The sequence below is a fragment of the Hyla sarda genome, chromosome 4, assembly GCF_029499605.1.
Source record: "Hyla sarda isolate aHylSar1 chromosome 4, aHylSar1.hap1, whole genome shotgun sequence".
NCBI lineage: Eukaryota > Metazoa > Chordata > Amphibia > Anura > Hylidae > Hyla > Hyla sarda.
In genome coordinates, this window is record NC_079192.1 from 64,755,575 (window position 1) to 64,869,428 (window position 113,854).

Below are 113,854 nucleotides of genomic sequence, written 5' to 3' on the forward strand. Positions count from 1 at the left end.
ATATTTTTAAATGTTGGCAATCATGCAACTGCCCCGTTTTTCCGGGACAGCTTCAGGATTTAGTATTCTGTCCCAGACACTGTTAATGTCACAGGTGGGGTGGTGGATAATGACGTGACATGGGGTTCTGGCCCTATTAATTGAATGCTGGGACCGGCAAGTGTGAGACAGCCTCTGCCGTTGAACAGCAGAGAGAGTTGGGCTATATCCATACCAAGGAGGACTGCATGGCTATACACTCCTCAAAAAATAAAGGGAAAACTTAAACAACACAATGTAACTCCAAGTCAATGACACTTCTGTGAAATCACACTGTCCACTCAGGAAACAACACTGAGTTATAGGCAATTAGCAAGACACCCCTAAAAAAAGGAGTGGTTTGGCAGGTGGTGACCACAGACCACTTCTCAGTTCCTATGCTTCCTGGCTGATGTTTTGGTCACTTTTGAATGCTGGCGGTTGACCCTGGGTTCCTCCTAATGCAAGACAATGTTAGACCTCATGTGGCTAGAGTGTGTCAGCAGTTCCTACAAGAGGAAGGCATTGATGCTATGGACTGGCCCGCCCGTTCCCCAGACCTGAATCCGATTGAGCACATCTGGGACACGCCACGTTACACCACTGACTTTCCAGGATTTGGCGGATGCTTTAGTCCAGGTCTGGGAGGACATCCCTCAGAAGACCTTCTGCTACGTCATCAGGAGCATGCCCAGGCATTGTAGGGAGGTCATATGGGCACGGGGAGGCCACATACACTACTGAGCCTCATTTTGACTTGTTTTAAGGACATTACATAAAGTTGGATCAGCCTGTAGTGTGGTTTTCCACTTTGATTTTGAGTGTGACTCCATATCCAGACCTCCATGGGTTGATAAATTTGATTTCCATTGATAATTTTTGTGTAATTTTGTTGTGAGCACATTCAACTATGTAAAGACCAAAGTATTTTATACGATTAGTTCATTCAGATCAAGGATGTGTTATCCTAGTGTTCCCTTTATTGTTATGACCACCCCCGCCCGTAGATAGATGCTCCCCCCCCCCCATAGGTAGAAGACCCCCCTGTTGGGAGCTGCCATGCATGGACAAGCAGTCCTCCTGTAGATAGATGCCCCTCCTACTGCTGGTAGCATTCCCCATGTAGATAGATGCCCCCCCGTAGGTAGCAGACCCTTTGTTTAAAGATGACCCCCCCCCCCCCCCCCGGTAGGTAGCAGACTCCCCCACTCTGTAGGAAGCAGACCCCCTCCTGTAGGTAGCAGACCCCCCCCCCTGTAGGTAGCAGACCCCCTGTAGGTAGCAGACCCCCACCTTGTAGGTAGCAGACTCCCCATACAGGCAGCAGTCTCCCCATACAGGCAGCAGTCTCCCTCCCCCCCTTGTAGGTAGCAGACCACCCTGTAGGTAGCAAACCCCGAACCCCCCCCCCCCCCCCCCCCCCCGTTGGTAACAGACACCCATGTAAGTAGCAGACACCCCTGTAGGTAGCAGCCCCCCTGTTGGTAGCAGACACCCATGTAGGTAGCAGACCCCCCCTCCTCCCCAGTAGGTAGCAGACAGGTTTAGGGAGCTTTTCTTACACCTTTCCTGTGAGAGACTTTTTTTGACACTTTAAGGGTCTTAACCGGGTGACTTGTATGAGCAATACTTATTGAATTAGGGAGACAACCAATTTGATATTGTCTAACCAGATGTATACTAGAGATTATTCCTACATGTTCCCCACTTGGAAAAAGTTCTCCATTGCTACTCTAAATCTGCCTATTACATGCGCAGGTATCAATGCTCTTTGATCCGCTTTGCTTTGTCTGGTTTCGTCTGTTTTTCTGGATAGTTGCTTATCTATCAAGGTCACACAAACATACAATAAATGTTAATCTAGGAACACTGCATGAAAAACCACACAGCAAATGTCTCTGCAAAAATTATCAGTATATTACTGAATGTACTATCCTATTATCATCATGACAGAACAATAAACCCTGTACAACAATAAACCCTGTACAATTCACCAGTATTTCCAGGAATACCTTGGACACACTGTACCTACATATGCAAACCTGGTATGACAGAGAAACAATGTGGTCAGCAGCATAACAATTAGAGTGCAACATGCAAAGGCAATAAAAGCCAAACAGTTTGAGGGGGAATTTACTTAAATGTGCGCTGTCAGATTTAAAAACTTTTTATATGTTGTACATCTTGGCAAAATATTAAAGAAGTATCATGGAAAAAAAAGGTATCCCCCATCCAAAGCATAGGGGATACGTTTTAGATCGCGGGGAGTCTGAGCACTGACTCCCGCCCCCCCCCCCCCCCGATCGCCTGTTTGGAGCCCCGGCTGTCCTTCACAGTGGCGCGTCATGACCCCACTTCAGGCGGGGGCCGCCACGCCCCCTATATATAGCTCCATGGGAGAGCCAAATATTGCCAAATGGCTCTCCCATAGAGCCGAATGGAGGGGGCATGGCGGCCCCCACTTCGGGCGGGGGTCATGATGCGTGGCTGTGAAGAAGAGCCGGGGCTCCAAACAGGAGATTTCAGGGGGCCCCAGTGCTCGGACCCCCCACAATCTAAAACTTATCTCCTATCCTTCAGATAGGGGATAAGTTTTCTTCCATGATACTTCTCCTTTAACCTTTCTAATATACTGTAAGTACCCAAAGGGTTAATCTGCACTGAGGTCTTTTGTTACTCTGGTTACTGTGGAAACACCCTGTTCTCTGGCTGGTCAGCAGACCCTGATGAGAGCACCTGGTCTGGCTCTTATTTAAGCTGGCAGTCTGCTCCCATACTTCGCCTGCGAAAAGAGCTCATACTCCCAGCTTGTGTTTGTACTGTATCTTGTATTTCTGGCATATTTGACCCATTGGCTCCGCTCTCTGACTCCACTCCTGTCTCTGTGATTTGGCTTTTCTGTAATATCTTGGTACTGATTTGGCTTGTGGACTGTGACATGTTGTGTGTGTATGTTTAGTTTATCTTTCTGTTAGTGTGTGTGATTCCATACTGTGTCATGACCTCTGTCGTTATTGTTAGTTTACTTTGTTGATGTTTTACTTTGTGCACTTTTAGGGTACGTTCCCACGTGGCGTATTTTGCTGCGTATTTGCTGCGTATTTGGTGCTGTGTATTTTCCTACCCATTGACTTCAACAGAGAAAATAAAATACGCAGCAGCAAATACGCCGTGTGGGAATGTACCCTTACAGGCAGGGACTGTCACCATGGTTGTGGACCCCTTTCCTAGGGTGGGTACGCAATTAGGCAGGGCAAGTGGGAGCAGGTGAGCTCTGGGCTTCACTGTTCCCTGTCCATACATGACATACACTTCATAAGAAAATGTTATTTCCTTTTTATAGAAATCATGGCGTTGTCCAAGCTAAAGAACAGGCATGGACAAAGTCCATTGAGGGTGGGCTAGCTATCCTCTGTGCTCTCTCCTGTCTGATAGGGCTCCTCCTGTGCTCTCTCCTGTCTGATTGATAGGGCTCCTCCTGTGCTCTCTCCTGTCTGATAGGAGAGAGCACAGAGGAGTCCTATCAGACAGGAGAGAGCACAGAGTGCTAGCCCACCCTCACTTACTGGAATTTGTCCATGCCTCTGCTTCAGCTAGGACACAACCATGATTTTATAAGCCATGATTTCTATAAAAAGGAAATTAAAATTTTCTTATAAAGTACATTAGAAATAGCGTGCTCTCTCCTGTCTGATAGGACTCCTCTGTGCTCTCTCCTGTCTGATAGGACTCCTCTGTGCTCTCTCCTGTCTGATAGGACTCCTCTGTGCTCTCTCCTGTCTGATAGGACTCCTCTGTGCTCTCTCCTGTCTGATAGGACTCCTCTGTGCTCTCTCCTGTCTGATAGGACTCCTCTGTGCTCTCTCCTGTCTGATAGGACTCCTCTGTGCTCTCTCCTGTCTGATAGGACTCCTCTGTGCTCTCTCCTGTCTGATAGGACTCCCCTGTGCTCTCTCCTGTCTGATAGGACTCCCCTGTGCTCTCTCCTGTCTGATTGGACTCCTCTGTGCTTTCTCCTGTCTGATTGGACTCCTCTGTGCTTTCTCCTGTCTCATAAACTCTCCTAAACTCGCATGAGATTTACTCTTTAAATAATCCCCCGCTAGCGCACACCTCTGCATAAATTCTGGCACCTCTTCTGCTGTCCGGGAGCCTTCACTAAAATCTAAGCCAGCTTGAAGCTTGTGTAGATTTTAACTACAATTCACACCTTTTTGTAGGCATAAATTGTAGCTAATTTGACATGCATGAGACGCTACATTCACTTTGCGAAAAGCTCATTTGGCGAGCTAGGTGAAATGTGTCAAAAAGTCCCACTTATTTTTTTGTTGCAAAGAACACATGAACTACACTTCTGAACATGACTTATATGCTGAACTGGCTCCAAAAATCTCTTCTCAGCTTAGGGTGGGTTCACACCATGATTTTCTATACAGTTTTTAGATACGGTTTAAAAAAAAAAAAAAAAAAAAAAACATATGCAACTGTACAGAAAACCGTGCCCATAGACTTACCATTCAAAACCGTATGCACCATATTGCATACGGTTGTCTCCATTTTTCACACCACACGGTTTTTTCCATTTTTTTTTTTTTTTTTTTTTTCTGGACAGAAAACCGTGGCCTACCACGGTTTTTGGTCCAGGTGAAAAACCGTATTGACCCGTATACGTTGTTTTTTTTTTTAACATGGGAGTCAATGGGAACCGTACAGAACTGTATGTGTGTACAGTTCCATCCAGTTTTTTACCATACGGTTTTTGACTTTGCACAGTTTTTTTTCTTGGAATTTCAATCAAACAAGTGAAACTTTATTCATAATGGAGTGAAAAGTTCAAAACGTATGCGTTTTTTTTTTTTTTTTTTTAAACGGATGCAACCGGACATCACTTTTCAAACCCTATACGGTTTTCAACCGTATACAGATAAAACTTTGTACACACGTTTTGATACAGTTTAGTCAGGTTTTGAGGAATCTTTTTTTTAATCAAAAACCTGAAAAAAAAACTATTGCAAAAACATGGTGTGAACCCAGCCTTAGTCTTGTATAACATCTCTAGCTCAACATATAGGAGCCATGGAGAAACCCCAGGAGAAAAACCTAAACTGACTAGAATGCTAGAGACTGAGAGAGCCCTCAATATACACTGTAGAGCAAGCATGTCGAACTCAAAGGCTAACATGGGCCAAAAAAACAAGGTTTTAATTTACGTGGGCCGCATCCAAAAATGGACGTAGTAATGCCGGCCCTTAGGTTGGCAGTATAGTTCCCCCACATTAGGTTGGCAGTATAGTTCCCCCACATTAGGTTGGCAGTATAGTTCCCCCACATTAGGTTGGCAGTATAGTTCCCCCACATTAGGTTGGCAGTATAGTTCCCCCACATTAGGTTGGCAGTATAGTTCCCCCACATTAGGTTGGCAGTATAGTTCCCCCACATTAGGTGTGCAGTATAGTTCCCCCACATTAGGTGTGCAGTATAGTGTTCCCCACATTAGGTTGGCAGTGTAGTTCCCCCCACATTAGGTTGGCAGTATAGTTCCCCCCACATTAGGTGCAGTATAGTTCCCCCACATTAGGTGCAGTATAGTTCCCCCACATTAGGTTGGCAGTATAGTCCCCCACATTAGGTTGGCAGTATAGTTCCCCCACATTAGGTTGGCAGTATAGTTCCCCCACATTAGGTTGGCAGTATAGTTCCCCCACATTAGGTTGGCAGTATAGTTCCCCCACATTAGGTTGGCAGTATAGTTCCCCCACATTAGGTTGGCAGTATAGTTCCCCCACATTAGGTTGGCAATATAGTTCCCCCACATTAGGTTGGCAGTATAGTTCCCCCACATTAGGTTGGCAGTATAGTTCCCCCACATTAGGTTGGCAGTATAGTGTTCCCCACATTAGGTTGACAGTATAGTTCCCCCACATTAGGTTGGCAGTATAGTTCCCCCACATTTGGTTGGCACATTAGTTCCCCCACATTAGGTTGGCAGTATAGTTCCCCCACATTAGGTTGGCAGTATAGTTCCCCCACATTAGGTTGGCAGTATAGTTCCCCCACATTAGGTTGGCAGTATAGTTCCCCCACATTAGGTTGGTAGTATAGTTCCCCCACATTAGGTTGGCAGTATAGTTCCCCCACATTAGGTTGGCAGTATAGTTCCCCCACATTAGGTTGGCAGTATAGTTCCCCCACATTACGTTGGCCGTATAGTTCCCCCACATTAGGTTGGCCGTATAGTTCCCCCACATTAGGTTGGCAGTATAGTTCCCCCACATTAGGTTGGCAGTATAGTTCCCCCACTTTACGTTGGCAGTATAGTTCCCCCACATTACGTTGGCAGCATAGTTCCCCCACATTAGGTGCGGTATAGTTCCCCCACATTAGGTGCAGTATAGTTCCCCCACATTAGGTGCAGTATAGTTCCCCCACAGACATACAGCCTCCAGCCATATACAGTGTATGGCTGGAGGCTGTATGCCTGTGTACGGCCCCACTTCAGTGCTCTGACCACCGCTCCTCTGGTCCTGCCATAGCAGTAGGTCCTGAGACCGGAGGAGCGGTGGTCTGAGCACCGAAGCTGACGTGCCACTGGTCACTTACCATGCTGGCCAGCGCGCGTCTTCCACCTCCATGTTCCGTTCCTCCGCGCCTCCGTTGCTATGTCAGTGACGGTGGCCCCTGCATTTTTAAACTTAACGCTGGGCCACTGAGAGTTTACGGGGGTATCCCTGTGTCCCGAAAACATCTTTCGGGACACAGGGATGTCCTTAATAGTGATGGGGTAATCCGCCACTGCAGGGCAAGCACCGGCTCTGCTCAGGCCGCAAAAATATAAATTTTTTCATGTTTGACACCCATGCTGTAGAGAGAATAGGAGATCATAAAGGCTGGAGTGATAACAGAGATAGAGAGAGCAAACAACCAAACAGACTAAGGACTGCTGAAATAGAGCTTTCTATGTCACTGTTATTTGGCCAGAGATGAGCGAGCCGAACCCGGTCTTGCTTAGGACTTTGGGTAAAAATGATGCTCACCGAACATCAGAACTTTGACAGGCTCAGCTTGTGCAATCCTGACCATGGCACTTTAATAGGAGAAGGGATTAGGAACACATGCCATTTTGGCACCATGTCAGCTTAATTTAGGATGACGTCAGGGTACCCCAGCACACTTTTGCAGCTAATAGAAAGCTCACATGACCAACAGTTAGCCATTCATTGCTTGCCAGCCAATCAGGACACAGCATAGGGGTGTAAGGCATCATGGTGGATATGCTGGGGAATCAAGGAGCCCATGATCAAACATCAGTTCATACTGAGAGGAGTGTTTGGGATGCGATGATAAACTATGAAAATTAGTTTCTGAAACATTTGGCAAAAAAATTATCATTCTGCAATCTTGGATTTTGCCCAATGCAATACGTGCTTCACCCATCTACATTTGGTTGACAAGATGTGCAGGACATGGTAAAAATGGTAGCCATGCTTGAAACTTCACACTTAGTATGCCTCAGAACATTAAATAGATTCTGTTATTTTTAAGATTAATGGCTTATGCCTAACTATACAAGGTAAATGAAATACAGAACTCATTTACTATTAGATTTCGTGTGAATTGTGGGGGGGAAAAGTTAGGGGAAATGCACTTCACTATATTTATTAATGTCATGCGCCAAAGTGTGCCCATTTTTATGACCTTCTATTATTTTTGTGTGTTTTTTCCCGAAAATGTTGGTGTGGTTTTTGTTTTTTTCAGAATCATTTATGAAACGATCCTGTTTTTGGCATTTTTTTAGGCTTAAATTTTTCACTTTCAATAGGGAGGTTAAAACCTTTGGCACATATTGGTGTACTGTGGTGCATTTCTGATGCGCCAAAGTTTAAAGACATGTGAAACTGCCTTCATGCGGAAGTAAATTTATATGAGGCTGTGTTCACATGGCAGATTATGTGCAGAATGTCTGCCCGGAAAATCTCATCGGACATTCCACAGGTCACATTTGGCTACAGGGCACAGTTTTCTTCACATCACCAATGCTAGGGCTGTTAGGAAATGTGCCATCTCCATAGACAGCAATGGATTTCCGAGTGGATTCTCACGAAATAATTGTCATGTCAGCTCATTTGAGCAGAAAATTCCGCCGTGTGCATGGTGCAGTAGAATTCCATTGACAACAATGGGACTCTGCTGCAAGGGAATTTTTTCCGCCCGGAAATTCCGCCATGTGAACATAGCCTGAAAAGGGATGAAAAATGAGGCCCAGTGTGTCCGTTTAGGAAACCATCTCCCACCAATGACCATCGGTGTATAAATTTATGATGCAGTGGTACATCACCCATAGCTGAATCGCACACCCAGTCCTCAACTACCTACCTACACGTTCTCATGACTGCCCATTTACGTGTAACATGTCCCACAAATAATGACCTGCTGAAAATTTACCATTATTACATCTCAAACCACCAGAATTAACCCACCCAATCTACTGTAGTTAGATAGACCATACTTGGCTTGTGGAAAGAACGAATGGTAATCATACAAGTATGATGTATGTTTTTTTTTTTTACTATTTTCTTCTCAATAACTGAAGTTTATTACCTCTAATGTCTATTTTAGTCTATAAAATAAGCATTAGAAGTTCACAGCGTGCAGCTGTATCCTTTTTATTCTGTTATCCGGAGATGTTCTTCTTCCAGCTGTTATTATTGACTGTATCACTGAAGTCTTCGGTTGTCATGACTGTATTCACTGTAGAAACCAATAAAACTGATTGCACAAAGGACATAGGGGGAGATTTATCGAAACCTGTGCAGAGGAAGAGTGGTGCAGTTGCCCATAGCAACCAATCAGATTGCTTCTTTCATTTTCCACAGGCCTCTAAAGAGGCCTGTGGAAAATGAAAGAAGCAATCTGATTGGTTGCTATGGGCAACTGCACCACTCTTCCTCTGCACAGGTTTTGATAAATCTCCCCCATAGTGTGTGGAATACATAAGCGATCCACATGTTTAGCTTTGCTTAACTAGATCTTAAATATTAACAAACATTGTTACTATGGTAACCATGCTTAAAATTTTAACTGTTCATAATTGTACAAACTTAGCTAAAACCACATTCAAAGATCCCAAATTATAAAATAATATATTGAAAACTAAATACCAAACAGATTTAGGATATTATTAATGGGTACCTCTCATCAAAAAAACTTTTGATATATTATAGATTAATGTATGCAGAATAACTTTACAATTGCATGTTATTAAAAAAATATGCTTCTTTCTATTTAATTTTCCACTTTGAAGAAATGACCACTAGGGGTCTCCCTACCAGTCCTGGCAGCAAGCATTTCAGACTCATGCTGGAGTCCTAAACACTACGAGCTGCCAGTCTGCTTTGTTCACAAAGGAGAACACTCAGAGCTGCCAGGGTGCTTTGTTCACAGCCTGTTTGGCTGTGAACAAAGCAGGCTGGCAGCTCTGAGTGTTTAGGACTCCAGCATGAGTCAGAAATGCTTGCTGACAGGACTGATCGGGAAAAATACAATAGAAAGAAGCATATTTTTCATTAACATGCTATTGGAAAGTTATTCAACATTCATTAATCTAAAATATATCAAAAGTTTATTTGATGAGAGGTACCCTTTAATAACAGTCTGGGCTGCACAGAACATACTGTAAATCAGTGGTGTCCGCATCCAGTCATTATATAATAATTGTAATATTGTGGCCACATGAAGGCACCATTAAAAAAAAAGCATGAGAGTTTACTCCATACTATTTTATTATTGAGTTTAATGTATATCGGTATACAGTACGTACCTCAGCTCTCCTAATGTTAACTCCAAGTACTCAAGTTTTATTTTAAAGGGGTACTCCGGAGGGAAAAAAAAATTAAGTCAACTGGTTCCAGAAAGTGATACAAATATGTAAATTACTTCTATTTAAAAAAATCATAATCCTTCCAGTATTTATCAGCTGCTGTATGCCCCACAAGAAGTTCTTTCTGGAGTTCTTTTCTGTCTGACCACAATGCTCTCTGCTGACACCTCTGTCCATATTCCTGACATGGACAGAGGACAGAGGCGTTAGCAGAGAGCACTGTTGTCAGACTGAAAAGAATTCCAGAAAGAAATACAACTTCCTGTGGAGCATACAGCAGCTGATAAGTGCTGAAAGGATTAAGCTTTTAAATTGAAGTCATTTACAAATCTGTTTAACTTTCTGGCACGAGTTGATTTAAAAAAAAAAAAAAAAAAAAAATTCCACTGGAGTACCCCTTTAATCCTTCCAGTTCTTATCAGCTGCTGTATGTTCCAGTGGAAGTTGTGTAGTTCTTACCAGTCTGACCACAGTGCTCCCTGCTGACACCTCTGTCCAGAGCAGAAGAGATTTGCTATTGGGATTTGCTTCTACTCTGGGGGCATGGGGGTGGGGGGGTTATTACTATAGCTGGCAGATAGCTGCGGCTGCTTCAGTGGTAGACCCGGGGTGTGTTGAGGAGAAACCCCATCCTTCCCCTAGCAGGCCCAGGCCACCCCTCTGCTCTTAAAGTGAAATGCAGAGGCCAGCCCAGCTGCTGTGCCTAACATTCTGTGTGGGACCATATCGCTGAGCTCTGTGCTCAGTGAATATGATCCCTGCCTGGCAGTGACTTCCGTCAAAACGGCGGGATTCACAACTTTTTCACAAAAAAATGATAAATTGCAATGATAAATTCCTGACCCTGACCACTGCATCCACACAGACCGATTTGAATGTGAACAGTGAATTAATGCAAATCGTCTATGCGGCAAAAAGGCGCAGAAAAGTCGCCCACAACGCGCATTTGACTTTTTGCACCACATCACCCCCCAAAAAAAACATCCAAATCCTTTGAAAAATACCCCTCCATGTCTATGCAATTTCTTTATTACAAAATAGGAGCTCTGACCGCTATAAAGTTATATTAAAAAAAATTAATCCGCACAAATTGTTAAAGGAGATTGCCAGCAAAAGAAAACGTATCCTTTATCCACAGGATAGGGCATAAATAGTTGATCGCGGGGGGTCTGACTGCTGGACCCGGCTATTTCTGTGAGGAGAGCGTGTCGTATACTGGTAGACGGCATACCCTCCATTCATTTCTATGAAAGCGCTGATGATGCCCGAGCGCTGTACTCGTGTCTTTTTGTTTGCTCCCATAGAAATGATTGGAGGGCGTGCGGTCCACCAGTGAAGGCGGCACGCGTGCCTCACTGAGTGCCGGGGCCCGTTCCGGTGATCGCAGGGGTTCCAGCGGTCAAAGCTCCCATGCCCCCCCCCCCCCCCCCCGCGATCAGCTTCTTATCCACTATTCTGTGGATAGAATATACGTTTATTTTTGCCAGATTTCCCGTTTAAAGGGGTTATCTAGGAAAACACTTTTTTTTATATATCAACTGGCTCCAGAAAGTTAAACAGATTTGTAAATTACTTCTATAAAAAATCTTAATCCTTTCAGTACTTATGAGCTTCTGAAGTTGAGTTGTTCTTTTCTGTCTAAGTGCTCTCTGATAACACGTGTCTCGGGAACCGCCCAGTTTAGAAGAAAATCCCCATAGCAAACCTCTTCTAAATTGGGTGGTTCCCGAGACACGTGTCATCAGAGAGAACTTAGACAGAAAAAAACAACCTTAACTTCAGAAGCTCATAAGTACTGAAAGGATTAAGATTTTTTAATAGAAGTAATTTACAAATCTGTTTAACTTTCTGGAGCCAGTTGATATATATATATATATATATATATATATATATATATATATATATATAAATAAAAGTTTTTTCCTGGAATACCCCTTTAATTCTGCATGGGCAAGCCGGAGCATCATTGAACCTGTTACTATGTGGTCAAGCACCATAGAAAGAAGCCCCACTCTTCCTTACTATGATTACGCAGTTTCTTTTGTTGCATTGTTTGTTTGAGGGGGTTGTCACTTAGAATTGCCTTTATTTAAAAATGTTATTTTTATTGATTTCTTATTTATCGATATTTATGATGTAACCATGAATAAACAATGCAGCCTTTTTATGCCAAATATTCTTGTCTGTGGTTGTTTGTTATAGTACTAGTAGGGGTATGTCCGCGGTGTGTCTATGGCCCATTGATACGAACGCTGCTTGTCACCCAATGCAGGGTGTGCGCAGGACGTCCAATCATAAGACAATGCTGATGTTGCTGCTCTCTGTAGTGTGAACTCAGCATCCTGACTGCTTCAAGGGCTGAAGTCCCTATTTACCCAAAGTATATGGGATCCTGCTTTAAACAATGCATAACCATTATATTCAAACATAAAATGTGACACAACCTGTATTTTTTGTCTTTGCTCGGATGTGAAGCCGGTGTGACATATTCCTGCACGTACTCTAATGTTCTCACTTTATTTGTGGTGAAAAAAATACTAGAACTGAAAAAAGCCAAAACACTTCTATTAAGTCATTCCCTCAGGCAGGTACTTAAAGGGGAACTCCGCCCCTAGACATCTATCATTGGATAGGGGATAAGATGTCAGATCTTGGCTGCGGCACCCCAGACATCCGGTGCACGGAGCGAACTTCTGTCGATGCGGGGCGGAGGCTCATGACATCACGTTCATTCCCACGCTCGTGACATCACGGCCATGTGCCCTCAATGCAAGTCAATGGGAGGGGGTGTGACGGCCGTCACGCCCCCTCCCATAGACTTGCATTGAGGGGGCGTGGCTGTGAGGTCACGAGCGGGGCGTGACCGTGATGTCATGAGCCTCCGACGATCTAAATGAACGCCAGGTGCAGCAGGGAGATCGCTGGGGTCCCCAGCGGCGGGACCCCGTGATCAGACATCTTATCCCCTATTCAAAGGATAGGGGATAAGATGTCTAGGGGCGGAGTACCCCTTTAATTAAAGGAGAGAGTAAAAGTAGTCAAAAAGAGTCCCCGACCTTCCATTCTGTGGCCAAAAATAATAGTAAACATACAATATAGGTATCAGATTCAGATTTATTTACATTTAAACTACTGACAATGGGACAGTAAAACAGGATAGAATGCAAATTCTTTCAGATCCTAAGGGTATGTTCACACAGAACTAAAATGCTGTTGTGGCGATTTAGCTGGTGTGGTGTCGGGGTGTGAGGAGCAGGGTAGATGCAGGGCAGATGTTATGGCCCAATGGGTAGATGGTATTAACCCCTTCTTGTCGTTACGCCAGGGTGTGGTTTAGCCTTAACCACCCGAAGGTAATACCGCTGATCCTGGTTTAGGCCGGGGCAATGAAGACACCAGCATCAGATTAAGGATAGTGGCAGCTTTACTGAGGCAAGACAAAGATATAGTCTTTGCAGTACATCCAAATATCCCAGGGAGGTGAAAAGTGAGGGACAGGGGGACCTCACAGGCTTGCTGGGACTTGCAGTAGTTAGACTGGAGGGGCAAGCTGTGCATAACTAGCTTGCCCCCTGACTGGTGAGCAGTTAAGGGGTTAAGAAATATACAGGCAAGGTTTTTAGCCCCCTCCCCCGTCTGTAAAAACTTGTTGGTAACTATAGTGGTATGTCCCATGGGTGGGGGGGAAGGAGTGCACCAATCAGGGGTGTAATAGTTTCCCGGGCTTTCAGGGGCCCTCCCCTGGGTATTTATAGCTGTGGTGCCTCCCTTCCCCCCTCAATCTGCCCACTACCCGGAGTTTTGCCCTCCCTCCCTCCCTTTTTGTATCTCTGTTTATTGTAAGTCACAGCTTGGCGGTAAGAAGACGGTGAAAGCGGGGTCAACCCGGGGTAGACCTCCACACAGGACGGTGTGGCAGCACCTCTCGGGTTGGCAAGAAGCCAATCGGTGTCTTTGTTACAGTTAAATTGTTATTTATATAAGTAATTTTATAAATAAAGCTGTGGCCGATCCCCACCCATAAAAAGTTGAATTGTTGTTGTGCCAGTTATTATTTAATTAATTATTGTAATAAGGGGGAGGGATAGTTATAGCCTGCTAGGAGCTAATTGGGTCTCAACAGTCTGACTTTAGTGCAGGCCACGGTGACTTCAGATGGACTTGACTTGACAGAGATGGTGACTGACAATAAGATGACTTGACTTACTGATGACCGACTTGTAGCTGCAGGACTTTAGGCTTGAGGCCTCCAATGCTCTGGACGCAGACACTGGAACAACTTGACTGGACTTGACCTCAGCAGAAGTAGCAATGTGCTAAGAGAGGGATTGCAGCCCCTCCCCTGGTTATATAGGGGGGCTGTGCAAGGAGCCCATAGATCACTTGGGGGTCACCTGGTCACTGGAGCCCTTTGGGTAATAATCATAGCATATTACCATAAGCATAGTGCCAGCAGCCGGCCGGCCGATGATGCTGATAGAAATATTTTCATACATAGCGCTGCAGTGGCATTTGTATATAGATGCGCTGAGGGGGGCAGATAACGCTATATGTCTGCCTCCAGTGCATCTATATACGTATACCCCTGCAGCCAGCTGCTGGCACTATGCGCTGCTGATAGAAATACTTTTCATTCCTAGCGCTGCAGGGGTATATGTATATAGATGCGCCAGGGGAGCGGTATATATATATATATATATATATATATAAATGCGCTGGCGGGGGTATACATATAAATGCGCTAGCGGGGGTCATATCTTTATTAATGCGCTGGCGGGGATATATATATATATATATATATATATATATATATATATATAAATATGTAAAAAAAAAGTTAATAAAAGTTAATTAACCCCTTCCCTATTAAAAGTTTAAATCACCCCCCTTTTCCCATTTTTTTAATGAAATAATGTAATAAAAAAAATTATAAAAAATAAAAATAATCATACGTAGTATCGCCGCATTCGAAAATCGCACGGTTGATGGCGTACACGTAAAAAAAAAAAAAAAAAAAAACAAAGTCCAAAATTGTGCATACAGAGGAAATTCTTTTCTTTTTTTATTTCTTTTCTGTCTGTCCACGGGGCTCTCTGCTGACACCTCTGTCCGTATCAGGAACTGTCCAGAGCAGAAGAAAATCCCCCCCCCCCCCCTTCATATCAAACATATGCTGCTCTGGACAGTTCCTAAAATGGACAGAGGTGTCAGCAGAGAGCACTGTGGACAGATAGAATAGAAATCTAAAAAGAAAAGAATTTCCTCTGTAGTATTCAGCAGCTAAGTACTGGAAGGATTAATATTTTTTTTTAAGAAGTAATTTAGAAATCTGTTTAACTTTTTGGCACCAGCTGATTTAAAAAATATATATTTTCCACCAGAGTGCCCCTTTAAGGTAAAAATGGTCTGAGTCTTTAAGGGGTTTAAGGACACTTTTTATTTTCTTTTGGTATATATGCAAAAGCATCCCTGGACTCTTACACCTGTTTTAATAATTGTGAAATACATTTTCGATGTATTATATGTTGCAGTTGGCCTCTTACATATATAATCATTTATTTAAAAGGCCTTTATTGTTTATCATGGTAACTTTAATTGCTCTAAGCTTCCTACATTGTGATCTGCACAGAAACCAAGGAGGGTACTGGATTGTCTATTGTCAGCAATCCGCTATGGCTTTGACTGAGATACCTGTTACAGTGTTGTGCGGTGTATTGTAGCACTGGCAAAACTTCACTCCGCAGGACAAGTGTTTTGCCCTCCATCAAGAGCTGTCTGGAACTCCACAATTCGATTTTAGAGTTTGCCAGTAGGTCTTGCCAAGACTTGAGGTACGCTCCTTCCTTCCTGAACCAGACTCCGAGGATTTGGATGAAGTCTGGTTTAACAGTGAAGGGGAAAGGGGTGGAAGAAGCCATGTGCCATTCCCCGAAGAGCATAGCCTCCGACTTGCCGCTGTTGACCTTTGCTCCCGGAGCTCTGCTGAAGTCCTCTCAGGTCTGAACAAGTGCAGTCACTAAATGCCGATCAGTGCAGAAAAAAGTAATCCATGTAGACCGAGCACTTGACCTCGTAGCGATCTGGTCCTGGTTCAGTGATTCCTCTGATCTCTCCATTCTGCCGGATAGAATCTCTGAACAGCTCTATAACACAAACAAATAGAAAAGGTGAAAGAAGGTAGCCTTGTCTGACCCCAGATAGAATGGGGAAGAGCTCAGTCTTCCAGCCTTTCACCAGCACCTTGCTGCAAATGTCAAGATAACATACAAGCAAAACATCTTTCCCAGACCCAGCTTGCGCAAAGCCCTGTACGTGAATTCATGAGAGTCACGGTCAAACGCCTTCTCCTGATCCAGACTGACCAGGGCGGCGCAGGCATGGCAGTCTTGTATGTAATGGATTGTGTGTCTCACAAGGGCAAGGCTATCGGTGATCCTGTGAACAAGGATGCTGCAGGTCTTGTCCGGGTGGACAATCTGCCCGATGACAGACTCCAGTCTGTTGGCCAGCACCTTGGCTAGGATCTTGTAGTCCACGTTCAAGAGAGAGATGGGACGCCAATTAATCAAGTCGCATCTCTCCCCGTTACACTTATACAAGATTATGATTATCCCTTTCTTCAACGACAGAGGCATGGCCCCCTCCTGCCACCATTTGCAGGGCCATCACCCGGACTGTGTTTTGCTTCATCTGGGGCAAAATGGACAGAGTTAAGTGGACTTTGATGTACAAGGAGCCCAGCAAGGGTGGGAAGGGCGTACCCGATATCCCAATTCTGCTATGTGCTACCTTTGCATGTGTCCGAGTACAGCGGACTCTGGTTGAAAAGACTGGCTCAGCGCACAGGTCTATGTCTCGCTTGTTTTCTTTTGCCCCTCTGATGGGGGCTCAGCTGGGACAAGTGGGACAGCTCCATCCCTTACAACTTGAACACCCCCTGGTTCTATGGGGATGTCCAGTCCAGTTTGTAAGGGAGAACCAGCGGGGTTGAAGCCCTGTGGAAGCCAAAGACCATCTACAAGCTTATCAGAGCTAAAGACTTGTTGGAGCTCGTTCCAGGGCTCCCCAAGGGCTCAGCAGAGACTGTTTGGACCAATGTGGCTTCTGCATGGCTAACCAATGGCCATAAGGGAAGACTGTCTCTAAGGTTGTTCATGCATGCCCGTGACCTCTGCAGAACCCGGTACTACCCCCTGTGCCCCTCTGTGGAAGAAACATCTTTGCACGTTTTTGGCAGTGCCCCTTTGCACAGTGTCTATTGGATCCCCTGGAATCTGAACTTAGAGACTCTGTTCTTAGGAACTGCCTATCTTACCATTCGGTGCTTTACAAGCTGTTCCCTGGGGTTCACAACGTGTAGGCCATTGAGGAGGCCTCACAACTAATCATTGGCCAGACAACACGCTCGAGGTGTCGACACCTAACAACGAATTAACCCATAGGGGTTAAAAAAGAAAAACCTCTTATAAGCGTGTTGACAAATAATGGATAATACTTAACTTTTAATGTGTGCTTATAAAATGTACATGAGAACATAACGTTTAAAAGCACACCTCATACAGTGTATGTGAAACCGCCGGTTAAGGGAGGACCTGCTTCCGAAGGGAAAGACGCCAGTGAACGTGGATGCGATGTTGCATTGGCTAGAGCATTACCCCAACAGGTCTGTGGCAGAACAGTTACATTTAGTTTTTTCCTGTGGTTTTTTCATACCGTATGTTCCTTCTGATTTCCCCCAGCAGGCTCCGAATCTGCAGTTCTTCAACCAGCTGCGCTGCGGGAAAAAGTTAGTAAGGAAGTTCATTTAGGTTGTTTTCAGGGACCGTTTGTTTCCCCCCCATTTTCTAATTTGAGGGTCTTCCCTTTGGGGGCGGTTCCCAAAAAAGAGAGTGGAAAGTTTCGCCTCATACATCACTTATCTTACCCAAAAGGAGATTCTGTCAATGATGGTATCCCTAATAATGCAGCCTCTGTTACTTATGTTTCTTTTGACAGGGCGGTGGCGCTGGTTAGGCGGGCTGGTAGGGGTGCTCTCATGGCAAAATCGGACATAGAATCTGCTTTTTGCCTCCTCCCGGTACATCCGGAATGTTATCACCTTCTGGGTTGCTGTGTGGATGGCATGTATTACTATGACACTGTTACGCCGAGCGCTCCGGGTCCCTGCTCCTCCCCGAAGCGCTCGCGGCGTTCTCCTTTCTGCAGCGCCCCGGTCAGACCCGCTGACCGGGAGCGCTGCACTGACATTCGCGATGGGGATGCGATTCGCATAGCGGGACGCGCCCGGTCGCGAATCGCATCCCAAGCCACTTACCCGTCCCGGTCCCCGGCTGTCATGTTCTGGCGCGCCGGCTCTTTGCGATTTAAAGGGCCAGTGCGCCACTGATTGGCACATGGTTTTAATTAGTGTGTTCACCTGTGCACTTCCCTATATTACCTCACTTCCCCTTCACTTCCTTGCCGGATCTTGTTGCCATTGTGCCAGTGAAAGCGTTCCTTGTGTATCCCAAGCCAGTGTTCCAGACCTCTTGCCGTTGCCCATGACTATGATCCTTGCTGCCTGCCCTGACCTTCTGCTACGTCCGACCTTGCTCTTGCCTAATCCCTCGTACCGCGCCTATCTCAGCAGTCAGAGAGGTTGAGCCGTTGCCGGTGGATACGACCTGGTTGCTACCGCCGCAGCAAGACCATCCCGCTTTGCGGCGGGCTCTGGTGAAAACCAGTAGCAACCTAGAACCGGTCCAGCGACACGGTCCACGCCAAGTCCTCCTCGGTCTGCCATGGCTCCAGCATCATTCTCCCACCCTTGACTGGACCACCGGGGATATCAAGAATTGGGGTCCTGCTTGCCGCAAGAAATGCCTCACGTCTGCTCCCAGTCCCGTCTGTCGGGCCTCAGTGTCTCCTCCTGTGCCTGGTCTCCCCAAGGCCTATCAGGACTGTGCAGTGCCTCCTCATAGCCCCTGTCCTGGTGACACTCTGCCCCGTGACAAGCTTCACCCTCTGCCCCCCCTCCCCATTCCCACTTCTTCCGGATTACCGGCCGCTGATGTAGCTACCCAGGACTGTTTTTTGTTCCGGAAGGAAACTCAAAAGACGCCCCCTATGTTCTCTTCTCAGTTAAAGGGACAAGGAGACAAAGAGAGGGGGAGACCTAAGGGGGGGGGGTACTGTTACTCCGAGTCCCTGGTCCTCCTCGGCGCGCTCGCGGCGTTCTCCTTTCTGCAGCGCCCCGGTCAGACCCGCTGACCGGGAGCGCTGCACTGACATTCGCGATGGGGATGCGATTCGCATACCGGGACGCGCCCGCTCACGAATCGCATCCCAAGCCACTTTCCTGTCCCGGTCCCGGGCTGTCATGTTCTGGCGCGCGCTGGCCAGTGCACCAGTGATTGGTGCCTTGCCCAATCAGTCCAATTAGCTTCCACCTGCTCCCTGTGTATATAACCTCACTTCCCCTTTCCTTCCTTGCCGGATCTTGTTGCCTTGTGCCAGAGAAAGCGTTTAGTGTTGTCCAAAGCCTGTGTTCCAGACCTTCTGCTATTGTTATTGACTACGAACCTTGCCGCCTGCCCCCGTCCTTCTGCTACGTCTGACCTTGCCTCTGCCTAGTCCTTCTGTCCCATGCCTTCTCAGCAGTCAGCGAGGTTGAGCCGTTGCCGGTGGATACGACCTGGTTGCTACCGCCGCAGCAAGACCATCCCGCTTTGCGGCGGGCTCTGGTGAAAACCAGTAGCAACCTAGAACCGGTCCACCGACACGGTCCACGCCAATCCCTCGCTGACACAGAGGATGCACATCCAGCTAGCCGAATTATAACAGACACCTGTTTACCCATGGGATGTTCCATTTCGTGCCACTACTTCGAGATGTTCAGTTTGTTCTTGGATGGGTGGTGCGATCTGAAACTGGGTGCTCGTCCATTATTCATTATCTGGACGATTTTTTCTTTGTGGCCCCAGGAGATTCTCCCAGCTGTCAGTTCTTATTGGACTCATTTTGTTTCCTCATGAGTCGGCTGGGGGTACCCCTCTCTGCGGAGAAGACAGAGGGACCGGGTACCACCCTGTCGTTCTTGGGGATTAAAATCGACTCTGTTAGTATGGAGTTCAGGCTTCCTGGTCATAAATTGGCCAAATTACTGGGTATCATTGAAGGTTTTTGTGGAGTTTCTAAAGTGACCCTAAAACAGATGCAGTCCCTCTTGGGTCTCCTGGTTTTCGCTTGTCGCATTATGCCGATGGGCCGTGTTTTTTCCAGACATCTTTCTTTGGCGACTAGGGGAGTCAGGAGACCTGAGCACAGGATTCACATTACTTCAGTTTTACGGGCGGATCTATTGGTGTGGCGTGAATTTTTACGTCGCTACAATGGCCGCACTTGTTTTCTGGCACCAGAGGTGTGTAACAATGAATTGTCTCTTTTCAAGGATGCTGCTTCTTCTGCAGGTTACGGGGCATTGTTCGGGTCGGAATGGAGTGCCGGGCCTTGGCCAGAGGTGTGGAGAGAGGAGGGGGTTATGTCGTAATATGACATTACTGCAGCTGTTCCCCATTGTTGTGGCTGTGGAACTTTGGGGTGAACAGTTAAAAGATCGTAAAGTATGTTTTTGGTCAGATAACATCAGTGTGGTGCATTGTATAAACGGCCTGTCCTCCTCCTCTCTCCCGGTTCTCGCCTTGCTTCGGCTCTTGGTTCTGCGCTGCTTGCAACACAATATCTGGTTCCGCTCCCGTCATGTTCCGGGAGTTGATAACGTTTTCGCTGATTTGTTGTCTCGCTTCCGTTTCCAGGAGTTTTGGGATCTGCGCAAGGGGGCTTGCCCTGTCCGCAGGAGATGTGGAATCTGGTGTCGCTGGACTGATGCCTTTAGTGGCCTCTTCTGTAGCGCCGGCCACCTGGTCAGGTCACGGTAAGGCATGGAGGGACTGGTTGTTCACTGCGGGATCACTTGATGTATGTGCAGGGGATGATGTCCGCTTTGATATTACCATTGACTATTTGCATGGCGCTGCGTAAATTGGGAGTCTCTGCTAATGTGACTAGGCGGCGTCTCTGCGGGGTCGCTTTTCACTTGAAGCTGCGGGGTTGGGCTGATACTACCAAAAGTTTTTGTGTGCAGCAGGCGCTAAAAGGCTGGCAGCGTGTGCAGGTGAGCCGGGATTGTAGGGGGCCTATTTCATTTTCGCTGCTGGTGCAGCTACTGGGCGCCATTGCGGCGGTTTGCTCGACGGATTATGAGATGTGCCTTTTTCGTGCAGCTTTTTCGCTTGCATTTTTTGGTGCTTTGCTACCGCCAATGGGGGTATTCTTTTTGAGGATGTATTGGTTTCCAATGGGGTTGTGCAGCTGTGTGTCCGACGTTCGAAGACTGATTAGTTAGGCAAGGGGTCCTGGCTTCGAATATGTGCTGTTGGTGGCGAACAGTGCCTGGTGTTTTTCGTTTCCTCTTTTTTGGCAATTAGAGTGGCGTGCAAACGATTTTTGTGCCATTCTTCGGGCTCCCCTTTGACTAGATACCAGTTTGTGTCGGTTTTTAAGTGGTGTCATGTTCGTCCGAGTACGGCTCCCATTCTTTTCGAATCGGGGCAGCCACTGAAGCTGCCAGGGCGGGTTTTCCGGTTGCGGATATACAGCGCATTGGTCGATGGAAGTCAGACTGTTATCCTGGTTATGTTCGCCCTGAACTGTTGTAATGTTTTCCCTCCTTCAGGCCCTCGACCCCCGGTGGTTCACATCGTGGGTCATTCTTATGTATATCGTGCAGCCCAGAGAGCGACATGTCGTCCAGGAGGCAGGTCATTGGGCTTTCAAGGTGTCGCCGTCCATTGGAGAGGTATCGGTGGTTTGTCCTGGTCGAGAGTACTTACGGAGTGTGTGCAAATTGCTGGTCATTCTATTCTGCCGATGGTTCTCGTCCTCCATGCCGCAGGAAATAATTTGGGTTCCATGCCGGTCCCCGAATTGATTACGTTAATGAGAAATGACCTGGAGCGCATTATTCTATTGTTCTCCCAGGTTATAGTTGTATGGTCTAAAATTGTGCCCAGAGTAACGTGGCAAGGGGCTCGTGATGCTGCGGCCATGGAAAGGGTGCGCCGTTCTGTTAATTCCCGCATGGCCCGATATGTCAGGGCCCGGTTGGGGGTGGTGGTTCGGCATAGACAACTGGAGGGCGACAACCGGCACCTTATGTCCATGGACGGGGTACACCTGAATGATATTGGGTTAGACATTTTCCTCTCTGGGTTGCAGGATGGGATAGAGCAGGACCTTTTTGTGTTGGGTGGGGGTCGGAGCTCAGTATGAGGAGACGTGAGCTCCTCCTGTGGTGGTACAGGAGTTAGCTAATTAAGAATGGAGGGATGGCTGAGTTGCCCGTCGGCTAATGCCGGCGGCTGGCAGTGTGTTTCCTCTCTGGTTACCAACCTGCAGGAGGTTGGAGGTTAATTTCATGTTGTAACGGAGTTAATAAAGCTGTGGCCGACCCCCACGTCCACTTAATAAGGTTATCAGTTGTCTGTCATTATTTGGTAATCAAGGGGAGAAAGGGTAATGGTTGGTAGGAGAATAGTTGCCTTTCGCGCAGTCCAGTGTATATTTTAAAAAGCCGCACATTTTTGCGCAAACAACCCAAAATATATGCTACTCATGCAGCTTAGTATATCTTCCCCATTGTCTTGGAGATTTCCATTGACATAGACTCAGAAGGTCAGAGAAGGAAGCAAGTACTCTATATAACTATATCATAAGCTCCTGCTCAACACCAGGCCCATAGTTCAGCAGATGGTTTCCTATAATGGTTTTCCTGTTTTAGCAGCTGATGGTGTATCACTAGGATAAGCCGTGGCCTACATGGCTGATCTTGAAAACAAATCTTGAGGACAAGGCCCCTATGGATTTTCAATCCACTGTCACCCTTGTCCACTTGGTGACTAGAATGGCAATGCAACAACATTCCAGTTATTTGCAGTACCTGCACAAGATCAGAGTGACGCTGTGTAAGTAAAAGTTTAGAGGGAGCCACGGTGCTTCACAGAGGGCTTCACACCTTCATTCTAGCAATTTTGCCAATACCCCATTTACAATAAGCTAGTGACAACATCTTATCTATATGCAGTTTAAGTGGCGGAAACCTTTTATTGCATTTCATTAAAAATATACATTATATTACAAGCAGTAATTCAAGCATGAAAGGGTCAAAGTGCGGAGCAATGTTTCCTGGGAGGCTGACAGATTATTGATGAGAAAAGTACAGATAGTAACAACTGGGAAAAGTAGTGAGAGCAGACAGTAGCACAATGTACAATCCTGGAGGACACTGGGCCTCGTCACAAGGTTTCCATTTATATCTAGTCACTATCAGATTTCATTCGACCTAGGGCTGGATTCTTTTTATGCAAACTTTATAGGCAAGTTCTTCACAGCAACACAAAATACTAATCAAAAAAGGTCAAATGATATGTGAATTACTAATTTTTAATGTCACCGTATAGGGATTCTTGTTTTCATTAAATAGTTACTACTGATTTTTCGCCGTATAAGACGCTCCGGCATATAAGACGCACCCAATTTTAAAGGATGAAAATCTAGAAAAAAAAGATTCTGAACCAAATACAATGTAAAGTATAGGACAGTGATCTTCAACCTGCGGACCTCCAGATGTTGCAAAACTACAACTCCCAGCATGCCCGGACAGCCGTTGGCTGTCTGGGCATGCCGGGAGTTGTATTTTGCAACATCTGGAGGTCTGCAGGTTGAAGACCACTGGTATAGGAGGTAATACTCACGTGTCCCCGCCGCTCTGGACCCGTCACCGCTGCCCTGGATGTCGCCCTCCATTGCTGTCGCCGCGTCCCCGGGGTGTCCCTGTCGCTTTGGAACGTCTCTACTGCCCGGGATCCTCGCTCTCCGTCCCGCCATCACGTCGCTACGCACGCCGCTCCTATTGGATGATGGGACAGCGTGCGCGACGACGTGATGACGACGAAGGAGAGCGCCGGCCATGCAGGGGATCCCGGCACGGAGCAGTCATTCACTGAGCGGACACCGAGGACGCAGGTAAGGTCCCTCCCGGTGTCCTGTAAGCTGTTCGGGATGCCGCGATTTCACCGCAGTGGTCCCGAACAGCCCGACTGAGCAGCCGGGTTAGTTTCACTTTCGCTTCAGACGCGCCGGTCAGCTTTGATCGCCGCGTCTGAAGGATTAATACAGGGCATCCTGGAGCGCCCAGCAGCCGCTAGTACTAGACGGCTCCCCGCCACTGGGGGTGATAGCGCTTCACAGAGAACCATACCGGGAGCAAGGCGACATAATCGTACATGTGCACTATACAGGCATATGTTTCTTGATGACTACAAGCCTGCTGTCCTGAAACAAATAACATTGAAGCCTTGCATGGGGTGCACTATGTATCGGGTGTTTACCCCACTCAGTAACTATGGTTCTCATTTTATATCTCTCTGTTTATAAATAATTCCTACTCCGGGTGTGCTTAGTATTATAGCATATACACCAGAAATTTTTGCTAAAAAGGTCCCCTGATGATACCACATCACTGTGGTTGAAACGCGTTGGGTATACATTGAAGCATTAACTAGGATTTATTTCTCTGGTAAATCCACATGGCTATGTGGTAACTTTCCACAAAATCCACATTGCTCTGTGGTCACTTCCTTACACCTTAAATATTATTTGGTGCCGGATTTATTTTTGAGCGCTTTATGTTACTCTGGTGGCTTTTAAAAGAAATAATATTAAAAGCTAAGTTTTATGGAGTTCCCTCCTATCAGCACAATTTTTGCTGTTGATTATTATTAGTTTAATACAGGGCATCACCGCAATCGGTGATGTCCTGTAGTAGCCGCTGGTCCCTGCTGTTGATGGCCGCAGGGACCGCCGCGATATGACAGGGTTTTAATGTGTATTTGCCGTATAAGATGCACCAACTCCCCCCCCCCCCACACACACACACACTTTTGGGGAAGAAAAATTGCGTCTTATACGGCAAAAATAATACGGTAGTCTTTAATTTTTTACCATTAATAAGTATGAAGATATTAAACTTGCATAAAGTGTTGCCTGAGAAAACTGTCATGGTGAATTCACTATGGTTGTTTAGAGATCCAGAGATTAGTTCTGTTGGCCATATTCGAATTTGGGAAATATTTTCCCCTAAAATAAGGAAAATTTTATTTTGCCTAATGTGTTTGCCTTTGTCTGGATGAACATTGCTAGAGTACAGGCTGAACTGGATAGACCTATGTCTTTTTTTAAACTATGCTGCTGGTCACACACTGGCAACTACAGCACAGCCCCATTTACTAGAATAGAACTTTACTGCAGTTTCCTGCAAAGTAGCTGGATGGTAGTACAGTACTTGTATGAAAACAAAAAATACCCACGTGGAGAAAACGGTTTCCAACTGTAAACAACACAAATCAGTAAAGGTATCCAAAAGATAGGGGATAAGATGTCAGATCGCGGGGGTCCCGCTGCTGGGGACCCCCGGGATCTCGGCTGCAGCACCCACCTGTATGGCTTCCGGCAATGCTGGAGGCTTTGGATCCCGACCACAATGGCGGAAGAGCGTGACTTCACGACTCCGCCCCGTGTGATGTCACGCCCCGCCCCCTCAATGCAAGTCTATGGGAGGTCCTTCACGCCCCCTCCCATAGACTTGCATTGAGGGGGCGGGGCGGGGTGTGACATCACACTGGGCGGAGTCGTGACGTCACGCTTTTCCGCCATTGTGGTTGGGATCCGAAGCCTCCAGCGTTGCCGGAAGCCATACAGGTGGGTGCTGCAGGCCAGATCCCAGGGGTCCCCAGCAGCGGGACCCCCGGGATCTGACATCTTATCCCCTATCCTTTGGATAGGGGATAAGATGTCTAGGGGTGCGGAGTACCCCTTTAATACCCTATCTAGAGATGAGCGAACTTACAGTAAATTCGATTTGTCACGAACTTCTCGGCTCAGCAGTTGATGACTTTTCCTGCATAAATTAGTTCAGCTTTCAGGTGCTCCGATGGGCTGGAAAAGGTGGATACTCTTTCCTAGGACTGTATCCACCTTTTCCAGCCCACCGGAGCACCTGAAGGCAGAACTAATTTACGCAGGAAAAGCCATCAACTGCCGAGCCGAGAAGTTCGTGACGAATCGAATTTACCGTAAGTTCGCTCATCTCTATCCCTATCCCAACACTAAAACATAAGTTTTATTTGTATTTTAGAAACAGTACCAGTATATCTAAAAATTAAAAACACCAGTGTGGCCAGTCACTGATAGCTATATTATTTTACTATATTTGCTATCACTTGGGCTAATGGCCAATCATTTTTGGCTGTAGTTCAAACAACAGATGATAAAAGGCTTATTAAAAGCTCAGACGCATAGCCTCCCTGACATGTTTTGCTCCTCAGAAGCTTTATCATAGGTCTGGGCTAGTACTACTATGCATAGACAAATTGTGAAGGTGCTTCAGGACTCCCTTCTGTGCCTCCACACTTTAACACTTTATAGGGCCTCCATTTGTGCCCCCACACTTTATTTAGGCCGACTATACTGTAGCTAGGCCCCCTCCCATTATAAGTGGCCCCCTTTGCACCATGGGAGAAAAAACTGCTTACCTCACCCTGTTTTCACACCGAACAGCAGCGTCTTCTGCTCCAGGCAGCCTAGTGCATGTGGAATAATGCAGTGTTATCATCGCACCACCTGAAGACACAGATACAGTTGTGTGAACATACCCTAAAGCGGGCTTTACTTCACTGCTGGGCTTGATCACACTCCCTGCGACAATGATCATTGCCCCTGCTTCTGCCCCCGAGTTTCTGCTCATAAACCCAGGGATTATCATAAGAGCACATTGTACATTGAAAAGTTGCTAAATACAGTGGTCCCTAAAGTTACAATATTAATTGGTTCCAGCACAACCATTGTATGTTGAAACCATTGTATGTTGAGACCAGAACTCTATGGAAACCTAGTAATTGGTTCTGAAGCCACCAAAATGTCATCCAAAAAATAGGAAAAAGTAAGGATTAAAGAAAAATAAGTAGATAACTAATATAGATAAAGCAAATCCTTACATATAAAAAAAGAAAGATCTGCTGGGAGCTGTAAATCATTGTCTATGTCAGTGTTTCCCAAGCAGGGGGCCTCCAGCTGTTGCAAAACTACAACTCCCAGCATGCCCGGACAGCCTTTGGCTGTCCGGGCATGCTGGGAGTTGTAGTTTTGCAACAGCTGGGGGCACCCTGCTTGGGAAACGCTGGTCTATGTAGAGGACAGGAGCTTCTTCAGGGTCCTGTACAGTACACGCAATGTTCTAAAAAAGTAAAATGGAGCCGCCCTCACCTGGTGTACAAAGGAGCAGGTAACCCTGGTACAGGTAAAGTGTACAGAACATGTAATACCTCCCTGTACTGTAGGGGACGCTACCAGACATCAATCAGTGCATTTGCTTCAGTAATACAGGGGTTTTACCAGTAAATTTCCCTTTCTGATTGTTCGGTTCTTCCGGCCATTGACACATTGCACAGATCTGGATTGTCCATAGCATTGTATGCTGAGTCTGGTTTTAACTTACAATGGTCCAGAAAAGACCATTGTATGTTGAAACTATTGTATGTTGAGGCCATTGTAGGTTGAGGGGTCACTGTATTATAGTATGGAAGTGTACGTTTTTTTCTTTATCTAAGGCCTTATTTAAATTAGCATTGTGGCTCCTGTTTATAACGCTCTGCCAGATCCATCACAGACCAACATCAGCACCGACCAATGGAACCCAATGATTCAGCTTCTGCCAAGGTGTCTGTCATTTTGCCAATAAAATTAGAAAGGCGTGCAGCAATATTTTTCCTTTCAAATATGAAAGAATCCACAATGAAGCCTGGAACACAAATGTGAATTGAGCCATACTCTTTAAAATGTGTAATTTGTTTCTGTTCTACGGGACTGAGCATGACCTTTGCTAAAAGTATCCATACCTCCTACAGCAGATATGAGGCACAAAATACGCTCCAGGCACAATTTTGGACCCAGCATAATTTGTAAAATTTTTCACATTTTTTCTTGCCCTTAGCAGGCTTGTTATACGTACAGTAGAGCCAGTTATTTCCCCGCAGCATAAACAAGCATGTAACATGACAACTACAGGTATACTTCCTGAAATAATCTTTTGGTACATCACCTGCTATACAATGACTGCAATGTATTGGGAGATATTGAGCACTTCTGACTATAATCCTTTATAATCATATACAGTGACCCTCCGACCTACGATGGCCCCGACATATGATGAAATCGACATACGATGGCCTCTCAGAGGCCATCATATGTCTATGTCAGCATCGACATACAATGCTTTTTTATGTCGGGGCCATCACATTAAGTGCTATCCGGCAGCGCCAAATGCTTAAGCTGCTGCCGGATAGCAGCTTAATGTTCCCCGTGTGGTGCGGTAAGTATTACTTACCCCTCCACGGTGCTCCGGGGTGCCCTCCGGGTCCAGTGCTGGTCTTCCGGTGTCTTCTCGGCCCTCTCCGATGACGTCAATACTCTGCTGCGCACGTCATCCAATAGGAATGGCGTACGCAGCGGCGTAATGACGTCGCTACGCAGGCCCAGTAAGGCCTTGCGGAAGACAGAAGAGGACCGGAGAAGACAGCAGAGGACCGGAGAAGACAGCGGAGGACCGGAGAAGACAGCGGAGGACCGGAGAAGACAGCGGAGGACCGGAGAAGACAGCGGAGAGCCCAGTGGAGGCCCGGGGACACCATCTCGAGCGGCGGGGACAGGTGAGTACAGCTTCCTATACTTTACATTGCACGAATCCCTCAACATACGATGGATTCGACAAAAGATGGCTCGTTTGGAACGAATTACCATCGTATTTTGAGGGACCACTGTATTGGAATTGAATTGACAACCCCTTTCCATGCACCCCATTGGGGAATATAAACGTGGGATATGTTTTGTGCCATCTGTGTACTGTATATAGTTGGGACTTGTGCTGTCTGATGCAATAAAAGCTTACAGATATATTTTAACCATCTCTTTAATTTATAACGGGGGTTATTTACTAAGGCTAGGTTTACACTGCATTTGTATCCATCGTCATCATGCTGATAAGAATTCCATAACTGCTGCAAGTTTTTTTAATGAAAGTATTTCACACACTTAATTTAATATCCCATTGAATACCCCTCCAAACATTTTGAATAACTCCCGATTACTGCCCACAGCTTGTCTGCATCTCATGTAGAGGACACCTTAGGGAACATGTGATGTAACAACTCGGGGGTGTGGTACCAATGGAAAAGGATCTTATAATAATTCTCCTTATAAGAGATACAGTCATTGCCGTAAATGTTGGCACCCCTGAAATTTTTCAAGAAAATTTAGTATTTCTCACAGAAAAGGATTGCAGTAACACATGTTTTGCTATACATGTGTTTATTCCCTTTGTGTGTATTGGAACTAAACCAAAAAAAAGGAGGAAAAAAAAGCAAATTGGACATAATGTCACCAAACTCCAAAAATGGGCTCGACAAAATTATTGGCACCCTTTCAAAATTGTGGAAAAATAAGATTGTTTCAAGCATGTGATGCTCCTTTAAACTTACCTGGGGCAAGTAACAGGTGTGGGCAATATACAAATCACTCCTGAAAGCAGATAAAAAGGAGAGAAGTTCACTTAATCTTTGCATTGTGCGTCTGTGTGTGCCACACTAAGCATGGACAACAGAAAGAGGAGAAGATAACTGTCTGAGGACTTGAGAACCAAAATTGTGGAAAAATAGCAACAATCTCAAGGTTACAAGTCCATCTCCAGAGATCTAGATTTGCCTTTGTCCATAGTGCGCAACATTATCAAGAAGTTTGCAACCATGGCCCTGTAGCTAATTTTCCTGGACGTGGATGGAAGAGAAGAATTGATTAAATGTGTTATTGCAGGATAGTCCGGATGGTGGATAAGCAGCCCCAAACAAGTTCCAAAGATATTCAAGCTGTCCTGTTGGCTCAGGGAGCATCAGTGTCAGCGCGAACTATCCGTCGACATTTAAATGGGAGGAGACCCAGGAGGACCCAACTGCTGATACAGAGACATTAAAAGCAAGACTACATTTTGCCAAAATTAACTTGAGTAAGCCAAAATCCTTCTGGGAAAACGTCTTCTGGACAGATGAGACCAAGATAGAGCTTTTTGGTAAAGCACATCATTCTACTGTTTACCGAAAACGGAATGAGGCCTACAAAGAAAAGAACACAGTACTTACAGTGAAATATGGTGGAGGTTCAATGATGTTTTGGGGTTGTTTTGCTGCCTCTGGCACTGGGTGCCTTGAATGTGTACAAGGCATCATGAAATGTGAGAATTACCGAAGGATTTTGGGTCGCACTGTACAGCCCAGTGTCAGAAAGCTGGGTTTGTGTCCGTGATCTTGGGTTTTCCAGCAGGACAATGACCCCAAACAAAGGTCAAAAACCACCCAGAAATCAATGGCAACAAAGCGCTGGAGAGTTCTTAAGTGGCAGCAATGAGTCAAGATCTAAATCTCACTGAACACCTGAGGATAGATCTTAAAATTGCTGTTGGGAAAAGGCGCCTTCCAATAAGAGAGACCTGGTGCAGTTTACAATGGAAGAGTGGTCCAACATTCCGACTGAGAGGTGTAAGAAGCTTATTGATGATTATAGGAAGCGACTAATTTCAGTTACTTTTTCCAAAGGGTGTGCAACCAAATATTAAGTTAAGGGTGCCAATAATTTTGTCCAGCCCATTGGTGTGACATTATGTCCAATTTGCTTTTTTTCCTCCATTTTTTGGTTTAGTTCCAATACACACAAAGGGAAAAAACATATGTATAGCAAAGCATGTGTCATGCTGGGAGTTGTAGTTTTGCAACAGCTGGAGGCAAACTTTTCCCAAACTTTTCTGTGAGAAATATTTCATTTTCTTGAAAAATTTCAGGGGTGCCAACATTTACGGCCATGACTGTACAAGAAGACACCTTGGCTCCTCGGGACCAGATAACTTGCTAAAGCGAAATGGTGATTGGGCGTCCTAACAACCTCGCCATGTAGGGATGACCAATCTGAGAGAGGTCCTGAGGGGTCAACAGCATAATATAGATGGCATAAATAAAGCCACTAGCAAATTAGGTTTTTCTACATAAAATCTCAAAGGGTGTAGGCAGCAGGAAAGGAGCCCCAGAATCTCCGGCGCTGCCTGTAAGGCATCGGTAATAGGTGATCGCAGTGGTGGGAAGGCAATATCCATCTTGTAGGGTCGACAAGGAAAGAATGGTGCACTTCACTGGGTCCACTACATCAACAAACTGAAAGACCCCTGTCTGATGCCAAAGGCTGTCTGGGTATGCTGGTAGTTGTAGTTTTGCAACAGCTGGAGGCACCCTGATTGGGAAACACTGCCCTAAGCGTTTGTATTGCAGCTCAGCCTCATTGCGGTGAACGGGGCTGAGCTGCAATACCACACACAACCTGTGGATAGGTGTGGTGCTATTTTTGGAAGAAAACAGCCATTTTTTCCTAATCCCAGACAACACCTTTTAACCCCTTCTATACTCAAGAAATAGCGTTACATGACTAAACAAAGTCACCAAGGACAGCGCCCCTTAGCGTATTAACCGCATAAGGCTGTGGGTTTGCAGAATATTATTATTTTTATATTTGCTGAACTTGGCTGTGCTAAGTTAGTACTTTTTTATGTTACTTATAGAAAAGTAAATGTTTTCAGCTGCTAAGTTAGTACTTTTTTATGTTACTTATAGAAAAGTAAATGTTTTCAGCAGCTAAAAAAACAAGGACCAGAAAAGCCAAGGAACAAAACTTTACAGCCCAGTCTATCTCTGGTGGACAGCTGCTACCAACCCCCCCCCCCCCCCCCAATATGCTAAAAATAACTTCACACGCCAAGTTGTTTTGTTTTGGTTGTAATTGTTAATAAAGTTTTCTTAACTACTAAAAAAAAAAAACACACGTAATAAGGCGTGCGAAAGTGCGTAATGCTGCATGGGCGTGACCATTACGTAGTACTCGGCTGGGCGCGGCCTTGTGCCCTGTGGCCGCGCCCTCCAACTCTCCCAGCCATTCGTCGGGCGGGAGCCGGACGGAGCGGACGGCAGGGGCTGTGTTGTGCAAGCCGAGGTGAGCTGGGCCCGCCGTGGAGGGACGAGGCAATACGGACATTATTAAAAGCAGGGGCGCGGGATATAATATGACGTCAGTGGCGGGTGTTCGGGCGTCAGCTTCATATAACTCCTCGCCGGTGTTATGCAGGCGTGGAGCCAATCAGGAGAGCTGTTACAGCCACGGTGTTAGGACAGCGTCAGCCGTTGGTTAATAGAGAGGCCTGTAGGAGGGGCTTATACTGCAGAAAGAGTTGGGGTTGTGTGTCCAATGCTGCAGCGAGGTCAAGTTAGGTGGGCCCGTGCAAGCATGCTTCATAGGTCGTTACTTCCATAGTCACTTTACCCCCTTATATAAGCGGCAGAGGTGACCGGGCGCCATGGACACTGCTGCCTGCAAGGTCTGGGTGTGCTGGGGAGGCAATCGGGAACTTCCAGCCCCACATAGTAGTTTCGTAAAAAGTGTCCTACCCCTCCCTGGTGGCTCCCATGCCTGTTCTATAGGAATGTGCTAGAGTTTGAGCTGTCTTGTGATAGGAGGTGACATGTCACAGTTACAAGAAGTTTCATTGGGAATCTTGTGACCTTATAGTATAGGACAGCGTCCCCTAACTGATTGCTGTTGCAAAACTACAACTCCCAGCATGCAGTCAGGGTGTCCTTGTAGTTTCAGTTCTTCAGCAGCTATAGAGCCACTGAAGATGACCCCCAACTGTTCTTCAGCAAAACTACAACTCCCACCATGCCTGCTGTCAGGACATACTGGAATTTGTGGATTTTTGACATCTAGAGAGCCACAGGTTGTCCTACTGCTATAGGACAATGTTCCCTAACTTTTGGTTCTGGTGCTTTTGCAAAATTACAACTCCCAGCACACCCTGCTACTAGCCTTCAGCTGCCATGTCATGCTGGGAGTTGTAGTTTTGTAGAAAGCTTCTGATTGGAAACCTCTGCTATAGGACAATGTCCCCCAACTCTTCTCCCTCTGGGAGTGGTGACCCCGAGGTGCCAAAACTCACTGGGAATATTGGCTGACTGAGTGGAAGCACGGGCACCATGATCTCTTCACCTTGTGGCACTCACCTCACTCACTCGGCCTTCTGGCTTGGATCAGAGACATTTTTATAGATCCGGCAGGATGTCCGGGCAGTGTACCTGCACTCATTCACTTATTTATTATTGTCACTGTGTCACTTTTTGCATGTTGTGTGTCCACAGGATTGTCAGGATGCTGTAGCCCTTCTGGGTGACCCTCCTGGCGGTCTAGGGGAGGTGTGTGTGGCCATCGGGTTCTCACCTCCCTGCTAACACCCTGGGTACTCCTGCATGGGCAGGGTACCGACTGCTATCGGGTCTGCGGGCAGATACCTCGGCTAATGCCAAAGGGGATGCCAGGAGCATTTGTGGTCCCTTAGTAGCTTCGGCAAAAAGGGACATGGAACCTTGCAGGTACCTTTTGGTCCGGAGGTGAAGGGTAAGGTTTGTTGGGGGGGGGGGGCTCTCTCCTATCGGAGAAGGGCTTGCAATAGGCCGCTTCCTTTGTGCACTTTCTTTTTGTGTGTGTAACACGTTTGCACTTTTTATTGCACTTTGTGTGATTCGAGAGCACGTTACTCTGCTCTTAATAACCTCTGTTGCATAACTACAACTACCAGCAAGTCCTGGCAGCTGTTGGCATGCTGGGAGATGTAGTTTTGCAACAGCTAGAAAGCCACTGATTGGTAACATCTGCTGTAGGTCAATGTCCCCCAACTCTTCTCCATCTGTTGCAAAACTACAACACCCAGCATGTCAATGGCTGTCAGGTCTTGTTGGAAGTTGTGGTTTTGCAACAGCTGGAGGTCCATAGTTGGCAGACCACTTTCCTATACCGATGGAAGTAATAAAGACCCCGGCACTCTGTAAATGCTTGAAGAAATGATTTAGTTTATTTAAGTCATAAACTGCAGACATAACGCAGCACGCGTTCCGGCTTTTCAGAAGCCTATATCAACTGAATTTGATAAAGGCTTCTGAAAAGCCGGAACGCGTGCTGCTTTATATGTCTTTGCAGTTTATGACTTAAATAAACGAAATAATTTCTTCAAGCATTTACATTGTGTCGGGATCTTTATTACTTCCATTGGATTATTTATCCTGGGCACCTACTACACAGTGCCGACCTGCCTATACTCTGCACTTTCCTATACCAACAGCCTTTGGTTGTCAGGGCATGCTGGGAGTTGTAGTTTTGGAACAGCGGAAGGTGCACAGTTTGGAAACCACTGACCTATAGAAACAGTCATTGGCTGTCATGGCATGCTGGGAGTTGTAGTTTTGGAACAGCAGGAGCGCTGTCAGTTGGAAGACACTGTTATAGGGCCTATTATTCTCACCTAACTAACCTATAAAGATCCTATGTGAAGGTCTTATAAGCTTCAGGGGTCATTCATGTCACACTGTGCGCTCGTCCATGCTTTATGGTACAATAAGTTACTTGTATACATTAAGATAATATTACCGGACATGGCACCGTGGGATGATGCTGGAGATGACTTCTTATAAAGGGAAACACTGATGCACGGACAGGTTTTCCATCATGGTGGATCTCCATGCTGGGGGATATAACAGGACAGCATGATGAAAATATCAGAACGAGTGATCCTTGCAATCTGCATATAGACCAAGGACCACTTGGACCCCAAATGAACAGGCAGCGTATTGGTACATGTCCTGCTGATGGATAGGTGTCCAAACAAAAGACTGTACAATGGCCTATATAGACTATAATCCTCTACAGGTGACGGAATCTACAGATCTGGTCTTGTATAAGTTGTTTCTATATCCTAGAGCAGTGTTTCCCAACCAGGGTGCCTCCAGCTGTTGCAAAACTACATCTCCCAGCATGACCGGACAGCCGAAGGCTGTCCGGTCATGCTGGGAGTTGTAGTTTTGCAACAGCTGGAGTCACCCTGGTTGGGAAACGCTATCCTAGAGACACTAGAGGAGTTGTCTCCAAACTGGCTCTCCAGCTGTTGCAAAACTACATCTCCCATCATGCCTCACAGGTTGTAGAGCACTGACCTTCACAGTACTTGATATACTTTTACACATGCACATAGTAGGCCTCCTGGACATTGTGTCCTTCTACGTGAAGTCTGACGTACAGACAGAAGAACTTTCACCCGTGATGTGATAAGTGACATCCTGCGGTATTTATGTAATTGTAAGTCCTGGCAGGAGGTGGCATGAATAGCCGGGCACCATGCCTGACTTATAACTACAAGGTTGTATGGAACCGTATAGCCTGACCTAATCTCATACTCCTATATTCCTTATAAAAATGGGAATAATTCCCCTTGATGGGATCTATTTCCCCTTCAAATAAAATAATCTCCAGTAAACATAAGTCACTGAGTTGTCCTCTTATCTCAAATTGTCTACAGCTGACTAGGTTCATTAAGACTGTGTTTCCCAACCAGGGTGCTTCCAGCTGTTGCAAAACTACAACTCCCAGCATGCCCGGACAGCCAAAGTTTGTCCGGGAATGCTGGGAGTTGTAGTTTTGCAACAGCTGGAGGCACCCTGATTGGGAAATACTGCCCTAAGCAGTTGTCACCCAGCTTTCCCAGACTGCATAGCTTGCACATATCCTCTATCCCAGTGTTCACCCAACCTGTTGCGTTTCAGCTCTTGCAATACCATAACCCTTCAAGGCTGTCCGGGCATGCTGGAAGTTGTAGTTTTGCAACAGCTGGAGGCACTTTGGTTGGGAAACACTGCCCTAAGAAGTTGAAACCCAGCTTTCCCTGACTGCAAAACGTCCATATATCCTCTGTTGCAAAATAACAACTCCCAGAATGCTAGGGTAGCCAAAGTCTGTTTGGGCATGCTGAGAGTTTTAGTATTGCAACAGCTGGAGGCACCCTGGTTAGGAAACGCTGCCCTAAGAAGTTGAAACCCAGCTTTCCCAGACTGCAAAACTTCCATACATCCTCTAGCCCAATCTTTTCCAATCTGTTGCATTGCAGCTTTTTCAAAACCACAACCCTCAAAGGCTGTCCGGGCATGCTGGGAGTTGTTGTTCTGAAACAAGCTGTAGAGGCCACAGGTTGGGGGAAACACTGATTCTCTGCTATGTGCTTCATCAATAAGGCTCTGTTCACACTGGCAATACAGCTTCCTCTGGATCCTGATACAAAACTGTGGACCGTAACCTGACGCCCAACATATGTTTGGGCGCAGCCCCAGCCTGGTAGAGGTATCGGCAGTCCCAGATAATAGTTTGGGAAGGTGAGTAATCTGTTGTGTCATTGACCTGCCCCAGAATGTAGCAGGGTGACACATTAATGCCATCGTATCATATCCAGAAATCGTAATAAGCCGTGTCAGTCTCACTTTCATTTTTGGATTTCTTTTCTGTCTGACCACAGTGCTCTCTGCTGACACCTCTGTCCATGTCAGGAACTGCCCAGAGCAGGAGAGGTTTGCTATGTACTGGAAGGATTAAGATTTTTTAATAGAAGTAATTTACAAATCTGTTTAACTTTCTGGCACCAGTTGATTAAAAAAATAAAAGGGTTTCCCCCGGAGTACTCCTTTTATAATGTGGTAACCCTCTTCAATGGCGCTGTGTTAGAAAACACAATCCTCTCACAACACCTCCTTGTGTTCACACACATACTTGTAGATTAAAGTGTATATAGCCATAAAAAGTATCATGTCTAATGACAGATCTGGTGTGAACAACAAAGAGTCACTAGAACCAAACATTCCTGGAGTTCCCAGTCCAAACCAGTCCCGTCCTGGTACACCCAGACCTTTACTCAGAGAACAATGCCACCTTCCTCAATGTCAGGAATGTTAAAGGGGTACTCCGGTGGAAAACGGTTTTCTTTTTATGTTTTCCACCGGAGTACCCCTTTAACATTCCTGACATTGAGGAAGGTGGCATTGTTCTCTGAGTAAAGGTCTGGGTGTACCAGGACGGGACTGGTTTGGACTGGGAACTCCAGGAATGTTTGGTTCTAGTGACTCTTCATTGTTCACACCAGATCTGTCATTAGACATGATACTTTTTATAGATGTAATGAATAGGGAGTGTAGCTAATGCCGGGACGGTCATATATACGCTTTAATCTACAAGTATGCGTATGCACAAGGAGGTGTTGTGCGAGGATTGTGTTTTCTAACACAGCGCCATTGAAGAGGGTTACCACATTATTAAAGGGGTACTCCGGGGGAAAACTTTTTATTTATTTTTTATCAACTGGTGCTAGAAATGTTCACAGATTTGTAAATTACTTCTATTAAAAAATCTTTACCCTTCCAGTACTTTTTAGCAGCTGTATGCTACAGAGGAAATTCTTCTTTTTGAATTTCTTTTTTTGTCTTGTCCACAGTGCTCTCTGCTGACACCTGATGCCCGTATCAGGAACTGTCCAGAACAGCATATGTTTGCTATGGGGATTTTCTCCTGCTCTGGACAATTCCTGATATGGGCATCAGGTGTCAGCAGAGAGCACTATGGACAAGACAAAAAAGAAATTCAAAAAGAAAAGAATTTCCTCTGGAGCATACAGTTGCTAAAATGTAATTTTGCAACACCTGGAGGCACCCTGGTTGGGAAACACTAGCCTATAGTATAAGTCATGGACAGCAGACTCTTAGGCTACATGCACACCACGTTTTCCCTACGTTTTGAACCGTATACGGCTGGGGAGAGGGGGCGGGGCAACCGTATGCGGTCCCCTATCTAATGTATTTCAATGAGCGACCGGAGTGAAATGCTGCCTCCGGTCGGCTCCGTTTTGGCCCGTATACGGTTTCCCGACCGGACCTACAAATGCTGTCGACAGCGTTTGTAGGTCCGGTCGGGAAACCGTATACGGGGCAAAACGGAGCCGACTGGAGGCAGCGTTTCACTCCGGTCGCTCATTGAAATACATTAGATAGGGGACCGCATACGGCAGCATGCGGTTGCCCCGCCCCCGACTCTCCGCCCCCTCTCCCCAGCCGTATACGGTTCAAAACGTAGGGAAAACGTGGTGTGCATGTAGCCTTATTTAGAGAGAGTTTGGGTAAAGTCACATATGCCATGTTTTGCTGTTTATTTTCTGCAGTTAGTTTTGCTACTCTTTGACTTCACTGGGTATGAAAATGCACAGCAGCAAAATACTACACAAGTGACCCTACCCGAAAGTGTAAATTCAAGGTTTCAAGCCTGTGCAGTCTTCAGCTTCAGTGTAAGGAGACGCAGGCCGCCCTAGGCAGTACAGTATACAAGGCAACCGTGTCACGCCCAGAAAGTTCTGTGCACAAGTCCCATTCATCAGAAAAGGGCATGTGCACGGAACTCACTGGATGTGGTACGATAGCCTTGGCATCTGCACTGCCCAGCGTGTGGCCTACATCTCCCGTGCTGGAGATAATCATGCCTGCTTGAAACGTTGTATCTATGGGATTCTGCTGCAAGTGGATTTAGCTCAGAATGAATTCCAAACGGAAAATCTTCAGTGATGTGTGCAGGTAGTTTCTTGGTTTTATGTCTTATCTTTGCACTTCAGTGTCCACATCCTGCCCCAGAGTAGGGCAAATCTTAAAAGCCGGGTCGCTATAGTATTCCTAAAAATGTAACTTACTTAGTTGTGGTCATTGAGATGTGTGGCTTTGTGTGTGTTTCTGTCCGCTCTTTATGTTCCTGGCAATTGATGTGAATGGTGATTTGGAGTCGCACAATGGGCCTCTTACAGACACATCCTAACAACAAGTGTCTGTGTCGCTCAATGCAACAAACTAGATGCAAGTTTTCTTCCCTTTGTAAGGAGATGAAAATAAGTGACATGTCCTTGGGACGGTCTTGTCATGGGCACCTGGAGCAGAGCAGCTGCAGGCTATTTTACCCACGTATTCCCCGCCATGGGAGGTCATGTTTCTTGTCCTTCTGCCTTTTGGTGTATTTCTGAAGCCTGTAGTTTCCTGGCCCGGCAGTAAGAACTACAGTGGTCCCTCAAGTTACAATATGAATCGGTTCCAGGACGGCCATTGTATGTTGAGACCATAACTCCATGGAAACCTGGTAATTGGTTCTGAAGCCACGAAAATGTCATCCAAAAATAGGAAAAAGTGAGGATTCAAGAAAAATAAATGGATAACTAATACAGATAAAGCAAATCCTTACATATAAAAGTAAGAAAGATCTGCTGGGAGCTGAAAATCACATCTATGTAGAGGACAGGAGCTTCTTCAGTACAGTACACAGTGTCCTAAAAAGTCAAATGGAGGCGCCCTCACCTGGTGTCCAAAGGAGCAGCTAACCCTGGCACAGGTAAAGAGTAGTACAGAACATGTAATACCTCCCTGCACTGTAGGGGGGCGCCACCAGAATGGAATTCAGTGCATACGCTTCAGGAATACAGGGGTTTTACCAGTAAAATGTCCATTCTGATTGGTCGGTTCAACCAGTCATTGACTCGTGGCACAGATCTGGACTGTCTGTAGAATTGTATGTTTAGTCTGGTTTAAAGTTACAATGGTCCAGAAAAGACTATTGTATGTTGAAACTATTGTATGTTGAGGCCATTGTAAGTTGAGGGATCACTGTGTAGATACAGTAGTAGAAACCCAAACATTAGGACACCACTTTGTGTGGTGAAGAGCACAGGGTTGGGGACATTAGTCTGCCATTAGATTAGCGATAAAATTAGTGTGGTAGCTAAGGGGTTAACTAACATGTTATCTTGATACTTTAGGTGCGAGTTCAACAATACCCAATTTGGATCTATGATGGGAAGAGCTCCCAATGTACACACCAAGGGGGAGATTTATCCAAACCTGTGCAGAGGAAAAGTTGCCCAGTTGCCCATAGCAACCAATCAGATCGCTTCTTTCAGTTTTAACAAGGTCTCTGCAAAATGAAAGTAGAGATCTGATTGGTTGCTATGGGCAACTCAGCAACTTTTTCTCTGGATGGGTTTTGATAAATCTCCTCCCAAGTGTATCAATCAACAGGGGTTCATTCATCCATCGGAGGCCCAATGAGTGTCCTTTTGGCTCCTATCAGACAGGCACACATCTGTGTATCTATATTGTATTACGGACTAGCATTGCAGGCTACGCTATAGAAAGGTTTACTGTAAAACGTGTAGGAGTGTACGAAGCCTATTACACCAGGTACAAGTCCTCCGCAGGGAATCCAGTAGAGCCCTGATTTATACCCTTCAGCCTTGTGTTTCCTTCTCTCAAGGTCAGGCCTAGGTCTCCGGCACAAGCAAACAGGTTGTAGACGGTTTTAGCTTCCAGATACACATCCTGCCCATTCAGACTGGTTGCCCTCTATTATATTCTTATAGAAGGCCAAATATGATGTATGTGGACTGTGCCCATGGGGCTTCACACATGAATGGTTGCTGTGACTGCAGTAATATACATCTAGGAGAGTTTTATAAAGAACAATTCCATCTAAGGTTAAAATCTACCTTTTAATACTAGAAAGGTGCCCGTTCTGCATTGGTGATGTCAGTATGGATGGTTCATCACTGCTTTGTCGAGTAGTTGGCTGCTTGGGCCCTCGAATAAGAAAAAAATATATTTATATCTTGTTCTCTGTAATGTCTAGTCCAATTAGTCCAATGTTCTCCAAACTGTGGACCTCCAGCTGTTGCAAAACTACAACTCCCAGCATGCCCAGACAGCCGAAGGCTGTCTGGGCATGCTGGGAGTTGTAGTTTTTGAAACAGCTGTAGGTCCACAGTTTAGAGACCACTGGTCTCGTCAGAAGATGTGTGCTGACTGAGCTGTATTGGTTGTCAGCCAGCTTTGACCTTGAAACAGCCTTAAAGGGGTACTCTGCCCCCAGACATCTTATCCCCTATCCAAAGGAAAAGATGTCTGATCGCGGGGGTCCCGCCACTGGGAACCCCAACGATCTCTCCTGTTAGCACCCTGTGTCACTTGCTGCACGGAGCGAACTTCGCTCCATGCCTGATGACGGGCGATACAGGGGCCGGAGTATGGTGACATCACAACCCCACCTCCTTATTACATTATGCCCCGCCCCCTTAATACAAGTTTATGGGAGAGGGTGTGACTGCAGATGACACGGGGTGCTGCAGGTGAGATGGCGGGGGTCCCCAGCGGCGGGAGTCGGGACCCCCGCTATCAGAGATCTTATCCCCTATGTTTTGTATTAGGGATAAGATGTCTAGGGGCGGAGTACCCCTTTTTAAAGGGATTTTGGAGGATAAGTAGCTGAATGGTGGGACCACCACGATCATTAGAACAATCTTGTCTTCTGGGTGGCCTGCTCTGCTGCTGCTTTCACTCTCTATGGGACAAGCACTATTTTCACAATTCCCATAGAGATTGAATGGGGTTGGCAAACCAGCATGTGCGCTTCCGCTTCTTTGACTTTGGGTACATTTGCCCTCCATACTCTGGATTAGTGGAGGTCCCAGTGGGCTCTCCACCACCAATCAGCTAGTTATGCCCATCCTGTGGATAGACACAAGGACTTGTATTTACTTTATTCTTTTACTTTGGGTGGAATTTTTTTTTTTTTTTGTTAGATTGTAAGTTTTCATGTAGCTCAGACTCAAGGCACATGTATGGTTAATGATGATGTTGTTCATTATGGTAAAGTCATGTGCCTGAGGAGTAGAACATGACACGTGAGGGATGACTCGAGAATACTTAGAAGTGTCTATTAGGAAGATGCAAGAAACACGGAAGTAATAGAGACTGTGCTGACTGAGCTCTGTGGGGTCGCTGATCCAGAGCTGAAGGAACCCATCACTCAGCAGTATATACTCCTGGAGTGACCACACGACAACATACCAGGTTATTGTCCACACCACAGGCATGAGGGAAGGGAGAGATGGGGCTAGACAATTCATTAGGGAATGGTAAAGTATAGCTTTCCTGTCCAGGACTGATCTCATGTAGATATGGCTGATGTGTCTTGACTTTAGGACAGACGGATTGGCCAGGAATGTTGAAATTGAACATGTCTGATCCTCTTTCTACACGATAAAATCCACTTACAGAGAGGAATCTAGCTGCGGCTTATTCCCATCTCCTTATTGAGGACAACCGGGCATGCATATAAAGCTGTATTCCATGTTTAATGGATCACAACCCGACCGCCCCCTTCCTAATAAGGTGTCAGAATCAGCATACGTATGAGAGAAGAAATCACCCTGACACACTGTTCAGATGAATGATACTTCCTGTATTTGAAACAATTACAAAGGTTTATATAGTCTGTAATATGTCATGAACAGCTGTCCTTGTGATAGGTTTCTTCCATCTGTAGGCGTTCCTCGTCCATCACGTGGGTCTCATCATTTTGGGTGGAGTCTCTCTGGAAACGCCATCTTCTACACATTCTTTCAAACACGATTGGATAAACCCAATGGGAGAGAGCGAGTTAGTAAGTGGGTGGGGGGGGGGAGTGAGTAGCCATTTCTGCAAGCATATCCTGAAATAGACGTTTTACCTCATCCACCACACGTCTATGGCCATACTAAAGCCAGCTATTTACCTGATGTATATAATGGTGCCCATACACATGCAATGTAATGTTGGTTTGGCCATGTTATCTCCATCAATCTCTCCATACTCTACTCCACCATAGAAGTATTATACTCATTGGACAAGTTTCACCATTGCATTATTACCCAGTAGGGATTGTCCGATTATCGGTTTGGCCGATATTATCGGCCGATATGCACGATTTTGGACATTATCGGTATCGGTAATTACCTTGCCGATAATGCCCCGGCCAGAGACGACTGCCACCACTGTTGCCCCATTGCCTCCCTCATCCCTGGTTTTATAATTACCGGGGTCCACACTACTTCTGGCTCCTGCGGTGTCCTGTGCGCTGCACAGCGCAATGTTGAGTGACGTCCTCAACGCGACATCACCGTCAGTGCGCACAGTGACAGCTCAGGATGCCGCCGGGGCCAGAAGTAGCGCGGGCCCCGGGAACAGGTAATAAAACGGGGGATGGGGGAAGGCAATGGGGCAGCGGTGGTGGTGGTTGGACTAGGGAGGACCCCAGGACAGGCAGGGGGAGAGAAGCGGGCGGCGGTGGCGGTCTCTGGCCCCGCAAAAGTTGCTGCAGTTCATTGATTTAAAGCGCCCGCTTTAAATAATTGATCTGGGGGGGGGGGGGGGGGGGGAGGGGCCTTGCCAGGCAAATGGCCGAAAACTTATACCGGAATATCGGTATAAGTTATCGGCTATCTGCCTGAAAGGTCGCAGATTATTGGTATCGGCCCTAAAAAATCGATATCTGTCGATCCCTATTACCACTATCTGTGAAGATTCCTATTGTTATGACTCTCAATCCTGCAGGTCTTATTGTTAGGTATGGGGCATTGATAAGGGGGTCCCATCGTGATGGAAATGAAATAACAGCTATAACTTACATTGATGGATGTGTGGCCCACAGCGGTGTGAGGGCTGAGGTCAGTGGTGCGGGGCAGATAGATATGGGCACTCAGGCAGGAAATGACTGCGGATTCTGCCGTACACTCACATTTATCACCTCAATGACATTCTTATGTTTCCACCCTGTAGGATAGAAGAGGTCTGAAAATAGACTAAGTGCATTGAGGATCGGCCTGATCATGGATATGTCCATGCGCATTTAGCATGGTTTTAAAGTGAAGCTGCATGATGGTGGTTGTAGTTTTGTAGCCACTAAAGAACCACATGTTTGAGAAAACAGCAATAGGTAGACAGTCTTCATTTGGTCAACAGGTCTGAGCACTTAAAATGAGGAGCTGCTGAGGTGCTCTTAAAAAGACTTATGCAGTGTTTTGCAAAAAATGATATCCTGCTGGGGTCAGGAGAAAATAGAAAGAAAAATAAAACCTATACTTACCTAGCCCGGTCCCCTGCATCTCCTGTTTGCGATCCACAATGAGCACTCAGAGCAGGACCTGCCCGCACAGCCAATCACTGGGGAGAAGGAAAACCACTGTGGCTAGTGATTGGCTGAGCTGGCAGGTCCTGCTTTGAGTCTGAATCGTTTTGGAAGCCGGAAGATGAGATCGGAGGACTGGAAAGAGACAAATGGGAGCTACAGGGGACAGGGAGGTTAATATAGGTTTTGGTAATTTTGTTTCCCTCAGCCCAAGCAGGATAGGAATTTTTTTCAAAATGCTGGATGATCCCCTATTAATCTCAAGCTCAGTTTTGAAAGACTGTGTTTTAGCTTCCATATTACATAATCTACAACAACACAATGCCCCCAGTTCTCCTAAACTTAGCTGGGATCAGTCAGGTTCAGTAAAACAATGGAGGGTTTGGGGTATGTGGAACTGATCTAAACCTTATCTTTCAATCTCCACCCAAGATTTACAGGTATCTAGGAGTAGAAAAACATGGCTGCTTTCTTCCAAAAACAGTGCCACACCTGTCCACAGGTTGTATGTGATATTGCATCAAATCCTCATTCATTGTAATGGAGATGAAATACAATACTACACACATCCTGTGGACAGGTGGGGCGCTGTTTTTAGAAGCCAACCACCTCCATAGACTATAATGTTAATGCATTTTCAGCTTGAAGGGGCTTTACTTGCAGTTCCCAATAATGGGAACACAGCAGATGCTGTCTATGGTGGGCACTTCTGTATCAGGAAGACGTATGGATCTGCTGCAGTCTGTGTGAACTGGATCCCAGAACGTATATTAGAGAATTGTCTTTTTATGGCATTGCCCTATATGTTACCCTTGTGAATGTACTCTTGTAAAAGGGCTGACTTCTAGTTATATGGAGCGGCACAGTTTATTAGTCCTTATCTAGGGAACCAGTGATCTCTGTGGACTTCTTGTTTGTTCAGCTCCGGTGCATGTTTCACGGTGCAGCGTCAGCCGTGTCCTATGACTGCAGCTCGGGTATATTCTTACAGCTCCGATGCGGCCGGTAGATAGACGAGTCCTTTGCATTCTTGGCTGACTTTACATTGAGTGGGGATCGTGTTCCTCTCGTTAAGACCAATTCTATACATCCCAAAAAAAGTGTCATAAAACAATTTTTCTATTGAAACCTATCATACTAAAAACATGCATAATGTGTCATTATGATTTTATGACATATTTTTTGTGTGTGATTGTTTGTTGGTTACATAGGAGTAACACTTTTTCTGCCTAAAATCCACAGCATAGGGAATAAGTGATTGCAGGGGATCCCACCTCTGGGACCTCTGCAATTTCCAGAATGGGTCCCTGAATCTTCCCACCTGTGTGGAGTGGTGGGGTTGGCATGCCCTCCGTGAGATGTCTGTAGAAACACCGGAGATATCACAGTACAGTGCTTTGGAGATCACAGGGTTACAGAGGTCAGACCCCCACACAATCACCTGCTTATTCCTTATCCTGTGGATAAGGGATACATTTTAAGGGCTGTTAAAAACCAACAACAATTAGAAATGACACTTAGTAGTTAATACTGATACTCTAAAAGGCAAGACACCCAAGTGCGAAGCTGAGCTTTAGGTTATGTTCACACTACCATCCAGAGGTCAAGTCCTGGAAAAAAAAAGTGTGGGAACTCGCCCAAGATTTCCATTCATGAGCTGTCCTGCAGGGCCCTGCTAGTGGGAACGGTGCTCCTGCTGTGAAATAAGTGCAGGAACTCAGTTACCAATGCGTTCCTGCAGGACTTGAGCCCTGCTACCCTCACAGGTTCTGTCGATAGTTCTGTCAGATTTATCGGGAAGAAAAGTACAGGATATAATGCTATTTTTCCCAACAAAACCATGGACACATGCCAGAATCCAGTGGACCCTCATTGTAAGTCAGTAAGGTCCACCAGGCTACATTTGTCTTTTTTTTTTTTTTGGGGTGGTCCCACATTGCCCTTTCCTGTTATAATGGAAACCATATGTGAAAAGTGGGCCTTACTATGGGACATTTTCTGTCATTCTTTGAATGCCATAATTTCAGAAGGGCCTTTAGAAGCCAGATATATAGATCCAGGAGCCAGCTTGAAGAATTAAAGGGGTACTCCGCTGCTCAGCACTTGGAAGAAACTGTTCCGAACGCTGGAGTCGGCGCCGGAAGCTCGTGACGTCATCGCCCCACCCCCTCGATGCAAGTCTATGGGAGGGGGCATGACACCCACCACTCCCCTTCCCGTATACTTGCATTGAGGGGGCTATGGCGTCACGAGCTCCCGACGGTTGGCTCCAGCGTTCAGAACAGTTTGTTCCAAACGCTGAGCAGCGGTGTACCCCTTTAAGCACCGGTGGTACATGTTATGGTCCAGCCCGACAAATACTCTGGAACATCCGAGCCGAGAAATTCTGCTTGGAAATTCTGGTGCAGCAGTCTCCTATTGTCTTCAATGCGATTCTGCTGCCGTGCACAATTAAAATTCTGGAAATGCATTGCCAGCTATGGTGACTGCGCATGTCCAAGTGATCCTAGTGCCGTCTGGCTCAGTCAGTGCCTCTAGCAGATGGAATTTATGACTGAAATGTCTCCGGGCGGAGATTCAGTAATGTGATTTTCAGTAGTGTGAACGGGCCCTTATTGTGCGTATTATTCTCCAGTCCATCTAGTCTGAACTTCAGGAAACATCCTTAGGGTACGTTCAAACGGGCGGATTTATTTGCGGGTTTCCCGCTGCTTATTTGAAAGGGGACGGGCTCTTTGCAGTTGTCTGCAGCAGATTTTCCGCTGCGGAAAATCCCCTGCAAGCCCCATTGAAGCCAGTAGGGTCTGGCGGATTTTCCACAGCAGAAATTATGCAGCGGAAAATCTGCTGCGGATAGCCCCCTTTCTAATACGCAGACGTTAACCCACAAATAAATCCCCCCCGTGTGAACGTACTCTTACTATAGTACTTTCGTATATGTAATGGATATAATTGATGTTCTTTGTATGTTCTCTTATTTTTACTTCTTGCTCTGGATAAACTTTAGACTGAGGTTTTGCAGTTTCATCCAGTTCTGGACGGTCAGTGACAGACTTTAGCACATTTTTTATCAGAAAGCAGCAACAATCTAGTACATCCCGCTTTGTGACCATTGTTCGTTGCCTGTTTCGCTGCTTTTGTATAAAGTGCTGTGCACACTGTTGGCGAGCACCACTGCTTGATAAGAGCTCATCCAGGATCCCTGGTAAAGATATTAGGTGTATTATACATCATGGGTCTGTACGGTGAATGTGTGCACTGACTTGTTTCTTCTCTTTTCTAGGTTCTGGTAATTGGTCTCCCACAAGGACACAACCATGTATAGCTTAAGGACTTGTGCTGCTAAACTAAGGCCTCTGACGGCCTCTCAGACTGTTCGGTCATTGAAACACAGTCGGCCTGCGGCCCCAAGGACGTTTCAGCCACTCAGGTGCCTTAGTACACCTGTGGCCGCAGAGCCTTTTCTTAGTGGGACTAGTTCGAATTACGTGGAGGAGATGTACTATGCATGGCTGGAGAACCCTAAGAGTGTCCACAAGGTAAGGATGGCTGCCGATCGTCGGAGAATGGGAAAAGGCGGAAATATTCACCAAGAGTGAGCGGAAGTAAGACGCGGGAGAAGGAGAGTGTATTGTCTGCACTGACGGGAGGTCACGCCTGATACCTGGATGGATTATGGAAAACCGCTCTTATATTCTCACTTCTGATATACACAATGAATTCATGTAATGATCTCCACGGTTATTCATTCCGGCACTTCAAGAGTGGAAATCACAGGTCACCATGTCGGGAGACAATATGCAGCTTTGTATAGCAAGAGTTGTAATTTACTTGTGTTTGTATGTCGCTGTTGGTGCCATAGAGATGTCTCCATGGGATTGCTGCCGTTCACCAGCCGCCTTCTATTCCATCGCAAGTTAAAACAGATCCCAGTGTACAGTTTTCTGGGGTCAACCATTGAAGAGCACTGATATGCCAAGTACTTAGAGATTGCATGTCTGTGGCTAGTCCTCTTGCTGCCTCACGTGTCTAGAGCAGTGTTTCCCAACCAGGGCGCCTCCAGCTGTTGCAAAACTACAACTCCCAGCATGCCCGGACAGCCAACGGGAGTTGTAGTTTTGCAACAGCTGGAGGCGTCCTGGTTGGGAAACACTACTCTAGATCATGTATATTTGCTAAGCCCCAGGCATCTGATCCGCATGATAAATCGGTGCTCAGAGCAGTGTTTCCCAAAAAGGGCGCCTCCAGCTGTTGCAAAACTACAACTCCCAGCATGGCCGGACAGCCAACGGGAGTTGTAGTTTTGCAACAGCTGGAGGCGCCCTGGTTGGGAAACACTGCTCTAGATCATGTATATTTGCTAAGCCCCAGGCATCTGATCCGCATGATAAATCGGTGCTCAGAGCAGGGTTTCCCAACCAGGGTGCCTCCTGTGGCAAAACTACTACTCCCAGCATGCCCGGACAGCCAAAGTGTTAGTATCAGCTTATGGTAAATCAGTGCTCAGGGCAGTGTTTCCCAACCAGGGTGCCTCCAGCTGTTGCAAAACTAAAACTCCCAGCATGCCCGGACAGCCGTTGGCTGTCTGGGCATGAAGGGAGTTGTATTTTTGCAACAGCTGGAGGCGCCCTGGTTGGGAAACACTGCTCTAGATCATGTATATTTGCTAAGCCCCAGGCATCTGATCTGCATTGAGGTAATTGCTGACGCAATGGTTGTCTGACCCTTGCTACACGCTAACCCTAAATGTGCTATTAGGGGAATAATCGCTTGTTTTACAGGATCAGCTGTAGCAGATGTGTCATGGATGAATAACTTTTGGCTTCATATTATAAACCGGCAAGGGTTTCCTGAGGTTCTGTTCACTAGAAGGAAACTAAAGGGATTTTCTGCATGAAATAGTGCTCATTGTGCCCCATCACCCTCCTCTTTTTGGCCATCTTTTGCCTGATCATGACAGCCAGTAACTAAGACTGAAATACAGGTAGGGTGATCTTCACCAACCTCATGTTAAAGGGGTACTCCGGTGGAAAACATTCTTTTTTATTTTTTTTATGAACTGGTGCCAGGAAGTTAAACAGATTTGTAAATGAATTCTATTAAAAAAAATCTTAAAGGGGTTATCCAGGAAAAAACTTGGGAACCGCCCAGTTTAGAAGCAAATCCCCATAGCAAACCTCTTCTAAACTGGGTGGTTCCCAAGACATGTGTCATCAGAGAGGACTTAGACAGAAAAGAACAACCTTAACTTCAGAAGCTCATAAGTACTGAAAGGATTAAGATTTTTAAATAGAAATCATTTGCAAATCTGTTTAACTTTCTGGAGCCAGTTGATATATAAAAAAAGTTTTTTCCTGGATAACTCCTTTAAGACTTCCAGTACTTTTTAGCAGCTGTATGCTACAGAGGAAATTCTTTTTGTTTTTGAAATTTTTTTTTTGTTTTCTCCAATGCTCTCTGCTGACACCTGATGCCCGTATCAGGAACTGTCCAGAGCAGGAGAAAATCCCCATTGCAAACCTATGCTGCTCTGGACAGTTCCCGACACAGACAGAGGTGTCAGCAGAGAGCACTGTGGACAAGACAAAAAAGAAATTCAAAAAGAAAAGAACTTTCTCTGTAGCATACAGCTGCTAAAAAGTACTGGAAGGGTGAAGATTTTTTTTTTTTAATAGAAGTAATTTACAAATCTGTTTAACATACTGGCACCAGTTCATTTAAAAAAAAAAATAATAATAATTCCACCGGAGTACCCCTTTAAAAGCATCATTAGTATCTGACATTTGTCATCACTAGACTATATAGGTGTTTAAAGGCTATTTTCAGATTTCTCAATATAGTTCCAAGTGTCCGTCTTTTAAAACCACTTTTCTCAATAGCGCGCTTCACTCCCCGACTCGCAACACTCTATTTCATAGATCGTCCCCGAGTTACGTAAACGGGGCCATCCAGTGAACCAGGATGGAGATCACTGCGAGGTGGGGAGGGGAGTGCGCTACAGGGCATTCTCCTCAGTAGATGGAATGATCAATAGGGGTCTAAGCTGCGAGATCCCGACCAATCACAACATTTGACACATAAAAAGTTGTGTTTGTAAATTACAGGGACACTTTAATCTCTGTATAATTGAAAAGTTATACAGCTTTTGAGCAGGTGTCAGTTTGCATAGAAATTTGCTTTTAATATTAGTTTGAATTCACTTTACATGTCGAGCAATATGTTAGCAAGGTGGACTTGTAGCCTAACACGATGCCCAAAGGCTTATTGACTTTAATGGGTCAAAGTATTTTTAATATGGACTAAATTTAGTCCATTTCCCAAACGTATCCTGTTTCAATGTGGGTCTAAAAAAAAAATTTAAAAAAAATGTGGTGGACCAGGAGTACCGCACTAAAAAAATGATACATTCTGCAAATAGACTGAACGTAGTCACTGCTAAACTACCTTTGGCCCATTAAAGTCAACAGGCCTGCTGGCAACACATTGGGCTATCAGCATTACCTTTCTAATGTGAAGCAAAATGTTTGCACAAAACTTGGTATGAATGGGGCCATAAAGAGGACCTGTGGCCAACCCCCCCCCCAAAAAATGAGTTTGTATTATCATTAAAGGAATACTGAAGTGGGATATAACTTATCCTCTATCCGAAGGATACGGGATAAGTTATAGATCGTGGGGGGGGGGGTCTGACCACTGGGACGCTATTTTGTGACTGGACAAAATAACGTCCGTTATTAATAACGGGCTATGACGGGTTAAAACGGGTAATGTAAAAATCCCATAGACTATAATGGGATTTTGAAACGGACGTTTTTAATGGTTTTGTTAACGGGTCATTATAACAGATCTTTAAAACTGAGAATTCTATAGTGTGAAAACAGCCTAAGAAATGACCAACAAGGCAAATGCAAAGAATTGGGGTGGGGGAGCTGAATGTCTCCCGCATTCCACCTGTCACGGAACATTGTTGTGGCACCTAATTTGTAGAAAAGTATCCAAGCAATGTAAGGTCGTGTTCACATTGCAGATTCTATCCAACAATACAGGGCATATTAGAGCGGCTGGTAAAATATTGACACCATTCTGGAAACCAAACAAAGATTGCGAAAGTCAATGGGGCCCATCATTTAAGGTCATGTTCACATGGCTGAATCCGGCATAAATATTCTACTCAGAAATTCTGTTACAGCAGAGTCCCATTGTTTGGCCTATCCTGTGTTCTTAATCATATGCCATGATTAAGAACCATATAGGACCGAAATGTGTTGGAGTTTCATTTGCTGTTTTATTGTTTTTGTATTTACCCTTTTAAAGAGTACCTGTCATCAAACCATATTTTCTAACCTACCTCAGATGATATCCCCTACCTACTCCTAACACCCCTCCTGCCCTTACATTTTTTTCCCCAAGCTTTAAAAAGCTCTGTATCCTACCTTTCCCCTTGCTCACATTGTGTGAGCTCCCGGCAGGAGAAAGTGGGTGTTCTCCAGCAGGTGTGATGTCACTGAAGCCTGCGTGAGCTGTGCCTCACCATGCCCTGCACGCACATCCTGAGTTTGGACTTCTGCCAGGCCGGGAGGAGACCAAACTAACTGTTTGACTTGCACAGGGAACAGAACAGAGCCACCTAGTGGCAGTTTTTTTCAATCACATTAAAAACATATAAAGATTGAGAATTTTAACAGTAAGTAAATAGCAAAGTGTCTTATAATTACATAAGAAACAATATATTAAAAGTTTAGTTTGGTGCCAGGTACTCTTTATGCTACAATAGATTTGAGCTGTTTTTGACCTTTTAGAAGCTGGAGACACCAATACTATTAATGTGGATAGGCCATAAATAGAATTTCCCTGGAAAACACCTTTTTAGAGCCTGTACAGGAGTGTATTGTGCATCTGGGTTATACAGATCAGTAATATGGTGCTCCTTTATGGTTTATTCACACTTACAGTATTCTGGGCACATTTCATGTGCAGGATTTTCTGTTGCAGATTCCAATGTAAACTAAATGACTGAACAAATCTTCGCAGAATACTGTACGTGTGAATAGACCCTTAACGGGGTATTCCGGGCAAAAACATATCCCCTATCGAAAGGATAGGGGATAAGATGTCTGATTGCGGGGGGCCCGCCACTGGGACCCCTCACGATCTCCCTGCAGCACCCGCATTCTATGCGTAGCAGCGTCTTAAGTTTCGGAAACCTCTGGGCTTCCGAGACGGGGACGTGACTTCACGCCACGCCCCCTCCATTCATGTCTATGGGAGGGGGTGTTGCGGCCGTTACACCCCCCTCCCATAGAAATGAATGGAGGGGGCGTGGCGTCATGTCACCGTCTCTGAAGCCCGGAGGTTTCCAAAACTTCAGACGCAGCTACGCATAGAATGCGGGTGCTGCAGGGAGATCGTGGGGGGGTCCCAGCGGCGGGCCCCCCGCAATCAGACATCTTATTCCCTATCCTTGCATTAGGGGAAAAGATGTTTTTGCTTGGAATACCCCTTTAAAGGGGTATTCCAGGAATTTTTTTTACTATGCTACAGGGGCTGTAAAGTTAGTGGATTTCATAATATAGTGTCTGTACCTGTGTCTGATGGTGGTCTCGCAATTCTTCTGTGAATATCGCCCCAATATTTATTTTTAACAGCATAAAGAATTATTCATGTCAGGTGATCAGAGGGAGCCTGTCCTGCTTGAATTATGCAACAGCCCTAGGCCCCCTGGTTAGAAAACACTGTGTTTCAATGGGTGGAGTGGCTGATGTGTGGGAGGAAGGAAAGTGACCTCAAACTTACAAGCATGGAACTATGGGATGTGTAGTTTAGAGAACAAAATCCTACAGGAAATACCTGGTTCTGGCCGGTAAGTACTAAAATCACCTTATGGTGGAAAAGTGTGTGGGTCCGTACCATTTGTTACAAGGTTTTTCTCATGGTTTCATACAGACAGATGAATGCAATGGTCCCAAGCCATGGACTAGATTGGCACCATGTCAGAAAGAAAGCCCCATGTTTTTCTTGTCTGTTTTGATTCTGCAGCTTACAACCCCTGCTCACGTACTTCTGTCATCCTGGTGGATTCACTATTGAGGACTGTGGCTACCTCGTGTTATAATGGTAGGGCTGGGCGGTATGACCAAATGTGTGTATCGCGGTATCTTTGTAACTTTTGGCGGTTCCACTGTATATAATGGTATTTCCTCCTCCTCCCCTCCCCCCCTAAATTATCAGCCCAGTGCTGCCCCCATCGGGGTAAATACTCACATGTCACCTGCAAGCGCTGCCCTCCTTGTCCTCCTGTTCGTTGCGGCCGTCGGTGCTGACACACTATGCTGTATCCCCATGCCTGGGCTGCAAAAGGTAAACAAAATAAACTAACACGTTCCAATGTCGGCCTTACGGTTGGGACCGGAACCTCGGACAGCAGTCAGCCTATCACCGGCCGCAGCGATGTACGGAGCTCTGGCCGGCTTATTACATAACAGTGGGTTCAGCCTATCACTGGCGGGGGCGGAACATCGCTGCGGCTGGTGACAGGCTGTCCGATGTTCCCGTCCCCAAGAAGCAGGTGAGGCCGGTACTGGACCAACGGGAGGCGAGTTTAAAGTTTATTTTGTTTATTTTTTTGCAGCCCGGGCATAGGGATACCGCACAGTATAAAGCGGTGGTCTTCAACCTGCGGACCTCCAGATGTTGCAGAACTACAACTCCCAGCATGGCTGTCCGGGCATGCTGAGAGTTGCAGTTTTGCAACATCTGGAGGTCCGCAGGTTGTAGACCACTGGTATAGAGTGTCAGCGGCCGCAACAAACAGGAGGACGAGGAGGGCAGCGCTTGCGGGTGACATGTGATTATTTACCCCGATGGGGGCAGCGCTCGCGGGTGACATGTGATTAGTTCCACGATGTAGGGACAGCGCAGCCCTGGGCTGACAATTCATTCCCGAGGGGCCAAACAGGTATTGCGGTATCGGTTAAAATTCATATCGTGCAGCACAAAAATGTTGGTATTCGGTATGAACCGGTATACCGCCCAGCACTATATAATGGTGGCCATGTTGGTCACCATTATACCTATATCCTTAGAGTCTTCTATCTATTTCTCTGAGGTGTTATTTTTGATCCTGTTGCACTAGATCAGGATGGTCTGTGTGGTGACTTTTTGCCGTGTTACACAGAACATGTCGTCCTCTAGGCCATTGTTTTCCACCTTTGCCACTATATAACACGTTTGCGTGTGTATAGGTGACTAGGTTATTGGCCGTGAGATAGAAGAGCAGTTGCATATTGACAGCCCAAGGCTGCACGTCCTTCATGGTATATATATATATGTAGAGAGCCTCTATCTGTAGCCCTGTTCCTTATCTTTCTATGGGCCTGGTTGTTCGGGTTTAGACTAGCTGGTGATAAGGACTGTGACTTCAGAGGGAGCTGTATGCTGCCTGCTATATGTGTCCACCATCGAGTGCATTGGATTGGAAGTTTGTTAGATCTATTGCAGTGTTTCCCAACCAGGGTGCCTCCAGCTGTGGCCAAACTACAACTCTCAGCATGCCCGGACAGCCAAAGGCTGTAACATGGCGATCTCTGCTGAACTTTGGTACAAAAACTAAGGCAGAATTCACACAGACATTCCGCAGCAGCAGTCCCATTGACCTCAATGGGATTTTGCTGCTCTGTTCACACTCAGAATTTCCGCAGCAGCAACATCTGCTGTGAAAATCCTGATTTCGGTGTCTGCAAAATGGCATTGAGCGCTTTTCCGGGCGGCATGTTCTGCAGGCACTGCTGTATGTGCAATATCTGCACAGAAATGTACTTATGCGGACATTCCACCATGTGAACATAGCCTAAGGCAATACAGTAAAACCTAGCATCAAGAATTGGACAAAATAGTCCTCTTTGGGGTGGGGGGGGGGGTCACTACTATGTATTATGAAGTTGTAGTCTTTCCTTGAGTTCTGAATAGCAGATCTGCTCCTGCACACATTGGCCCTCATTTACTTAGAAAATCAGGTTGTAAGTCTATGTTGCTTTCTTACCCGACTGCTTTTTTCCCCTGGTATTTATTATTATGTCGCATCCTGTTTGTCGCATGTGGGTTTTGTAGGTTTTGGTTTCCAACTCCTCTGAGTTGTCGGGGAAAAAATCCACAACAATTCAACATATTCAGGTTGGAAACCTTTATAAATACGTGGGAAAGCTCAGAAATGTCGGGTTACGCCCCTTTTTCGGGTTTGGGAGAATCCACATCGGGTCCGTTGGGAAAAAATGTTGCATCGTGTCGCAGACTGGATGATGGGAAAAACTGCATGATGGGAGTTGTAGTTTTGCACAAGCTGGAGAGCCATAGGTTGGGAACTTTTGATCTTGTGCTCTGTTAATAGTCTCTATACCAGTTTTTCCCAACCAGGGTGCCTCCAGCTGTTGCAAAACTACAACTTTCAGCATGCCCGGACAGCCAACGGCTGTCCGGGCATGCTGGGAGTTGTGGTTTTGCATCAACTGGAGGCACCCTGGTTGGGAAATACTACTCTATACATTAGTCTCCTGTGTTGGTGCACACGGTTAGTGTGCAGGCCGATTCTTGCTGGAATAAATAGCGCGTCATCCGGACTGGCAAGGCTCCCGCTTGCAAACGGAAAGCCACTGACAGAGGGGTTGGGTCGGTATATTAATATGCAGACGTTAACCCCTTGTTTTCGATGACCTTTGCTCTGATTTTCTCCCTTCTCCACATACGTTTCCATGCAGCTCCCATTGCTGATAGTGATTACGTTGCAAGGCTTGGACCTTCTAGTTGTCTATAGAATTTTATAAAGTCTCATTATTCCTAAACTTGACAGCCCCCACATGGAACTATTTTATGTTGGTGTTCACTCTATACCTTCTAAACCTTCACCATAACAATTATTATGCATGACTGCGATGACATAGTACGATATTTGTCTGGTCCTTGCTATAAAGACATCTCTGCGAGGTAAGCCGCTGCCAGTGGCATAAACCTCTATCTCCATTCAGGACACACGACCGCCTTGGTCGAGCTGATCGTGCGTGAAGGAATCAGCAGAGGTTACTGGCAGCGGAACAAACATTCCATATCATGGGGGAGATTTATCAAAACCTGTCCAGAGCAAAAGTTGACCAGTTGCCCATAGCAACCAATCAGATCACTTCTTTCGTTTTTAAAAAGGCCTCTGAAAAATGAAAGAAGTGATCTGATTGGTTGCTATGGGCAACTCAGCAACTTTTCCTCTGTCTGGACAGGTTTTGATAAATCCCCCCCCCCCCCCCCCCCTCATGTGTATAGATATCTGTGATGGCGGCCATGTTGTTTTTCTCTCAGCTGTTCCAGGAACAGCTGAGTACATAGTGTTATGTGGCCTTTGTGTAGGACATTCTGGTTGAACCGGATAACCTGCAAAAGTCTGACTGAGGAGGGACTAGGAAATCACGTGTCAGCAGTTCCTTAACTTTGCTAGAGGACACTGTGTCCCTCATGTTACTTGGTGAAGCTGAATACATCCACAATACAAGAGGAAGGGCTTCCCCCTTTAATCCTTTCTAGGCCCGAGGCTGTGTCCGTATACTTAGGACTTTAGGCCCAACCCTTGGTACAGTGATCTGACTGACTGGAATAACTAGCAGGGTGTGTGCCCTGTACAGTTATACCACCTCCCCCCATACTCTCTTGTGACTTACCAAGATTCTTAAAATAGTGTCAACACTGGAGGGTGGGGACAGGAGGGATATTTACCCTTTATTCGACCTCTGGTCTTTTGCTTGACTCTGTTATTGAGGTTTAGTTATTTATGGCCTGTCCATATAAGAAATCTTACGAGAGAACCTGTGTAGTAACTGACTGTAGTATCACGGTATCGGAGCTGAGATACCGGGGTGGAACCTGTGTAGTAACTGACTGTAGTATCACGGTATTGGAGCTGAAATACCGGGGTGGAACCTGTGTAGTAACTGACTGTAGTATCACGGTATCGGAGCTGAGATACCTGGGTGGAACCTGTGTAGTAACTGACTGTAGTATCACGGTATCAGAGCTGAGATACCGGGGTGGAACCTGTGTAGTAACTGACTGTAGTATCACGGTATCGGAGCTGAGATTTTGATGAGTAAATCATCATGGTTTCACTGTCAAAACCCGTGCATTGTTTTTAATATAAATAACCTGTGTAGACGAGCTCCTAGAGAGCGGCTCTACAGTATAAGTGCCCATTGACAGGAATTTCCCAGTGGAAATACAGTGTAGCAGCCTCCTATTGTTTCAGTGGGATTCTGCTGCACCATCCACACCACGGAAATTCCAGACCTCATACTGCCGAAAGGATGAACATATACCGTCATCTCACATTTCCAGGTGGTTCATACCAAATACTGGTGTGTTTTTTTTTTCCTTTACTGTATGAATTTTTCACATACCACAATACCGTTTCCATAGCAACCTACTCCAATGTGTGATGGCGTAGAGAAACGTCCTTCCGCACAGCACTGTGAAGTGTAGTCCGAGCCGCACTGAACTGACTGTGAGAAGCTGCGAGGGGACTACAATTCCCAGCGGGCACGTGACTTCTGGGCAGGCGTGGGAAACTCAAGCAGAACTGTGGAGACATGGAGGAAAGTTATTAGGTGGCCTGACCGAGACCCCGGGTACCATGGTGAGGACCCCTGACCGCCTGACTCTATACTAAGGCCCCCCCCCTTCCCCCCCTGGAAATACCGTTAAATACTGTGAAACTGCCGTAATTTAGAAAAATACGATATACGTTTTTGGTCATACCGCCCAGCACTACCAGGGGGTCTTGATTTGCCGGCGCCTACTTCAGAGGGAACCTCTGCCTGGAATATCTTCGAGTGGAGAGACAGTAATGTGAATGAGCCCTAAAACAGCTCTCCATATCTCAGCTTCATGGACTCAGTGGCATAAAACATGTTGGGGTCTCTAAATATTATGTGACTGCTCCATGGCCTCCATGCTGTATTATCTGATCATTCGTGTATAGAAGCATATAAGGGGGTTACTCTATAAACGGTTCCCTTACATACAACTCTGGCTTCCCATAGGTATCGGGACCCAGAAACAACCTTTGTTTCTAAGACATTGTATTACATCAGGAAATATTTGCACATGTTTGTAGTGTTAAAAAAAAAAAAAAAAAAAAAAAAAAAAAAGCTGTTTTGGATTAGTCGGCGATTTGGCGTGGGTTTCCCTTTAACCAGCTCTCATGGGAGGTAACATCATGGATACACTAGGACTTTGTGTTCCCAAACAGAGAAGGAAATAGTATTTTGCTGACAGTTTTTCGCCTGCAGACAAAGTCCTTCCTAGAGGAATTTCTCCAGCTCCCTCCTTGCTGAATGCACAGAAAACAAAGGGTGGAGACCGGGTATTTGGCCGATTTGTAATAGAGTGTATACAGTTCAGTGTTTCCCAACCAGGGTGTCTGCAGCTGTTGCAAAACTACAACTCTCAGCATGCCCGGACAGCCGTTGGCTGTCCGGGCATGCTGAGAGATGTTGTTTTGCAACATCTGGAGGTGCACAATTTGGAAACCACTTGTCTAAAAGGAGAACTGCTGACATTGGGAAGGACTGTGGTCAAGCTGTCTGTGCAGGTCAGGACTGTGATATGTTGGGCCCGAGCGATGTCCATAAAACCCCATGATAATTCAGTAGATCATTACAAAATAGCATAGACTTCTGTGGACTTTGATTCATAATGAGATTTAGATTGAGACGTCAAGTGATCAATGAGAGTTAAAGGAGGAGAGTTTATAGCCTCCTTCCAAGAAAAGTAAAGGTTGTACTGTTTAGAAAACCCATTTCCATTGGTTACCAGGACCCGAAAATCTCTTTAATAAGCATTTACATAATATATGAATATAGCTCCATGTATGTATGTATGTATGTATGTGTATATGTCTGTGTTCCCCCAAGCTGTGGCTCTCCAGCTGTTGCAAAACTACAGCTTGGGGAACACTGGTGTATGTATTCTTATTGCAGTGCAGGAGTCTGAGAAAGCTGAGTGCTGCTGAGATATGGAATGGTGGCCTTTTGGTTGTTATCTAACTTTACCAGAAACAGTCATGACCTCTTCACCCAGAGGCAACAGATGCTGCTATGGGTCCCCTGGAAAGAGGAGCTCAATCCTAGGTTGGTCTAGTTCCCATTTTATTGGGCAGTGACGGCCTGTCCCAGGATGGTGGTGTTCACCGATACTACAGGGTTATCATGTGGTGGGAAATGTACTCAAGTCGAAAAAAAATCAAATATTCCTGTTGTTCAGGATGAATTGGGAGTGTTTGCTATTGGTTCTCTGGGAAGAAAAGCTAGACTCAAAGACATATGTTTACGAATTATTTTATATCCTTGGCATCAAATGTTCTTTACTTAAAGGGGTTGTCCAGTGGATGAAACAAATAAAAAAGAAGGTATAATAAGGGCAACTTACTAGTATAATGTGGTGCAGATATCATCAGTTCTGCTTTCTTCTTTGTATGCTGTGATGTCACGTCAAAGGCCCTGGAAGCAGTCTATTCAGTCCCTCATCTACCCCCCCCCCCCCTCCTCTCCTCTCTTGTCATCAAGGGACAAGACCAGTGATGTGCAGGGGGGAGCTGGTATTACTGCTCATTACATTTATGAACCGTTCTATAAGGTAGCAGGGAGCCCGTTCTTACAGTAGTTTACATCAGAACAGATTACATACTGCCTTATCTATCATAAATGCAATGAACAGTAATACCAGCTTTCCTTCACATCACTGGTCTAGTCCCATGCTGACAGGAGGGGAGGAGGAAGGAGCAGACTGCTTGTCAGACTGTATTAATGTATAATGTATATTCCAGCACATGTAATGTATAGGAAGTTCATACATTCATATCATCTTTGACAGAGCATTTTAAAATTTGCCATTATTTTTTCATCTGTCTGCAGTCATGGGACATATTCTTCCGGAATGCCAATGCCGGAGCAGCGCCAGGAACAGCTTACCAGAGCCCTCCGCCCCTGGGTCGCAGCCTTTCTGCATTCAGCCATGCACAGTCACTAATACAGGGACAGCCAAATATAGAGAAACTGGTGGAGGATCATCTTGCTGTGCAGTCCCTCATCCGGGCATATCAGGTATGCTATCTCTCTCTTTTCTCACCGTATTTTACTTCACTTTCTTTCTTGAAGTGGCCAACACTGATTTCACAAACTTGTAGTTGTTGAAAAACTACTATTCCCAGATCTGATAGGCACACCTTATTGTCCCTATCTTAAAGGTAACATGTCACATTGCAAATTCAGCTTAATCTGCAGGCAGCGTCTTATAGAGTAGGTGGAGCTGAGCAGATTCATATACAAATATTCAATATATCTAGTAATCATGTAAACCTCTGCTCATTCTGGGCTTAGTAGTAAAATGGGCACTGTCAACTAAAAAAAAAAGCAATTGACATGTCTTAGAGACATGTCAAAAGTTTTGACCGGTCGGGGAATGGACTTTTATGTGCGTGAAGTGCATACTCTCCCAGCTCTGTGCTACATGACAGACTTAGGCCGGGTCCACACGGCAGGATTTCTGCACTGAATTCTGCATGAATTTATAGCCCATACACTTCAATGGGATTCCAATGTCTAATTCACCCAGTGAAATTTCTGCTGCAGGAATTTTATTGAAGGGAATTGGCTATAAATTCATGCAGAATTTAGTGCAGAAAGTGAACCCGGTTTGCCACTGTAAGGGTGCGTTCACACTGAGGAATTCATTCACAAGGAATAATTTCATTCAGGAAATTGTTGCCTTCTGTCATTTTATCCATAAAGTGGAATTCAAACGGAATTTCCATGTGGAAATGAAGAGGAATGAAGGAGGAGGCTATTTAATCTACTTTTCTGAATTCCGTTTGAATTCCGCTCGAAAACTATTTTTTTTTTTTTTTTTACCATTGACTTCTATTGGATTCTTCTTGCGGAAGGAATTCAGCGTCGGAATTCCGCTAGCAGAATTTCCGCAGTGTGAATAGGACAGCAGAAAAAAGATCAATGGGCAGAGGAGATGTGCATTAATTTGGAACGAGGAATTACTTGAGTAAATTCCTCTTGAATTCCTCAGTGTGAACGCACCCTAAGTCTATAGAGCCGTCTTGGTCTCATGCACAGGGAGGGGGGGGGGGAGAGAAGTGCTCTGCCTTGTGCGTCTCTACCCGCATGTTTTACCGATCGGTCAGGGACTGAACACTCACACCCTGACCTAGCAGAACTTAAGTGAGTTGTCTCGCTGTGATTAATAGCTGACACTATATGCAAGTGCGCTCGCACACGTACATATATACATAGATATCTGCCGATCACTGTGCAGGACGGCCCACCTGACTACTTGAGATTTACATGAATAAATCACTAGATATTCTGGAGCTGCTTCTACTACAAAGCTGTATATCAATCTACTCAGCTCCTCCTGCTGTATCACATGATGCCTGCAGACTGGACTGTATTTTCATCATGACAAGTTTCCTTAGTCTGGGTTCACACTGCGTTTTTCAACTACGGTTCCTGCATATGTTTTCTATCAAAAACCGTATGGGGGAAAAAATCGGATGGAACAGTATGGGAAAAAGTAAACCGTATGCGCTTTTAAACAGTATACTGTTTTTAGAAGTGCATACTGTTCCATCCATTTTTATTTAAAAAAAAAAAAACATAAGTTTTTGAAAATTCGGTCCATTTTTAATGGGAGGGGTCTTTGGTGGGGACTTTAGGATGCAAATGCGCATGTGCAAAGAAAAAACTCATACGGTTTTGCCGTATGGAACCGTATACATGTGCATTTCCCATTGGCGTCCATGTTAAAAAAAACATTTGGAGTACTGTTAAAAACCATATTGTAAGCAAACCGTACGCAACCGTATGCATCAGGGTGCATACGATTTGCAATGCTTTGCCTATGTATACGGTTTTCAATACCGTTCCATACGTTTTCACTAATGAAAACGTATGCGGGAACTGTAGTTGAAAATCGTAGTGTGAACCCAGCCTTAAAGGAGGGTTACTCCGCTGCTCAGCGTTTGGAACAAACCGTTCCGAACGCTGGAGCCGACGCCGTGAGCTCATGACGTCATAGCCCTGCCTCCTCATGATGTCACGCCCCCGCTCCCTCAATGCAAGTCTATGGGAGGGGGCGTGGCATCATAAGGGGGCGGGGCTATGGCGTCACGAGCTGCCGGCTCCAGCGTTCGGAACAGTCTGTTCCAAACGCTGAGCAGTGGAGTACCCCTTTAAAGACTTTAATTCTAATACATAGTTATTTAAGAGATGTGGTCACCAGTTTTATGCTACCATTTCTTTGTAGGTGCCATAGATTAAACTGTTATGAATGAGCGCCCAGTGATTGGCGGCGTTCTGTCAGTATGGTCAGAATGCGGCCAATCGCTGGTGGGTTTGTGGGCCAGAGCGATTTCTCGTGAATATCATGGAATACTGTGCACTCGTTCAGTTGTCCACTGTGATTGCAAGAGATCTACAGAACCTACAAAGAAAAGTAAAACTGCATTTTACTCCATATTCCTTTCAACAGACTTATGCTGTCCTCAGATAGGGTAGCACATATCTGGTGACAGATGCTCTTTAATCTGTATATTAGATATGGGAAGCTCTACAGGGGTTATATTCCCTGCTGCTCTCCAGTAGCCCATACATAGACAGAATACAGACTACTACAAAGACGTCATTTCTGATAATGGTCACTGTCGTTTGAGGGTCCTCTAGGAGACGTTATCCGCATAGGACAAGGTGAAATCTCAAATCACATATCAGACATTTATGGAATATCCTATGGATATTTCATACATATCAGATGTTATGTCATTACACTTCTATAAGTGATGCTGCAGACACAGTTCATGTAACTATACTATATAGCAGTGGTCTCTAAACTGCGGACCTCCAGATGTTGCAAAACTACAACTCCCAGCATGCCCGGACAGCCGTTGGCTGTCCGGGCATGCTGGGAGTTGTAGTTTTGCAACATCTGGAGGTCCGCAGTTTAGAGACCACTGCTATATAGGACATGATGCTTGATTTGTGCATTTCCAAACAGTCTATCTGTAGAAACTTATGCCTCTTGGATAGACTCAGTGGACGTGTAAATATCATACACTCTCTTCTATTAATACTTATATTACTGGAATTGATGTCTCCTTTTTCTGTTGACCACAAACAGCTTTCCCAGGCTTCTGAACGTGATCTATGCCTAGGCTTATAGCTTTAACATAGCAGATTTGCCACTCAGGGCATACATTTACTGCTCTTTTCTCTTGGAGGAGGAAATGCTCTTTAAAGGAGTATTCCAGGCAAAAACTTTTTTTTATATATCAACTGGCTCCGGAAAGTTAAACAGATTTGTAAATTACTTCTATTAAAAAATCTTAATCCTTCCAATAGTTATTAGCTTCTGAAGTTTTCTGTCTAACTGCTCAATGATGATGTCACGTCACGGGAGCTGTGCATGATGGGAGAATATCCCCATAGGAACTGCACAGCTCCCGTGACGTGACATCATCATTGAGCAGTTAGACAGAAAACTTCAGAAGCTAATAACTATTGGAAGGATTAAGATTTTTTTATAGAAGTAATTTACAAATCTGTTTAACTTTCCGGAGCCAGTTGATATATATATATATATATATATATATATATATATAAAAAAAATTTTTTGCCTGTAATACCCCTTTAACCACAGGGTGGACCTCTTCCGTCTTTTTGGGTTGCGGAGGCAGTCACTTCTATTTTCCTATTGATTACATAGAGACTGTTGGCGGGGTGGGGGAGGTGTCATTAACCAGTTTGTGTCATTGCTTCTAGGTAAGGGGTCACCACATTGCAAAACTTGACCCCCTCGGAATTAGCACTGTTAATTTTGATGACGCTCCAGTTATTGTCGGTCCCCCGAATGTCGGTGAGGATTATGTAATGAATTTATTGTAACTGTTCTCTTTGCTCTTCCTCCTCTTCTTTGTGTTTTTTATTTTACGTGGTGCCTATTCTTCACCCCCTCACCCCTTCCATTATTCTTCATCTACTTTGTTCTCTTAACTCCTCTTCATCCATGCTCTGTCTTCTTTTACTGTTCTCTTCTATCCCGGCACCTTTCCTCTATGTAGATCCGTGGGCACCATGTTGCCCAGCTTGACCCACTGGGCATTCTGGATGCAGATCTGGATTCCTGTGTGCCAGCTGACATTATCACATCCTCAGACAAACTCGGTGAGGGCCAGTAGCTCTGCTAGAATGGTCACCGCTTATCGCCCCCCTCACCCCTTGATGATTGTTTGTCCTGCTCGCTATTATGTAGGTGCTGAGCTCCAAACTAACAGCTTCTCTATGGTGGGAGAAGATCAGACAGCAGTACATCATCTATTACCATCTCTTATAGTGTTCCCATATCTCGAGAATAGTGTTCTCAAAACTACAACTCCCATTGTGCCTGACAACCTGTGGCTGTTACGGCATGTTGGGAATTTAATTTTTTTTTTTAACAGCTGAGATATACATGTTGGAGAACACTGCTGTAGGATAGGCCATTGCTTTATAATTGTGGGGGATCTGACTTCTGGGACCCCCACAAACCTGTTTTTTCCTGCCACCTGGCTCTCCCCATTCATTAGAATTTCCCTTGAACAGCAGGTAGGGGGAATATCCCTTAAAATCCATTGCCTTAGGCATGGGTGACAGACCGCCTCAAAGAAACATCAAGACTAACACATTTATTTAGCAAGATCAAACAAGGGCCAATGAGCCCTCTGGAGATGACTTAAAGGGGTTATCCAGGAAAAAACTTTTTTTTTTTTAATATATATTTACTGGCTCCAGAAAGTTAAACAGATTTTTAAATGACTTATATTAAAAAATCTTAATCCTTTCAGTACTTATGAGCTTCTGAAGTTAAGGTTGTTCTTTTCTGCCTGGCAACAGTGCTCTCTGCTGACATCTCTGCTTGTCTCGGGAACTGCCCAGTTTAGAAGAGGTTTGCTATGGGGATTTGGTTCTAAACTGGGTGGTTCCCGAGACTCGTGTCATCAGAGAAGGCTTAGACAGAAAAGAACAACCTTAACTTCAGAAGCTCATAAGTACTGAAAGGATTAAGATTTTTTTTAATAGAAGTAATTTACAAATCTATATATATAAAAAAAAAAAAGATTTTTCCTGGATAACCCCTTTAAAGGGTCCTCCTGTCTTATCCTAAAATTAAGAAGCTGTTGGTTGGAGCTCTGAGTGTAGATTGGGTAATAAAGATTCTTAGGCTACAAGGCTTGCACTGCTCTCACGCCAGAAACCACTAACCTAGAATAGTGCAGCTAGTAACCACTAACTAACCACATGTGGCATGTTTTGGGTATGTGCGGGCATTAGGATGGGGCTGTGATGGTGGGGGATATAGAGCATGTGGTGGGCATGATTATGTTTTTGTTTTTTGGACTGATCTGAGAACGCCTTAACGTAAGTATTTTTATGATTTTTATGTTTTCAATAAAAATAAAGTGTCTGGAAATGTACAATTGTACCGATGTTTGTTCCTCCCTTTCTGGACTAAGTGGACATCCTTACTCCATTGGCCTGCTCAATGTTACATTCACAATGTAGCCAGTCTATCCCCTGTATTTTTTTCTAACCCTAAAGAGATGGTTATGTAGAAACTGTTCTGCTAAAAGTTAATGGAGTAAGATATAAAGACCATGGGGGAGATTTATCAAAACCTGTGCAGAGGAAGAGTGGTGCAGTTGCCCATAGCAACCAATCAGATTGCTGCTTTCATTTTCCACAGGCCTCTAAAGAGGCCTGTGGAAAATGAAAGCAGCAATCTGATTGGTTGCTATGGGCAACTGCACCACTCTTCCTCTGCACAGGTTTTGATAAATCTCCCCCCGATATGACTGGGATTTGTTTGTACACTTTTATGTGAGAAGTATATGGAGACCAAATTTTGGAGAATGTGAGCAGTATGTGGAACAGTCGGGTAAATGGGATCTTTATTTAGCTATATAGCAAACTGTAAAGCAGAGTTTCCCAGACAGGCTCCCTCCAGATGTTGCAAAACTACAACTCCCAAGGCTTTCCTGACATGCTGGGAGTTGTAGTTGTCCTGCCTCCCTATATTGCTACATCAGACATAAATGTGAAACTGGTGCACAATGGACAGCTATGGTGCCTAGTCCACCATCCGGCATCCAGCAGGCATCATTTTTAAAATGTGTGCTCGATCCTTTCAGCATATTAAACAGTTGCCCTAAGAACTACATACTGCCCAACGTGCAGCATGGGGTTTCTGACCAGAATCTGGTGGAAAACTTAAAGGGGTACTCCGGTGGAAAACTTTTTTTTTTTTTTTTATTCACTGGTGCCAGAAAGTTAAACAGTTTTTTAAATTATTTCTATAAAAAAAAAAAAATCTTTATCCTTCCAGTACTTATTAGCAGCTGTATCCTACGCAGGAAATTCTTTGCTTTTTGAATTTCTTTTTTTCTTGTCCACAGTGCTCTCTGCTGACACCTCTGTCCATGTCAGGAACTGTCCAGAGTAGCATAGGTTTGCTATGAGGATTTTCTCCAGCTCTGGACAGTTCCGGATACAGGCATCAGGTGTCAGCAGAGAGCACTGTGGACAAGACAAAAAAGAAATTCAAAAAGAAAAGAACTTCCTCTGTAGTGTACAGCTGCTAAAAAGTACAGGAAGGATAAAGACTTTTTAATAGATGTGGTTAACAAATCTGTTTAACTTTCTGGCACCAGTTGATTAAAAAAAAATGTTTTCACTGGAGTACCCCTTTAAGCTCGGAAATTGCGTTGCAGCAGCATCCCATTGTTTACGATAGGATTCTGCTGTACATTGCACATGGCAGATGTCTGCGCTGCAGAAATAAAAATTTCCGACTCATGTTCATTCTCTCTGCGGAATCAAAAATGCATTGCTGTCTATGGAAATGGCGCATTTCCAAGTGGTCCTAGCGACGGCTTGTTCTGCCAGCACTTGCTGTCCATGGAATTTTGCTGTGTAAAAGGGCCCTTATAATAATACTGAGGTACTCAATGAGCTGAGAAGAGAATGGCTTATTATTTGGGCTCCATCAAAAGTGAGTCTCGCCTCCATTGGTTTATTCTGCAAAACCACTGGGTTAGAGCATTATTGATGGGGAAACATGGAACAATAATGGCAAGAAATCTCCTCTACCTCATTTAGGAGCTGTATCCCAAACCTTTAAGCCACATTTATTACCGCTACAGAGTCAGTATGCATCCGCCTACCCTGTTAACTAGATAAGTGGGTATCGGCTGGGCTTAGTGGTGCTCTTGCCATGCTGGGAAACACCCCCTAGGCCAGTGTTTTCCAACCAGGGTGCCTCCAGCTGTCGCAAAACTACAACTCCCAGCATGCCCAGACAGCCTTCGGCTGTCTGGGCATGCTGGGAGTTGTAGTTTTGCAACAGCTGGAGGCACCCTGGTTGGAAAACACTGGCCTAAACACTTGAACCTCATTTGTATAATGACAAAAAAGCTTGTACCCCAGTGTCGGAGTATTGAAATAAAAAAGGTATGGCCAGGATCCTGATGAAAAGTCTTATCTGGACATGCTTATTTACATCCCTGTTTTTCTGCAGACAGATCTGCTTTAACATACAGTATAAGGGTACATTTACACATATAGGGGGAGATTTATCAAAACCTGTCCAGAGGAAAAGTTGCCCATAGCAACCAATCAGATCGCTTCTTTCATTTTTCAGAGGCCTTGTTAAAAATGAAAGAAGCGATCTGTTTGGTTGCTATGGGCAACTCGGCAACGTTTCCTCTGGACAGGTTTTGATAAATCTCCCCCATAGGGTATGTTGAAAATTTGACGCTGTGTAAATCATTGTAACTAAATGAGTGAAAACAGTTCTGCAGCGGATATCGTACGTGTGAATGTTCCTTTAAGTGTGATACATGTGATCAGGGACCGGTGGGGGTTTAGAGTAGGGATCGACCGATTATCGGTATGGCCGATATTATCGGACGATAATCACGATTTTGGGCATTATCGGTATCGGCAATTATCTTGCCGATAAGCCGATAATGCCCCTCCCCCCGCACCGCCCCCACCGCGCCGCGACCGCCACCCCCTCGACCCGCCGCACCGCACCCCCGACCCACCGCACCGCGTCGCACCCCCCACCGTGATGCTAGGCGGTATACCGGTATGGATTTTTTCCTATACCGGTCGGGCCCCTCCCCCACCCTTCGAGTCAATAAAAAAATTAAACATACCCGTAATGGGGGTGGTCCGGGCCATCCATCCATCGTTCCTGTAGTGTCCGGGGGCGTTCCGGGTGGTCCGGTCCGGGCTGTCCTTCTTCTCCCACGGTCTTCTTCTCCACTCCGGGCAGGCTCCGGGCAGCGCAGCGGCGTCTATGCAGCGTACTAGGCCGGAGCCTGCCCGGAGTGGAGAAGATGACCGCCGGAGAAGGACAGCCCGGACCGGACCACCCTCCACCCGGAACGCCCCCGGACACTACAGGAACGATGGATGGATGGCACGGACCACCCTGACAGGTAGGGGGAGAGAAGCGGGTGGCGGCAGCGGCGGCCTATGGCCCCACAAAAGCCACTGCAGTGCATTGATTTAAAGCGCCCGCTTTAAATCAATGATCTGCAGCGGTGTCGCAGGGGGTTAAATAGCCGATAACTTATACCGGAATATCGGTATAAGTTATGGGCTATCGGCCCTAACCTCCACCGATTATCGGTATCGGCCCTAAAAAAACGATATCGGTCGATCCCTAGTTTAGAGGTTCAGTGACCCTGGTTTATCAGCTTTTTGCTACTTCCTTATGTTTTCCTTTGTGACATTGATGTGAAATGCTAAGGAGAATACACAGACAACACCTGGCTGTCCGGGCATGCTGGGAGTTATGGTTTTACAACAGCTGGAGGCACACAAGTTAGGAAACACTGGTCTAAATACTATGGGGGAGATTTATCAAAACCTAAAAAGTTGCTGAGTTGCCCATAGTAACCAATCGGATTGTTTCTTTCATTTTTTTTCCAACGCCTTTTCAAATGAAAATGAAAGAAGCGATCTGATTGGTTGCTATGGACAACTTAGCAACTTTTCCTCTGCACGTGTTTTGATAAATCTTCCCCATTGTCTGTGTTTTTAGTGCTTATGAGGGAGATTTATCAAAACCCGTCCAGAGGAAAAGTTGCTAAGTTGTTCATAGCAACCAATCAGATCACTTCTTTCATTTTTGAAAAGGCCTCTGAAAAATGAAAGAAGCAATTTGATTGGTTGCTATGGGCAACTCAGCAACTTTTCCTCTGGACAGGTTGTAATAAATCTCCATATATATATATAGTGTGTGTGTGGATATATATATAAAAAAAAAAATATATATATATATAATATATCTATATATAAAAAAAAGAAATATATATATTTTTTTTTTTTTTAATATATATATATATATATATATATATATATATATATCTCCACACACACACTATATATATATGTGTGTAGTCGACTGGTGCACTGTACCGGTCGGGCTTAGATAATGCAGTCCTGGTTGACCTTCTCTCCTACTAGAGTCTCTCTCCTCGGTGTTTCACATCTATGTCTTTCATGCGCTGTTGGTTTTGCAGAGCTGCGGCAGTCACTGACACTTCACCACGCCTGGGTTTTACCTGTATCTCTGCATCTGTAGCCAAGATTGTCAGGTCAAACACGGCACCATATTGACTTTTTGGACCTGCATGAGTGTTCTGGATCTCTATGACTGTGTTGTGTCACGGACAAATGGATGATATTGTACCGGAATGGGATGAGACCCATCCTAGCATGGACATATCTGTGCATGTAAATACTGAGCTCAGACCACCGTCCCTAAGGGTACATTCCCACACGGCGTATTTGCTGCGTATTTGCTGCTGCGTATTTTATTTTCTCTGTTGAAGTCAATGGGTAGGAAAATATGCAGCACCAAATACGCACCAAATACGAATGTACCCTTAAAGTAATATTGATGACTTGTACCTCTTACTGTATTATTTCTATACGTGTATGTGTGCAAGTTTTGGAGGCATAGATCTCCGCGGATCTATGTGCGTCTGGTTAATACGCTGCCGTATGCATATTACGGGACGCCGGGAGCTTATTCCGTGCCCGAGTGCTTGTTTTATTTCCTCTCCGGACTCGGTTGCAGCTTGTATGAGCCCCTGTGTGTGCCCGTGGCACTTTATATTTAAAGATTCCTCTCTTTTCCCCATGCTGCGCTCTCCCTCTCTCAATCCCCACCCCCACCCCCTCGTGCTGCACTCTCTTCTCCTAACACACTCAGACCTGTCAGCATTCCTGGATCGGCTTCGAGTTCTCACAGTGGGAGGTACGGAAAATATCCTTTATTTAACAGCCCACCTTCTCCCTCGCTACCTTGTCCTTTTCATACCCTCTCCACACCCTATCCTCCACCCGAGCTCGTATCTGTAACCAAAGCACTTGGGATAAGCGAGGGATACTAAAGACGTGTAAATTGCAATGTGAACAGTGTCACTCCCTTGTATCCACACCTCTGCTATGCCAGCGATATGTACAGAAGCCTGTATTCCATGATCTTACAGCAGTGTTTCCCAACCAGGGTGCCTCCAGCTGTTGCAAAACTACAACTCCCAGCATGCCCGGACAGCCAACGGCTGTCCGGGCATGCTGGGAGTTGTAGTTTTGCAACAGCTGGTTGGGAATCACTATCTAACAGGGTGCAAAGCGCTTCCATTTACAGAATACAGGCTGCTGTATATTATTTGTTATCTGAAGGGAAGTATATGTAAGTAAGCATTCATTTATTTTATTAATTTTTTTGCACCGAACGGACCCTAAATGGGATGGAGTACAACTGACACCACCGGGTCCCAATGACTTGATTAAAGGGGTACTCTGGTGGAAAACTTTTTTATATATATATATTTCTTTTTTTAAATCAGCTGGTGCCAGAAAGTTAAACCGATTTGTAAATTACTTCTATTAAAGAAATCTTAATCCTTCCAGTACTTATTAGCTGCTGAATAGTACAGAGGAAATTATTTTCTTTTTGGAACACAGAGCTCTCTGCTGACATCACGAGCACAGTGCTCTCTACTGACATCTCTGTCCATTTTAGGAACTGTCCAGAGCAGCATATGTTTGCTATGGGGATTTTCTTCTACTCTGGACAGTTTTTAAAATGGACAGAGATGTCAGCAGAGTAGGAGAAAATCCCCATAGCAAACATATGCTTCTCTTGACTGTTCCTAAAATAGACATGAGATGAGATGTCAGCAGAGAGCACTGTGGTCATGATGTCAGCAGAGAGCTCTGTGTTCCAAAAAGAAAAGAATTTCCTCTGTAGTATTCAGCAGCTAATAAGTACTGGAAGGAGTAAGATTTTTTTTATAGAAGTAATTTAAAAATCTGTTTAACTTTCTGGTACCAGTTGATTTAAAAAAATAAATAAATAAATAAAAATTTCCACCGGAGTACCCCTTTAAATGAGTTTCATAGGGTGTCCGGTATTGTATTTTATAAGGAATTAGGGAAAAAAAAAAACAGGACATGGGCTCAACTCTCATCCTTGTGACAGACCTCCTTTTACCGGAGCACAACAGCAGTGTGAACGAGTGTGCAACATCTTATGTGTTCATGTGCTGCGACCTGTGAAGAGATCTTCTACAAGACGCTGTATGAAAGGCGGTGTTCACACTATGGTTTGTAATCTGTACAAATGGATACAGAACACTTCGGTCAAAGAATTGAATAAAAAAATTAAATAAATCAACATGCTAAGTAAGTTGTATTCTGTGCTGGGTGGCAGGCACTGGGCTGATACGTGTGTATGAGATTGTGACTCGGTCCTGGAGGACTGTGATGTGGACCACAAGTGCATTAAAGGGGTACTCCCGTGGAAAACTTTTTTTTATTTTTTTTTAAATCAACTGGTGCCAGAAAGTTAAACAGATTTGTAAATCACTTCTATCTTAATCCTTCCAGTACTTTTTAGGGGCTGTATACTAAAGAGAAATCCAAAAAAGAAATGCATTTCCTCTGATGTCATAACCACAGTGCTCTCTGCTGTTCATTTTAGGAACTGTCCAGAGCAGGAGAAAATTACCATAGCAAACATATGCTGCTCTTGACAGTTCCTAAAATGGACAGCAGAGAGCACTGTGGTCATGACATCAAAGGAAATGCATTTCTTTTTTGGATTTCTCTTTAGTATACAGCCCCTAAAAAGTACTGGAAGGATTAAGATTTTTTTAATAGAAGTGATTTACAAATCGGTTTAACTTTCTGGCACCAGTTGATTTAAAAAAAAATAAAAAATAAGTTTTCCACAGGAGTACCCCTTTAAATTGTGTTGGGCGGATAGATTGAGTCCATGACAAATTCTTTTACATTGCAATATAAAGTGATGTTTAAGAGATGAGAGATTCTGGCCAGAGAGCCGCCGTCTTATTGAAATCTATAGGAAGGAGATTATGGCTCACGGAGCGCGCGTTACATCTATAACCGGTTAGCTACATATCGGTTGGCAAAATGTCAGGTATCTTAAAAATGAATCCTATAGTTTATATACACTGTGTTATGCCTAATGCAGGGTCTGAGGCAATGTGTCCCAACCAGGGTGCCTCCAGCTGTTGCAAAACTACAACTCCCAGTATGCCCGGACAGCCAAAGGCTGTCCGGGCATGCTGGGAGTTGTAGTTTTGCAACAGCTGGAGGCACTTTGGTTGGGAAACAGTGATCTGGGGGTTTGGGGCTTGGCATAAAATGTGTATTTAGTTTTGCTTTTTTAGGTATGGCAACTCGAAAAGTTATCCCCTATCCATAGTATACAGGTTAACGAACTGATCACAAGGGAAAAGCGGCCTGCAAATGAATAGTGTAGTACCTACGCATGGCCAGCTCTTTATTATTCATTCTCCATCCGTTCTTGTGATTGGTCATCTTTTTATCCTATACTCTGAAGATAGGGGGTAACTTTTCAAGTCGGGAATAGCCCTTTAATGAATAGATTCCAGAGTGCCAATGTGAAGGGAGATCTGTATAGCACATATCAGTTTAGGTGTTTTATTTATTTATTATTATTATTATTATTTTTTTTTACCGTACTTAAAGCAAATCGGTCCGGTGACTTGCGCCATCTTATATCAAAGCGGATAATTATAGGGGGTATGAAGCTGAACTGTCATATATGGAATATATAAGGAATAAACACTTTCATCTTTCTGCGGATGCGGCAGAGATTCCACCGTGTAAACAGTGCACCAGAATCCCATAGAGATTAATGGGACTCTGCTGTAAAGGAATGTCCGTGCGGGATTCCACACGGACATTCCGCCGTGTGACAATACCCTAAAGAGCAGAGTAAACACTGACAGGACTCCTAGAAGAAACAGTAAAAGTCCTATCCCTGCCCACACAAAGCTGTCAATCACTGTTTGTGGGTGGGGTTAGAAGGACTCTTACTGTTTCATCTAGGAGTCCTGTCAGTGTTTACTCTGCTCTTTAGGGTATTGTCACACGGCGGAATGTCCGTGTGGAATCCCGCACGGACATTCCTTTACAGCAGAGTCCCATTAATCTCTATGGGATTCTGGTGCACTGTTAGACTGTGGAATTTCTGCCGCATCCGCAGAAAGAATAGACATGTCTATGCTTTCTGCAGATTTCGTTTGGAAATGCATTGCCGTATTTAAGACTCATTTCTGAGTTGCATCGTGCAGATGTGCGGAATGTCTGCCTGTGTTTTCTGGGCAGACATGCTGCACATTTTACGCTGTGTGAACATGGCCTTACTCAGGAATCCTGCTCCATCTCATGCCAACATATATACGGTATATAAGAGAGCTCAGCTATGCCCACTATGATGTTCTCAGAAAAGGCGGCAATAAATCACCTGACAGGTTTACTTTAAAGGGGTACTCCGGTGGAAATTTTTTTATTTTTTTAAATCAATGGGTGCCAGAAACAGATTTGTAAATGACTTCTATTAAAAAAAAATCTTTACCCTTCCAGTACTTTTTAGTGGCTGTATGCTACAGAGGAAATTCTTTTCTTTTTGAATTTCTGTTTAGTCGACAGTGCTCTCTGCTGACACCTCTGTCTGTGTCAGGAACTGTCCAGAGCATCATAGGTTTGCTATGGGGATTTTCTCCTGCTCTGGACACTGTGGTCAGACTGAAAATAAATCCAAAAAGAAAAGAATTTCCTCTGTATTATACAGCTGCTAATAAGTACTGAAAGGATTAAAAAATAAAATTAACAGAAGTCCTTTACAAATCTGTTTATCTTTCTGGCACCAGTTGATTTAAAAAAAAAAAAAAAAAAATGTTTTCCATCGGAGTACCCCTTTTAAGAATCAATTAATATAAAACTGTCTAATATCTATTTGTTGCCCATAGCAACCAATCTCAGCTCAGCTCATTTCTTTCTCATATTGCTCTGGTAAAATGAAAGCTGAGCTGTGATTGGTTGCTCTGCTGTTATACTACAGATTGATAATTTTCCCCCAATAATATTTTTGAACCCATTTAGGTTGTGATTATTTCCATTTACTGTTTGCTCCTAAGCATGCAGTAACATTAGGTGGTCACTAGATGGCGCTAAGACAGCACTGTGCAGTAAGCTACTCCTGTTAATGGAGCTACTGGCAAAATAGGTGACATACAAGGTTAGAAAAACATGGCTACTTTTATTTATTTTTTTCCCCCTAAAAGAGCACCACACCTGTCTATATAGGCGGTATTGTGTATTTCGGCTCAGCCCCATGGCGCTTAGCTGTCTTATCGCTTGTTGACAGGTCTGAAAAAGAAGCACTCATGTTTTCTTATCCTGGACACCTCTATTTGTATCCCTGTCATTTTGAAAAAAAACTTTAGAAGTCAGGGTCTGTGTGTCCAGACCCTCACCTATCAAAGCTTTTTGACATAGGCAGTGTTTCCCAACCAGTGTGCCTGCAGCTGTTGCAAAACTACAACTCCCAGCATGCCCGGACAGCCAACGGCTGTCCGGGCATGCTGGGAGTTGTAGTTTTGCAACAGCTGCAGGCACACTGGTTGGGAAACACTGCTCTAAAAGGTATGCAGGGTTCTTCATGCTGCTTTGCATCACTTGGTTATACAATGCATTGGGTCAGAAGTATAAAGCTGTTGCATTAGGTGCCATTGCCGGATTTTCTCGCATTCACTCAGGTTTAGTATGAGTGTGTATGAAGCCTGTAATCGTACGGATTCTGTGATCAAGGGAAAGAGTTTGTACATAAAACACGTGTACTCTCAGGACAGTTGTAGATTAACGTCTCTTCTTCTACCCCCCCACCTACCATTTTGCTTGCCCCCCCCCTCATCTGCTTCCTCTCCTGTTCACTATGTGCTGTCATCTCTGTCCATCTGTAATGACACCCTATTCATATCTACATCAACTGGGTGTGCTGCGCCCTCCTGTGTCTGTCCGTGCCATCTACCTGCCCTATCCACTGAACTTCTGGCACCAATGTTGACGCCATCGCACCCTTTCTGTATTGCTCATTGCATGGCTGGCTACATTGCGTTTCTCCTCCTGTAACGCTGCCTTCGTCTGTCTGTCTCTGATCGCCGCCCTCCGCAGGGTTTTACGGACTAGAGGAATCCGACCTGGACAAAGTCTTCCATTTGCCAACCACTACGTTTATTGGAGGGAACGAGACGGCGCTGCCCCTTCGAGAGATCATTAAAAGACTTGAGGTGAGGGAGTGACAACCTGGCGAACATATTACCGATGCCGCTGTAAAAAAAAAAAAAAAAAAAAAAAAACACAACGCGTTGTACTCGCGCGTCCGGTCCTTTGTTCTTTTCTGCTTTGCTCCATCGAGTTGTTTCTTTGTGCAGAGCTCTTACTGCCAGCATATCGGAGTCGAGTTCATGTTCATCAATGACCTGGAGCAATGTCAGTGGATCCGGGAGAAGTTTGAGACCCCGGGAATTATGCAGTTCACTAGTGAGGAGAAGCGGACTCTGCTCGCAAGACTGGTTAGATCTACCAGGTATTGTCATTGAGCCATTATGTAAGTCTTTGTTTAATAATAGAAAGTCATGAACTGGACTTCAGAAATTTTAGACTTTTCACTAGAGATGAGCGAACTTACAGTAAATTCGATACGTCACGAACTTCTCGGCTCGGCAGTTGATGACTTATCCTGCATAAATTAGTTCAGCTTTCAGGTGCTCCCGTGGGCTGGAAAAGGTGGATACAGTCCTAGGAGACTCTTTCCTAGGAATGTATCCACCTTTTTCAGCCCACGGGAGCACCTGAAAGCTGAACTAATTTATGCAAGATAAGGCATCAACTGCCGAGCCGAGAAGTTCGTGCAGAATCGAAGTACTGTAACTTCACTCATCTCTAAATTAGTCACTCAATCTATAATGACACGGGGCGAGACCCAATGACATCCCCCTCATCTGCACCAATCCCTGTCCCTGTGTGCAGCCAGGCAGCTTCCCCATCCATACATGACTTCTAATAGACTTTGGAGAAGCATGTGACTTGTACGTCTCTTTGCCTCCTTCATAGCAGTACACTGAGCTAAAGCAGGATGCGCAGGTGCAGTGGAGGAGGCAGTGTGACTTTCATTGTTACATGTTTATCTATATGGCTGCATACAGGGACAGGGAATGTGGGGGGCAAGCTACATAGCGAACAGAAGCATCATTTAAGTAATAAATGCCTTGCTGTCATCATTAGTGTTCAACGTGGCCATTCTCTTTAAATGGGCACTGTCATTAAAAAAAATGTTTTATATTGCATTCCTTTATTGTAAATATTAATGTTTCTAATAGATTTGTTTTAAAACCTTTTTTACTTTTCAGACTTTATTTTTTATTTTTTACGTTTTAAATCTGGCCACTAGAGGTCTCCCTCCTAGTGCCAGCTGCATTCTGTGTCTTCAGCAGACCTAAGTTTGGTCTCATGCGGCCGGGCATTAGGACCAAAGTCAGGAAGTGCGGACAGGGCCTCAGCTATACACTGTGTTTGCTCTCTGCCCTGTCAACCATGCAGGGCAGGGCGGACGCTGCATGCAACCAATTGCTGCAGGTCTGCTCTCATCCACTCCGCGATACAGGTGCAGAGAGAAGGGGAGAGAGAACAGCCTGTGGCGATTGGCTCTTCTATGCTGCGCTCCTAGCACGAGCACAGCATAGAAGAGTGAGGGCAGATGTTCTCCTCGGCACGGCTTCAGATGATGTTGCGCGTGCTAGGGAACACCCCCTCCCGATCGCCGGAGCGCACTTACAGCATGCTGACACTGTGGAGAAAATATAAATAATAGGTTAAAAAAAAAAAATTATCAAGGTGGGGGAAATGCATAGGGACAGGGGGTAGGGATTCGGGAAGGGGCCACTTAAAGGGGTATTCCGGTAGAAACCTTTTTTTTCAACTGGTGCCAGGAAATTCTTTTCTTTTTGGATTTCTTTTCTGTCTGAACACAGTCCTCTCTGCTGACACCTCTGTCCATGTCAGGAACTGTCCAGAGCAGGAGATAATCCCCATAGCAAACCTCTACTGCTCTAGACAGTTCCTAAAATGGACAGAGGTGTCAGCAGAGAGCACTGTGGTCATAAAAAAAAAAAAATATTTCCTCTGTAGTATACAGTTGCTAATAAGTACTGAAAGGATTAAGAGTTTTTAATAGAAGTAATTTACAAATCTGTTTTAACTTTCTGGCACCAGTTGATTAAAAAAAAAAGTTTTCCACTGGAGTACCCCTTTAATGACAGGTACTATTTAAGTCACCTTATCCTAAAATGTAAAATCTATTTGCAGCATGAATGATAAGAGTTAAAGGGGTATTCCAGGAAAAAAAAAAAACTTTATATCAACTGGCTCCAGAAAGTTAAACAGATTAGTAAATTACTTCTATTAAAAAATCTTAATCCTTTCAATAATTATCAGCTGCTGAAGTTGAGTTGTTGTTTTCTGTCTGGCAACAGTGCTCTCTGCTGACATCCCTCCTTGTCTCGGAAACTGTACAGAGTAGAAGACGTTTGCTATGGGGATTTGCTTCTAAACTGGGCGTTTCCCGAGACAGGTGTCATCAGAGAGCACGTAGATGGAAAAGAACAACTCAACTTCAGCAGCTCATAACTACTGAAAGGATTAAGATTTTTTAATAGAAGTAATTTACAAATCTTTTTAACTTCCTGGAGCCAGTAGATATATATATATATATATATATATATATAATATATATATATATATATATATATATATATATATATATATATATATAATATATAAGTGTTTTCCTGGATAACTCCTTTTAAACAAACCCTTTTAGGTGGAATTGACGTCCAGTGTTAGGACCTCCTCTCCATAAATCAGAATGAGGACTGTTCTGTAGCTGATCACTGGATCAGTTTCTTTTTAGGAGACCTTCCTTTTAACATTATTATTGCATTAACTTTGAAAGACTTGTCTGTTCTTTTTCCCATGATTGTATTTGTTCATGTAAAAACGAGTTATTTCAATTTTAATGTCATCTCATGTACAGGTTTGAAGAGTTCCTCCATCGTAAGTGGTCATCAGAAAAGAGATTTGGTCTGGAGGGATGTGAAGTGTTAATTCCAGCTCTGAAAACCATCATCGATAAATCCAGTGAGAACGGCGTGGACTATGTCATCATGGGGATGCCACACAGGTAGCCTTCATTGTATCTGCAGAGTTATGGCCTTCTGGTCGTCACCTGATCCCCAGACAGTTTTTTATTTTTTTTACACGTGTTTTTTTTTTTATTTTTTTGTTTTTTTTAACCAGTGACTTATATTTATAGCATTATAGACATTGGAAAACTGCTGGTCCTGTCTGTTTTTCTGCATCTTGTCAAATAAAGAATATTTGACTATTGTTTTCATGTTGCCTCCCTGGTTTGTTCTGCAGAGGGCGTCTCAATGTCCTGGCCAACGTGATCAGGAAGGAGTTGGAGCAGATATTCTGTCAGTTTGACTCGAAACTGGAAGCAGCGGATGAGGTGAGATTTGTTGGTTTCATTCACTTACAGCAGTGTTTCCCAACCAGGGTGCCTCCAGTTGTTGCAAAACTACAACTCCCAGCATGCTCGGACAGCCAACGGCTGTCCGAGCATGCTGGGAATTGTAGTTTTGCAACAACTGGAGGCACCCTGGTTGGGAAACACTGACTTAGGTTGGGTTCACACCACGTTTTTGCAATACAGTTCCTGTATCAGGTTTTTGATAAAAAAAAAATAAAAACGATTCCTCAAAACCTGACTCAAAACGTGTGTACAAATTTCTATCTGTATACGGTTTGAAAAATAATGTCCGGTTGCATCCGTTTTTTAAGAAAAAAAAGTATACATTTTTAACTTTTCACTCCATTATGAATAAAGTTTCACTTGTTTGATTGAAATTCCAAGAAAAAAAACTGTGCAAAGTCAAAAACCGAATGGTGAAAACCGGATGGAACCGTATGCACCTACAGTTCTGTACGGTTCCCATTGACTCCCATGTTAAAAAAAAAACAACATACGGCTTAAAACAGTTTTTCACCCGGACCAAAAACTGTGATAGGCCACGGTTTTCTGTCCGGGAAAAAAAACGAGACAACCGTATACATTATGGTCCATACGGTATTTAACGGGAAGTCTATGGGAAAGGTTTTCTGTACGGTTGCATACGTTTTTTTTTTTTTTTTTTATGAAACTGTATGCCAAAAACCGTATAGTAAAATCATGGCGTGAACCCACCCTTACAGTGATACACGGTAGAACCATGTTCAGATATGATGGATTTCCAGTGAAGACACAAGTAGCTTTTGGGTTTGAAAACCACATCCACATGTAGAGGTAAAAATGTACATGAACATCAGCTAAGCTGCTTATTAGGATGATAGGGGAAAGCTCAGTCCCTACAAATACCTACACATGGACTTTGCAGCATACCCGCCACAGATTCAGAATAATATATGCTGTGCAATTTTGGATTTTTTTTCTTTTTTTTTTTTTTTCTTGTCTGAACGAACCTAAAGATATTTGAGGAGAAAGAATGATTTACTCTTTTTTTTCTTCAGGGTTCTGGAGACGTGAAGTACCACTTGGGAATGTATCACAGGCGGATAAACAGGGTAACAGACAGGAACATCACCATGTCATTGGTCGCCAACCCTTCCCATCTTGAGGCCGCCGACTCTGTTGTCCAGGGTAAAACCAAAGCAGAACAGTTCTACGGTGGGGATAATGAAGGCAAGAAGGTAAGGAGCGGCTGATGGTCATGCAGAGCAGAGGGGAAAGTCACTGTCACGCATGCTTCTAACTACCTTTTTCTATTTACTTATGTAGGTGATGTCTGTCCTCATACACGGAGATGCTGCATTTGCCGGACAAGGGATAGTTTATGAGACTTTCCATTTGAGTGATCTCCCATCTCACACTACACATGGCACTGTCCATGTAGTGGTCAACAACCAGGTAGGTGGCTGCTACAACACTTAACTTTTTCAAGATCTGCGTTTGATGTCAGTGAATATAAAGCTTCAAATATATATATATATATATATATATATATATATATATATATATATATATATATATATATGTATATATATATATATATATAAACAGATTTGTAAATTATTTCTATTAGAAAATCTTAATCCTTTCAGTACTTATGAGCTGCTGAAGTTGAGTTGTTGTTTTCTGTCTGACAACAGTGCTCACTGCTGACATCTTTCTCTTGGGAACTGAACAGAGCAGAATAAGTTTACTATGGGGATTTGCTTCTACTCTGGACAGTTCCCGATACAGGTGTCATCAGAGAGCTCATAAGTACTGAAAGGATTTTTTTTTTTTTTTTTTTTTTTTTTTTTTTAATAGAAGTAATTTACAAATCTGTTTTATGTGTAACAACTTATTTTATTTATTAGTAATTTACAAATAAGAGATTATATATATATATATATATATGTGTATATATATATATATATATATATATATATATATACATACACACACATACACACACACCATCTGCTATATAAAGTGCCACCATCTGCTATATAATTCAGGTCGTTTAGCATGGAGGCGCAGTGTCGGTACAGCTGCACGTGTCACTTAAAGGAGTACAGTGATCCCTCAACTTACAATGGCCTCAACATACAATAGTTTCAACATACAATGGTCTTTTCTGGACCATCGTAACTTGAAACAAGACTCAACATACAATGCTATGGAATCTGCGAAACATGTCAATGGCTGGAAGAATCGACAAATCAGAATGTTGCAAAACTACAACTCCCAGCATGCCCGGACAGCCGAAGGCTGTCCGGCATGCTGGGAGTTGTAGTTTTGCAACAGCTGGAGGCACCCTGGCTGGGAAACACTGACAGACAGTGATTACAGCTCCCAGCAGATCTTTCTTACTTTTATATGTAAGGATTTGCTTTATCTATATTAGTTATCTACTTTTTCTTTAATTCTCACTTTTTCTTATTTTTGGATGACATTTTGGTGGCTTCAGAGCCAATTACCAGGTTTCCATAGAGTTCTGATCTCAACATACAATGGTTTCAACATACAATGATCGTCCTGGAACCAATTAATATTGTAACTTGAGGGACCACTGTACTCCGGTGGAAATGTATTTATTTATTTTAAATCAAATGGTGTCAAAAAGTTAAACAGATTAGTAAATTACTTCTATTAAAAAATCTTAATCCTTTCAATACTTATGAGCTGCTGAAATTGAGTTGTTCTTTTCTGTCTAAGTGCTCTCTGATGACACCTGTCTCGGGAACTGTCCAGAGTAGAAGAAAATCCCCATAGCAAACCTCTTCCACTCTGTGCAGTTCCTGAGACAAGCAGAGATGTCAGCAGAGAGCACTGTTGTTAGACAGAAGAACAACTCAACTTTAGCAGCTGATAATTATTTGAAGGATTAAGTTTTTTTTATAGAAGTCATTTACAAATCTGTTTAACTTTCTGGAGCCAGTTGATATATATAAAAAGTTTTTTCCTGGAATACCCATTTAATGGGGTATTCCGGCTTTCTACATCTTATCCCCTATCCATTGCATAGGGGATAAGATGTATGATTGCAGGGGTCCCGTCAGCGGCGGGACCCCTGCAATCATACATCTTATCCCCTATCCAAAGGATTAGGGATAAGATGTAGAAAGCCGGAATACCCCATTAAATGGGTATTCCAGGAAAAAACTTTTTATATATAAAAATGAGAGCACTTATAAGACAACACCGTCTTATAACTTAGGACTGGGACCTGGTACAATCTAAGCATTTTAACATGTATGGACGACAATTAAAAACATTTTTTTTTTTTTTTTTTTTTAAAGGGGTACTCCACTGGAAAACGTTTTCTTTTAAATCAACTGGTGCCAGAAAGTTAAACAGATTTGTAAATTACTTCTATTAAAAAAAATCTTAATCCTTCCAATACTTATCAGTTGCTGTATGATCCACAGGAAGTTCATTTCTTTTAGAATTTCCATTCTGCCTGACCACAGCGCTCTCTGCTGACACCTCTTTTCATTTTAGGAACTTTCCAGAGTAGCAAATCTTCATAGAAAACCTATCCTGCTCTGGACAGTTCCTAAAATGGACAGAGGTATCAGTAGATGTCACTGTGGCAGAAAGGAAATTCAAAAAGAAAAGAACTTCTTGTGGATGATAACAGCAACTAAGAAGTACTGGAAGGATTAAGATTTTTTTTATAGAAGTCATTTACAAATTAGTTTAACCTCTTAAGGACCACGGGTTTTTCCATTTCTGCACTTTTGTTTTTAGCTCCTTACCTTTTAAAAATCATAACCCTTTCACTTTTGCACCTAAAAATCCATATGATGGCTTATTTTTTGCACCACCGATTCTACTTTGCAGTGAGATCAGTTATTTTACCCAAAAATCTACTGTGCAATGGAAAAAAAATCATTGTGCGACGAAATTGAAGAAAAAAATGCGATTTTGTAACTTTTGGGGGCTTCCGTTTCTAGGCAGTACATTTGTCGGTAAAAATGACACCTTATCTTTATTCTGTAGGTCCATACGGTTAAAATGATACCCTACTTATATAGGTTTAATTTTGTCGCACTTCTGGAAAAAATCATAACTACATGCAAGAAAATTTATACTTTTAAAATTGTCATCTTCTGACCCCTATAACTTTTTATTTTTCTGCGTATGAGGCGGTAAGAGGGCTCATCTTTTGCGCCGTGATTAGAGATGAGCGAACTTACAGTAAATTCGATTCATCACGAACTTCTCAGCTCGGCAGTTGATGACTTATCCTGCGTAAATTAGTTCAGCCTTCAGGTGCTCCCGTGGGCTGGAAAAGGTGGATACAGTCCTAGGAAAGAGTCTCCTAGGACTGTATCCACCTCTTCCAACCCACCGGAGCACCTGAAAGCTGAACTAATTTATGCAGGAAAAGTCATGAACTGCCGAGACGAGAAGTTTGTGACGAATCAAATTTACTGTAAGTTCGCTCATCTCTAGCTGTGATCTTCAGTTTCTATCGGTTCCATTTTTGTATTGATCTGACTTTTTGATCGCTTTTTATTAATATTTTTTTATGATATAAAAAGGGACCAAAAATACGCTATTTTGGACTTTGGAATTTATTTCCCCGCGTACGCCATTGACCCTGCGGTTTAATTAATGATATTTTTTTTTCCGGACATTTACGCACGCGGCGATACCACATATGTTAATATTTATTTTTATTTACGTGTTTTTTTTTTTTTTGTTTTAAATGGGGAAAAGGCGGGTGATTTGGACTTTTATTAGGGAAAGGGTTTAAATCACATTTATTAATTTTTTTCTTACACTTTTTTTTTGCAATGTTATAGCTCCCATAGGGGGCTATAACATTGCATACACTGATTGCCAGCACTGTTCACTGCAAAGCCATAGCTTTGCATTGATCAATGTTATCGGTAGTCGATTGCTCAAGCCTGGATCTCAGGCTTGGAGCACTCAATCGCCGATCGGACGCACCGGAAGAAGGTAAGTGATCCTCCGCTTGCGTCCTAGCTGATCGGAACACCGCATTTTCACTGTGGTGGTCCCAATCAGCCCCACTGAGCTGCCAGGAAGCTTTTACTTTCGTTTTAGATGTGGCGTTCAACTTTGAACGCCGCGTCTAAAGGGTTAATAGCGCGCGGCACCGCGATCGCTGCTGCGCGCTATTAGCCTCGGGTCCCTGCTTCAGTTACATGCCAGGACCGACCCGTTATGACGCGGGACCCTATGTTAGATCGCGGGAGCCGGCTACAGACGTAAATTTACGTCTGTGGTCGTTAAGGGGTTAACTTTCTGGCACAAGTTGATTTAAAAAAGAATGTTTTCCAGTGGAGTACCCCTTTAAATGAATTGTGACAGATAGTTGATTGTTTTTTTTGTGTGTGTCAGAGATAGCCCTGCAGTTCTAACTAATGTTTTCCCTATCTCTTCACTTTATTTGTAATTAAATTATGTTTTTTTTTCTCTTCTCAATCAGATTGGTTTCACCACTGATCCCCGTATGGCCCGCTCTTCCCCATACCCGACAGATGTAGCCAGGGTTGTCAATGCCCCAATCTTCCATGTCAATGCTGATGACCCTGAGGCTGTCATGTATGTCTGCAATGTGGCTGCAGAATGGAGAAGCACCTTTCACAAAGACGTGGTTGTGGATCTGGTAGGTGGCCTCTATACCTTCTCACACTTCTACTTTCATTCCAAGCTATAGATCTCCAACCTGTGGCTGTCAGGACAAGCTGGGAGTTGTAGTTGTGCAACAGCTGGAGGGCCATAGGTTGGAGACCGCTGGTCTAGGACCTAATCTGACGTCATGGAAACAGAATGTGTAGTTATACCCCAGATAGTCCTGACGTTTTGTGTGATGTAAGGCGCCGTTTGTCTTCAGCATCAGGTGATTGTGCGCATATCACATTACTAATGACATTTTTACAGTGTTAATGATTGTCTAGCTAATCTTTCTCAGTAATGAGTCATGTACTATTTGTTGTATTGCATGTTCTTTAACCTTTTCTGTTCTTGAACAAGGCACAATGGATTTCTAGGAAACCTGATGGTGTTTCCATGTTCTCCCATGTCACAATGATGATCGTCTACTTTTGTGAAGTACATCTTACCCTTTGTAGACTTTCTAAAGCAGTGGCCTCCAACTTGTGGACCTCCAAATGTTGCAAAACTACAACTCCCAGCATGCCCGGACAGCCAACGGGCATGCTGGGAGTTGAGCCTGTCAGGGGGTTCCTGCAGGCTCGAGGGACTGCTGCCAGTCAGCCAGACTTTAGTCTGCATGGTGTTCTGCATCACCAGGTCACCCATCAGATTGGCGGCACTCCTGTGCCCCACTTTCTGTGGGAGGGTTCTAAGGAGTATTCCTGTGCATTCAGGAATCCTCCACCAGTCAGCCAGACGGATGTCAGTGTAGTTTACTGCTATGTCCGGTTAACTGTGGGTTAAAGAAGTTCAGGTAACCACTGCCAAGGCGTAGTTCCAAGTGGGTCTCCCTATGTTGCTCCATGGGCTGGTTCGCGGGATTCTCTACTAACCAGGTCCCTCTCTTCATACCTGCCGCTCTCACGGCTTAAGGCTGGTAACCCATTTTTGGTGTGTGGTTCTGAATGCGGGACCTGGTGTGGCCATTGTCCCAGATGCCAGATAGCCAGACTGTGTCTGCATGGCTTTCTAATCCACCAGGTCACCTAACCTATTCCTGCCGCTCCTGCGACTGCAGTCCGGTGACTCCTTCCATATGAAGTTCCACAAAGTGTGTCTCTCTGGGTTTATTGGACTTTTATTCCTGTAAGCCAGACGGTGTGTGCAGGTTTCCTACCACACATACATCCTTCATCTCTTGCATCTGAGACAGCAGTCCTGGTGTGGGGCACCATTAGGAGATGGGGTGTGGGCATTTTCCTGCAGGTGCCAGGGCATTTCACAGCAACAGCAGCACTCTCTGTTCCCCTTTCTCAGAGTGCCACGTTGGTCTGCTAAGGGCATGGTTGTGACACACCATAGGGTGCTGAGTCTGTCTTCCATACTGCCAGACTTTTGGATGTCTGCTGTTCCTTCGTGTCTGCAGTCTTGGTACCCTGCTACTATCTTGAGGTAACCATGTCTGTGTTAGTACGTATGCTTAGGTCCTCTGCACGTGTGGAGCTCATCCTCCCTTCTGTCCGTGGGGTGTGCCTCGCGCCTTCCTGTGATCTTGTTCTAAAGGCCTGCGGCGGTTGAGCACCTCAGTTCTGGCATGGCGCTTGTTGGGGGCGACACAGTCAGTTCAGCCCCCCCCCCCCCCCCCCCCCAATGCCTCCAGTTTTCTTTCCTAGGTTCCTGTGCAGGGTGGCTCAGGCGTCTGCTCTGTTGGACACGACTGTTAGACACAACTAGGATGGCTCTGTTGGTTCCCATCTGGTCCTGGGTTTCACCACAATGGGGTGTTCCCCTCATCGCTGTTGGTTGCTCTGTGCGTGTGCTTCTAACACATTCGTAGTCATGTCTTTGTTTCTTTGCCCAGCACCAGTGTCCAGGATTTCAATCCCTCCATCTCTCTGTATGTTGTCGCAGGGTTCATGGGGGCTACGTCCACCAAATACTTTGTCCAGTTGCCATAGGGCTGCATTTCCCTGCTACTACAGTGTCTGGCGCACTTGACAATCCCCCTTCCACAATGGGTACGGGGATCCAGAGCTTGGCATGGTCGGTGCCTGAGTTTCCTCTCGCCCACCACGTTTTTTCCCTTCCATTAGAGGGACTTTTCGCTGAATGCTATCTTTTGCCTAGATGGAGCCAACGCTCTCTCTTCCCACTATATAGGTGGGGTATCTGGCTGGGCCCTTGTTTTTTGCTAAGAAGAGCATTCGGAAGAGCTTTTCGCAGTCTATTCTTGTGTGCTTACTGCCCATTATTGCTGCCTGGCTCTCTTCCTGATTTTATTTTTGTTATCTACTGCTGCTCATGCAGCTTTGGCGCTCTCCTCTGTTGGAGGCGTTTAAACAATCATGAATGGCTCAGCGACAGCCAGTCAAGACAGTCTGTTGTTTGGGTCCTGCCATGCTCTCCTCCTCCTCCCTCTGCGCAATCAACCTGGAAGGGTGTGTTCCTCCTTCCCTTGTCAGTGTGTGTTGTGCTACACTGACACCAAAGTCTTCTAGAGTGACCTTCCTGTGCCCACACCCTGGGTCCTGCTTTTGTTTTCCCTCCGTTCCCATCCTGACGGGATGTTGTTTCGGAGTGCTCTTGTCCGCTCGGACTGCTGGAGTCCAACTCCAACTGTTTTGGACACTATCCTAGACTGCTGTGGTGTGCCTTCTCTTTTTTAGGTCGGCCATCCTGGTTCTTTTGGCCTTAGTGATGGTTGAGGTCTTGGGCATGTGTAGCTCTCCTGCCCAGACTTCTCCGTGATCCCATTGTGGGGCGGTCTTTCTGTACCGCACTACTTCTTGTCCTAACAGCATTTCTCGGCCGTTAGGTTTATGTACCCTTCAGGTGTGAGTCTTCCAGGAGATGCAGTCTGTCTCTCCGGTGTTCCATGATGCTCCTTTTCAGGGCATTCCATTCCTTTTTTGGCTGTTGTTACTTTCCGTCTCCTCCTTCAGGGTCCATGTACTTCCAAGATAGAGGGCGTTCCGGTCATCCGGATTACACCAGTCGGGCTGATTTCGCCTTCCTGGTGCTCGCCTTCTGCTCAGGCGTACGCTGCTCTACCTGACCTTGGATGGGGTTTTGGGGTTAATTTTCTACTTCCTTCCAGGATGGTTCTGGCCAATCTGGCTTCCTAGTTGACTTTTTCTTTGCTCTCTATATGGACCATAGGTTTAGTCTCTGCAAATCACGGTCCCTTCCTTTGGCATCCTAGTCCATCTCCATGGACAGGGATCTTCCGGGAGCTCAGTTTCTGGTCCACGGTTGTCTCTGGCCTGGAGTCTCGTCCACAGACCTCACAGACAAGTGGGTTCAGTCTCTGGACTGATTCCCTTTCTCTAGTGGATGATATTCCCACACTAGGGGACTGCTTTGGTACATCCCATCCGTATAGGTGTCCCCCAATGAAGAGCGACCAAGCAAAAGAGATTTTTTGCACTCACCATAAAATCTTTCTCGTAGCCTTCATTGGGGGACACTGCACCCACCCATATTTTCTGGTTCTTTATCCGGGATTCCTTTCTAGGGTGCTACGGACATATGTCTTTGTTGGCTTCTCCTACTGCTTTTTGAAAAAACTGATTACCTCGCTTCCAGTGGGCGGGTATATCCTGCCAGGGAGGAGCCAACTTTTTTTCCTATTGTCAGTGCCTCCTAGTGGCACGAGCATATACCCATCAGTAAGGTGTCCCCCAATGATGGCTACGAGAGAGAGATTTTACGATGAATACAAAAAATCTTCTTTTTGCTATTAGGGATCGCAGCATCAATGTTTTGGGTATATATAACTTATTAATTTTAAGTCCCCATTACATTTTCTGTTTTATGTTTACATCCATGCCAGGTCCTGATAAAAGTACAAAGATGGTTGACCTAAGGCCCTTTATTAGGCCTCCGGCTTCCATGGAAATCCATTGGCACTGGATCACAGGGCATCGATTGGTTGACAGAGGGAGCCTCCCCCCCCCCCGCCCTCTAACAGCTAGATGTTGTGGTTGATATTGACTGTGTGACATTTGAAGGGTTAAAGGGCTGGGATCCCATAGTAAGCACACGGACATAACAGGGGGTACCCTTTTGAAGCAGTCCTGCCTGGATATGGCAGGCTGAGGTGGCCGGGATTATGAAAGAAAGCAGAGCTAGCTGTTCCATGTTGTTTGTGTTACTCCCAACCAAGTGATTGAGCGTTATGAAAAAATATGTCATTTCCATAATTCATCTATGGGAATTGAAGAAACAGTGTAGAACAGCTCGTTCTGCTGTTTTTTTACTTTCAGGCATCACTGGCTGCTGAATCCCACCCTTCTAGAGATCCTAACCTATTACACATCCACAGAGTATGCCACAAATGTCTGCGTACAATCAAATACATGTACATTATAAAATGCCTTAAAGGGGTACTCCGCCCCTAGACATCTTATCCCCTATCCAAAGGATAGGGGAGAAGATGTCAGATCGCCGGGGTCCCGATGCTGGGGAGCTCCGGGATCCCTGCTGCGGCACCGCGCTATCATTACTGCACAGAGCGAGTTCGCTCTGCACGTAATGACGGGCGATACAGGGGCCGGAGCATCGTTACATCACGGCTCTGCCCCTCGTGATGTCACGGCCCGCCCATTTCAATACAAGTCTATGGGAGGGGGCGTGATGTCACAAGGGGCGGAGCCATGACGTCACGCTGCTCCATCCCCTGTATCGCCCGTCATTACGCACAGAGCGAACTCGCTCTGTGCTGTAATGATAGTGTGGTGCCACAGCAGGGATCCCGGGGCTCCCCAGCAGCAGGACCGCGGTGATCTGACATCTTATCCCTTATAAGATGTCTAGGGGCGGAGTACCCCTTTAAAGAGGTATTCCCATCTCAAGCAGACCAAAGTTAGGTGTATTCCTTGTTGCTTCTCATTAATGGCAGGTAGAGTGAATAAGCTCATTGGTGCCTCTCCTCCTCCGTAGGTGTGCTACCGCCGCAATGGGCACAACGAGATGGATGAGCCCATGTTCACACAGCCTCTGATGTACAAGCAGATCCGCACCCAGAAGCCAGTACTACAGAAATACGCAGAGACCCTTATATCTCAAGGAGTGGTCAATCAGCTGGAATATGAGGTATGGGGGACATGAGCAGCAGACAGTAGTGCTGTGCCATGAATAGTACAAAGGGTTTGGGTTGTTCTGTAATTCTGGCATTAACCTTTTTTTTTTCGTGGCTGTGCTTTATAGGAAGAGATAGCTAAGTATGACAGAATCTGCGAGGAGGCACTTACACGCTCCAAAGATGAGAAGATCCTTCATATCAAGCATTGGCTGGACTCCCCATGGCCCGGTATGTGATCTATTTCATGCTTGTCCCTATATACAGCGTAAATGGCTAATACACCACAAACCTGTGAATGCTCATTGTAAAAGAATGGCCACAAGTGGATTGTGCCCTGTATAAAGACATAACAGACCTCTGTTTAACAGACGGTCAATGCATAGTGCAGGGTTTCCCAATCGGTGTGCCTCCAGCTGTTGCAAAACTACAACTCCCAGCATGCCCGGACAGCCGAAGGCTGTCCGGGCATGCTGGGAGTTGTAGTTTTGCAAAACCTAGAGGTACAAGGATTGGGAAACACTGGCATAGTGTGACTGTTTATTAAAGGAGTACTCCGGTGGAAAAAAATAATTATTTCAAATCAACTGGTGCCAGAAAGTTAAACAGATTTGTAAATTACTTCTATTTAAAAATCTTAATCCTTCCAGTACTTATCAGCTGCTGTATACTACAGATATACTACAGAGATATTTTTAAAGTTCTTTCCAGTCTGACCACAGTGTTCTCTGCTGACACCTCTGTCCATGCCAGGAACTGTGCGGAGCAGGTAAGGTTTGCTATGGGGATTTGCTTCTAATCTGGACAGTTCCTGACAAGGACAGAGGTGTCAGCAGAGAGCACAGTGGTCAGACAGAAAAGAATTACACAATTTCCTTTGTAGTATACAGCAGGACTGATAAGTACTGGAAGGCTTCCGATTTTGAAATAGAAGTAATTTACAAATCTGTTAAACTTTCTGGCACCAGTTGATTTGAAAACATTTGATTTTCCACTTGTTTCCACCGGAGTTCCCCTTTAAACTATGTAATATCACATTTCTCCAGCAGGGGTAGCCATAGCAGTTTAGCCATTAGTTCCCTGTTCTGATTACATACACTGCCCTACAGGTTTCTTCACTCTGGATGGGCAGCCCCGCAGTATGTCCTGCCCCTCAACAGGGCTCAGTGAAGAAGAATTGTCTCATATAGGAAGTGTTGCCAGCTCTGTTCCTGTGGAGGATTTTACGATCCATGGAGGTAAAGTCGTTTTTCTATTTTATTTTTTATTTTTATTTATTTTGTTCTTCAGGGACATCTTGTCTGGACTTACACTAATCTGTTGCTTCTCTCAGGTCTTAGCCGCATCCTAAAGGCCCGAGGAGAGATGGTGAAGAACAGGACTGTTGACTGGGCACTGGCTGAGTATATGGCATTTGGGTCACTCCTAAAGGAAGGCATCCATATTCGTCTGAGTGGACAAGATGTAGAAAGAGGCACATTCAGGTATTGTCTCACTGTTCTTAAAGTGGTTATCACACTGTTACCATGCTTGGCTATCGTTGTCAGTCCTATAGAAAGTAAATGGAGCAGTAGCATGCATGCTTGACTCCCTCTATTCACACAGGGGGACAAGGGACCCTCATTCTTATGATAGGTGATCCCAGCAGTTGGACCCCCACAAAGCCAATACTTGGATAGTTAAGATGTAATCTCGGGATACCCCCTTTTAGAATAAGCTTTAGAGGACCAGTACGCTTATGTTCAGCGTCTATTTTTTATAGAAACACTGAGGTCATAGAACATTAGTGTCAAATAAATACATCTTGACCTTTTTTATTTTACTACCATTGGCATAGTCCTACCTAATAATGGGGTATTCCCAACTGGACATTTATGGTATATCCATAATGTCTGATAGATGCAGGTATTACCTCTGGGACCAGAATCTTGCAGCATCCCGGACCCTTAGGCCTGGTTATGATGGCCAGAGGTGATTGGAAAGCCGAAAACAGCTGTATGTAGTTTATATAACTGTGTGTGTATTTATTTATTTATTTAAAGGGGTACTCCACTGGCCAGCTTTCGTTGCGGGGGTCGGACATGGCCCTTTGTGACGTCATGGTCACGCCCCCTCAATGCAAGTCAATGGGAGGGGGCGTGACTGCCGTCACGCCCCCTCCCATTGACTTGCATTGAGGGGGTGTGACCATGACATCACAAGGGGGCATGGCCGACCCCCGCAGCGCAAAAATAGCGGTCGGAGCATTTATTTCCGAATTCTGGCCAATGGAGTACCCCTTTAACGTTTGTAGTGTATGTTTGTGCGTTACCCTTGGGCAGCAGATATTGCCGGAAACTTTTAAACATCCTGCCGACTGTCTAGGTGCAGAGAATAGTGGGGGACAGGATATAAGGACAAGAGCAACATTGTTGCCTTTCCTCTCCCATAAGGTTCAGGTAGGACAACGGGGAATGCCGGGTACGTACTCTGTTAGTAAAAATATAAAGTATTAATATAGTTATTAGTGTATATGGATATGATAGAGCAGTTCCTCTATGGGCCAGAGTACAAAACTGCTAACAAAATGCATTCTTCACTCTGGACGCAATCTGGTCCGATTGACCACCATGTAACACTATACAGTATTTATACTGCAGCTTCTGCAGGGGAAATGCATGCGAAAAAGTCTTTCCCTAGCAAAATTGTGCATGAGGGAGGAATTCCTTTTATTGATCTCTCATAGTCATTTCCTATTGAGCTACTTTCTGAGCCTCTAGCTGTGACTGCCAAGGAAGTTTTGTCTATCTGGGAGTAAGTGACACCAGATGCTGAATCTAATTGTACTGGCTGTGTATGTTGTAGAGGTAAAGCACTTGTAATAATGTGTTTGTATATGTGATTCTATGACTGTGTTCTCTTTCTATTAGCCACCGTCACCATGTGTTACATGACCAAAATGTGGACAAAAGAACTTGTATCCCTATGAACCATCTGTGGCCCAACCAAGCTCCATATACTGTGTGCAACAGTTCACTCTCTGAGTATGGAGTACTGGGTAAGTCTGTGCTATAATCCTCTGACCATATGAGTAATACCAAAGGGGATCTGCATTATAATAATGTATAGCTAAAATAACAGTAGAACTCCAAGATGTGGACAGGATACACGGGCTTTCGACAACCAGGTAGCAGGATAAAATGTTAAATCACCCATAATGCAACGCGTTACACAGCACAGCTGCTTCATCAGGATGCCTGATGAAGCAGCTGTGCTGTGAAATGCGTTGGATTATTGGTGTTTAAACATTTTATCCTGCTACCTGGTTGTCGAGCGCCCGTGTATCCTGTCCACATCTTGGAGTTCTACTGTTATTTTAGCTATATCTGACGAGACGAGGAGTGGCTGCTGACACCTCGCCTATTTATTCTTTACACCTTGTTCCATTGTTGCACTTGGTGGAGTGTAACCTACTGTGGTAAGAGCAATATCCACCTTTACCTATTTCTCTGTGCAAGAAACACTATCACACTATGGAGCGCTGTCTGCCTTTTGTTTTATATAATAATGTATGGAATTATTGAATGTGATCTCAGCGTCTGGTTCTAGTGTTCACACAAGGTCCTGGTAGGGACTTTCACAGTAAGATGAAGGACAAGCTACAGGGACAGGGGTGGTAGATCAAGCACACAAGGAATTGCAGGGAAGTGGGTCATAGGTATTATTCCACTCCAGTGAACTTACAAGCTTTTGTTTCTTCCAGGATTTGAACTGGGGTTTGCAATGGCCAGCCCAAATGCATTGGTCCTCTGGGAGGCCCAGTTTGGAGATTTCCACAACACCGCTCAGTGTATCATTGATCAGTTCATCTGCCCTGGGCAGGCTAAATGGGTACGACAGAATGGAATAGTCCTGTTACTCCCCCATGGCATGGAGGGCATGGTAAGAAAGCAATAACTTAAACATGTATAGCTTTTTATAGCATCTGGTGAAATCAGCCATTAGCATGCATAAGATAAGATGGCTGTTCTATCATTTGTTCAATTCTGCTGTTGTGGTTTTGCAGGCTTAGATTTTATTAGGTGTGTACTAGATCATGTATACCACCATATACAGAGCCTGTTTAAATGTGCTCTATATTGACACCTGTCACATGGATGAAGATACATTGTGTTGTATGAATCTGTGTTTATATTTTAGGGGCCTGAACATTCCTCTGCAAGACCTGAACGCTTCCTGCAGATGTGCAATGATGACCCGGATGTGTGGCCTGTAAGTCATCCTCTTGTAGCTTTGGTTTTCTGTATAGTTTTAGCTGAAGATATTCTCAGCAAGACTGAGGGGATCATGGGAGCCAGGATAACATGAACACCTTATAAAATTGCAGTATAAAAAGGAGTTCATGTGAAATGCTGGGCTGAGAGATACTAAATAGTCTATACCAGTGTTTTCCAACCAGCATGCCGCCTCTTCTTCTTTTTTTATTTTTATTTTTTGAAAAAAAATTTATTGAACATTTTGTTTTTTTTTTACAAACAAACAACAAAACAAAGCTATAAGCTGACACAGTAGGCGGAGAGGCTCTCAACCAATGTTGTGCAATCAACTTGCGTGCTTGATATAAAATTCTATTGATACCAATATATATAAGCCACTGTCCTCATCCAAACCATCTAGACACCCCAAAATACACAACTTGGCAGACAAAGTAAATGGACACCCGAATACTCTGCTGAGCAATTGTCCCACATCAGCCCAAAACTGTGTTAGAGAAGCTCAGTCCCACATCATATGAAGCAAATGGGCATCAGACCTAGAACATCTGGGACAACAGGAGTCTAGGCGCACCCCAATTCTGTGTAGAAATGCTGGGGCGCGGTACACCCGGTGAACCAGTATGCCTCTAGCTGTTGCAAAGTTACAACTACAACTCCCAGCATGCTGGGACAGCTGAAGGCATATTGGCCAGAAAACACTGCTCTATACCAGCGTTCCCTCAACCTGTGGCTCTCTCCCTTAAAGGGGTACTCCGTCCCTAGACATCTTATCCCCTATCCAAAGGATAGGGGATAAGATGTCAGATCGCCGGGGTCCCGCGCCCCTCGTGACGTCATGGCCCGCCCCCGTCAATACAAGTCTATGGGAGGGGGGTGGCTGTCATCACGCCCCCTGCCATAGACTTGCATTAAGGGGACGGGCCGTGATGTCATGAGGGGCGGAGCCATGACGTCACACTGCTCCGGCCCCTGTATCGCCCGTCATTACGCACAGAGCGAACTCTCTCTGTGCAGTAATGATGGCGGGGTGCCGCAGTGGCGATTCCCGGAGTCCCCAGCAGCGGGACCGCGGCGATCTGACATCTTAGGGGATAAGATGCAAGGGGCGGAGTACCCCTTTAACTGTTGCAAAGGCATGATGAGAGTTGATGTTCTGCAGAGCAAAGTTGGAGAACACTGATCTACAGCCATTCTAAGAAAAGTAGATAGACCTAATTTGCTGCATTAAATGCGGACCCTGAACATGTTTTTTTTCTTTCTTTCCCAATAGAAAGCCTCTGACGACTTCGCTGTTCGCCAGCTTTATGATTGTAACTGGATCGTTGTCAATTGCTCCACTCCAGCTAACTTCTTCCATGTGCTCCGCAGACAGATCCTGCTACCGTTCCGTAAACCAGTGTGTATTGTTTTAGAAATATTTTTGTTACACATATATATTTGTACAATAAATGCCTTAATCATATTGGCACTTATAGGGGTTGTATGTCTGTATGCCCTGTTATATAGACTTTATAAATTGACTCCCTTGCTTGGACAAAAGAGCGGCTTAACAACTATGGCAGCTTGAGCCAGGCCTATATTACCTACTTTCTAGTTTACTTGAATGGGGACAATGCAATATTACAACCTTTCCATGGTGATTACAGCAGGTGTCAGAAGTAAGGAGAGAAACCGTTTAAGAAAATTTTAGACAGTCTTATCCCCCATTCCTTAAAGGGAAACGGACAGCAGGGTCTTTCAAACTAAACTGAGTACATAGGTAGATAATGCAGGGGACCCTGTTTCTAATGCTTCTTATCAGGTAAAAATCTATGCAGCTGTTCAGGAAATATTAATCTGGTTGCTAATACAGTGTCCCTCAACATACAATGGTAATCCGTTCCAAATGGACCATCGTTTGTTGAAACCATCGTATGTTGAGGGATCCGTGCAATGTAAAGTATAGGACAGTGGTCTACAACCTGCGGACCTCCAGATGTTGCAAAACTACAACACCCAGCATGCCCGGACAGCCGTTGGCTGTCCGGGCATGCTGGGTGTTGTAGTTTTGCAACATCTGGAGGTCCGCAGATTATAGACCACTGTTAGAGGAAGTTGTACTCGCCTGTCCCCGCTGCTCCGGACCATCACCGCTGCCCGGGATGTCGCCGTCCATCGCTGTCGCCGTGTCCCCAAGGTGTCCCTGACACTCCGGCAAGGCCTCTGCTTCCCTGGCAACCGCGCTCTCCGTCGCCGCCACGCATGCCGCTCCTATTGGATGAAGGGACGGCCTGCGCAGCGACGTGATGACGTTGATGGAGAGCGCTGACGATGCAGGGGATCCCGAAGAGGACGCGCCGGAGCCCCGAGGACAGGTAAGAGACATCACCGGAGCTCACAGGGCACCGTAAACGGCTATCCGGTGGCAGCTGAAGCAGTCGGCGCTGCCGGATAGCAGTTTATGCGATGGCCCCGACATACAAAAGCATCGTATGTTGATGCTGCCTTCAACATGCGATGGCCTCTGAGAGGCCATCGCATGTTGAAATTATCGTATGTCGGGGCCATCGTAGGTCAAGGGGTCACTGTATGTTGATTCCTCCTTCTGCTCAATGCTGCTGTATGTGCAACACCTTCTCCCTCCCCCTCTGGCCAATAACGTCCCTGTGGTCGGGAAGGCCGAAAGGAGCTGATGCTGGGAAATGATACAATTTGTGTAACTCCCATAGCTTTTAATAGGAGTTACACAAACAGCGTAGCACTGCAGGATATTCTGTTTATGTTGCAAATAGATACGCCATTTGTGTTTAATCCCATTACAGTCAATAGGAGTTAAACAATTTGCATAAATTCCCAGCTTTGGCTGCTTTCGGCTTTCCAAACCACCTCAAGCAACTCAAACAGGCCGGAGGAGCGGAGAAACTTGGAAGGAGCGAGCTGGGACAATCCTTTTAAGTGCAAAGGAATATTTGCAAATGATATAGACATAGAAGTGCTGCGTAGTTTATCTATAAACCTATTCTCCTCCTGCCCACCTGTATTTTTCACACTAATGATTTACTTTTTGCCTTCCAGCTCATCGTCTTCACTCCAAAGTCCCTTCTCCGTCATCCTGAAGCCAGGTCAAGTTTTGATGACATGCTGGCAGGTAGGGAGAATAGCTAAGCATATTATTATCCTCTGTATTATTATTACTAATTTTTAAAGCAAGTGCTTGTAAGGCCTTTCTGCCTAAAGGAGGACTCTCGCCAAAGCATTTATAGCACTGAATTTGCCAGAAACAGGTCATAGATGCAGGTTCTTAGATCATTTTTCACTAATTGAGAATACAGGGCTGGTGACCCATCCCCATCCATTTAGTTCTTTGGGAATTATGGAAAGAAACTGAACTGCTTTTCTGCTGGTAATTCATTGTCCCAGTAGTGAGAGCCATACCTGTAAGGCAAATATGGAATATCTTGTCCTAATAATATAAATGTTTGTTTGTCGTGTGAATACCTAGAAGGATATAAATATTTTATATATTAAATAGACAATATCAGATACAAAAACTTTTTATATGTTGTACATCTTGGTAAAACATTAACCTTTCTAATATACTTCATAAGAAAAAGGTACTTCCTTTTTATAGAAATCATGGCTTATAAAATCATGGCTGTGTCCAAGCTGAAGCACAGGCCTAGACAAAGTCCAGTAAGTGAGGGAGGGCTAGTACTCCTCTGTGCTCTCTCCTGTCTGATAGTACTCCTCTGTGCTCTCTCCTGTCTGATAGGACTCCTCTGTGCTCTCTCCTGTCTGATTGGACTCCTCTGTGCTCTCTCCTGTCTGATAGGACTCCTCTGTGCTCTCTCCTGTCTGATAGGACTCCTCTGTGCTCTCTCCTGTCTGATAGGACTCCTCTGTGCTCTCTCCTGTCTGATAGGACTCCTCTGTGCTCTCTCTCCTGTCTGATAGGACTCCTCTGTGCTCTCTCTCCTGTCTGATAGGACTCCTCTGTGCTCTCTCTACTGTCTGATAGGACTCCTCTGTGCTTGAGCAGTACTGGACTTTGTCCATGCCTGTGCTTCAGCTTGGACAAAGCCATGATTTCTAGAAAAAGGAAAAAATTATTCTTATGAAGTATATTAGAAAGGTTAATGTTTTGTCAAGGTGTACAACATATAAAAAGTTTTTGAATCTGACAGTGCCCATTTAATTGATTAATGAAATAACACTACTGTATAGTATATGATTGCTTTGATATATTCTGTTTTACAACCTGATCATTACCTTTTGTCATTCTGGAGTTACCATTGTCTTTTTCCAGGTACACACTTTGAGAGAGTTATCCCAGATTCTGGGCCTGCGTCCCATAACCCTGCTGGAGTGAAGCGCATAATCTTCTGCACAGGAAAAGTGTACTATGAGCTGAACAAAGAACGCAGCACCCGAGAAATGGATTCTGAGGTGGCTATCACCCGTGTGGAGCAGGTACGAGCATTGTAAAGCTCCTGTTGAGCACTTTGTAGACGTGCAAAGCTTTTAGGTCTGAAGGCAATGTTTGGGGGGGTCTTATGGCTTTCTCTTCTGTCTCTAGCTGTCTCCATTCCCATTTGACCTTCTGGAGAAAGAAGTAAATAAGTATCCCAATGCAGATATAGTATGGTGCCAAGAGGAACACAAGAATCAGGGTTATTATGATTATGTGAAGCCAAGATTACGCACCACAATACACCGCAATAAACCAGTCTGGTGAGTATAGACCACATCTGTCCATATTGCATGACTCAGGCTACATACACACCAATTATTAGTTTTTTTTATCTTGACCAATTTTGGGCAACCACTTAGATCTTCCTACTAAATATGTCCCATCTGTGTTAACCAGTTTTTTTGCTCCATGTCCAAACTTGTGTGTTACACGTAGTCATCTGCACTTTTCAATACACCAAGAGAAAGGTTAGTGTCTGAATCTATGCCAAGTGGACACTCTGTTGGCAATTTGGCACTTGTCTCGAGCTTTCCAGACTAAAAACTAAGGGCCTATCTAACCAATGGATAAAAGGCAATCTCAGGAATAAAAATCTGACACAAAATTCATATTACGCAAGTTGTGCTGCAAATTCCCTGCAGATTTCATCCCTGCTACATTAAGGCAGGATCATACAGAGGAAACTCAGGCTGGGGGTTCTGGGAGCACAGACATTGCCATCCCTATACATTGCCATCCCTATACATTGCCATCCCTATACATTGCCATCCCTATACATTGCCATCCCTATACATGGCAATCTATTTTGTGCAGATTCCGCCAAAAGAATAAGAAAGCACATTCTTTCTGCGACCGAAGCTTCACCTCTGAAAATCCGTAATGTGCACTGTGCAATGGAATCCTGTTAACAGCAATGGAACGCACCAGAATTCCAATTGGAAAACTGAATTCCAATTGGAAATTCTGTAGTATGAACCCAGCCTAAAAGGGTTAAAAAAAACAGGTGGTGAAATTCTGCAACCACGTGGACATTAAAATCTGCAGTGCAAGTCAATTGTCATGTTTTAATATCCCATCCACTCACCTTGTATTTTAATATTGTGTAGGTTTTTACCTACACTAATCTGCAGCAATATTTCACGCGTCCATAATCTAGAGGCCTATTTTCATCCATATCAGGGACACAAGTCCCAACCTGGCTGCAGGTTTAAAGGGGTACTCCGCCTGTAGACATCTTATCCCCTATCCAAAGGATAGGGGTTAAGATGTCTGATTGCGGGGGTCCTGCCGCTGGGGACCCCCGCAATCTCCACTGCGGCACCCCAGACATCCGGTGCACGGAGCAAACTTTGCTCTGTGCCGGATGACTGGCGATGCGGGGCGGAGGCTCGTGACATAATGGCAACGCCCCCTCAATGCAAGTCTATGGGAAGGGATGTGAAGGCTGTCATGTCCCCTTCCATAGACTTGCATTGAGGGGGGTGTGGCCGTGATGTCACGAGCGGGGCGTGGCCATGACTTCACGAGCCTCTGATGCTAAACCTGACACTCTAAACGAACGCCGGGTGCAGCAGGGAGATCACGGGGGTCCCCAGCGGCCCCAATCAGACATCTTATCCCCTTTCCTTTGCATAGGGGATAAGATGTCTAGGGGCGGAGTTCCCCTTTAATGACCTGAACTGAAAGCAGCATAGGTTACTTTAAAGCTTTCAGTTTGGGTCTCTAGACCAGGATGGGACTTGTGTCCATAATGCGGACTCAAACCTGCTTCCATTTTAAAGGTGTGTGAATGCAGCCATACACTTCTGGCGTTTCTAGGCTTAATCAAAATAAGTTCAAGTCTAACAAAGGCTGCACCCTCTTCTAACTATGCTGCATTTCCATTTTGTGGTGGGGTCCACAAGTGCTGGTACCTCCTGTTGATGCCGTTCTGTTATAAGACTGCTTCTGCTGTCAGGATTTCTCTTTGTAAGGGGACTACAGCTTTCTTTTTCTGAAGAGTGATCATTTGTTCTTTGTTGTGGTACGGTACAGTAAGGGCCCACTTACACTGAGGAAATTCAATGGGAAATCTGCACTTTTTTTTTTTTTCTTCAACTATAATTTTTATTGAGCACATAGCGAGTAAACATAAAAACAGAGAATTAACCCACTCGTGGGGGGGGGGGGGGTATATATATGCAATGCTCACATTTTTCCAATATAAGTATCAAGAGAGACAAAAATGGCATAAACAAGTATACTCCGTAACCAAAGGTACCGCTCGAGAGGAGGTAACAACAGAAATGGCTTGACACAGAAAACGCTCATGGGGAATAACATGGAGTACATCTAACAGCTAAAGTGGAGAAATGGTTAGCACGCAGTGACACTATGTATGTGAGAAGGGGTGAGATATAATGATGTAATGATTTACTAAGTTTTGGACAGCACATTGTGCAGTAAGGGGTTGGGGAAGGGATGGGATGTTAGGGAGAAAGATCAAAAACGTGTGCGGTACGAGAGGTGGCTAAAAGAGGAGACAATGACAGAGGGTGAACAAATGCCTGGAGTGGGCAGACAGAAAGAGAGGGTGGGAAGGGAGCGGGGGTTGAGTCGTGGGTAGGAGAAGTGAAAGGCAGCAGGGACACAAGGAAAGGAAAGATTGGGGCAGAAAGAAACCATAAATGGGGAATCAGAAGATAATGGGTAAAAGCATAAGAAAAAAGGAGGGAGGGAATCCAGGGGAAGGGAAGAGAGCGGGAAAGGAAGAGAAGAGATCAGTACCCAGCGATCTCACCAGTAGGGAAGAGTTTAGTAGTAAAAGGAGAGAATCTAAGCTTCAGCATTGGGCTCAGCTCTCAGAGCCATGGAGATCCGAGTCTAACCAGGGTCCCCAGATTTTGAGGAAAGAGTCATGAGTTCTGTTGATTCTACTGAACATTTCCTCAAACCTACAGATCTGGGCCACTTTGTTGAGCCAATACTGTTTGGAGGGAGGGGTCTGTCGAAGCCAGTTAATGGATCTGCACCTATTTTGTATAGAAATAAGCATTGTAAATCAAATTCCCATTTCCGGGCACATTTCGTCAATGAACACGTTCATCTTTCGGTGAAATCCGCATTAACATTGGGAATTCTGAGTGTGTGAAGTATGTCTGCTGTCGGAGGTTCTAATTTGAATAATTCTTCTTTCTGTGCTCCAGGTATGCCGGCAGAGAGCCCGCAGCTGCCCCAGCCACTGGCAACAAGAAAACCCACCTGACTGAACTGAAGCGATTCCTGAACACGGCTTTCAATCTGAATGCATTCGATGACCTCTCTTAGACCAGCACACGTTTCCTTCCTCCTTCTGCACTCCCCATCTTCCATCCATACACTTACCGGGGGGCATCCTCTCCGTGTCTTTGCTTTTAATCTGGCCAGGATAAAGTTACACAGGGCGGCTCATTGCTGCCCTACAACCACTCACCATTAAATAGGGCAAAACGAACAGGAGTTTAGTGTCTTATAAAGGGAGAAAAATCCAAAATCCCAGCTGAATCTCTATTGTGTATATGAATGTGGTTATGTACAGAGGGCACTGCTTTTATTATTTAAACATGAGCTATGGAATAGTTACTGTGTATCACCCATGTTTTCTCCTGACACTAGCCACAGATACAATTTGGGCTGCCATGCACAATTTTTTAAAGTCACATTTTATACAAGTAAAAGTTTTATTCCCCCCTTCTGTACTAAATCCCTTATAATCTGGAATCAACGCATCTTCCTGTGTTATATAATCTCAAGCAGTTAAAGGGGCTCTGCACTAACCTGAAATATCCACACCGGTCCCCCAGGGATACATCCTAAAGAGGTACATCCATTCTGCGTATGAATATAGTCGTGATGTGGATGTCACCCTGAGGGACCCCCAGGGGCATGACTGAAATTAAGGTTAATGAAGAGCCCCATTAAAAAAAACTACACCCTAAAGACACAGCCATGTCCGTCTACCTGTGAGTTACCTCTGAAGAACCCAGAGAGTGGTGAGATGCGCATGAAAAATGTTCTGGAGACCTGCTGCTTGCGATATTCAGTGGGAAGAAGCTTTATCCTTAAAGAAGAAAGAAAAAACATGAAAATGATTTGAAGGGAAGTCTTGATGTTTTTGTAGGTGGTGATGCGCTCTCCGGAGAGACTAATATGACGGCTTGTATAGTGAACCACTTATTGTGTACAGCACGACATCAGGTATCTGCTTCCAGCAGACTATTCATGACACAGCTGCAGATTACTACGCCATACAACTTTTATAGATTTTTTATTATTATTTTTTACTTAGGAAGAAAGAGGGGAATCATTTTACTAAATATATATACATATATACATGCTGTTTCCTTAGCTCCTTAAAGGATAACTACTAAGATCTATAAATAAGCCCCTTACGAATAGTAGCAGAGGGTATGCATTTTCTTCCTCTCCTTAATCCAGTGTTACCCAACCAGGGTGCCTCCAGCTGTTGCAAAACTACAACTCCCAGCATGCTCGGACAGCCTTCGGCTGTCCGGGCATGCTTGGAGTTGTAGTTTTGCAACAGTTGGAGGAACTCTGGTTAAGAAATACTGCCTTAATCACATGACTCAGGAACAGCAACAATACCACACACAGAGGCCATGGACAGGACTGGCATTGTTTCTTAGGAAAAATATACATATATGCCTTACCTTTGTTCTAGTCCAAGACAATCCTAATTAATAAAGCTTAAAGGAGTACTCCGGTGGAAAACATATATATATTTTTTTTAATCAACAGGTGCTAGAAGGTTAAACAGACTTGTAAATTACTTCCAGTACTTATCAGCTGCTGCATAATACACAGGAAGTTTATTTCTTTTTGAATTTCTTTTCTGTCTGTCCACAGTGCTCTCTGCTGACACCTCTGTTCACATCAGGAACTGTCCAGAGCAGGAGAGGTTTGCTATGGGGAATTGTTCCTGTTCCGGACAGTTCCTGACATGGACAGAGGTGTCAGACAGAAAACTTCCCCTGTAGTATACAGCAGCTGATAAGTACTGGAAGGATTAAGATTTTAAGTAATTTACAAATCTGTTTAACTTTCTGGAGCCAGATGTTAAAAAAATATGTTTTCCACCAGAGTACCCCTTTAAAGAAAGGTAATGCAGGTATAAAACAGTGATTGAGGGGGTAAAACAATCATGTGGTCTGGCATATCTGTCCGGCATGTTTATGATGGAACACGGACAGGAAGTGTTGTCTTAGGAATACATGTACTGTAGCTGTTCCTGCTGTCTGGCAGCTCAGACAGGAAGTGTTATCTTGGGGATACAGGTAGAGAAGTTGTTTGCTATCCTTCCAGCTGTTGTAAAACTATGACTCCCAGCATGACTGTGTGTTTATGCTGGGAGTTGTAGTTTTGCAAAAGCTGGAGGCTCACTGGTTGGGAAACACCGGTCTAGATTTTGGTAGTTCTCCTTTATGGCCATGGCAGTAATAACCTAACTTTTAGCTATGCGCATGATTGGCTGTTTTGCAGTAACCCTCAGTTACTCCACAACCACCACCCTAACATTTAGGGTGCGTTCCCACTTGGCGTATACGCAGCACACTTCACGCTGCGCAAATTTTTTTTACGGCAGCAGCGGGAAATACGCTGCGTATTCCTCGCTCACTATACACACAGGGCTTTCCGGCGCCAGCCCTATGTGTGCAGTGCGTTTTGGAGGCGGATCCGCGCGTCACTCCGGCACACGGCCCCGCCTCCAAAACTCATACGCATAGGGCTTCCCCCGGAAAGCCCTGTGTGTATAGTGAGCGAGGAATACGCAGCGTATTTCCCGCTGCTGCCGTAAATTTTGTGCAGCGTGAAATACGCTGCGTATACGCCAAGTGGGAACGCACCCTAAAGCTTGTGTAGTGCAGAAACGAGTGCATCTTTGTTATAAAGACGAAACGATCACACACCTGATCACTGCCCAGGATCCTTGCAAAGTTTTCCCTCAGTCAGATTGGAACCCATTAACCCATTGTAGTTGCATGTGCCAAATTCTGACACACGGCGGAGAGAGAGAGGGCAGCGATTGTTTCCTTGGAACCAAATGGGAAGAAAAAAAATTCTAAAGAAGAGGCCACTGACCCAAAGCAATCTTATTTATTTTGTTAAAATAAACAAAAAATATGAATACAGACAGTGTCATGGGAAATCTTTATACAGCATCTTTACACGTGGTGTTAATGTATGTACTGGAAGGGCACAAACACCATGATCCTCGTATCCCTGCTGGACCCGCATCCCACTCCATTTATATGAATAAGGTGGATGGAGTCAAATATTTGGCAACAAAAGCCGATATGGTCCAAAAATAAGCCGACTGGCGTCGCAGTCTGGCGGGGATATGGCAGCGGACGTAGTTTTAATTCTCCCGCCGGATTCCCAAAACATTGTGTGAATGTACCCTTAAAGGGGTACTCCACCCCTAGACATCTTATCCCCTATCTGATCGCGGGGTCCCGCCACTGGGAACCCCCGAGATCTTGGCTGCAGCACCCCAGACATCCAGTGCATGGAGCGAACTTCGCTTTGTGCTGTGTGACATGCGGGGCGGAAGCTTGTGATGTCACGGCCATGCCCCACTCAATGCAAGTCTATAGGAGGGGGCGTGGCTGTGACATCAGGAGCCTCCGGCGCTGCACCCAATGCTCTAAACGAACGCCGGGTGCAGCAGAGAGATTGCGGGGGTCCCCAGCTGTGGGACCCCTGCGATCAGACATATAATCCCCTATCCTTTGGAGAGGAGATAAGATGTCTAGGGGTGGGAGTACCCCTTAAAATACAGATCGGTCAGCATAAAAACATGGCTATAGGGAGCTAGTCTTCAGTATATCGGGCAAACTTTTTTTTTTTTTTTCTAGTATTTCCCAGCATGAGATATAAGCTTTTTTCCCTTACGTCCCTGTACAGCAGCACAACAGAAGAGGAGTTTCTCCACTCAGCAAACTGGTAGGATGGGGAATTTTAATGGATGAAGATTGGACCTATATTTTTAGCCCTAAGGTCCACCCCAATGTTCAGTCCTAGTATTAGTATTACAGGAGGTGCTCTTTGTTTTCTCTTTTTTATTTCTTTTATAGTAGACTGAAAGGACAGAGAAATCCATGCTCCACTTTAGCAGACATGTGGTTGCTGCACTACATTTATGTGGGGTACTTATGTATCCATAGGTGTATAGCATAGGTGGTAGTCCCTCTAATTAGTATTCATTGTTTTATGTGAGTCTTTATACAGTCTCTTATTGTATGGCTGTAGATATCTATTGTGGGAGTTTAGCTCCGCAGTGATGGGATAACGGCAGTAAACAGCAGTCAGAGACAGTGACACGGTTCAAATGCAGGGCTTCTTATGCAGTATATTGTCCAAAAACAAAATACAGCTGTATTCACATGGCCACAAAAAGAAGCAAAACCTGCTTGTCCACTGCTAAATAAACACATTACTGTACAGGTGGTTGACTACTGGCAAAAACAAACTTAAAAGGTGTTACCTCACACGCAGAGATCAATTCTCACATTGTGCTAAAATGTGCAAAAAATGTAACCCTCCCCATCCCAAAAAGAGAAGAAAAAAAAGCGTAAAACCGATGACAATCCTCTGTTTCTACCTCTGGGTGTTTGTATTGATCCAATGCGTTGCTGTTCTGTTCCTGTTACTCTTGTACCTCCCGTATACTGGCCAGTATGCATTCTCAGTGGAAGAGCACTGGGTCCATCCTGCCATATAGCATTTCATGAGGGATGTGGCGATATGTGATAGGGGAGATACAGTGGGTTCTGTATTTGATCCTGCACAACTTTAAGGGTGGGTTCACACCACGCTTTGTCCCCACGGTTTTCTATCAGGCTTTTTAGTCAAAATTGTATTCCTCAAAACCGGACCAAACTGTATGTAACCGTGTGCTTAAAAAGACACTATTTTGGAGTTTGGAATTTTTTTGCACATACGCCATTGACCGTGCGGTTAAATAAATGATATATTTTTATAGTTCGGAAATTTGCGCACGCAGCAATACCAAAATTTTTTTTTTATTTACACAGTTTTATTTTTTTTAAATGGGAAAAGGGGGGGTGACTTTTAAACTTTTATTAGGGGAGGGGTTAAATCATCTTTATTAACTTTTTTTTTTTTGCAATGTTATAGCCCCATAGGGGACTATAACATGCAATACACTGATCTCTCACACTGATCAATGCTATACCATAGCATAGCATTGATCAGTGTTATGGCCACTTGACTGCTCCTGCCTGAATCTCAGGCACAGAGCAGTCAGTCGGTGATCGGACGCTGAGGAGGCAGGTAAGGGACCCTCCTCTTGCGTCATAGCTGATCGGGACACCACGGTGGTCCCGATCAACTCGACTTAGCTGCCAGGAGTGCATTTTTTGTAACTTAAGACGCGGTGATCGACTTTGATCGCCGCATCTAAAGGGTTAATAGCGCGCGCCCGCTTTTAACCAGGGGTCCCAGCTGTTGTTAGAGGCCAGGCCCCACCAGCTATGACGTGTGGTCACGGCGTGACCCCACGTTATAGAAAGGGAGCGGGGGGCAGGACATACAGGTATGCCCTGTGTCCTTAAGGAGTTAAGTCCAGGTTCCACGCTTCAGTCTACCAGGAGATTTTGGAGCACTTCCTTTCCTTTTTAGTTGCATTAATGAAATACAATGAACTTTTGAACGATATTCAAATTTTTTGAGTTTCACCTGTAGGTTCTCCCTTCTCATAAAGATCAGTATTTGACTGTCCAGCTGTATCTGGTGTCTCAGGACAGCCAGCTTTGGCCAACCAACAGAGACTCAAGCTAACCGAATAGGACGTGTCAAGGCCCTTTTAGGCTAAGTCCACATCTGCATTCAAGGTCTGTCGCGGAGTCTGTAAGGCCCCTTTCACGCTACCGTTATCCTCCTGTAAAAACCCTCTGTCATGAACTCCTGTCAGAAAGTCCATAAAACGTCCGTCAAAAAATCCTATTCATGTCAATGGGATCTTTTGACCATCCTTTAGCATCAGTTATGTCCTGTTGTAAGGGCGTCCATTTTAGGACATCATCAGTCATCAGCCGTAACTCTGTCAGGCGAAAGACCCACCTCGGACCAATCGCCATCAGTCGTCAACCGCAACTCCGTCCCCCGTCAGGCAAAGCAGCGTCCCGCCTCCTCCCTCACACCAATCGCCGTCATCCTTCAACCAAACCTCCCTCGTCCAAAACGCCGTCATACCTCAGACGCAACTTCCTGCCACATACCAGAGTCGACGCAGCACAGCAATGTATAGCAGAATCGAAACTGTGAAACTTGCACGTGTACTACAGACACTACATGTGCTACAGAGTCTGTATAGCAGAGCCGACAATGAATAGAGTGTACAGCAGAATCCGTATAGCAGAGAGCCAACACTGACTCCGCTCTACTACACGGCAGGAAGGTTTTTCGTCTGAGGGATGACAGAGTTTCAGATTAGGGAGGAGGGAGTTGCAGCTGACGCCTGACAAAGATTGGTCCGAGGGAGGAGGCGGGACGTAGTTACGACAGACAATGTCCTAAAATGGACACCGTACCCTTATGACTAACAACCATTATTTTTGACGGGGCAAATAACGGTGCATTCACTAATTTTTGTCCCGTCAAAATAACGGATGTTAAAATTTTAAGTCTATGAAGTCTATGGTTGACGGATTTTCACAAATGACATCCGTTATTGTCCGTTATTTTTATGATCCGTTATTGCTACTGAGCATGCTCAGTACAGCATCACAACCAGGAAGTCACATGAAAATAAAATAACAGACATAAAATAATGGACTATAACAGGTGATAACAGATGGCACATGTCCGTTATTTTGAAAGAATGTCCGTCAAAGTTGGTCATCAGTTATCATCTGTTGTACTCAGCTATTTCATCCATTTTTTCATGACCTGTTATTGCTGAATAAGGCTAGGTTCACACTACGGAATTTCCACCTTCAATTCCGCCTTGAAATTGCAGGCAGAAATTCCGCTTGCTAAAATGTATAGTGTAGTGAATGGGTTTCCGTTCACAAATTCACTCTTCACACAATTTGTGAACGGAAAATCCGCTTGGAAATTTCCGCCTGAAGAATGGCGTTGCTCATTCTTCAGGCGGAAATACTGGCGGAACACATTGCAGTCTATTGGAGACTGCAGTGTCCGCACGGTCCTAGTGCCGACTGATTCAGTCGGCGCTGGCAACACTCGGAATCTCCGGGCGGAAATGTTCTGCCCGGAGATTCCGCAGTGTGAACCTATCCTAACGGGTGTCAGAATGCAGGAAGATAACAGTAGTGTGAAAGGGGCCTTATGGAGGCAAACAACAGAGCTGGACTATCCATTGCACAACGGACACCAACAGGTCCCATTGACTTAGAATGGGGACCGTCTGGTTTCTGTCTGATGTCCGTTGTTTTTCAGTAGCTGAGTGGGAAAAAAAAACTTGCAGTAACTTTTTCTCTGTTTAAGGGTGCATGCACACCACGTTTTTGCTATCCAGTTCCCGTATACGGTTTTTCTTCAAAAACTGTAACAAAACATATTGAAAACCGGATGTATTGACTTAACATTGCAAACCGTATTGCAAACGCATCATACGGTTATGTCCGTTTGGCGACTTTTACGGTTGGGCCTGGTTTTTCAGCCGTGTTCGCAACCGGAGTATGCAGCGTTTTTAGGTCCGGTTGACCAACTCTATCCTAACCGGATACGTTTTTATTAACATGGAAGTCAATGAGAACCGGACTAAACCGTATGAGTGTAGGGTTGCATCCGTTTTAATCCCTCCGTTTTTATTATTGCACATGCGCAATGCAAGCCGAAAACACCACCCACCTTCTAGAATGTTCTTTCTGGAAAAACTTTATTTAAAAACAAGGCAAACATTGACAGACGTATACGTTTTTTTTAGGGTGAAAACGGATACAACCGGATTAAACCGTACATCACGGTTCAAACCGTAAACAGGTTGATCTATGTGCACACGGTTTAATACGGTTGGGTCCGGTTTTTGCCTATCCGTTTTTTTTTTTACAAAAAACCTGATACAGGAACTGGATAGCAAAAACGTGGTGTGCATGTACCCTAACTCCGGTCATTTAAACATAATCTGCAAACTGAGCTCTAACACAATGTGAACAAGGCCTTAGGGGGGAGATTTATCGAAACCTGTCCAGAGGAACAGTTGCCCATAGCAACCAATCAGATCGCTTCTTTCATTTTTAACAAGGCCTCTGCAAAATGAAAGAAGCGATCTGATTGGTTGCTATGGGCAACTGGGCAACTTCTCCTTTGCACAGGTTTTGATAAATCTCCCCCTTAGTGTCCAGGGTGTTTTCTAAAGGAGAAGGAAGAAGCCAAGGGACTGTGTCCTTCTACCATTAAAACCTTTTTGGCAGTGCTATCTGCCTCATTGGAGTTTACTACACATCTGACCCTATAGTGCAGTGGTCTTCAACCTGCGGACCTCCAGATGTTGCAAAACTACAACACCCAGCATGCCCGGACAGCCAACGGCTGTCCGGGCATGCTGGGAGTTGTAGTTTTGCAACATCTGGAGGTCCGCAGGTTGAAGACCACTGCTATAGTGACTAGGTTTATCAGACATATAACTAAGTTAGATTTAAATCTACCTAAACTGGTGGCTCCTTGGTACCTATCTTAAAGGGGTACTCACAAGAAAACTTTTCTTTTTTTAAATCAACTGGTGTCAGAAAGTTAAACAGATTTGTAAATCACTTCTATTAAAAAATGTTAATCCTTCCAGTACTTTTTAGGGGCTGTATACTAAAGAGAAATCCAAAAAAGAAATGCATTTCCTCTGATGTCATGACCACAGTGCTCTCTGCTGACCTCTGCTGTCCATTTTAGGAACTGTCCAGAGCAGCATATGATTGCTATGGGGATTTTCTCCTGTTCTGGACAGTTCCTAAAATGGACAGCAGAGGTCAGCAGAGAGCACTGTGGTTATGACATCAGAGGAAATGCATTTCTTTTTTGGATTTCTCTTTAGTATACAGCCCCTAAAAAGTACTGGAAGGATTAAGATTTTTTAATAGAAGTGATTTACAAATCTGTTTAACTTTCTGGCACCAGTTGATTTAAAAAAATAAATAAATAAATAAAAAAAGGTTTCCACGGGAGCACCCCTTTAATACTTAAATATCTGTGAGGTCAACCAATTAAACCCCTTGATTATTTGGAGTCATTGACTAAGAAACTGACTTGGGGTCTATTCACACAGCAGAATTTCCACTTTCAGAATTCCGCCTCAAATTAAAGACCATAGACTTCTATGGGATTCCGCACTCCCATTCACACTTCTGAATTTCCGCAAGCGCAGGAAGGATTACGATTTTTATATAGAAGTAATTTATAAATCTGTATAACTTTCTGGCACCAGTTGATTTAAAAACATTTGTTTTCCACTGGAGTACCCCTTTAACACTGCTGCCCTATGCACATGCCCATGAGTGCCTAATTGCAATTACAGCCCATACAGGTTCTGCTTTCTGTCGGTGTGAGAGCTCTATATTTCTTTTTAAGGGTGCATGCACACCATGTTTTTGTTATACAGTTCCCGTATACAGTTTCAAGTTAAAAACCGTATGGAACTGTATAGAAAACCATATGCATTGACTTAACATTGTAAACCGTATGTCAAACGCATCATCCGGTTTAGTCCGTTTTGCATCCCATACGGTTTTGTCCAGTTTTTTTCCCGTACCCAAAACCGTAGTCTACCACGTTTTTTGGTCCGGGTGAAAAACTGTATTAAACCGTATACGTTTTTTTTTAAACATGGGAGTCAATGGGAACCGTACAGAATCGTATGTGCGTACGGTTCCATCAGGTTTTCACCATACGGTTTTTGACTTTGCACAGTTTTTTTTCTTGGAAAACTTTATTCAAAATGGAGTGAAAAGTTAAAAACAGATGCAACCGGACATCATTTTTCAAACAGTATATGGGTTAAAATTTGTACACACTTTTTGATACAGTTTAGTCCGGTTTTGAGGAATCAGTTTTTCATCAAAAACCTGATACAGGAACTTTATTGCAAAAACGTGGTGTGAATGCACCCTAAAAAAGATAGAGGCAGATACCATCTGAGTATATATAAAAGCGCTGTATTGTGGCTCAAAAGAAGTCCCTAGCACCTAATTTTACCCCGTAACAAATATGGAGATAAATTAAACTGAATGTAAACTTACACAGGTTTTACTTCAACCAAGTAGAAGTTTAATGAGGCATGAACAGGCCATTAAAAAAGACCTTAAATGGGTACTCCGGTGCAATTTTAATTTTATTCATTTATTTATTCATTTTTTTCGAATCAACTGGTCCCAGAAAGTTAAACAGATTTGTAAATTACTTCTATTAAAAAAATCTTAATCCTTCCAGTACTTATCAGCTGCTGTACGCTCCAGAGGAAGTTGAGTAGTTATTTTCAGTCTGACCACAGTGCTCTCTGCTGACACCTCTGTCTGTGTCAGGAACTACCTGAGATAAAAAGAAAAGAGAAAGGGACTGCGCCTCGTGTATTACCCAAGACACTAGATGGGAGGTAGAGTGGAATGGCACCAGTCTTTCGGTTGGCCGCTCACCTTATAGCAGATGAATAGCGCTTATCACCCCTAGATAGGGGTACATGTGTTTTCTTTGGTCTGGATGAACTGCAAAGCCCAACAGGGGTGGATGATCCAATCCTGTTCTTATGGAGTAAATGGAGAGAACAAAAATGACCCATACATCAGGCGCTGTTCAGAGTCCCAGAATGCTGACTAAGTATATCCAACGCAGATATAGCGTTTAAAGTGCCAACAGGCACTATATTTATTAAGTAAAATTCCAATGATGATGCCAATCTGAGGAAGGAGGGTTCTACCTCCGAAACACGTCATTGGTCTTTTACTTAATAAATATAGTGCCTGTTGGCACTTTAAACGCTATATCTGCGTTGGATATACTTAGTCAGCATTCTGGGACTCTGAACAGCATTCGGTGTATGGGTCGTTTTTTTTTTTTTTGCTCTCTCCATTTACTGTATCAGGAACTCCAGAATACAAGCAAATCCCCATAGCAAATCTCTCCTACTCTGGACAGTTCCTGATACGGACAGAGGTGTCAGCAGAGAGCACTGTGGACAAGACAAAAAAGAAATTCAAAAAGAAAAGAATTTCTTCTGTAGTATACAGCTGCTAAAAAGTACTGGAAAAAACGACACAACTTCCTCTGGAGCATACAGCAGTTGATAAGTACTGGAAGGATTAAGATTTTTAAATAGAAGTCATTTACAAATCTGTTTAACTTTCTGGCACCAGTTAATTTGAAAATATTTGTTTTCCACCGGAGTACCCCTTTAATTACATGGTTTGCCCATAGTATGGCCATGCTGGGAGTTGTAGCTTTGCAACATCAGGAGGTCCACAGTTTGGAGACCATTATATTAGTCTATAGAAAAGACCAGGATATCTTCTCTTCTCCATTCCTGGCTTTGTATTCAATAATTGCGCTTAAAGGGGTACTCTGGTGAAAAACTTTTTTTTTTTAAATCAACTGGTGCCAGAAAGTTAAACAGATTTGTAAATTACTTCTATTAAAAAATCTTAATCCTTCCTGCACTTATTAGCTGCTGAATACTAAAGTGGAAATTCTTTTCCGTTTGAAACACAGAGCTCTCTGCTGACATCACGAGCACAGTGCTCTCTGCTGACATCTCTGTCCATTTTAGGAACTGTCCAGAACAGCATATGTTTGCTATGGGCATTTCCTTTTTCCTCTGGACAGTTCCTAAAATGGACAGAGATGTCAGCAGAGAGCACTGTGCTCGTGATGTCAGCAGAGAGCTCTGTGTTTCAAACGGAAAAGAATTTCCACTGTAGTATTCAGCAGCTAATAAGTGCAGGAAGGATTAAGATTTTTTAATAGAAGTCATTTACAAATCTGTTTAACTTTCTGGCACCAGTTGATTTAAAAAAAAAAAAAAAAAAAAAAGGAGGGTGGGCGGGGCTTAATCGTGGCGCCCGCACTCAGCCGTATTCGGGAACCGTATTTAATGTATGTCTATGAGCCGACCGGAGTGAACCGCAGCCTCCGGTCGGCTTCGTTTTCGGCCGTGTGCGGTTTCCCGACCGTAGGCAAAAACGCGGTCAGCACGTTAGCAAAGCTTTAGACCTTGTAGTGGTCGCAGTATCCATTTGTAGGCCATATGCCTGTATCTTCAGAATATGGAAAACAATGCGATGAATTGGGTCTGCTGGGCTTTTCTGGATATGTTTTTTTTTTATAAACTTTTTCGCTTCCTACTGCAAACTAGGGAAAAGGTCCAGAAACTTGGAGTCAGG

The 113,854-nt window shown here is 44.7% G+C and overlaps 1 protein-coding gene across 8 annotated transcripts; it reads left to right on the forward strand.

Moving 5' to 3' along the window:
* Window positions 1-31,916: 31,916 nt before the first annotated feature.
* On the forward strand, window positions 31,917-104,095 carry OGDH (oxoglutarate dehydrogenase). 8 transcript variants are annotated; one of them, XM_056571241.1, is made up of 23 exons: window positions 31,917-32,068; window positions 47,244-47,499; window positions 59,905-60,093; window positions 63,817-63,910; window positions 75,619-75,734; window positions 75,879-76,033; window positions 78,539-78,685; window positions 78,925-79,015; window positions 80,074-80,253; window positions 80,342-80,470; window positions 84,513-84,692; window positions 89,624-89,776; window positions 89,891-89,993; window positions 90,872-91,000; window positions 91,096-91,246; window positions 92,672-92,799; window positions 93,505-93,683; window positions 93,942-94,013; window positions 95,289-95,414; window positions 97,073-97,145; window positions 98,304-98,467; window positions 98,574-98,728; window positions 101,654-104,094. In XM_056571241.1, exons 2-23 carry the CDS (start codon window positions 47,278-47,280, stop codon window positions 101,772-101,774), a joined length of 3,057 nt encoding a protein of 1,018 aa, XP_056427216.1. In that variant the 5' UTR covers window positions 31,917-32,068; window positions 47,244-47,277; the 3' UTR covers window positions 101,775-104,094. The 8 variants fall into 8 exon arrangements, with proteins under 8 accessions (XP_056427216.1, XP_056427210.1, XP_056427214.1 ...); XM_056571235.1 differs by lacking the exon at window positions 63,817-63,910 and adding an exon at window positions 64,116-64,218; XM_056571239.1 differs by lacking the exons at window positions 31,917-32,068; window positions 63,817-63,910 and adding exons at window positions 32,248-32,343; window positions 64,116-64,218.
* Window positions 104,096-113,854: the final 9,759 nt, after the last annotated feature.

Coding starts and splice junctions, on each gene's coding strand:
- OGDH (XM_056571235.1), top strand. CDS start 47,278: ATGTATAGCTTAAGGACTTGTGCTGCTAAACTAAGGCCTCTGACGGCC. Junction 84,693..89,623: donor AAGACGTGGTTGTGGATCTG/GTAGGTGGCCTC, acceptor CCTCCTCCGTAG/GTGTGCTACCGCCGCAATGG. Junction 98,729..101,653: donor CACCGCAATAAACCAGTCTG/GTGAGTATAGAC, acceptor TCTGTGCTCCAG/GTATGCCGGCAGAGAGCCCG.